Source organism: Dunckerocampus dactyliophorus, chromosome 17, assembly GCF_027744805.1.
Source record: "Dunckerocampus dactyliophorus isolate RoL2022-P2 chromosome 17, RoL_Ddac_1.1, whole genome shotgun sequence".
NCBI classification, from domain to species: domain Eukaryota; kingdom Metazoa; phylum Chordata; class Actinopteri; order Syngnathiformes; family Syngnathidae; genus Dunckerocampus; species Dunckerocampus dactyliophorus.
In genome coordinates, this window is record NC_072835.1 from 20588000 (window position 1) to 20732178 (window position 144179).

The following is a 144179-nucleotide window of genomic DNA, read 5'->3' on the forward strand; positions in this document are numbered from 1 at the left end:
TTGTTGACGAGGACTTCCTGTACATCCTGGCGAGATCGAACTCAATAGTGTTTCTCACCTTCTTTATCAAATTGCTCACACTTGTAACTTTCTTTGACCCCATGGTGGGTTATTTTGCAGTAGCACTCAATCCAAAATACATAGACGGTGAGTGAGCAACGTGTAGGGTGCTTCGAGTGAGTGCTTCGCTGATGTGGACTGTGGTGTAGTTAGTGGGGGTGCAGATGGACGCAGGTTTCTATCAAAGTGGAGGTCTGCCAAGCTAACAAAAAACGCACTGCTCTCCTGCGTCACCATTCCACTGGGTTTGTGTACTCGGGACACCCATGTGACTTTTCTCTTTTAAACAAACCTCTCAAACCCGCACATGAGCGCAGTTGACCTTTATTTTTGCGTCCAAAGGAAAAGCAGAAAAATGCATCACCCGGTCGGCTTCTGTGCATCTGAAGAAATCCTGTTAGGTTTAAACGTATTCCTCCTAACACCTGCTGATCTATTTGGACACGAATGCGTCAGTCGTCAAGCTCTTTTGCACAATTGCTCACCACTTATACAGAAGGAATAATACATGTGTCGTGTTGAATAAATGGCTTCTGCTGAGGGTGCCGTCAAAATATTTGCAAATGAGTCTTGCAAAAGGAGACACTGCCCTGGAAGTCTGCCACAAAAGTACAGCTACGGCAGCCCATTAACATTTTGGCTACTAATGCATCCAGAAAGCTCCAAGTTTACAACGTGGGTGCACCAGATGTTGTGTACATCCACTACATTTCCCCAACTTCCCTCCTAAATCTGATCAAACCAACAATCATTTCCTGTCAGTAAATGTCAAGATTTTACATTCATGCCAGAGTTTTTCAGCTCAGTTTGGTTGATGTGACAGAAGGCCTCAGACGGCAGGAAAAAGCAGAAGATTTTGAAGGAGGGCAGTGTAATGTAGCGTGCTTTCTTGTATCTAGATCACTGAACACACCAATGCTGTCCTTCACTTGCTTCTTGCAGCAGCTACAGGCAACTCCAGTCTTACGGCCATGTGTCTCCGTGCCCCACTTTGGATATGATTACAGCACTCATCACACAGTCACGATCGCTGTTATTATTTACGGGATAAAAAAAAACAGCGGATAAAGGAGTGAATCATCAGGTTGCATCAAATGCTGCTGTATTGAGTTTTGTTTGTGTATAAACTGAAAAGAAACTAATCGCTAACTGAAAAACTCCATCCAGGGAGGTTACGGAGGTTACGGAGGTTACGGAGGTTACGGTGACGTACGTGCCGGCGTCAATCCTTAAAAGTACATTTCAGATGCTTTTGGTAAAGGCTGAGCTGGTTTGTTTTACAATACGCTCCTGATCCAAATGTCAAAACAAGTTGAGAAATTGGAAGAATTTACCGTTTTGCACCGTTGGATCTTAAAAATGCAAAAAGAAGAAACGGGAGCGAGACAAAAAAAAGTTCTTGCAAACAAGCATTAAACTGAAATATTCCTCAGCCGATCAAAAGTTAAAGACTGGAAATAAAAAAGACAAAAACAAATCCCCCTAAAATAGAAATAACATTTTGAAGACCGCTGCGATGCTAACTCTCTCGCGTCGCAGTGATCTTCATGTAAACACCGGGGAACACACACGCAACAATGGTCAAGCGGCAGGGCGCAGTGATATCAGCGGAGAGAAAATAACGCCGGGCGATTGGGAGGTCTGACTTTTTTTTTTTTAACTACGGTTTTGTGATGCAAATGTTTTACTCTTTTGAACGCATATTGTTTTGAGACGCAAAAGGCTTAACTTATGAGACCCTATAATGAATAATGTCGTCAGGATAAATGATATCAGACACTGTAGTATTCATTAGATAAGAATAAATTAATTTAGGATCAATGATATCGGGCACTGTAGCATTCATTGAATAATAATAAACGATTGTACTCAGGATAAATGGTATCAGGCACTGTAGTATTCATTGAAGAATAATAAATTAATGTATTCAGGATAAATGATATCAGGCACTGTAGTATTCATTGAAGAATAATAAATTAATGTATTCAGGATAAATGATATCAGGCACTGTAGTATTCATTGAAGAATAATAAATTAATGTATTCAGGATAAATGATATCAGGCACTGTAGTATTCATTGAAGAATAATAAATTAATGTATTCAGGATAAATGATATCAGGCACTGTAGTATTCTTTGAAGAATAATAAACGAATGTACTCAGGATAAATGATATCAGGCACTGCAGTATTCATTAAAGAATAATAAATTAATGTATTCAGGATAAATGATATCAGGCACTGTAGTATTCATTAAATAACAATAAATGAATGTATTCAAGATAAGTGATATCAGACCTTGTTGTATACATTAAATAATGATAAATTAATTAATTAAGGATACATGACATCAGACACTAGTATTTATTAAATAACGATACATTAATGTATTCAGGACAAACAATATCAGACACTGGTATTTATTAAATAATAAATGTATTCAGGATAAATGATATCAGACACACTATCAGACACACAGACACACTGTTGTATTCATTAAATAATGATAAATGAAATAATTATGGATACATGATATCAGACACTAGTATTCATTAAATAATGATAAATGAATGTATTCAGGATAAACGATATCAGACACTGGAGTATTTATTAAATAATGAACGTATTCAGAATAAGTGATATCAGACACTGAAGTATTTATTAAATAATGAATGTATTCAGGATAAGTGATATCAGACACTGCTGTATTCATTAAAGAATGACAAATTAAATAATTAAGGATACATGATATCAGACACTAGTATTCATTAAATAATGATACATGAATGTATTCAGGATAAACGATATCAGACACATTAGTATTTATTAAATAATGACTGTATTCAGGATAAATGATATCAGACTGTATTATTCATTCAATTACAATAAATGAATTGGGGATAAATGATATCAGACACTGCTGAATATGTTGTTTCTGTTTCTGTGCTTACACGCTGTGACGGCAGATTTGAGCGAACCGAGTAACCGAGGGGGAACTTGTTTTTTGCGCATGCGCTTGTTGACGAGTGAATAGAATCCCCTGTTCAATACTGTTCATGACTCATAAGAAGCCAAATCAGTCAAACCAATGGAGTTTCCCAACACCGCCGTGGATTGTCTCATACGCTCAGCTACCGTAGATTAAGCACCGCCCCTCGCCACTGCTGCCACCCTGTGACGAAAGCGAGTATAGCAACCGTGCATCTTCATTGGGTTTTCTTGTGCTCAGAAAGAATTGACACATGGTAATAAGAAAAAAATGGTAGGGCCTAAGACAATGAAGCTGGCTATGATACGGGTGCCACAAAGGGCAGCCTGGCTGGGAATACGACAGCCCACTTGCACGGAACACAAGGTCCCTCCAGCCAGTTAAACACGCTCCACTGGAGTCGACTACGCGTCTTGTCCCCGCCCTCCGACGAAGCACAGCATCCGTCCTCATCCACGCCGCGTGATGCCCCTCATATCCACGCAGAGCAGCCCGTGGAATTGTAGTAGTAGTAGTAGCAAGACTGCTCCTCTCACCTTTTCATCCTTTTCTTTCATGGATTCGCCTTTTTTCTGGAATATTGCTCCATCCCGTCGCGGTAAGTGTGCGTGAGTGTGTGAGCGCGCCTGTGTGTGTGATGCCGTGCGTGCTGTGGGGGATAAAACAGCACCGCACACACACACACGGACACAAGGGTTGATGTGGTGCTATTGTCTGCTTCTGAGGCAAGTTGTGGTCTCATTTAAATAAAAAACGCAATGCATGCAACCGGCTTGAAACCCAGGAAGTAGACGGTGTTTGCTAAATGGTGTTCAAATGATTGTAAAGAATGGAAGCTGGTGTTTAGGAGGCAGACACCTGTCTCTCCACCAGCAACAGTGGCCGTGCATGCGTGGCCGAGCACGCCCTCAACATTAGCATTATTGGTGATTTTATCCGCCCCTGTGTGCGCATCCCTCACGGGGATTTGGTGCAAATGCGTCCCTTTTCTTGCACAGCAAATGTTGTCTGCCTTCTGCTAAAACAAATGTGGCCCTTCTCCCCGCCCCCCCCCCAACACTATAAAAGCCTGACTACCCCTCCTCGAGCAGCATGAAATCTCATGCTTGTTAAGATGAATCCATGAGCCGTAACCTTGGAATTCATTCAGGGCATCACCCTCGTTTGCATTTTCACAACATTTTGATGAATACAATGTGCAGGAATGCCATCTTCTGCTAGAATTGATGCACATGTGCACATCTTGTGTTTTAAAATTGCACTGCTGCAGGATCAGGGGGCAGGAAATGCAGAATCTCACATTCAAACAGTGGTGTGGTTAAAATACTCAGTGAATCAGAGAGCTTTTCCTTCATCGGTGTTGTGTTGTGTTTAACTGCATAATTCATCATTCAAAATACACGAGACTAAATATTAGAAACATGTCTCAGTACTGTACACCGCTGCAAACTACAACCACAATAATAAACACATGAGTTAAAAGAACACATTTTCATCAAACAATACAGAAGAGGCCACGAGAAAACCTGTTAAATGTTGGCGACGACCCACAAAAAAAGTGTATATTGAATAATTTATTTCCAGCGTTCATCGTTACAGTTCACGTGCGTTGGGGTCAAGTGGGGCAGTAACCGAGCAGATAGCAGAAGGCGCCGTGGTGAAAACAAGAGGTCGCGTGTTGCCACCACCAACAGGACTGGAGTAGAACTGCATCATCCAACATCATTTTTTTCAATGAAAGGAGCCAGAGAGACGTGTTTGGATAGTTTGGCGTTGGCGTTCGACTGAAAAAGAACCAAATTAAGGAGGTATGCGTATTTTAACCCGTCGTTCACGGCGAAAACTGTCCCTGTCTTGAACGTAATTGCTTCTGTAGCTGCCAATGCAGTGCGCATTTTATAGGCTGACACCACAGGGGGGCAGGCAAGAGACATATAGAGCAGACAGAAGAGACAAGAAGCAACTTATTTGGCATATTTGTCACAGTGCAGCTCTGGTTGCACCGTTTCACTTCAAAACATTCCGTGATTTTGCTTGTCGCCTTGTGAAATATGGCATTTACACTGCCCCCTATCGTCCATGCTCATATTGCACCTTACTAGCACGTTTTGGTGTATTGCGTTGATACGTGAGAAAGCGCAGAACCACAGTATGCTGCTAACTTGCTGCACACATCAACAAAAAAATATATTGCTGTTAGCCATCAAGATTGCCAATATTTTTTGCCTTGGACGTGCTCGTGTGCAGGTGGCCCTTGGTTTACGACGCTTGGTGGTGACGAACACGCTCGCATAAATGAATAAAAAAATTCATTTTGGTCTGCAAACACAAAATTTGAAGAATACGCACCAGGCGCAGCACGAGAATACGGTGCGTGCCTGCGCACACCGAGGGGCAGCAACATCGCTGATGAGTGCACTTTTTGCAATTCATAATGTCTCCCAAGTGCGCCAAAGAAAAGGAAAGCCATCCCCATGAAAGTGAAAATGAACATCATAAAAGGTTCAGAAAAATGAGGCACGCCCACCAATATTGATCATTAAGGGTAAAGATGATTGAATGCTAATCAATGCTGGAGGGGGTCATGGATTCCAAGGAGGCTGGAAATAAACCATAAAGTCAGGGAAATTATAGACATACGGCAGTGTAGAAGTGATGGGACAAGCAAGCGCAGGCCGGCAGGGGCCAGAGGAGGGAGGGGGACTCGTGCACAAGTCCAGCACGGTACATGGAAAAGTGTATTCATGTGTAATCGCTTGAACCCATCTAATAACATATCAGTATTATAAGTATTCCACATGCTAACAGCAGATTGTGTTGCTGTAAAAGCCAGACATTGCTCACATTGTAGAGAGACTGCAAGAAGGAGTGACCTCTGACCTCTCATGTGAAATGCAAAGCATCCTCGACTCCCACACTAGAGACTGGTTATTGATCACACACACACACACACACACACACACACACACACACACACACACACACACACACACACACACACATTACATCGTGCTCACACAAATGATTTAGTGATAGCAGGTATTTGATTACTGTGTGTGGGGGTGAGCAGTGTTATCTGGGCAAGGGTGGGGGGGTTCCTGATTGGGTAATAGATCCGTCACTGTGATCCCTCAGGGGAGTGATGGGCCCTAAGGTGAGATAAGGACTGCTCTTGTGGACAATGAAGTTAATGGCTTTCTGAGAGGAAAAGGAAGCCAGCAGTCGTGCTGTGTGATTGGCTCCAGCTTTTCAGGCCTGATAGATGTAATGCTTTTATCGTGGATTATTTGCTTGTTTTGGAGCTTGCCAAAAGCTTTACAGCCCAGACTTACGTTTTAAATGTGGCAGAATGTCAATGCTACTCAACGGGCAGACCACAGAGGTGTGTTTCATTTGAAATGCAAGCAATAACCACAGCAGCGTGACAATGAACACTCATCATATGCGTAGTTTCACCCATTCAGAACCAGTCTAACCGTACAATACCGATTACATCAATACATGTTTATTTTGTTGCTGCTGTCCGATATCACAACATATCATAACATCTCACCGTAAGATGCGGCATGTGATGCAGTACACTGGTGCAGGTCATGCAAGGCCTCAGTGCACTGCAGTTGAGTGTTTAGCTTTTTTTTTGGCCTTTCAGCAACACTTATTCCAAAAAGATATGAAGTGTCTAGTCCAGCTAGTCGTCCCTCACCACATCGCGCTTCCATTTTCGCTGCTTCACTCTATCATGGTTCGTGTCAAGTACACGTGAATCAGTGAGTCAGTGAAACTCCCATCTTTGTCGAGCACTCGTGAGTCAGTGAAACTCGAGTCTTCTTTGACCATACGTGAGTCAGTGACACTTGAGTCTTTGTCAAGTACACGTGAATCAGTGAAACTCAGTCTTCGTCGCGCACATGTGAGTCAGTGAAACTCCCATCTTTGTCGAGCACTCGTGAGTCAGTGACACTCGAGTCTTCTTTGACCACACGCGAGTCAGTGACACTTGAGTCTTTGTCAAGCGCACATGAGTCAATGAAACCCAACTCTTCATCGAGCACATGTGAGTCGGTGAAACTCTAGTCTTTGTTGAGCACGCGCGAGCCAGTGAAACTCGGGTCTCTGTTCTGTCAACTCTTGAGTCACTGAAACGTGAGTCTTTGTTGGGTACTCGTGAGTCAGTGAAACTCGTGGTTTCAGCGAGTGAATCGTTTGTCGAGTCTGTGATGCAGTTTTGGGCAGGAAGAGGTGAGGAGAATTCATCCATAAAAATGACATACGCACGCGACTTGACCAATTATGCAACTTCAACAACCGTGTCGAAGTTGCATAGTATAGTATAGCATAGTATAGTATAGTATAGTATAGCATAGTATAGTATAGCATAGCATAGCATAGCATAGCATATCATAGCATAGCATAGTATAGTATAGTATAGCATAGTATAGCATAGCATAGCATAGCATAGCATAGCATAGCATTGTATCGTATAGTATAGCATAGTATGTAGATTTGATACCCCACGGCCATAAAGTAGAGTCATTGATACCTAGCAAGATATCTCATTGAGATAGCAGTGTGTTCTTATTAGCCCATGATGATTGCCTGAGAGGCTTACCGATGCCAATGTCATTAACGAGATCCTGATAAGCGGAGTACTGCCATCCGTCACTGACATCAACAAAGCCGACTGAACCAGTGTCCAAATGTCCTTTGAGAGAGCAGACGCACCCTGGAAGTTGTGCATTAGGTTGGTTGTGTTGTTGTGAACTGTCAAGTAGCTGAGGGCTTGCTCGATAGATTTGAAGTACAGCGCTACCTAAGGATAATCTGGTGAACTTCCAGGGCAGACGGTAAATAATCTCATAATCTGCCCCTACTGAGGCCTTTCATCAGGAGGGAAAAACATAAATAACTGGACTTGGAGTGCTTGAGGAAATGCATTTTGCCCACTTTCAATATTTTTATCGCACATTATGCAAATCTACTTGCGGCTTGCAGCTGTTTACCAGTGATATTTGTTGGCATGCAAAACCACAACCTCCAGCCTCTCTGGTTTATGCGACTGCATCTGCCACGACTTTTGATTGACTACTATCCAGCCGAACAGCAGTATTTATAGCCCTGTCCCTGCCTTTGACTATTAAATTATCATATCTGCCACTTCACTGACTCACAATGTATTCTAAATCAAAAGTATAGTTTTATTTTTTTTGATGCATTCCACTTGAGCTTGTGGGCAACATTATTCATGACCACTTTACTGCACCTGTTGGAACATGTTGCAGTGCATTTTTCATGCTATGCAAAGCACTTTAGAATCTTGCCTTTCACACCCGCACAATGGGGATAGGGAATCCATGTGGCGATATACATTGCAGCCTCTTGCGATAATAATATATACAGTATACGGTGATACGTTTTTGGCATAGAACAGGTTAGTGTTAAAGAATATTTATTTTAAAAGAAAGAAAGCTACGGAGAAAAGAAAAAGTTTGAAGTACAGTGGAAACTGGATAAGCATCATTTATTCATTCCAGAAGGTTCACTCCCTCCAGAAATAATGTAAATCCGATTCATCTGGTCTAGAAAGCCAAAAATGTTTACACAAAACACGTTTTTATAGTTTTACAATTCTAGTTTGATATGCAGGAAACAATTTTAAATGTGTATAAATATATATATAAATAATCAATGAAAGAATAAACATTTCAAGTTATTTTTACCTTCAGTGAAGACGTGATTCTAGACGTGACTGTCCCCAAAGACACCATGTGGCAGTGAGATCAACCACCGCCATCTTCCTGTTGTGACATGAGTCGTTTCTTGAATTCAGTAGTGTTTCTCGTGACAATAATGTAACCCAAAAGAAAGTTGCAAGTGCCAGCGTTTTTTAATAAAGAAGGTGAGAAACACTCTTGAATTCAAGAAATAACTCGTGACAGAACAGAAAGAGATCGTCCCTGTGGTGTCTCGCTGCCACATGGTGTCTTTGGCAACAGTCACGTCTTCAATGAAGGTAAAAGTAATCGTAAATGTTCATGTATCCTTTCCTTCGTCATTGATATGCTTTTATAATTGCTTTAAGCATGTAAAAGTATAATTATATAACTATAACTACGTGTTTTGTGTTGACATTTTTGAGAGTCAACCGCTGATGACATCATAGGGATGTCCCAATCCGGGTCTTCAGGACCGGGATTGGCTGCCGCTGCATTTAGAGGATCGGAAAATATCGGCTTCCGCCACGAGAATGAGGGTTGCCGTGTGACGTTCGTAACTGTGGGCCACACTCCAATATGGTAATGCGCCTCAAAGCTGGTTGCCACTCGACTCCCGCCACCCGCAAGACGAAGAAAACGCAACACCGCCATGCAGACATGTCCGCGGCGTACATATGTTTCACGTTGGACGTTGGATATCCGGCTCGGTAGCTACAGTGGTGGCTCCCCTTCATGTGTCATTTTTATACAATTTAAATCAAAAACCCGTGGTTGACTTGTGAGTTTATTTTGTACAATGATTTTTGTGGGACTTGGTGGCGAAAGACTTATGAATTCTTAAGATGATGATGTAATTTTTTGTGCACGATAAGTTGATAGACCTACACAAGGACCTCGGGTCGCGTACAAGTCATGTACGTGATTTAAGTCGAGTTTTGGTGTTCAGAAGCTCAGCGATCTTGCGGTTGTGTGTAACGTAGTGTTAAAGGGTTTTGTGATTTCCGAGTGTCTGTGAACGCGTCCCGTGTCCTGACAGAGAAGACGGTTGAGTTTGCTGATGTTGTTTTGGCGTGGTTGCGGCCGACAGTGGCCAGTTTTGTTTTTGCAGTAAAGAGATGGTTAGTCGACCGCCTCCTGGTCATCCTGACAACGTCCAGGTAGGCGCTACAGTACCATCTTCATCCTTAATGTTGGTCGGCCATTCTTCTAACTAGTCCTCATGCGAGTCTCATATTTACGGATGAAAATGTCATTTTTAATTAAGGAACGCGGCCCCAAGCCCCCCATGATCAATCGGTTATACTGCAAAAGAGTTCACGTGCAGTGTAACCCCACAATGCTGTCTTTCCACGCCACCCACATGGAGTGCTAATAAGGAAGATGATATTCACCTTGAGTCAAGGGGCTCTCATTCGCTTTCTCCAAGGTTAAGCTCTTCACTCAAGTAAGAATATTTCATTTTGCAAAGCGGGTGCCCTTGATACGCCAGTGTTAATTGAATATTATGCACCATCCTGGATTTCAGCTATTTAAGGCTAGTTGGACTTCAGCAGGAGAGATTTGGCAGCATTTTGTACAATAGGGAATGCTAAGCCTTTTTTAAAATTAATTCACCTTATGCAAATAACATGCTTTAATTAGCACAATGCAATGGTATAGTTTAGTGTGAGTGTTTACTTTCGGGCTATGTTATGGGTTTTCTAGCTAAAAGAAACCCCCCCTTCACGGAGGTTGCGCCGATTTGCTGTGAAGGCATGTTAGTTAACAAACTTTTATTTTGCCTCGTGACGTGGGAAAGAGCCTAAACCTCAAACATGATTCAGCCCGAAGAGAGCGACACAAGGGAGGAATGAAACATGCTATTTTTAGCAGCAAAGATGCTCCATTGGCAAGAGAGGCAGCCATGGGACAGTTCTGTCTGCATTAGAGTGTGTGAAGTGCAAATGAGGAATGGAAAATGACTTGTGGACATTTCTCGCATTTCACACGGAATGTAAAGCCTGGAGAATAAGTAACATTCGTAACGTAGCATAAAAATAACGGAATAAATGAAGTGAGTCCACTTTCCCTACGTGGACTACTGGTGTCTTTGAGAGGTCATTGTAGCACTTTATCTTCACTGGGAGAAGACGCCAGCTAGAAACGAGAAGGCGTTCAATCTGATATTTCCGCGCTCAATATTTTCCAGCCAGGTCTTTGGCGGCTCTGACAGGGAGGCAGCGACGTTTTGACAAAGTCGTCACAGCCTGGCTGAGCCGAGAGGACGAAAGTGATGAAACGTGACAAGTCTCAAGCCGTCAGGTTTGATGAGCTTGCCTCGGGCAAGGCTGTCTGATCACCTTTCTGCTCTGGCAGTTGGAAGAAAAATGCCTCTTGGTTTTAATCCTTGTGATGTCCTGAAGGTTAGTCGGAGAGAAGAAGAAATCATGTCAGGAAGCGCAATTGGTCCACTTTGTGACCTCATCAGAGCCTGAAGGCTGCTCTTGTGCGTAAGATATGATCGGATTTAGTGTAACCTGGCTCACAAAGAGTGAATACCCCCCCTCGTAAATTCCCTGATTTGAATAATTTGTCACACACCTCCAGTCAAAGCGCACTGTTCAACTGTTAAATTGGCATGTTTTTAATCCTCTCTGCATGATTTCACATAGTAAAAATCATACAAACAGATACATTTGCTGTAAAAAGTACACACATTTTACAAAAAGAAGTAGTCGTCCTTTGTGTATCGCGGTTAATTGGTTCCAGACCCGACCGTGATAAGTAGGATTCAATATTAATAAATTGAATATTTTCGTAGTTAGAGCATAGAAAATCTGTTTATGACATTCTAAAAACTTTTTTTTAAACATTATTAGAGCCTTGTAGACATTAAATAACACCCCTATAGTCACCTTTATACTCCTATTATCTTATATAGTGGACATGATAATCGATAATAAGACATAATAACTCACACTATGCACTACAGCTGCCTTTGTTTACACCACATTGCACAACTGTTACGTGCAGGGTACAGGATCTCTTGCAAGCTACCGGGCTAACTAGTTAGCCACCAATTTATTTATTTTATACTTAAGAATGGGCTTGTGCTACTGCCCACACTGGTGTATGTATGAATGTGAAGGAACGTTTGAAAAGGCCGTAGGCGCGAATTGGCAGCCACGTTTCCGTCTGACTACCCCAGGGCAGCTATGGATCCAGATATACCCTACCACCACCAGTGTGTAACTGAGGAGTGAATAAATAAGGCGTTCACTTCATTGTGAAACGCTTTGGGTGCCTTGAAAAAGCGTTATAAAATCTAATCCATGATTTGTATTATTATAAATATGCCTCATACATTTATTAAATGCATGCTAAAGTATCAAATGTAGAGGTACTCACCACTAACGCATGATAATGTAAGATGATTGATGAACAAATGGATTTATTAAGCAGCCACTGTTAAAATGTCACTTTTGCTTTGCAGCATGCAACTATGTTGAGGTCAAGGACCACCAAACAAAGTGCGACATCTCAAAAAAATATATGTATATCACTATCAATCAGTATATAACAAAATAAATACATTTTTTGACCAAAAATCTGAGACTCTGTGAGGTCGCGAATGCTGAATCGCGAGTATGCGGAGATCCACTGGCCACATAATTGGACAAAGAAATGTCTGTATTATATTTTGCAACTTTATAGTCAATATGATTTGACTTTTCCAATTAAAAGATAATAAAACAAACATCTGATCCCCCACCACAGTATTGCCACTCCTACTCTCCTCGCTACCTGCTATTATATGAACAGACACTAAGCCACTCCAGTCTGATTACGCAGTTGAAGTGCGCTGAGACGAATCCAATGAACGTCGAGCTGCAGCATTTTTTGAGGATTTGCAGCAAGCAATTCAATTTACATGTCATTTGAGGCGGATGCTCGCTGTTTTAGTGAAGTGGGAGATGGTGTGGAAAACGATCGCTTGGTTACAGCCGAAGCGCTCTTAATCAGGAAGCGCTGCGCTGCTCCACGACAAAGGCGTCATCTTGTTCACGAAAACGACTTCGAGTAGTCACACTGTCATGTTTTGTAACCGCTGGTGTTTGGTACGCTGACATCAGCAGATGTTTGTGTCCTCTGTGTTGGTGAATGAGGCCCCCAGACAGATGCGAGCGTGACGGTCAGGTTGCCGCCATCCAGTGTCAGCTTGATGGGTCTGGATGGAACGTTGCAATGAGATGGGACAGGCACTTAGGGACTGATTAAGCCTCATCATCTTCACTGTCTTGCCTGCGTCTAATGACTCAATTTGTAGAACAGTTTCTGTTTTGCAGACCTGTGACACGACGGCGTTATTCACTGAACGAATTGTTATTTTCAAAAACAGTCTGATACTGTTTAAAACAAGTTGGCAGCAGCAGGATCACGGTAGGAACTCTATTCCTTTCAAAGTAGGTTAACAATAAGCCATCCCCCTCCAAAGAAGCACCCAAGAATGATTACGTAATTCTTTTAGCTGCAGGATTTAGATGAAACAATGCTGGGCTGACACTTTTTTGGTATGTAGACAGAAAAACAACGCCGCACTTTCGGCGGTTTGGGAAATTGGAAATTTCCCACCATAACAGCTTTCTTCAGCTACAGATAAGATTTGTAAGTCACTGTGTTGGCCTAGCGGTTAGCATTTTGGCCACACGGTCAGGAGACCTGGAAGATCAGGGTTTGAATCTCCATTGGGAGTCTCCGTGTGGATGTTGCACGTCCTCCCAGTGCCTGCGTGGGGTTTCTCCGCGTGCTCCGTGGCTTCCGTGTCCATAGGTATGAATGACTGTTTGTCTATATCTGCCCTGCGATTGCCGACCAGTCCGGGGTGCACCCCGCCCCTTCCCCAAAGTCATCTGGGATAGGCTCCAGCATACCCGTGGACAAGCGGTATAGAAATTGAATGGATGGATGTAAGTTCTTCAACAACAAACAAGAAAGGCTTCTGCAGCTTTAAAGTTTTAGATGTGGCGTTTCCCTACTTATGTCATTGGTGGGTGTGCCCCCCTGGGGGCGGTCCCAATAGGGTTGTTGTTATTGTGTCTTGGCATGGCTGGTGAACAACCGTTTTGCATAACAATTGGTCGATAGTGGCCCCTCTTTCTTTTGAATGAGACAATCTTTGGGGAAGAGATGTTAAAACGTTGTTGTAAGCAGGTGACAGGTGATAGCCTATCATAAACACAAACGATCGCCCCTCCCTAAACAGAGGAAGAGCTCTGTCCGGGTGCCTCGATTCAACCTTTGTGGATTACATGACCTGGATGACTGAGACTCTACACAGACATACCCCTACTATTATAATGAGGGGGCGCCCCATCCCCCTATTGAGCCTCCCACCCTCCCCCGAAGGTCAAGTTAATTTAATTTTCTGTATCGCAGCAGAGCACAAAGAAGCCCTTGAAGGATACATTGTCCTTTCCTTAAAATAACTAAATAGTCTTATCTTAGTAATCTTTTTTACACGAGGGCTTGTCATTTGTGCCTCGACATGGTCACGCGTTGACAACGCCCCCCCTCTCCGGATTATTATCGTCTTTCTACTGATTTCTGTTAGAAAAAGGGCCGTTTAATACAGTGGTACCTTTTTTATTATTGATGTGTTCCAAAATGTTTGACAAGAATGAAAACCAAGGCAATTTTTCCCATAGGAAATAATGTAAATCCAACTAATCCATTCCAGAGACCAAAAAATGTTCATCAAAAAAACATTTTATAGACCATAATGATAGTTTTACATGCAAACAATGCAAAATAATCATCAGTGACGAACGGATGGAGCTTACTGGTAATGCGGACCTCCCGTGCATCCTGGCGAGATCGAACTCAATAATGTTTCTCACCTTCTTTAGCAAATCGCTGGCACGCACAACTTTCTTTGTCCCCATGGCGGGTTATTTAGAAGTCACGCTCAATATAAAATGCGTTGACAGTGAGTCAGAAATGCATAGGGTGCTTTATTTGGGCACTGGAACGATACAGTACGGGGCAAACGGACTATAGACAATAAACAAAAAAACGAGGCAAAAATTTGGCAAACTATTTAGCCAAAAAGCGAATCAAACTGGGGCGAACAAAAACCGAGGATTGACTGTATTGCCGAGGAGAGATCACATGACAGTCTTTCTGTGACTCGGCTACCCTACGGGTGTGCACTTGTGCATGGCTTTAATATTAATATTGGAAATACACTGATGATATTCATAGGCTGTGACTTGTCTCATGCTATGACGTACTATGAAAGAGCACCTTGGACTATTTGGAACCATTACTACGCCTGGTTGCTGCAGATACAAAGTTCCCCTCCACCAGTGGACTTCAGTTTTTTTTTAGGGTGCATGATGGCATGGGAGGGAAGCCATTACCCTCGCGGTGACCACAGAGCCTGACCTCAGGCCTAACAGAGAGACGACATCTCCCAGCTGTCCCTGGGAGCTCTCGAGATTCCCCAGAAGGAAATTAGCTCAGCTGAAAGGACATTTGAGCTGCTCTGTTTGTTCTTTTGTACCACTGAGAGCGAGGATAAGCAGCTCAAATGTGAGCGGACAGATGTTCGGGTAAGCCTCTCGTGGTTTTCAAGGTCATCGCTGCCTTCTTATCCCATTTAATTGACACGATAATGTGCTTCTAAGCAGCAGTATGTTGTCATTTTACACCAAAAGGTGTGCACAGACACATTTTCCGTGAAGAAAGGGTGAAATGCTCCATCACAGTAGCCATCATGACTTGATTCTTCTAAAATGACTGCTGTTGTTTCCATTTCTGCCATTTCTTTCTTTATTCCCAAAATATTTTGGCTTTATCCCTGTAACATTAACATTTTTCGCAAGCAAATTTTCCAAAAATTACAACTTTCTTTGTTGTTTTTTTTGTTTTCCGTATTTACATTTTTTTAATAACATCTTTCTTAAATATTTCAACTTTATGCTACTTAAATGATGTTATTTTTCTTTAGAATATTACACAATTATTCTTATAAAATTACAACTAGTTGTGCATGTGAGTGCACGCGTGCCTGCGCAAGTGTGTGCGTGTGCATGTGTTAAAATTTCCCTACAGTGCGTAACCTTCTGCACGCTACACTACTCCACTCTCTCACTTCTTCCTTCCTGTCATGTGTGTTTTTTCCGCACTTCTGCCACCTTGTGGCCGTTTTTATAGCTTAAAATTGCTCTGAAGTGAAATCCATTGGTGGGGAGTTGCGACATCACCTCTTTGTGCCTCTCACGCAAAAAAACGTAAATAACGTATAACGTATAACTTACGTCTTTGGAATTGAATGAGTTAAAGAATGAAGAAAAGAAATAAAAACAGTAAAACAACAGGCATGAAACCATGTACACCTGACCTGGGGAGCCAAGTGCTCGAGTGCTAAAGTGTTAAAGTGCTCGAGTGCAAAAGTGCTATAGTATGAGACCCTGCTGATGTCATGACACGTTTTGACATATTCCTTACACACACACGTGCATGCCTGTGTGAGTTCCACTGTCGCTATCCAATGAAAAGCATGCAGCGACAGATTTTGGGAGTTTTTTTGCACAACATTAAAAAATAAAAAAGTGTATGTTTTTTTTTGGGCCGCAAAGTGTTTACTGCGATCTGTTACACTTAAAAACTGTTGGGGAGCCCTGCAACAGGCAAGGAAATCGGCCTTCCTGCCTCTTGAACTACCAGACGTCTCTGCAATGTAATCATCTGCAATAAAAGGAAAAGCTTCCGAGCTGCGGGCAGTAAGAAAGGCGGCTTTGCGCACTACTACTACCACTACTCCTTAGCGCAGATCCCACTTTATTATAAGATGAGCGCTGACATGTGATGTTGGGCGTCTTTGACAGAGTGAGGCGCTGTGAATCCTGAGAGGGGAAGTCTCCTGGCGGGGAGGCAAGATGGCGTCCAACCACATCCTGCGCAGTTACTCCATCATCCCGTGTTTCATCTTCGTAGAGGTGAGTTGCGTGCACGTGTCGACGTTGGTGGCGTGTGCAGGATTTGTATTTATTTTTTGTGGCGCACATGAGGTGTGTGAGAGGAAGTTCAAACACGAGCAAAATGACCTTGTGTGGTAACTTGTAAACGGCTAACTGGAGCGTGAAGTGTTGGGATGAGTGGAAGGCTAAATGTGTGTGCGCCTTCCTCCATATTTAATTACCTTGTTAGCAGAAGGTCTTTAATCAGGGGGGACGTCTCAGGGCACCCTACGTGACTCCCTGCTTCGTCTTTCTGCTCTTCCCCAAAGACACCTTCCATTCACCTGCTTCCCTGGGTCAGATGCTCCTTGAATGAGTGCGCTTTGACTGCTTCAGCTCCGGCATTCTTCCCAACTGACCTCTCACATTCTCACACTCTTGACGCGATACTTAATGCGCCCTTCTTCTTTATTTTCATTTCATTTCTCTTCCTGCTCACAAGGCTGCACCTTGCATGTCGAGCAGCCTCATGCCTTTTGCACTCGTTATGTAACACAACACATCACGTGACACGTCTGCATCGCCTCTCACTCCCAAGAAAGCAACTAAAGGGGGCAAAGATGTGCAAATTAAAATATATCACACTGTCTATTTTGATAGGATTTCACTTTTCTGATTACGGTAATGGGCCGCGCGGGGGACTGGTGGTTAGCATGTTGGCCACACAGTCAGGAGATGGGGAAGACCTGGGTTCCGATCTCCGTTGGGCATCTCTGTGTGGAGTTTGCATGTTCTCCCCGCTGTTCTCCGGGTACTCCAGTTTCCTCCCACATGCATGTTAGGTTAATTGGCGACTCTAAATTGTCCATAGGTATGCGTGTGAGTTAACATCTGGTCTTAACATTTTGTCCAGGAGTGTTTAAGTTTCACTTTTGCTTCGCAGCATGCAACTATGGTGCGTTGAAGGACCGCTGAACAAAGGGCGACATCTCAACGCTTGGTGAAAAAACATGATCAGGGAATCATAAAGACATAAACATATAAACTTTGTGCGCTGTTCCGTGTGCGCTGTACATTTGACCCGTGTTATAAATCATTACCGACTTTTCTGCAGAAAGAAAATGTCTATTTTAGGACAAAAAACATGAATTGTTTGACCAAAAATCTGAGAAATCGCAAATGTGTGGGAATCCACTGTACTGTAAATATATAAATCTAAATTAACCCCAAAACTAAACCAGATGGAGACGCCATAGAGTTGGTCTCCCCCCATGCAACTACCAGCTTTCATTCTTCTGGGAAGATCCAGGAGAAGTCAGAGGTCACTGATGCTGGGCCTGAGCTAGGACCGGGCTCACTATCTCCATTCTAGTTTATCCCAAAAGTGTCGAATGGGGTTTAGGCCAGGGTTCTTACGTTTTCCCACACGCAACTCATTAAAGCATGACTTAACCGTGCACGGGGGCACAATAACGGGCCTTCCCCAAGCTGTTCCCACAAAAGTAGGCGCATAGAACGAGCCAAATAAAAACAGGCACAAACAGCGATTTAAAAAAGTCACCTAGATTATTGTACAAAAGATCCCATTAAAATCCCATTACTGTCAATTAAGATTGAGCCAAACCAAGTGTGACATTGCTCTCCAGCTGGAACGACTTCAAAAAAAAGCATCACTCTTTGGGCACTGCTGCTTCTATACAATGTTGATTTGTACTCAGATGGACGGCCTGACTTCATTTGTGCGCATTTTGCAGCTTTCAAGCGTCTTGGCTTGAGTTTAGCATGAGAAGTTTATTTGGACATCAGCTAATCATACAGTTTGCATAATCAGGGTGTTTCATGAAAGTGGGGTCAATAAGTGAGCGTTCATTTTGTTGATGACAGCATCCTCTGACTAACACACTGGAGGTGCGAACGCCTGCCAAAGCTGCAAACGATTGCAAGTCTTGACGCTAACATTCATACAAATGTTCACATCACACAGGAGGCGTTAAAAGGAGTTCTTACACGCATGTATGACGCCACTGGTATACCATTCAAAATCAGTAGGGTTCTTGCACTGACAAATTGCTAAAAGTCAGTTTTTTTTTTTGTCGAAAACAACAACCAGGAGGAAAGTGCTGCAAACAAAATAAAAAAAACAGCAACCCAGCACTTTTGTGGGTACAGTCGTCCCTTGTTTATAGCGGTTAATTAGTTCCAGACCCGACCGCAATAAATTAACTTCCACGATATAGGATTCAATGTTAATCAATGGAATATTGGTGGAGTTAGAGCACAGAAAAACGGTTTGACTTTCTAAATGTTGTTTTTTTAACATTATTAGAGCCCTGTAGACATCAAATAACACTCCTCACTTTACTAGCTAACAAGCTAGCGGGCTAACCAGTTAGCCTTGAATTTATTTCTTTAAAACTTAAGAAGCCAAAAACTTACCACTTCCACACAGAATGGGAGGATAACTTTTTTTTCCCACTCTATCATGTCAGACACGCCATGGCTGACTCCATGACTTCATGCAGTGTCAAGGCTATGTAATGAGAATAAAATTGGAATATTATGAGTGAAAAAAAGTATATACAAAAATTATATATTATAAGAAAAAACAATAAAATTGTAATATTATGAAAAACAAAAAAAAACTATGAATAAAGTTGTAATTTTCTAAAATTAGGTTGTGGAAAAAGTTATAATGTTACGGGAATAAAGTCCAAATATTATGGGAGTAAAGTCAAGTACATGAAGTACAAGAAGAAAGTTGAAATATTTGGAAAAATAAATAAAAAAAAACATTAGCAGAAATGGAAAAAAACAGCTGTAATTTTACAAGAATAAAATAAAAATATTAAGAGAAAAAGTCGTATTCTAACAAGAAAAAAAGTCTCAATTTACAGAGAATCAACTTGTAATATTATGAGGAAAAATAATCTAGTAGCAGAGTTGAAATATGAAAGAAAACATTTTATTTTTTAAGTTTTTTAAGTTGTAATATTATGAGAAAGAAACAAAACAAAATAGAGTTGTCATTTTTGTAAAATTAGGTTGGGGAAAAAGTGATAATATGGGAATAAAGTACAAATATTATGGCAATAAAGTCATCATCTTACAAGAACAAACAAACTTTACTCCAAAAAAGTAGAAATAGCAGCAAAAATGAAAAAAAAAGAGCAAAGATCGAAGTTCAAACTAATAACTCGCTTTTTCAGCTCTATCACAAAGCTGAAATGTGGGATTTTTTTTTTTTTACATCGCTTCTTAGCGTAGCTTAACAAAATATCACATTGGCCCTTGCATCCTTTCATTTTTCACTATGTGGCCCTTACTGGAAAACGTTTGGACACCCCCCGGCTTGTCGACGTATTTCTGCTGCAGATGTACAGTCAGATAGAGCGATGAATATCTTCAAGATTCTTGAAAGCGCTCACCAGCTTCATTTCTTTCAATGCCATCACTTTATTTTCAGCGATGCGCGGAGCAGGACTCCCTCCTCGCCCTCTCCCCCAGCTGTGTTTCGCTGCGTCCGTGTTTATTTTGCTCACCCAAGCTACACGCCGACACATCGGGATGTTTTTTTCTTTGTTTTTGTCACATGACCGACACAGAAACCCTTATCCATCCCCAGCGGAGCAGCTGGCCTGTGAAGTTGAGCCCTCGAGGCAGTGTTGACAGCTCATGGCCATTTGTCACTTCCTTCCTGTCATCAACCTCAGAAGCATTGTTTTTTGTTTTTTTAATCATCGAAACTCTTGAAAAAAAGCAGCTGTTCCGGAGGATCATGAGGGAGGAAGGTGTAATGAAGTGAGGTGGAGGGAAGAGGGAGTAAATGAATTAAAGGAGGAAATGATGGAAAAAGATGCTGATGGATGTTGAACTTCCCTCAGGCTGTGGTTATGCAGCACTGGAGTTCAGTAGGAAACGAGGCAAGGCGCAACGTACGTGCACAGCGTATATCGTATATACAGCGTATATCGTATACACAGCGTATATCGTATATACAGCGTATATCGTATATACAGCGTATATCGTATACACAGCGTATATCGTATATACAGCGTATATCGTATATACAGTGTATATCGTATATACAGCGTATATCGTATATACAGCGTATATCGTATATACAGTATATCGTATATACAGCGTATATCGTATATACAGTGTATATCGTATATACAGCGTATATCGTATATACAGTGTATATCGTATATACAGTGTGTGTGTATCGCAATCACATTTCTTAGCGCTGTTCGATAGATTTAAGATTCAAAGTGTTTATCGTCATGTGCGCAGTAAAGAAACACCTTTCCCTGTACAATGACTTTCTTACTTTGCTGTCCACTCACATAAATATCATTTAACAGCAGCCCCCGACCCCCCAAAATATTAAAAGAATAAAAGTTAGAATCTCACAAGAATAAATCGGAATTTTACAAGAATAACGTTATTGGGAAAAAAATAAGATCATTTTAGTAGCACAAAGGGGAAATATAAAAAAAAAGAAGTATTTTTTTAAGTCTATTATTAATATTATGACAACCAACAAAACAATGAATAAAGTTGTAATTTTTGGAAAATTAGATTGCAGAAAAAGCTATAATGTTATGGAAATAAAGTCAAAATATTATGGGAATAAATCATAATTACAAGAAGAACATTTCCAAGAAGAAAGTTGAAATAGTTGGGGAAAAAAAAACAACCCAACAACGTCAGAAATGGAAAAAACTGCTGTCATTTTCTGAGAATAAACGTGTAACATTACGAGGAAAAATAAGTGAATAATCATTTTAGTAGCTTACAGTTGAAATATTAAAGAAACATTTTTTTTAAAGAAGTCGTAATATGAGAAACAAACAAAACAATTTAAAGTTTGGGAAAATTAGGTTGGGGGAAAAGTTATAATATTATGGGAATAAAGTCAGAATATTACAAGAAGAAAGTTAAAGTAGATGGAAAATTTAAAAACAGCAGAAATAAAAAAAAACAGCTGTAATTTTACGAGAATAAATTCACAATGTTAAGACACAAAAGTCGTATTCTAACTTGTAATAAATGGGTAGCGTGATGAAGGAAAATAATGCCATTTTAGTAGCATAGGGTTGAAATATTAAAGAAAAAAAACATTTTTAAAAGCTCTATTATGAGAAACAAACAAAACAAAATACAGTTTGGGAAAATTAGGGTGGCGGGAAAAGTTATAATATTATGGGAATAAAGTCAGAATATTACAAGAAGAAAATGTATGAGGATTATTTAAGAAGAATGCTAAATGGGAAAATGGCAAAAAAAAAGCAAAAATGGGGAAAAAAAGGAGCAAAAATCGAAGTTGACACTAGTAATGCGCCTTTTCACCCACGTCACGAAGCTGAGATTCACTTTTTTCTTGAAATATAACTTCCTAGCATAGCTGCATGTGTTGCTTCACAAAATATCAAAGTGGTCCTTGCATCTTGTCAGGACACCCCAGGCTCAGGGAAAATGAGATGTAGGATACATTTTTGACCAACTGTAATTCCATGAACTCATCACAAGAACGGGCTGATAACTGACAAGGACCTCTGGTTTCCACTCCTCTATTCAACATCATCTCCAAATTTCAGGTTCTGTGCTGAGCATTGGCTAGACTTAACAAAGCCCCTGAAATAGCAGCAGCAGGCCCTTTCTAAAGGAGACAATCTATTGGCTAGAAAAGACTCTTTATCATGTCCTGATCAGTCGTCTCTTCCAGCATGCACGCAGCCTCTGATGCAAAGCCATCAATCAAGTTCTCATCTTTTATTTCCCCCAAAATGAAATCTCTCCTCAGGGAGGGAGGTCTGAGTCACTGTTGGCTGTGCTCAATGCGACCACCTGGGGGGCTGCAGGAAAAGGCTTATCTGTGGACTAACACAGATAAGTGCCGGTGCGAGTATGATTGCTTGTGTGTTGATGTGTGCCCTGTGAGCGACTGCTGACCGGTCCACGGTGTAGACTCGAGTTGAATCATGACCCTGAACATAATAAGCGCGACAATATGAATGAATGATTATTTCCCCCAGTAAATTCTCTCCAGTTAGCTCGAAAACCGCATTACAACTGATCAATTATTCAAATCAAAGCTCTTATTTTGCTTTGGTGTTTCTGCATTGAAGCTCAGAAAGTGACGCCATCATTTCTACGTTACGTTTGGGTCTTACAGCAGGTCATGCATTTAGTATGCTGATTGCATTCGGCAGCTCAGTCGAGCGCGGGCCTGTGGTGGAAAGATTGTGCTCCGCATATCAACACAAAGACTCAACTTGCGAAGAACGTAGAGATAGAAAGTGCAGTCCAGGTAGCCGTCTGCACCAATATACACTGTCAAGTTGTTCAAGGTGGACGGGTAGTGTCTTGCTGCAGTAACTTTCTGCCTTCGTTTTATGAGCGTCGGCTCCCGCTGAACGGCTCATGTAGCGTGACGCTGGCGGCGGGCGAGCGCGTATAATGGAGCCAATACATCTCGCAGGGAGGGAGCCTCGTCCAGGTGTAAAGCTGTCACATAAAATGCGCCACATCATGCCACCCCGTCGGACTGCGATCTATTTGTGGCAGAGTGGTTGAAGGGGCGTCTACTTTGCATTATTTGGCACAATTGGCATGCAATGACAAAAAATGTGAGCGAGAAAACCGAAAAGCAGAACAAATAAGTTGAAGTTCATCGTCTCTGTCCCTCACAGGAGGAGGAGATCATCCCTACCCTCGCATTTGTGCTTTCCTATGTTGTATTAACTAACATGCTTGAGGCTAGAGGCCACCTCTCTGAAAAAAAGTCCTCCACATGCTTATCACCTGATTCAACAGCCTTGGGTGTCTGGGCATGTGAGGCTGCCCTTCATCGTCTCTGTCCCTCACAGGAGGAGGAGATCACCCCTGCCAACGCGTATGTGGTTTCCTTTAATCAGACATTTTCTCCAGAAGGTGTCTGTTCAGGTTGTATTGATTTGTGTTCTTTCATGCAGGTTTTATTAAATTATCTTGACATTTGGCAACAGTGATCCCTCTTGCTACATATTCTTATTCCCTAGCAGACCAGGTGTGTATGAGGTGTGTCAAGAAGCAGAGGTACGATGCCATCTCCTGTACGTACTTGGAATGACAAGTTATATTATTATAACGTGCTTACGTGCGAGGGTGAATAGATAGCGGCAAATCCATTTGTGCTGGTCCAAATTCATCTGTGGCAGGCCACCACACATAAATGAATGTATGGGCTTGAGGGAAAATGGTACATTTTTTGAAAGGTCATCAGTGTAGACTAAAAACATGGAAATTAGTTTAATTGTAAATGACCCATGGATCAGACCTGTCCAGGGTAGACTCGGCTTCCTGCACATTGACAAACGTCTCATTATGAGCCTATGCATAGCGGCTAACGGTGAAAAATATGGAAAAAAAAAATATAACTGATGCTGAAAATGGACCTTAGGCGTGCTGTGGCCCATTTGCATACATCAATAGGCTGAAGGTCAGCATTAATGTGATCATGCTAATGGTAATAGAGTAAACATGCTGGAGTGTCATGCATCGAAATTCTATGCTGCTTCTAAGCATTTGCATTGGACAGCTGTGGATACTGTGTTAACACAACTATGGTACATATTTTATTTTTACCCTCTTGACCCGACTGCGATGAATCAATTTTCACGATATAGGATTCAATGTTAATAACCCTGCTGGAAAAATCAGCATCTTCTCAACTTAAGAACACAGAAAGTTACCACTTCCACATGGAATGGGAGGAGAACTTTTTTCACTCTATCATGTTGTACATGCCATGGCTGACTTGATGACTTCACGCAGTGTTAAGGTAATGTCATGTCAGGTAATGTCTCATCAATGTTTTGTGTCATTACTGCCGCCTAGTGGCCAGAATACTACATATCACTTGCATCTCAATATGTTTTGAATAATAATAGACCACAGTCTACTATGAAGCAGCCATCATTTATTCATTATTTAAATTCTGAAAAAAGATGACATAGAGAGGGATGACTGTATGTATATTTCAAGTCAAAGCAACGTTATTAGCGTCAACTTTTCAGCTTTTTCGCTTTACATTGTGTCTTTTTTAATCAATTTTTCCCATTCTTGCAGTTTTTCATTCAATTTAATTGATACAATGTGCCACGGATCAATTAAAAAGTAGACATGGGCCAAAAATGGGCCGCACCTTGGACACCCCTGGCTGAAGGTGTGTTGGTACCATACAGCAGGTATCCACCAAGCAGTGCCGTTTCCAACGATACACCTTGTGTTTATGGATGAGGGCACAGTAGTTGTGCACTGTGACATCATGCAGCGAGACAACCGCCAACATACAGTATTTAGTGAAGAAGAGGAACGTGACTCCACGTAGTGTTGTGTGCTGATGTCATGTGGATACAAGAAACACAAGGTGTCCTGCAGTTAGTAGCGCTTCACTGATTATTTTGGTACAGTGGCCTACATGTGACAATGGTGTCATTGCATATACAGGACTGTAGTGCAGAACTCTGTTACTTGGTGATATCGTCAAGATGAATAACTGAACTCATGCAGAACGGGTCGAAATGCTATTTTTCAGAAGCCCCATATTGACAGTAATTTAATGCTACACACACACACACACACACACACACACACAGGCACTGCATCAGCATGGCCATCTGTGGGAGACTGTATGTGCCAACCAATCATGCTTTCTTGCAGTCTCAGTCTGCACCCTGCTGGCTATTGTGTTCAGTCTGCTTCACACACCATGACAAACACCAATGTATTACACAGCAGTTTGACTAACTGGCCATAAGAAGTTCATATGCTTCCATTGCAAATGTAGTATTTGGGCAATAAGCACACCATTTAGTGTAGCCCAACATCTGACACTGGAATGTAATGATGCTCAGCAAATGTGATCTGCCCCAATAAACATTTTTAATTTGAACGTGTGCACATGATGTATGCGTAAGAAAACAGATTTGGGGTGTTTTGTAAGGTAGAAGAAGTTGAAATATTGCATATGTTCCGTCTTCCTGTCGAAGCGGAACTGATAGTAGAGAAGGGATGTGGCGACACCCGGTGTTACAAAGCGGTATTGCAAGTGTCTGACTGGAACATGCAAAACACATCACGTGTATGTGGCTATGATTTTAAAACCCTTATTGCACACTAGAATAATAGAGAGAAATATAAATATATAGACTGACAGATACCTATATATGTGTTATTAATGCTAAATTATTGAGTACTGAGAGATCAATAAGCAATCATTCAACCTAATTTCTCCTTCAAGGAGGTCAGAGGTCACAGTGTGGGTAGATATTCAATAATAATTACTGCACCAGAAGCACCCCAGTACGAGGCTCTGGCTGTATTAATAACCGCTATATAATCATTAGGGTTTTCATAAATAGCGCATCATTGGCGGTAACATATTCATTCATTTCATTAATTACATTGAATTTTGTAGCGTAATTACCATGTGATGCCACCCTTCTCTGTTATGACGGCAGACGGAAGAACAGTAATCCCTGCACAGAGTCTGACGCTGTTTTTTCTGACCTGAACACATCAACAGCAGTAGCATTCCAACACATGTATGTATCTCCAACTCACCAATCACCATCATTGATGTTGTTCCTGTCTTACGTTTTACACCATACACAATAAAGAAGGTCAATTATATGGCTATATCGGCCTGGGGAACACAAGCCGGTCCGTGGGTCCAAAAAGGTCAGGGGCAAACTGCATTAGACGACAGCGAGCTGCATTCAGGGGCACACCGAACATCACAAGGTCTTTATTATGCGTGTTTTGTTTGTGTGGTCTAAATCAACAGAAAGAAAAACAGTGGATATTCTTATCACTTACTTTGCAACTCTGACTGCAGAAGTGCTGCATTTAGGTATGCTCAGAAATATACCACAATATACATCTCAAAACAGTGAATTCAACTTAAAAAATGACATGGTGTCTTGAACGCAACCCCTCATGGCTCAAAAGAGCATGGTTGATTCAGATGTTCACACGTGTGTGCTATCCTTTAGCATTATGTAACACGTGAGGTGTTAATACATACAAATGCATCAAATTGTGTCCCGTCATTGATCTTGTGGTTCATAAAATACACTAAAAAGGGCATATTGCAAACATAGTTGCAAATGGTCATTAATCATGATTAATGCATTTGAAAACTGTGATTAATTTGCTAAAATCTTTTTAATAATTTGACAGCCCGAATAATAATTTACAGTCATCATCACTATACGCGTACTATTCTGTACAGTTGTCCCTTGTTTATTGCGGTTAATTGGTTCCAGACCCGACAGCGATAAGTGAATTTCCGCGAGGTAGGATTCAGTGTTAATAAACGTGATATTTTTGCAGTTATGGCATAGAAAACCTGTTTAAAATATTCTAAATATGTTTTTTGACATTATTAGGACCCTCAAGACATGAAAAAACACTCCTATACTCACGTTTACATTTCTATTACCCAATATAGTAGATATAATCAGAGAAAATAAGACATATTACACATAAATAAAATAACATGGACTCACACGTTAGCAGTTCCTTGTTGGGTTTTCTGTACAGCATAGGTTCTTTAAATGGCTTTACACTCGTATTACCCAATATAACAGACAGAATACGAGTAAATAAGCCATGTAAGACGTAAATAAAACTCCTGCTCTAGCAGTGTCACATTAAATGTGTTCCCTAGAGAACCTTAATGAGGAGTCTAGTGCCTGTCTCAACAAACACTGACACCTAGTGGCCAACGTAGAATACAACACTTCCACTGCCCTGTAGTTGTATTTTAGTTCATTGAGTTAGAACATTTATCAATTTTTATACTTGAAAATGCTTAATTTCAGCCAAGAATAAGTCCAATTTACTTAAATTTGCATTTCTTTCTAGGCCGTATTCAACCACAAAACAGTGATCATTTATTTAATTATTATTTAATTTGTGAAAAAGCACGCGATATAGCGAGGGAGTGATAATCAAAACGCGATGTTGTGAGGGACGCCTGTGTGCCACAAACGTCAGCCAAAAGCTCAACAAAACCAACTTAAGGACAATTCAAACCACACACACTTAAATGGGCAAATGTCAAAAAGAAGCTAACACTCAAAGACCAACGTCTGCCATTAAGAAGTCCATAAAATCATACAATTTCCACATGAAACTTTGCTTATTTTGAAGCCAAAACAGTGCAAAAGTGAACATTGGTGATGAATCTTGTCTTACCTTTCCTGCTTTCTTTCCATAACTTTGTTTCATGTGAATGCAGTTTCATTGTTCCCAGTGTTCAGTGTTCCCTCGCTACATCGCGGTTCACCTTTTGCAGATTCGCTCTTTTGCTGATTTTTTTTAAGTGCAATGTTGCAGTATTTTTTTTTTTTTTTTTTTACAGTGTATGAACACACACAGCGTTCTGCGTCCTTGTGGTGTATTAGAGTGATCTATCGTGCTCTGTTGCATGTGTCTGTTATTGTCTTTCCTACTGCTACCAGCAGAGGGTATTGTGCCATGTGAGAGTTGAAGACGTGTCCGGTCGCCACAACAGTCCTGATTGGTTAAAGGAGAACCCGCCCATTGTTTTCTTCATTCTGATTGGCCGTAGACCATTGTCACTCAGTCTCCGCCGTGCAGGGCTGCCGGTTTTTCTGCTGTATGACTGCGAGCTGCTAGCGATCATACATGCTGAATGAAGGCAGAAGTTACGCGGCTGTAGGGCGCCTGGGGTACTGTAAATGAATCTTCCGTTCATGGAGGACGACGGGGGGGAATATGTTTTAACAAGGATACAAAAACGCTCCAGCCTAACGGCGCCAGGACAGGCCACGATCAGAGGACTGAATACGCGTGAGGCACTTCATTAAAATTCAAACGAAATCTGAACTTTGAGAGTGTTTAAGCAGGAGAGAAATGCGCTAAAATGTGAATGCCTGTCCAGGAAAAGTGTATAAAGTGTATGGTGAGGGGTTTCACAGCCTTAAAACGTATATAATCATTGTACAAAAATAGTGTTGGTACTTCGCGGATTTCACTTACCTATCCTGGCTTTAAACGAGGGAACACCGTATGTTTACGTCCCAGCCTTTTGGTACATTTGGCTGTCTTACAGTGTGACTAAGACATGCTTCTCCACCACATATACAGAATTCATATTGTACTAGCCCCCTTTTTCTAACCAAATCCTTTGATTTCAAACATGAAATCATCTCATCAGCCTCCTTTGATATAAAAGCGTAGCAGATTACCACTGCTATTTCAGCGCATTAGCGGCTGAATTATACAAAATGCAACAAAAAAAAAAGATATTCTCCGCTTAAAAACCGTTCTGCATTCTCGCCTTGATTTGTCATCATGCACTCAAGATACCATACTTTAAAAAAAGAAGCCGGGTTGCCTGCAGCTGATTCTGGAAAGGGAAAAGGAACAGAGACAAAAGCTTGACGTTGGAGGGATGAAAAGGATGAGGGGGTGCAGGAGGAGGAGGAGAGGTGGTGGTAAGTGATGCTGCTGGTGAGTTAGCTTGAGAAAGAGAGAGAGAGAGATGATTTCTGAGGATTTATTGGCTTGTTGTGTGTTAAAATCTGCTAGAGGAGCGCAGTTGAGGAGAGGAAAGACCGGGAAAGATCCAGTTTTGGGAGTGAACTTTTTTTTTTAAACGGTGAATGATGAAAGACTCCTAACTTGCACCTCCAACATGTTCTTCTTCCAGCTCGTCATCATGTCCGGCACGGTGCTGCTGGCCTACTACATGGAGTGCACGGACCTTTTCAGCGTGCACATGCAGGGGTTCTTCTGTAATGATGCTGAGCTGATGAAGCCGTACCCTGGGACGGACGAATCCAGCTTCGTACCCCCCCTCATCTTGTACTGCGTGGTGGCTGCTGCTCCGACTGCTATTGTAAGTCACATCTCTGCATTTAAGTCATTTGCACTCTTTTCCATGCGTTTAGTCTGTGCATGTTACTGCTTGTATTGAATGTATTGATACTGGAAATTAGGTGGAAATAATCATCTCTGAGCAGAAACAAAATCAGTGGCAGGAACAGTATAAACCAGGGGTGTCCAAACTTTTTCTAGCGAGATGTTGGGTGTCACTTTGATACTTTAATATATTTTTTTAATTTTGTAAAAAAATATATATATTTAAAGCCAAAGCTTTGCGTTATTATTAATTATTAGTGTCGACATTTCATTTATTAAAAACGTTACATTGTGCGTTTTTTGCTGTATTTTTACCTTTTAACAACATTTAACAATCTTTAGGGTTCTTGCTCTTAAAATAAGAAGCAATAAAGTGGCTCTGTTGAACATAAAAATCGTAGAAATAAATAATAAATATATGAATAAATATAAATTTGAATAAATCAATAAAATCAATAAATCAATAAAAATAAATGCCGCTCATTAAATTGCAAAAAAGTCTGAATAAATGCCTTACCCCTGATAAATGCTGAATAGCCTCTGCAGTTTTGTTATTATATTTTATTTAATTATCATTATTTAATAGGCAAACATTACAAAAATAGATATTATTTGCTATTATTATAAAATAAAAAAATCTGAATAAATGCCTTACCCCTAATAAATGCAGAATAGTCTCTGCATTTTTAAAATTTTATTTAATCATCATTATTTAATTGGCAAAAAATATCTAAAAAAATAGACATTATTATTATGCTATTATTATAAAATTACAAAAAAGTCAGAATAAATGCCTTACCCCTAATGAATGCCAAATAGTCTCTGCAGTTTTGTTATTAACAAACACCTCCAACAGAAATATGGTATATTAATTTGTCCAGCAACCTCAGCCGCTCTGACACATAACGCCATACCCAAACACCCTCGCCATAAATAGTATTTTTTTTTTGCAAGAGGAAAGTTTCCTTCCTTCCTGAAGAGACATGCTCTATTTTCCCATATGACACGATGACACGCAATATTATGACTTTATTCTCTTGAATTTTCTCGTAAACTTACTACTTTTTTTCTTGTAAATTTACGACTTAATTCTGGAAATCTCAGATTTTTTTTTTTTAATTGAAGTTTGTGCACACTTGGAGGTAAAAAGGACTCAAACCAATTAGGATTTGACCAACTGTACCTGTTGATTTGTCCTAATCAAATATCATGACGTTACAACTACCACATCACTACTGTCAGGAGAACCAGAGTATTGAGGGGAGGGAGAGACCTGCTGCAGCCCAGCAAAGTGTACTATATTCGGACACATGCTCCGAGCAGCCGGTGTGCCGCTACGGAGGTCAGGAGAACCAGAGCATAGAGCGTGAGGAGCCACCTGGAGTGGCCCAGCAAGGTGCACTGTGTTCAGGGACACGCTCCGAGCAGCCGGTGTGACGCCACGGAGGTCTCTAGCAAACCTTTTGCCCTTTTTGTGTGCTCGTGGGTTTTTTTCCCCTCATTGTGGAGCATGTGGTAGAATTAGAACGTGAACTGTTTTCGTCGGAAAGTGAATTCTCTGGGGAGGTTATGACAGGCCGTTAACATCACAGGCAGGAGATAAACGGCGTGCTTGATTTGCTCACCTGCACAGTACGGGTAATCTCGCCTCATTGGAGCGCTTTTTAAAAATGATCAGTTATTGGAGCTATTTTTAATGTTATCATATTTATCGGCATGATGTCATAATTCCCCTCATATCGTGCACCCTTAGAATTTGTATCAACACAAAAACATCACAGCCCGAGTTTGCAGCTGTGGAATGGTAGATTACGCCTTTCCCAGCTTTGTTGTCGTTAAAATGTTTGACCGTCTTATGCCTCTTTAAGGTGTTATTTTGTACAGACGGGTTGTAATAGTTTAAAATTGGTATCGTTTCTTTTCATGTGCAGTTAAACTATTATTACTTTAAGCCCCAATCTGGCACCTTTAGAAATAATGGTTGTGCATTTAGTGCTGTGTACAGTATAATGCCGTGGCCACTTGAACTCAGCAGCGCCACAGCAACAGTTTAAACTATTCATTTATTGCGCGGATAATCGCAAGCACGTTGTTTGATGAGGGCTGCGATACGACCCAACTTAATGCTATTTTCCAAACAGTTCCGCGGGCCACATGCGACTTAAGTACTGTTTTTAATGGAGGTGTCATCTTGGTTCAATGATTCCTATCAAAACAACATGCTATTTAGACACACTAATTAATGAAGAGAGCGGTGAGAGCGACATGCCTGGAGGCTCGTCTTTTTTCATATAAAATGTATTTAATATTGAACATAGGGGTTGCAGTGTTACGCAAGATCAATCAGAAACAGTCTGAAGGTGCACTACGAATACTGCAAATGTACCAATTGGGGAATTCTAGTGCACTTAGATCAGTGATTGTCAAGTGGTGGGTCAGGACCCAAAAGTGGAATGTGGATCTATTCTGCACGGGTCGCAAACAGCTAGTCAAATGAAATACTTCATAAAAACTGTTACGTTTTGGCTTTGTGGCGTTAAAAATAAAACCAAAAATAAACCAAACTGTCACACGGAATAAGTCATCACAGAGCGTGACACAACCGATGTCTGACTCGTTTGTTTTGTTCTTTTTAAATTTTGAAGTAAAATTGAGCAATATTTTCGTCATCTTCCTCTTTAGTATATAATCATTGCGCACTTTGAAGTGACATATCTGCAAGTTTGATGTTTATATTATAATATTTTTTTTATACATAATAATTTTCATTTATTCATTATTTGTACGCATGCAGTTATCATGTTCCTCCTCATTTCCTCAGCAAAATGCCTTCATAAATTCCTCTAAAATGCACTTTGGACATATAGGCCTGTCACGTTAATCGATAAATCGATTAATCAAACGATTAAAAAAAACAAACTGGATAATTTTGCAGCCTGGATAAATTGTGCGTGTGTTTGTTTTCATCTCTCCTCTCTATTTACCGCACAGGATGGATGACACGTTGGCAGTTGAATATTCGGCTCTAATAGTTTCAGCGATAGTTTCCCCCCACTGTGCCTGGACTGCTGTCTAATGGTGCGGGGAACTCGCACGGGAAGTGTTGCTCTAATCGCTGGTTGGTTATACTTGGGGCTGCCTATATCCCCCATGCGGCACAACACGGGGGTCGGCCTCTCGGAGACGGTAGGACAAAGACTTTTGGAAGCCAAAAGAAACACACACTGAGCTAGCATGCTAACTAGCTAGAGTGGGGGTGGGGGTGCTAACCTAGCAGGCAAGAGAGTGGAAAACGTGTCCTCTCTCGCTTTTCTTTGATTTCTTTTTCTTTGATCTCACACCAGTCCAATTTAGTCGCGTTTCAGGAGTGGCAAAAAAGCACCAGAGCTCCCCCACCTGCACAAATTACTGTTAATTTCACGTTGGCAGTTGAATGTTCGGCTCCGTAGCAACGGCGGTAGTTCCCCTGGACTGCTCTCTCATGGTGCGGGGTGCTCGCACGGGAAGTGTTTCTATAATCGCTGGTTGTTTATACGAGGGACCGTCAATAAATAACTATTGTGTTGAAGAGTTTGCTAAAAAACAAACAAACAATATATCGTAAATCAAACCATCCACTGATATATAACCATTTTCAAATGATTAGTCCTACCCTAAAAGTATTTTGCATGCCCCTTTCCCTCCCAAAAAAGCTTTAATTGGATTTTATTGTATTGTATATGAGTACTCTTGAGAAATTAATTATTGTTTTTGGTACAATGTACTCACATTGTTATCCCATATCATTAATGAAAAAATGGTCTCAAAAAATAATAATATTGTTTTCAATATTGTCAATAATATCGTTTATCGACAATAATGTGTAGGACAATTATGGCCAGCAAAATGTGTTGTGACAGGCCTACGGACATATAATTGCGGGTATTAAAATTGAAAAAAACCCCAACAAATACATTTGCATCTTTGGCTTCAATAAAAGTGGGCCTCATCTTGATGACTATAGGAAAACATGGGTCCCGAGTTGAGCCCTGCTTTAAGCTGATAGCATTACACTTATCGCAATTAAAACAAATAACACTAAAGAAGTAGCATCCGTGTCCTACTTTTAAGTGCAAGTTAGCGTCTTGTAACTCAAGACCAACGGATGACGACACGGTGAGAAAGGCTGGCAAACTATTGTTGTTGTGAATATTCCCATTAGCTCTCACATGGCCATGGCAGGAAACATCTTTCATCTTTACTGCCATTTTGTCTCGCTCTGCTGCAGCTACAGATGGTTACGCAGCATTAAACTGACTTTTAAAGCCACATTAAAATGCCGCTTTTAATACATAGGTAGCACCGCGTGCGTGTTTATCAAATGAGGTGAGATGGAAATTCTATTTTTAGCCCAGCCCATGAGAGATGACGACAAAGCTCAGTCCGAGGAGTTTCATCTTTGCATATTAAACTCCACATTCCAGCTTTTTCATTTGTAAGTTAAAAGCACCCAGAATGGCGGCAGTATGAATTTAATCATACCACATGACCACAACCAATCGGACGCTTCAAAATGTGTTCAACAGAAGTGGCAAGATTTGTCCACCAGGTGTCAGTGTTGTTGCATGATGGCTTTGGGTTCTTTTGGGCGCTTTATGTTATATACTACATTTCCTTCTGACTGGTCTGTTTTCTAGCAACATGGATTGTATTTGTGTACAGAAAACCCCAAAGAAACACAGGAACACACAACCTAATAGCTTAATAGTTCACAGTAGCTTGAGAATAGCTTTCCTTATGATGAGGTTCCCAGTATGGACTTTGGGGTTATATTAAGGGAATACAGTTTTCATAAAATGCCTTTATGGTGAAAAAAAGATTTTTTGTACGAAGAAACATTTTTTATTTTCATTGTTTTTTACATTTTTATTTAAGTAATTTTTACCATTTTTTTTTACATTTTTATTGGTCATTTTTATTTTTAGATTTATTTATCCTTTCATATATATACAGTATATATATATATATATATATATATATATATATATATATATATATATATATATATATATATATTTTATACTTTTATTTAAGTCAAAACATTTGTTGTCATTTTTGGAAAAGTTATTACACATAATTAACTGTCCAAAGTGTTTATTAAGGCATTTTGTTGAAGAAATGAGGACATAACTGTGTGCATATAAATAACACCAAAATTAAAATTTAATATATATATATCCCAAGGAGGAAGATTATGAAAATATTGCTCAGTTTTACTTCAAAATAAGTCAGACGCCAGTTGTATATGACATATTTTAATGTCATTTTTGACATGCTGTCTGTGACCCCCCCTTAATGGATCCACGGCCCACCAGTTGAGAACCACTGCCTTAAAATGTTCTTTATCACGTTCAGTTTTCTTATTGTAATTTGTTGATGAACGCATGAATCACATTCCACTGCTTGTAATTTGTCACCGTGGCTAACTGTCGTGCAGGAATCATCAGTCCGCTGCGTTACAAGCCTACACAGGCATTCAGAGGACGGCTCTGATTGGTCAGGAGCTGTGCCTGACGGTGTTATTTCCAAGTGATTAGTGGCGAGCGCACGTGTGCAGCCTTCCACGCTGATATGGTGTCTAGTCAACACACTCGGCAATGTTATATTTACCTCCTCTCTCTCAGGGTTTTCATTTTACGTGTGTACCTCGTTCAGCTGCTTGTCCCTGATCACGCTTCGCCCCGGTGAGGAGTGCCGTGTCAGCAGTTGAGCTGAAAGCTCATCACTTCCTGTTTCACCCCCGCCCTTTTTACACGTGTGTATTTCCCCAACTTCCTAATTGTGCCCGGTGAGAGTGCCTTGTCAGGTGTTACAGTTGACTCGGCACTTTGCTCCTCTCCTCATGCGTCATAAAACCAACTGGAATTAACGACGGCAGGCCCGGGATGTTAGCCAATTAACAAACAGCCTGTAATTTATGCGGGATGCTCTCAGCAGGATCTTGTTTGAGGGGAAGAAGCTCCGCGTTCACACAACAAATCACACAAAGAAAGAAAGCGCTGTATTTTGCGACAACATAGCAACCCAACCTTACTTTCCAAGTACAGGCGGCCCTACACAAATTATTAATATTGTACAAAAACAAAAAAGAAAAGGAATTATGTGCACCCGGCGGAACAATACGTGGGCGGAATAACCTGGACGCCGAGGCATCGCTTTTGTTCTTTTTAGTTTACTTTTTGACTTTAAACTCCATGATGTCTCCCAAGCATGAGGCAGACTCAAAGGAAAGGAAAGTGAAAGTGAAAATTGAAGTGAAATTAGTCATCATCAAATGCTCAGAAATGACGGAAATGCCAACACTGACGGCAAAGTGAAGGATAAAGTTGGCATTCTTCGATATCAACAGCAGCGTAGTGGTATTCCTCCCGATAAGCCAGTCTCTCCGTCCCTTGCAACGTCCCTTCTAATTTGCAAGACCAGCTCTGTGCGCCCTGTGCTGATGAGGTGTTCAAGCGCACTACCTATTTTGTGAGCGTTAGACGAATAGGCTTTCAGTCTGAGCTTTTTTAAAGAAAAAAAAAAAGTTATTCATAGGAAATTGGAATTGTAAAGTGAATTGGATTTGCATTATTTCTTATCAGACTTTTTGGGATGGATTGATGACGAAAACAGAGGTTCCACTGTAGTCTACGTATGTTAAAACTACTATTCATACACAGTCCTGCTAAATATTCCTTTTCAATATAACAAACAGGTTGTTGGTAGGCTTTCACGTCATATAAATGTCATTGGGATGCTACCACGATGTAATGGCAATTGCTTCTCTTTAGCCTTTCTTCCTGGTTCTTTGGACCGTGTTGCTATCAGGGAAGTAGTCACAATTACACAATTCAAAAGGTTTTCAACTTGAATTGAAAAATAAAAGCAATATATTTCGATATAGTCACAGCGCTGGACTCGATAATGAACCAAGAGTGAGTGAGTGAAAACAATGCATCTATTATGCGTCTGCCTCTTCCAGTATTTTTCCGTCTGTTGCGCAACTCTGATTGTGCTATGTGAGTGTGTGCCAAGAAGGCCTTCTCTGAGAAGCTGTTAGACTGAAAATGCACTGAGCAAATGGACTGAATCTAAAGGTGTAACAACATTATCTAACAATGGTTACATTTGAGAAAAGTTTGGACACTGATGTTTGTGTGTAAAATGACAAAATAAGCCACATTGCGTAACATAATTCTGTTCACAGCTATTCCTTTCTTCCTTCAGGGGAGACAAATATTAGTTTCACAGTTTGAGCTTGATCTTGTTAGATGGCAAGATTGAGCAAAATGCTTCAGCGTAAATACGAAGGAAAATATCATCTGATTGGTTTCAGCAGATGCGATAGTAAATTGATGTTGTTGTTTCCTCAGATGATATTATTTTCAATTACACATCACTTCTATTTTGGGATTGCAGGTCCCTGCTACATTTGTATAATTCTTTTAATAATACCCAATCAGATAATAAACAGAATCCTAACAAACGTCTGCAACTGTGTCGCTGTGCTGCTCATAAAGGATCGACTTTGTCGTCTCGTTGCGATGGAAAGCATTGCAACGTTTATGAATGATGGTTTTCCTGCAGTCAAGATGTTGTGCTTGGCGTGTGAATAAGGGGATATGCATAAAAAGGCTAAGCCTGAATATGGTGGGCAGTTGCAATCTGTCATTTTAATGTCACAGGTGATGCATTTTATGGACTTTCAAGGGTACCGCGGTCCCGCGCTTCCATTAATTACCGTGGTGGCGATGTCGGCCTTATTAAGATACATTGCCCGGCTCTTTTTGTTTCCTGTCAGGCAAAGTGTGAGGAAGATTTAGGCTCCCTGTGAAGGATTCACATATTCTTTTTGTACGCTACAAACTCATTTTGATGGGACACAGTTTGAGTTTCTATCTTAATAAAAATCATTAGCCTCTATTCTCTACTGGGTGAATTCCTTTTCGGTGTGTCCATGTCTTTCATGGTGTATTTCATAATTTTCAGAGATTTGGTGTATGATAAGACGCCAGGAATCAGCCAGTCAAAAAACGCCTTTGATAAATGCAGATTAATCCTCCTTCATGCTGATGAATGTAGACGCGACTCAAACCTCTTTGAAGCCTTCAAACAGTTGCACCGCATTGTGGGGTTTTCATCTCGCTTCTTGTACCTTTTATTTTTTTTTTAAAGACTAAGCTAGATGAAGCAATTTCCGTAGAAGTTGCATGTGAATGCTGAAATATCCTAGAATATCCTCGACTGAGGATCGAGCCAGCTACCATCAGGTTGGTAGACGCCCACTCTACAACCTGAGCCATGTCCCCGTGCGCGGACTGCTACATGTAATGTCTAATGTCTAATGAATATCCACCAATAGGGGGGCGGTACTGAAATTGCCCATTAATTTTTTATGGGAGAAATGTCACTGAAAATATTGAATACTTACTATTTAATTTGTTCATTCCTTTTTAACGGACTAAAAACGGCGGAATTTGAGATGTTGGAAAGTAAAAATGCAGACTGAATGTTGAAATGCATAAGTCTTTTGAATTAGATTTTACAGTGGGATCGAGGACTGAACCAGCAGCCATCGGGTTGGGGAAACAATTGCCCGTTCATCAGTGGGAAAACTGTCAGTAAATGTGGGACATTTAGCTAGCCAACATGTCCTGAAAGAGAGGAACATTTTGACCTTGGATTGGTTTGAATCGGTTGAGAAATGTGGGTGGAGTTAGCGGACACAAAATGAGCCGGAATAATAATAATAAGAAGTAGTTAAGGAATAAATACATGAAAAATGGTGTAGAATTTTATACGTGTGCATCCAAACAACCCCAATATGGACCAAACAAAAAACTGACTGCCTGCATACACTGGAAATCGTGTGTCATTGGTCGACATGTAAACAAAGAAAAGCAGAAACATTTTCTACACTATAGGCCTTTTTAAGCCCCACGGTCATTGTTTTTTTTGAGTGGAAAAAGGGCCGCCCTGCCTGGAACTGGGCTGAAAACAAACAAAGCACGTGTTTAAGTATCAAAACAAAATCAGCGTGGTCTTACAGCCTTGCATAGAGTAGACAATCCTAGGTATCGTCAGAAACATCGCCTATAGTTAAGTAAACAAAAATCCAGCGACCACAATTTGAGGTAGGTTCTTGGTAATCACGCTAACAAACAAACACGCTCCTTGGGAACAACGGTGAAGGACATGGTGAGGGTCAGAGCCGCATGTCTTCTAAACAAACCCTGCAAACACACACACACACACAAAATTGCAGCCGGCCTCGCTACAGGAATTTCATTTAGCGTGTCCAGCAGCAGTTTTTCCATCAGAGGTAATGAAATGTCACCACTATAATGGAGCTGACGAAAGGCTGCGTTAAGAAACGGTGCTTGCGCGCCAGAGCCCAAGACACACGAGCGCAGCGTTATCTCTTCTACATTCTAACAACGTCATCTTTTCTTTGTGTGTGCTTCTAGATTTTCGTTGGGGAGGTGTCCATGTATGCCATGAAATCTACGAGGGAATCTCTCCTCGCCCAGGAGAAGACCATCGTAACTGGCGACTGCTGTTACCTCAACCCACTCATTCGCCGCATCATACGCTTCATAGGTAACAAAGCTGTTTTGGTGCCGGCACTTCACGTTTAAAGGGACCCTAGCCTACATTTCCAACTTTGCAGACTTATGTTGCACATGTTTAACATGTTGTACTGTAATCCCTCGTTTATCTCGGTTAATTGCTTCCAGACCCGACTGTGTTGAGTGAATTTCGGCAAAGCAGGTTTCCTTATTTATAAATGGAATATTTTCATAGTTCAAGCAGAGAAAACCTGTTTCGAAATACGGTTTGTAACATCATGAGAGCCCTCTAGACATGAAATAACACCCCTATAGTCACCTTTATACTCGTAATACCCAATATAGTAGAGATAATAAGAGAAAATAAGACATACAGGATAAAACATACTATAGATTAGTTAGCATTGGGAGAGTTCCTTGTTGTTCTTTTTTTTTGAACTTCTCGTTTCTGTACAGTACTTCCTGTGGTGGCTATTGTCTCATCCATGTAACATTACCGACACCGAGTGACCAGTGTAGAATACTACATATCTTCACGTCTTCGGATGCACCTTCTGAATGCCTTATAGTTGTATTTTACTTCATTTAGCCATTTTTATGCTTCAAAATGGTTAAAAAAAATCAGCTTAAATAAGCAGATCTTTAGCGCAAACTTGGCAGCGCGAAGTGACGAAGGATTACTGTTGTACATGACGTGGAACGTTAGTGTCGTTTTAAGTTATCCCCGCTTTGATTTTTATTCCAATTCTCCAAGGGCCGAATTTAGCGTTTCGACCAAGAGGAGAAGAATGCAGATTTCCCCTGAACACAACTTGAGATTTGTGGAATATTTGATTAAAAGGAAGGTGCTATCCGTAATACCCCACTGGGATCATTTAAGATGCTGGAATCAAAAACTCGCCCTGTTGAAGTCAAAAAGATTGATTCCAAATAATAGAGAAATTCATTCATAGTTAGCAGTTATGCTTTTCTTTTTTTTTGCCCTACTGCAGCTTTTGCGGCACTATTTCCACATTTATCATGAGAGGAAAAAACTATTCATATTTTATGTCCCATCTGGAGATAATTGCCAGAATTCATTTTTGTCAAATGTGATTCATTTTCTAATTTATAGCTTGTTTGTCACACATCTCCAAAACCGCTTGGAATAAAAACCTATATTTAACAGTAGTGGATGGCGACGGTGGTTATTTTTGTTATTTGTTTCAGACTCCAACATGTTTTTTTTCATATGTAACAAATCAATCACATTATTTAAACGTTCGTCAAGCAACATTCCAACTCCATGACCTTTGTGTGACATAATGCATGACAAGATGGCTCATTCCTCTCCCGTGTCAGAGGCGAGTCGATGCACAGCTCTGATGGATGGAATGTTGCAAAGAAACTCACTCAATGCAATGGAGGACTGTTGCGGTCTTTTGCAAGCCTCTCTCTGGAAATGAATGCATTTGGTTCAGTCCAGTTGGCTTCTTCTGGTATGAATCCATATAAACTGATACTAGAATTCAGTAGCATTTTGTAGAAAAAAGCACGGTACTGTTCAGTCATCCCTCATTACTTGCCGTCAATTTTTGCGAAGTAGGATTCCATATTAATAAATGGAATAAATGGAGTAGTTATGGTATAGAACACCTGTTTACGATCTTCTAAATACGGTTTTCGACATCATCAGAGCCCTCTATACATGAAATATCGCCCATATAGACATCTTTACATTTGTATTACCCAATATAGTCGATATAATCAGAGAAAATAAGACATATTAGACATAAATAAAATAACAGACTCACACGTTAGCATTTATTTTCTTGGACAGTGTACTTCCTGCGGTGGCTATTGTCTCATCAATGTATTGTAATGGCGGCTTTAAATGGCTTTACACTCGTGTGTAGTAGACATAATAAGTGTAAATAAGGCATTTAAGATGTAAATGAAAGTCCTGCTCGTGTGTGTCACAGTAAAAATGGGGAACTCAGTGGCGGGCGGACAGATGTGAGGAGCACAGGAAGTGACGTCGGAGGTTGCAGAGCTGAGTTTTAGGTTGTCGTGGGTTGTGGCCCCAACAGTATCCCGTGTTATTATTATATTATATTATTGTGCCTGTTGTGAGATTATTTCAATCTGCAATAATAACAGCTCATGAGGTAGTTAAGTAATACTGGTGTACGGTCTCTTGATGCACCAACTTATTGCCAAAAGTAGCATGTATTTATTATTTTGTGTTGTCATTGCTTGATTACACTTTTTTGCACTGCATTTTTAATCGTTTTTGGAGTTTTTTGCCAGCTATTTGGCACATTTATTCACTGAATGCTAATCAGATTGCCCCTGTGTCTAAAATGATCTGCATAAATTAAGTTGTCTTGCCTTAATCAATTTCCATTCCTACAGTCAGGCAGCTTTGCAACACAAGTAAATTAGAAAGTCAGTCACTCGCTCGTCTGCTTTTCTGAAAGCGCTAACAAGCCACCCACAGCTACCATGAGTGGATTTAAATTGAGCCCTTTATTCTTTTTTTTTTTTTTTTCCCCCCCCCTCGAGTAGAACTCCAGCAGAAAAAGTTTTAATTTGGGGGGGCCACCTGGGCTGATTTCTTTATTTATTTTGCATTTTTAAAAAACAATAGAGCACTTCTGAAATAATTCATTACATTATTCATTTAAGTGTTCCCATGCATACTCTTTCATTCATAAAAACATTGAACGGAACATTTTGAGGCCTTCAGCTGCCAGCAAATCTTCCTCAAACACAATTCCACCTCTGCACCGTCCTCACAAGCCACCCACACCGGATGAGAATACAAAGCAGAGTCATTTCATGGCTAGGCAGGTCAGATAATCAGCGGTCATATTTCACAGTGAAAGGAATGCAGACGCTGGTCAGATTCACTGAGCTGAAGGTGTCAGTGCAAACATGCATATTTAGCACATATTTGTGTGCCAGGCTTGTTGTTGCCGTCCGCTGTTGTCATTTTTTTTTTCATAGTAAGGGCGTTATGATGCCTTCTCAATTGCAGAAGATTACAGGCATCACAAGGAGGATGCCTGGCGTGATACGTATTCGCTCCATGGGAAAGGAAGTAGAACTGGATGAGAAGAAACGCAAACGTACGATAATAATTTTCCTCCGCCAGCCACAATGGCCGTCAAAGAATGCTTTGGTAACATCAGTGGGGAATGTGGAGTGTTACGAAAACGGAATTTTATTCATTTTGAGACATTCCACAAAGCATGCACAGTTCCCCAACAGGAAGTTACCCAACATGCTTTGCGGGTTCTACATTTGTATAAAAAGTATTGATCTGAATGCTTATTAGTGTGTAAGAGTGGATTTCAATCCCCACGTAGTTACCAGTTACATCCTGGTAGTTACAGTGTGGGTTCCACAGAGGCTACTTGTTGTGTTGTTTTCGGTCGGCGAGGTCGGCATTTGGGTTAATAAGCTCCTGTTGGTTTGTGGTGTGTGAGTAAGGGAGTGAATACAAACCTGGTCTAAATTTTAAGAAAGAATTTACATTCCGCACTGTTGGATCTTAACGGGGTTCTCAGTACAGCCTCAAAATGCAAAAATAAGAAAAGATAGATCCTAAACATACTGTATTATCAAATGAACGCCTCTCACACTCTGTTATCCAAAGAATGTTTGTTGTTACTGTCAACTGGGAAATCCAATAGCTTTCTGTAGCTCCACCTTAGCGCCTTCTCGTTTTAGATTTGCAATCATCCCTCAGACAAAAATGACTGTTTTATGCCTTTTTGATGAACGCCAGCAGTCAGTACTAAACTTAGTCGCAAACTTTATAATCAAATTCCACTCGTTTCCCTTGCCTGTTGAAGGCTTTATTGAGAATGTGCCACACTTGTTTGGATTTTATTAGCTGTAAACTAATAAGCATTTATTTATTTTTCCGCAAATGTTGCTTTTGCTCGTTCAGGGTGTAATAACTGCAAATGAAAAGGCTTACATCAGAGGGCTGCAGGCTTGAAGTTACATCGCTGAGCCACAGCCAGTGGCGTAAACTACATTTCTATGAGTGTATATCATCTAGGTTATTACTTTAATTAAGTAAAGGTGTTGAAATAGTGGCTGTTTCTCCAGTGTAAATGATGATTTTGGCGAAGGCACGGCACGCGTACGCCAATTTTACACTAAAAGTCAAGGCTCACATTGGGTATGATTATCTAATGCCGTGCAATGCTTTTATTCACATCGCCTACACTATCTGTGTGTCTGCAGGTGTGTTTGCATTCGGCCTGTTTGCCACAGACATCTTTGTCAACGCAGGCCAGGTGGTCACAGGCGGCCTGTCGCCCTACTTCCTGTCAGTGTGCAAACCCAACTACACCGGCACAGAGTGCCGTTTGAACCATCAGTTTATCGTCAACGGCAACATCTGCACCGGAAACCCCATCATTGTGGAGAACGCCCGCCGATCTTTCCCGTCCAAAGACGCCTCGCTGAGTGTTTATTCTGCTGTTTACCTGACGGTGAGATTGCATTATTGTTTGGTGTGCATGCTTAGGATGCTTACTATTAACATTTCAACCCTAGATTTTTTTACATTTTAATTATTATTCTAATATTACATCCATTATCTTTTTTTTTTTATATAGCGGATCCCCGCACATTCATGGCCATATATACTAAACTCCCCTCCAGTTTCATAAGCTTTCATATTTTCTATTTTTGCACGTCTGATAAACTCTGTGCTCCTTTTCCAGATGTACATTACCAGTACCATCAAGACCAAGTCCAGCCGCCTGGCCAAGCCCGTGTTGTGTCTGGGCACTCTCTGTTCAGCCTTCCTTACAGGACTCAACCGGGTCTCAGAGTACCGGAACCACTGTTCAGACGTCGTGGCTGGATTCATACTGGGATCGGCGGTCGCACTCTTTCTGGTGAGGACAACAGAAGAAGTTAGAGACATTATACGTTCTTCGGAAATCATTTGTATTCCCTCTTTGGCCATTGAACCAAATGAACCAACCAATTTCTGTCTTTGTTTCCGTTTTGTATTTAATGCACGTCAAATTGTCACAGCCCAAGTCACTTGTTTTAGGTTAAGGTGGAATATCTGCTGACGAAGAAGGAAGTTGAAATCAAAAACAATTTAATCTGCAGTCTAAGGGGCTTCATGCCACTACAGGAAGGAGACAGGGAGGAGGGAAGAGTGACAGTCTAGTATAGAGGAAAGGAAGTCCTCCTGGCACGCAGCATCATTTTAATCAGGGGATTAGATTGTTCCCTTTGCCAAGGTTTTAACCCGCACCCGTCTGTTTGTTGGGCTGTCTGTCAGGAAGATCCTGCAGAGACTATAAGGCTGATTTGCCTCATGGGGGGGGTTGCTTTGGCCTGCTGTCAATAAAAGTCTACACTTCAAGTTAATTAACACAGAATTTTAGCTGCTGATGTGTAACTCATTGCTTTATAGGTCAAGGGAGGACATGCATGTTAGCAGACTAACATCAAGATGTGAAAACATTGGTGAACGCTAAAAGGGATATGCTAGCGTTCTTACAGTGTTACATATTGGCAGATTATCCCATTATATGTGGTGTGGTAAGATTCTTTTTTCATATTTACGTTAAAAAATCCTGTGGTAGACAAAGAGAACATCCAAGTCATGCATGGACGTTTGTCGAATGGAATGAAACAACCGAAGACGGGGACATTACAAATAGCAACAATGCACAGCTCAATGTGAGAAGGAATTCTCAAAAGGATGACCAACACGCTTGCAAACACACAAGTGCACCCTACTAACCTTACTGCAATAGAAATGCAAAGCAGTGGAGTTGGCAAATAAGCTATCAGCTAGCCTAGCTGCTTCTTCCGTTTATTTTCTGTCAGTCTGGGTGCCCTGTGGTACATTGCTGCCTCTCACAGGTCAGTCCAGGTACTACCTCAGGTTTCTGATTGTGGATGGTGGGCTGTGTTGGTCGTCTCTTTGTACACCAGTGGCGGAGCCTGACGCTTTTCATTGGGGTGGCCAAGGTGAGACCATTACTCACCAATAAGTTGACACCTGAATTGTGTAGATGGCCCGTGGGGTGGACGGAGGGTGACCAGGGGTGGTCACGGCCACCACTGGCCACCCCGTATCTCCGCCACTGCTTTGGGACCGTCTATCAGGGCACTCCTGTTTTAGCTCTAGACTCCACGATTTACATGCCCACTCATGCTGCGACAGAGAGCTTCCATAATTAACACATTTATGTGCCGAATCACGCTTCAGAATTTAAGTCAACATAGTGAGAAAACTTGACGGGGGCCGACCAAAGTAATCATGGAAAACCTACCTACCACTTGCAGTTCATGCAAGACGCGCTTTTATTGACAGCTCCTGCACACGGAAAGTTGTGTGCTGCAGTGGAATGCGTCCAAGCGGAAACGGCGGTTAGGCTGAACTGATGTTCTGCACCACAGAGCCGCGTTTGTCAAAATTGTCCCGCATCCGTGGGGGTGGCCACCCGGGTGGCCGGAGAGTGCCACCCTGTAGCTCCGCCACTGTTGTACACCAAACACTCCATGAACAATAAGAACATTTTTTATTGTCATGTGTGCTGTCGCTCATAGAAGACTGCATGTGTGGCCTTTTGGCCTCCTCTGCTTCACTGTTACTTATTTCCTTGTTTTAAGTGAACTTCAATTCATACATTTTTGTAGCATTTCATACAGTGGCTGGGAAGTACCAAAAACCTTTACTAGCACACATCTCAGAAAAGGAAGTAACATTTCAGAAAATAACAAAACTAATTTACATTTCAGAAAAAACATTAACAAATGCAAAAGACATTTATGTTTCAGAACAAACACATTAACATAAGTTGAAACAAAGTCACATTTCAGCAAATAAATTGACAAAAATCGAAACAGATTTCCATGTCAGAAAAGGCACTAACAGAAGGCGCAACAAATTAAGATTTCAGAAAAGTGAACAAACATGAAACACGTTTACATTTCAGAAAAGACGTCGAGAAAAGCTGAACTAAAAAAGCATTTCAGAAAAGAAATGAGCAAAACTCAAAACAAATGTAAAATTCAGAAAACCTGTTGACAAATGCAAAACTCATTTCCATTTCATATAACACATTGGCAAAGATCAAACATTGGCATTTCAGAATAGAAATGAGCAAAAGTCAAAACAAAAGTACATTTCAGAAAACACGTTAGCCAAAGTTAAAGTAATTAGCATTTCAGCAAACACATGAACAGCAGTTGAAAAAAACGTAACATTTCAGTGTAGAAATGAACAAAACTCGAAAGTAATTTCCATTTCAGAAAACACATTAACAAGAGCTGATACAAATTTAAACCGGAAGGGGAATGTATCAAATCTTGATTGGCAGCCACGTCAACTAATCTTTTTGTTCATGTCCACCTCATACCACTTCAACTAAACGCTGCAGCTCTGTGAGTGCCCCATTATTTAATAAAAACAATAAATAAACCGCCAAGATGATTGTAATATATACAGTATAGATACATATGTATGATCTGATTGCTTGTTATATGCCGAGTATTTAACCGTGCAGCCAAATCATGACGGACACATGCAAAAACGTATTCATGCAGACCGATTTGGTGTAAGAACATAGATAGACATGTTAGAAACTCTATTTGGTGCAGAAGATAAGCGTAGGCTGTTTGATCACCAATTTTTGCAACACACCATGCACACTCACAAGTTTAGAGCTAATCAGTTCATCGAAATGCACCGTTATTGGCCTCCATGCCCGTCAATCCGGGATTTGGTACATTCCCCTTCCTTTAGTTCGGAGTCTTGTTCATTTGTTTTCTGAAATGTGGAAGTGTTTCATAGTTTGTAAAAGTGTTTTGCACTTCCCAGCCACCGTAATGTCACGTGTATTTTCAGTTAAAGGGACAGATCCGTCAACGTCAGCGGCCCACAATGCGTACAGATGGCTCCTGTGCGGTAGTTTGGAGTCTCTTGGTTGAGAAAAGTTAAAAGTTGTGCGAGTTTATATGGGGAAGCTCGTTCTTGAGGCTGGAAAAAGTATGGTCAAGAATGTAAGCTTTTCATGACTGACCTATATAAAGTGACGTGCACTGAGTCAGTGATCTCTGGGGGAAGATAACACAGAAAAGCCAATCATCATCTCAGCAGTTTCAAACGTTCTTATTTCTAGCTTATTAACTAGTAACCTTGAACTGAGGAGGGCTGCTTTTACCTCCACGTGGGACCAGCGGTTCTGATGCAGCTCATCGCTTGCCTTGTCATCTCATGACGGACGAAGGTTGACGGACGGCCTCTTAAAGGGAATCCGGGTTAAATTCCTGTACAATCAGGGCTCTTGCAGCAGAGGAGTGAATTGAATCATCCCGTCAACCACTTGAGACGTAGAAAAGACTGCCAGTTCACTGGCGGCGAGCGAGCGCTCCTATTAAGCATTTCATCGAGCTAAAGGCTGATGTCAAGAAGACACAAATTTGATAAATGGGAGAATAAATCAGCGAACGTGTTCAGCGTAATTCACGTAGAGGTAGTCTGACGGCATCTTAAAAGGAAATGACAGTAAAGAAACTGATGTGAATAGTATAACTTATCTTGGATGAGGACTGCTTTCAGTGTCAGTACCATTTTCTTCACAGGCTTTGAAACATTTCTGAAGAAATATACTGTTCACATACAAAAAAGAAAACATCTAAAAGACTTAGAGAAAGACTGATGCACACCTGGCCCTGTTTTTGTTCAACTTTACGACAAATGTTGGGTTCCAGCAAGTGTTTTTCCAGGCATTCAAGTTCTGAGGCATCCTCATGTAGACAAAGCTCTAGAAGATAAGAGTCCATCCAGGTTAGTTTCAATGCTGACAACAAAATCTTACAGTATATCGTCTTGTCTGCAGTGTCTGAAGATGTTTAATGGGATTTTCTATGCTGCTGCCAAACAAGCAATCTCTCCGAGCCTGGATGACAGGAAACACCAATGGGTAGAAGATATTGTCTTTCGCTATCTAAACAACAAAGTGGATGGTTTACCGAAATGAGGTTTCTTGCAGGTGTAGATGTGATCTGTCATGAACATAAGTGAATATTACATTTTGGATTTACACTGCCACCCTGCGCGCTTCTATCAAGTCATTTTTGGAAGAGTAATTACCAGAGGTGGGAGCAAGCAAGTGTTTTGCAAGTCTCAAGTCTTTAATCTCAAAGACGTGGAAGTCCAAGTCAAGTGTCAGGTCAAAACAGGCAGGTCCAGTCAAGTCCGAAGTCATAGGGTTGACATTTTGTCGTCCTTACGAGTCATGAGCACTGTCTAGTGTCTCCGAAATAAAATGCCGTTTTCACAATGTAACAATCTATTACATTTGACAAATATAATGAGTGTATTTTGAATTGTTTTGTTATTTAAAATAAAATAAGAGCAGTGTGACAATCAAGACCATTGTTCTTAAACCTGATTGGACATCAATTGATGCATTCAATAAGGCAGATTCTGGGGGAAAATATGTTGTCTTTCTGGAAATGACATAACAACGATCATGTTAGTTGAATACTTTGAATGGGGACACAATTTACTCCACACATTCACTGAAAATCTCAAGTATTTTCAGGTCAAGTCTCGAGTCATTGATGTCAAAGTCCAAGTCGGGTTTCAAGCCTTTCGAGATATTGTCAAGTTGCATCCAAATTCATCAAAATTGTGACTCGAGTCCACACCGCTGGTAATTGCTTCATTTGTAGCTACCCATCTGTTCCAGAAAGACAAAAATGTTCACTCAAACAAAGTTTTTATAGTTTTACATTCACAATACAATTCAAAATGCATCTACATACACATACATTATGAATGAAAAGGATAAATGAACATTTAAGGTTACCTTTACCTTCAATGAAGACATGATTGTTGCCAAAGACACGACGTGGCAGTGAGATCAAAACAAGGACACCACCTTCCTGTTTTGCTATGAGTTATTTCTCTACTTCAAATGTGTCTCTTACCTCAAGTCTCTGCTTTTCTTTTGATCATGGCTGCAAAATGACCCAAAATTGTGTCAGCATGTTGAATTCAAGAAATCACCCATGGCAAAACACAAAGGTGGTGTCCGTGTTGGTCTCGCATCTTTGTCAACAATAAAAACATCCTTTGTGTTAACATTTTTGGCTTTCTGGAACAGATGAACTGGATTTACATGATTTCTTATGGGAAAATTGTTATTGTACATTTAGATTAGAGTCGGACCTCCTGGAACGGAGCAATGACGGTTCCACTGTATTTAAATTGACAAAAATGAACAGTGCAGCGGCAGGTGATAAACCCGAGCAATAGTATTACTTGAACACACTGTTTTGTGCTTAATCCTTGTCAATTTTCTTTATTAATTCGTTCCAAAAGGCGTTTCCCATAGGAAATAATGTAAATCCAATGAATCCATTCCAAACACCATAAAAAATATGAACGCAAAATACATTTTCTCGAGAATAATTATAGTTTATTTAGCAGTTGCACTCAATAAAAAAATAATGGACGGTGTCAGAAACGCATAGGGTGCTTTGTTTGGGAACTTGATTTTGTGGAATGATACAGTGGAAGGCAAACAAAACTAGTTTGTTCAGTGCAACACTGTACAAAAGGTGAGGCAAAATTCTGGTGAAAAATTTTGAGTAAGACCCAATTATACAAAAAGTGACATGCAACTGTACAGGCATAGGTTTACAGGCTCCTGCAATATATGAGGCTGCCTGATGAAATGCCAATGCAGTTTTTTTGTCCAAAATCTACACTGGTGTGATCATCCACTTACGTGTGTGTCCCAACACCGCAGGGCGTTTGCGTTGTGAACAACTTCAAAGGCGTCCACGGCGCAACAACCAAACAGAAGAGCGAAGATTACCGCGGCCTCCCCCTGATGACTTTTCCTCGTGTCGAGAGTCCTCTGGAGACCCTCAGCGCACAGGTAGCTTGGAAAACACACAATCTATTGTTTTCATTAATTGGCCGCGTTCCCTCCAGGCTTTCAGGCTCTATTTGTGGACGCTTAATTCACTGAAATCCACAGCAATTTGTCATCATTTACTGTTTTGTGAGACAGAGAGTGCTTTCCTTTCTTTCTTTACAAATGACTCATCAACAACACACAGGCATGAGCATATGCATGCACCTTGTCCGTGTCTCCCTAATGAAACACTAACAGCAGCTCAGGCGGAGCACTCCTAACACTTGTTTGATGTTTTCCTCTTTGCATTCACCCCCACTTCCTTCCTTTTCCCTTCACACCCCTTCCATTTGCCCTCTCTTGTCCCAATAATCTTTCTCCATCCTCTTTCCTTCCTCCCACATCCATTTTCAGAACCACTCGGCATCAATGACGGAGGTCACATGACTAAGGGGGCAGCACCGGGTCACGTTTGCGTCTCCACAGCACTTCCAGACACAATGATAAGGACGCATGTGGCGTGGCTTCGATTGCTTAACAAAATCAAACACTGATATATCTGTCTAGTTCACCCCCGGCGGGGACAAACTCCACCATGTTTGGGATGGTTTCACGCTGGGGTTAAGTATTCCAAAACAAGCACAGATTGTTTCCTCATATTCCTACAAGTCATTGCAACATGGGAGGTGTTGTGTTTTTCGTTGGAGGATGGTGTTTTGCACATTTTGTATAAGCGGTTGCTGTTATCCTACCCTGACCGTGTTCCACCTGCACACCTGTGTGTTACATCACATCCTGTCAGGTGACTTTCCTCCGATCACCGTGTCTCTACCTCCCCCGACCCCCTAAGTCTGAAAATTTGCTATGTAAAATTAGCAATGTTGATGTTGTCATTCTGTGATGTTTGTCATTTGTACAGAAAAAAATCCCAGATAGAATTGTTCTTTTTACGATGGCTGTGTATGAATTGACCATGTCAGGTCATATTTTGTAAAGATTTTTGTTAATCTGTTACTATTACGATCCTTTTCGGACCTGTTTGCCTGCTGTAAACTTACGATATGTTTTGGTATCATATTCAGACACATGGGGTGCTGGATTATCAGCCACATGTATGGAAATATGTTGATATGTGTGTCCTGATTCATTGTTTTCATTCGGGGAAATTCTCTTCAGAGAGGTTCTGCTGGGCTAGCCTGTGCCACAACACAAAAGATACATTTCTGTTTGGTAGATAATGACTCTACTATTCCCTTCTGAATGATGCCCCGTTTGTAAGGAACATGCATTTCACAAAGAGAAAATGTGTGCTATCATGAATTGCTATGTACTTTGAGCAGTTGCTACATACAGATCACACGCTGCAGGGTAAAGCAACACCTCTCAGGTTACACGCATACCTTGACATCAACGATGAAGACCTACACATCTTACTCCTTACACAAGTTCCAGTACCAGGTGGCCATAAGTCAACATCATCAGCCGTGTGTTCTGTTCTCTGTGATGTCAGTACACTGGTACCTCGCTTTTCCAAAACTGAAATATACGGAAAACGAGTCAGTTTTTCTCATAGTAAATAATATAAATCCAATTAATCTGTTCCGTACACCCAAATATATGAACAAAAATACATTTTAGAGAACATAATTACAGTTGCACATGCAGAAAACAAGGTGAAACAATTATAACCCACGAATGGATGGAACTTCTTGTTGATGCAGACTCCCCGTACATCCCGTGCAACTTTCTTTGGCCTAATGGCAGAGCAGTAAAGTCGCAATCAATAAAAAATGCACAGACAGTGAGTCGGCAATGCATAGGGCGCTTTGTTTGGGCACTTGATGTCGCGGAATGATACAATACAGCGCAAACGGATTAGTTTGTTACGTGCAATACCGCATTAAAAACCAGACAGTGGATGAAAACCAAGGAAAAATTTTGGACAAAAACCGAATCATACAATAGATTGCACCCTTCGAGTTGGGAGTGAGGTCTTGCCCCAGGTGGAGGAGTTAAAGTATCTCAGGGTCTTGTTGACGGGTGAGGGAAGGTTGGCGCGTGAGATCGACAGGCGGATCGGCGCAATGTCTGCAGTAATGTAGTGAATCGTAGTGAAAAGAGAGCTGAGCCGGAAGGCAAAGCTCTCGATTTACCGGTCGATCTACGTTCCTACTCTCACCTACTGTATGGTAATTAGGTTTGGGTTGTGATAGAAAGAACGAGCGGCCGAAATTTGTTTCCGCCGTAGGATGGTTGGAGTCACCCTAAGAAATAGGGTGAGGAGCTCAGAGAGGAGCCACTGCTCCTTCACATCGAGAGGAGCCAGTTGAGATGGCTGGGTCGTCTCGTCCGAATGGCTCCTGGACGCCACCCTGGCGAGGTGTTCCGGTCATGCCCAACCAAGCGGAGGCCCCGGGGCAGACCTAGGACATACTGGAGGAATTATGCCTCATGTCTGGTCTGGGAATGCCTCTTTGTTCCCCCCAGTGGAACTGGAATAGGTGGCTGGAGACCGGAAGTCTGCGCTTCCCTATCCATGACTTGGACCCAATAAGCGGAAGATGGATGGACCGAACCGTACAAAAACTGGGGCGTATGAAAGTCGAGGTTTGACTGTACTTGTGTGGTGTCACTTCTTGCTGTTTACGGATCTGACCACAGACTAACATGTACATGAACTTAATATTGTAGTCCGTCCAATCATTACTACCTGTGCCAAATCTTCTATTTGTTTGTTAGTGTGCATTGGAGGATTAAAGTCTTCAGTAATAAGGTCATGAGGATCAACAGTTTGAGGAAAAACCACACACAACACAGCCTGGAACTTTCACAAGTTTTGTTGGTGACTCTAGCAAGAAAAGCACACCTTAGCTGATTTCATCGAAGTGTGGGGTTGAAGTCAGGACTGTTGGCAGACCACTCCATTCTTTCTAATCTCAAACTGTGGAGGTAGGTCATGTAGGTAGGGCGCGAAAATTGTCAGGATGGGCCAAGAGTGAATTCGATAAGATCAGCTGTGTTTCGTCATTGTCCTGCACGTGTCCCAGACATAGCAGTTAGTTTCCACATCAAAGGACTTTCTTTCACTTGTACAGTATAAAGCTTCTGTCGTGTTTCCAAGGATACTTTTACAGGCTCACAGGAACACGGTGGATTGAACCAGCAAGTTTCAGGTTGGGCAACGACAACTCTACCACCTGAGCCATGCGCCTTATCAATAACAATCATGGCAGTGTTTGCCCTACCATTATGTTAGGGGCCACCACATTGACATTGTGGACCAATTTGGAGTCTTTCTGATGCTTTCTATGATGAAAGTTTGTGAAATGCAACTACACGGGAGCGATTGCAATACAGATATGTTTTGCACATGCACCCCAAATGTAACTGCAGAGGAATCTCCTCACCCTGCGCCCTCCCAATGCTGTAAACCGAGGGGAAACACGGTATGGATTGCCAGTTCTTGGTGCAGACTCCAAATGAGCACTTAAGCATGGTCTGTGCTCCTATTAGAAATCAAAGCAAAAGTCAAAAGCAGAAGAACAAACATATTCAATTCCCACAAATGCCCTGACAAATGGGGCATCATTTAAAAGGGGAAGCATCTTCCCAATGGTATCACATGTATCGGCATTGAACTTTTTGTTTTATGCTTGGAAACATATAATAAAGAACAAAATGTCTGTCTAAAAAGGCCTGGCTAGCCCTGTGTTTTTGTTTGTTTTTAATTCCAAACGTAAACCAGGCTAACGAGCGCTTCACCTTTCCTCCTTGAGGTCCCCCTCCCCCACCCACCAGTGGATTGTGATGCAATGTTGTGACTCCATTTCCTATTGGAAGAAAAACGCCCAGCATGAAGAGAGAAGTCAAGATGTTTTATAAATATTCATGATTTGAATTATACTCTTTAAACTTTGTGATTATAATTGTCTTTTATGATGAGTTAAAAAAAAGAACTGTTTCATTTAAAATGCTGCATATATTTTATTTTCTTGGTTTGTTCTCAAATTAAATAGTCTGTAGCAACCCTGTGTGCTTTCGTTTTTTTAATTATTATTAAAGGCATTGCATAACAAATATCAAAATAATGTTTGAACAAAAAACACATTTTACTTTCAAATTCCGTCGCAATTTGAAAACACAACACAGCTAAAATTTGAAGCTGGATTTGTCTGAAATGTTTCTGCATCCATCCATCCAGCCATCCATGCCGCTTATCCTCACTAGCGTTGCAGGAGTATGCTGGAGCCTATCCCAGCTGACTTCAGGCGAGAGGCGGGGCACACACTGGACTGGTCACCAGCCAGTCGCAGGTTTTTCTGCATGTTTTTGTATAATATACGGTCAAGCCACCAGTTAAACCACCAGTTAACAAGTTCTGTCCTCCTTCATTGACCTATGTTGATTTTATTCTTGATTATTATTGGTTTGAGTGTGTTGTTGTCCTCGATAAAGGATATATTTCCTTGACACTAAGTGCTGGTAAGATTTGGTGCAGCATGTCAAATAAAAAAAAGCACATACCAGCAAATAACTCAACCACAGATGAAAGACTCGTTCAGCTCATTGACTACAAGGGATGCTGAACTTCCCATTTAAATATAATAATAAGATAATGTGTACACTTAAAACTGCATTAAAAGTGCACTAGATTGCACTTAATTTTGTGAGTATGATGAGCATTAATCTGCTGCTGAGTGACATTGCTCTCTGACGCGATCTTTCTTCCCTCGGCAGCACCACGGATGCTATTGGAAATAAATTGCAACACATTTGAAGCTGTAGCTTCAAGTCATGGAAGTTCACAGTGAGAAAGTAAGCCCCTGATTGGATAAACGGGTGGAAAAACACCACTTCCGCTGAGCTTCACAGGGGGTCTACGGTGCAGGGCGGTCCTTGAGTTTGACTGACAGCAGCCAGAGGAGTGAGCTGAGTTTTTTTCCCCCGCGACGCAGTCATGCAGATTCAAGGAGAGAGCAGGTCAGAGCAGAGGTGAAGTCTCTTACGGAGTAAATGATTTCATTTGCTAAAATCATATTAAATGTATGTCAGACCCAAATGAGCATCCCCTGTTTCAAAGCCCAGCAGCCGCCACTGCATTTGGGACCAAGTCATAATGATTTCACTGGATGTTGCAGCTCATTGATTTGATTGCTTGTTTAGACGAAGGGTGATGATGCATGTACTAAAGAGGATAGTTTCTACTGGCTGTGCAGATCCTAAGGGCCAAAGGCAGCATGGCATGTGTTGATGAAGTCACAGCCTAAAGGGAAGTGCTAATGGTGTTTGGTATCATGACAAGTTGCAGGGAGATGTAAGCCGTTGGACAAAGGCTCAGAATTTCCAGACAAACAGGCTGAGATTTCATTCTTCTCATGTACCAATGTTCCATCCCAGGCGGCAGCACTTTCTTCTTCTATCGACGCTGCTCAGACAGGGGATTAGAACGAGCACAAGATCTGCCAAAACCTGGCACTTTTGTTTTCTTTTTGGTTAAGTCATCCCGTCAAGGCCTTATCAACTTCAGCGACGTGTGCGTCAGCACAAAGAAATGCACACTCTCTCACTGATCCACACACACAAAAAAAAAGCTGGCTGCTGTGCCAGTGCGCTTGCCCTTCTGCTCTGTCAGGTGTTCATTTCAATGATGACAGCCTACGCTTGCCCTGCAGACACACTGACGAAATAGTGTGTGTGTGTGTGTGTGTCAAGGTCCTTGGCTTTTCTGCCTCCTTGTCTGTATTGTTCTCTCCAAGCAATAGAAATGAGGGATAGAGCAGCACCCAAATTTAAGTTCAAGGTTGGCCGTAGCGCGGGGGTTGGTTATGTTGCCGCAGGTGTTGGTTTAAACTATAATGGAGTTTTTAGATGGAAGGACATGTGTAGCTGTCGGTTAACATCAGTGGCACCGCAAAAGGAAATCCTTGAAAATAAATGTTACAGGAGCCGGACACTTACTGACTGATGAGTTGTTGGCTGCGTTGCAAGTGCAAAGGGCTACAATGCGACCACCCTGCAGGGGAAATAATGTTGCCATCATTTTAAGTGCGAACAAGAGAAGTGATTTTAATGACAGAACTCAAAACTTGAACAGGAAATGCAAGAAAACAGGTCTCATCATAGAGGGACTGTTTCAGATTGGTGTTCTGTGTGCGTATTCAGAGGTAATATTTAACCAACAGTGTAACTCCTTCATGGCAAAATGCCCAAGAAGCCATTTACGGTGATCCTGGAGTCAAACTCCAATTCTAGTTTTACAGGTGCAGCTTTCTTGAAGAAACAAAGTGTGCATCACTCAAGTGCAGGACAAGTCAGCCGTAAAATAACAATTTATCCAATAATTTACCACAAACTACCAAACAGATGTTCTTCATGAATGTGAGGAGGTCTTCCCAAAGTTCTTTGACGGTCACCAACCAAGCATCAAAGCATTAGATTCATTGGTAAGAGATTGGTAAAATTGACTGATTCTCATGAGAGTTCCCTTCGCCCCCTGAAAGACACAAGGTTTCATCAAGACCTATGGGACACCAAGACTTAACAGGCTGGGTTCAAGCTCAGGTCATTGATACTCTCAAGGAGGCGTAACATAAGACTCAGGTGATTCAGCCCATTAGGCTTAAATACCTGCGGGTCTTCATATCTGGGATCAGGCTTATCATCACTGCAAAGCAAATCTGTTCCCTTTTCGAGGCGAGCTTAGAGAGCGGGAGGGAGGAGTGAGAGAGAGGAGGGATGAAAGGAAATGAAGATAATGAAAGGTGGGAAGGAGGTGACGAAATGGTCCAGCTCACCAGTAACTGCAACAAGCATGGAAGGGCTGACTTGGTGCTTGGTTAAGAAATATTTCCAGTAGTACTTCCTGTCTATTGCATTTCACATGTCGGGAAATGACTGACGGATCCTTCGAGAATATCTCAGTCCAACGTTCTCCTTCAGAATCTATGAATGCTCCAGCTGTGTAATCCTCTTCCAGAACCATTGCAAGGTTTTGGAAAAGACAAGACATGTAACAAGGTTTCCCTGGATAAAGCAGGGGAAAAGTTTCAGAACTCCGGGAGTGTGTTTGGGTGTTGGTTAGTCTGCTGGTGGGGCGGTGTGTACTGTGGGAACTGGTTAGACTGGTGCGTAGTAACCTGACTAAGTGCAGTCTGGTTTGCTTGTTGGTTCTCTGATTGGTACTGTTCTAGCTCTCGCTTCCTCCGTATGGCCGACTGCAGCTGCTGCTTTATCGCAGTGATTTGGCTCTCCAGTTCTGACAATTCCTGCACAAGTGGGCTCTGACCCACACCCAGGCCAGGGCCGCAGTCCCCCACACCCAGGCCAGGACCGCAGTCCCCCACACCCAAACCCCGACACTGTCCTGGGGCCACGCCCAGTGCAGAGCTTCCCTGCCCTTGCCCCAATCCTTGGTTACACACACGACCTAACAAGTTGGAGCGTCCGTTAGAGGTGGTCACTTTGGGAAGATGTTTTTCCAGTAAAGGAAGAGAATGATGAAGAGGTCGAGCAGAAGCTGGTGGTGGTAGCGAGAGGTCCTGGGAGCACGGCCGTTCCAAGTCATTCTGTGCCTCTTTTGGAAGAACCCTACGCCTGTTGCAGAGAGATGATTCAGACGGATTCCAGGATGCTGACTGGTTGTTTCCTTCATTGCACCTAGAGATGCGAGTAAACAAGGAAATGTAAGGCATCACTGTTCAAAGATATTCATTACGAAGTCCGTGGCCAGATTCTTGGGAGTTTCTGATTCCGATTTGTGCTTAACATAACGCATTCTATCAAAAACATACTAATTAATCAACCATGCTATTTTGTGGGTGAATATGGACTATTATTAGACATAAATAGAAATATTCAAGCAGATTTTCCATAGTTTTTGCCTAAATTAATCATTTTCATGCATAAAATTGACTAAATGAACTACAATACAAATATAAGGCATTCAGAAGACACATTCAAAGACGTTATGATAAGTATGCTACACTCGTCACTAGATAAAGGCAACTACAGTATCTGAGGATATACGGTAATTAATGAACGGCTGGTCAGCCATTGGTGATGGCTCAAACCAACAAACCTGTCATATAATTGTGAAAATTGGAGCAAATTTCAATATAAGGAAATGATTTGTTGCTGGACAGATCCCTGTTGGCTTTTCCAGCAGTGCAACTGCTCAGCATTGCATTCCCTCCTTCACGCGGACACCTCTACTAAAAGCGTAAAAGAGTCGCCGCCCTTTGGGATCAATGTATTTCAAGACATTATTAGCTAAAGTGCATAAACAGCTAACAGAAGCCCATAAAAATAAAATCGTATTGTTATGTTATTATGGCATCATCTTGCCAAAGCCTCAGGGCTTAGCTGAAGACTGACAGAGAATAAATGAGCTACAATTAACATCTCAACTGGAAGCTGCCAATGTCGAAAAGAGCTATTGAAATAAAAAAACTAACATATAATTTCAAATTTTTCAGGCCAGAAAAGCCTGAAATGTGACTGAGCGTAAATATGAGCTGGCCGAACATTCTTTGTGACTGCAGATGCCACAACAGCGACTCCTCTTCGTCTCAGTCACTTCCATCTTCACCACTTGCTCTCTTGATTCAAAACTAACACGATCCGGGCTTGCTCAGCATTTTTATACTGCGCATGCAACAATACAGTTTGGATTTGGGCTGTGGCGTTATCTGCCACCGGTCCCATAATTCATAGTTTGACTAATGCAAAAATGTAGCATGGACGCATTGCAAGAAAAATAAAAATAAAAAATAGATAAACCTACAATATGCATGGCTGTTAGTTGTGGTCAGCAGATTAATTAAAAGTAAACAGTTACATAAATCACCCTTTGGTTGCCTATCTGTCTTTGGAAGTCATCTTAACAATGCCTTTTTAATTCATTCTATGAATTTATGACTGTGTTTTTACAGTTTATGTTACACAAGTTATCCATCACTTGCCTCTAAAGTAATTGTGTTGTGAGAAGGGTTATCTTACAACAAGACAAATGGAACTCCGTGTTTTAATATTCCATATAACAGGAGGCCTGGAGCCCTTATGCACGCCTATATTTCCATTCATCATTTAAACTGCAATCATTAATTTAGTTTTACAAGGGCTCAGAGTTGGACACCCCAAGGTCCCCCCCATATAATTTTCCAACAGTAGTTTGCAGTTTGTCAGACTCGTGTCTAAATATTCATTCGCATGTTCGTGATGTTGATAAATATTAATGTCACCCATGTTCTGAGGTTTTACACATGTTTTTGCAGCTTGTTGTAAATCCACGTGTTAGAGAGAAATGTGAAGGATGGAATCTGACCCAGTGGAAGATGCTGCACACTTTGAACCCTCACATACATTATAAATGAGTGAACACAGAGGTTCTTCTTCAACAAGAAGCACATCCTGTCGGGTCAACTAGAACAAGTGCCGTTGGACAACATATCCAATCTGTTACAACATTATTAGACAAAGATATTTCAGACCAACATTAAATGAACATTAAAACAATACCTTCAGCGGTAACAACATTATTAGACAAAGATGTTTCAGACCAACATTAAATGAACATTAAAACAATACCTTCAGCTTTAACAACTCATGTGATTGGAATTAAAGTAGCTAATTGCAATAGCTAATAGCTAGGGGTGCATTAATAAATTTATCTGTATCAAACAATACTGTAACCCAAGTCACAAATGTCACAAAAGTCCCCTCCTGATTCACAATCAGCAGCTCCTGTCGTGGCTGGAGGCAGAAGGAATCTCAAGCGGCACGCATTTTTCATCTTTATAATCCAAATTCTGCATGAAATAACTAAAATAAGTAACAACAAAAGTCCTAACTGCATTTATAGTGGTTAGTTCCATGCAAAAACCTTTAAAAAAAAAAAAGTCAAAATTGCACCGTATGTTCCCTAAACTCCAATACGGAAAGGTTTTTTTTCTACACTTACCTGTTATTCTTACTACAAGTATTATTTTATAAGGAATTTCAAAACATCATCTTTTTTTATGTGCTGCCTTGACTTCGGCTGTATTGTCACTTCAATACTTGTTTTTGTTGATTTTATAATTGTAATGCTTAATAGCAAAATACGTAGTTTGATTGAAATACTGCTGATTCTATGAACGGAACAATTTACTTATTGTTTGTGTTTTTACTATTTTTACAAGGTGCTGTTTTTGTTTGGTTTGGTTTGAACTTCTGTAAGAATGCACAGCAGAACATGAGGCTGCACCAGACACATGTCATTTTAAAAAAGTACTTTTGAGTTAAAACAAATGTTGCTCATTTCAATAAAACAGGAGTTAAAAAAAGGCATGAAAATTGAAATGTATTTTTTTGTATGTAAAATATCAAGCCTCGACACTAATATCGAATCGAATCGTATTTATTTTATTGTTGCACTCCTACCGGTAACGCAATGTTACAGTGTTATTAAAGCGACTCTATCCTGCTCATTGTAATGGGGTTTTAAAATTATGTAAGACATTATGGTACATTTTTTCGATAAAACACTACATAATGAATAAAACAATAACAGTTGTCCTATTATATATTATTTCTCCATCACAGTTAACATAATTGGTCTTGCAAAATTGATATTTCTTCCATCTCTTTTTCTCACGCTACATGACCTTAGCACTGCACAAGGTACTTGATCACAGAGTCTTAATGGCGTGTCAGTGAGTGCGTAATAGAAATTGTTCCTAATTCTCTCAGACGTACAGTTCCGTGCTCACATTTTGGTTGCTAAGGCCAATACACTTTTCGCCCAAAGGCTCTTTTGTTTCATAATACCTTCTAAATTGATCATGCTGATGAAACAGAAATGCTTACACAGCACATCATCAGCCCTGTAGCTGTAATCGCTAAAAGCTTTTATGGCAAAAAAGCCAAATGCAAGTTTTCAACAATATTTACATTTCAAAGCCCCAGTGATGTAATTGAAACTCTTTATTTTAGTCACTCTAGTGTTAGCAAGGACGAAAACACATCACTTCTGTCAGACACTGACAGGTTGGCAGTTATCATTTCAATTGGAAGCGCACGGTGCAGAAGGGCCTGATTGAACGGGCAGAACTATGCAGGCTGTGCAGGCGGAGTCATCTATCCTCATTACTCAGACATTCCTCTTGATTTGCAGTGTCCTCTCAACGTGCCGAGCTAAGCCAGGACAAATTTGAAACAGCAGCACAGAAAGAACAGAACGGGAGCCTTGTTCAGCAAAAGCAGAATGGTTCCTTTGACCTCCTCTTAAACGTGTAAAACTACGTGTGTTGGACATGAGTCATGCTTATCTGGTAAGTCATGAGGGGGTGACCCACAGTGATGGCATCATGACTATGCTAGAGCAGTGGTTTTGCTGTGGGACCCACAATCACCCCTTAATGACCCAAATTGTGGACATTTTTCAACTATATTCTATTTAATGAAAAGTCAATGCAGTTTTTAATTTGAGGTAGTGCAAAATAACAATGTGTGCCACTGTGTCGCGTGTGGGGGAGCATAGGCTACCCAGTATGCCTTGCGGGCTGCGGGTGCAAGTATAATTTTGCACGTATGTCAGCGTGTAAGTGATAAGCGATAAATGAATTCCTTCTTTATAAATGCAACATTTTCGTAGTTAGATCACAGAAAACCTGTTTACGACCTTCTAAATACAAATTTTAATTAGAGCTCTCTACATATGAAATAACAACCCTATTATCACATTTACACTCAATATAGTTGACATAATAAGAAAAAATAAGACATTTAAGACATAAATATGACTCATGCTGTGTGCTGCTGTAAATGTGTGCTGGGAGCTGAGTGGGGGGGCAGACAGGAAGTTACATCCGGGTTCAGATTTGAGTTTTAGCTTGGCGTGGGTTACGGCCACAACAGCAGCCCATGTTTTTATTAGGGTTTGGTTTTAGAGATTATTGTGCCTGTTGTGAGGTCATTCAAACCTGCAACAAAGGCCTGTTGTTCCGGCATTCGAGTCTGGTGCTTGTGTGTCTCACCAAACATTACTGACACCTAGTGACCAGTTTAAAATACTACATATCATCACAACATCATCACAACATCTTTGAATACAGTACGTCTTCTAAATGCCTTGTATTAGCCATTTTAATCATTGAAAATGCTTAGATTTAGGCAAAGGTATGTAACATTTGGTTAAATATGCATTTTTTTTTTTTTTTACTAATAGGCTGTATTCAATCACAAACCTGCATGATTTATTAATTGATACATTTTCGAAAAACTGTGCTAGAGTGAAGCCGCGAAATTCGAAGTGAACTGTTCTAACAAACGTTGGTTTTCCTCTGTGAAAGTGGTTTTCATCAGCTTGAGTAGTGTTAATGGACGACACCCCGGTGCATGAAAATAAATCCCCTTCTGAATAAGAAACACAAGATTATATTTGTACCCTTTTTTTGACCAGGCAAAGACCTGCGACCCAGCAGCTGAGAATCTAAATATTTCAACAGATGCGCTAATCAACATTATGTGATGTCAACCTGAGATTATTCTCTCAATTTTCATTGCTGATAATTAGCTTCCAACAGGCTGACCATTCTATTGAGCTCCCCATTAAAATGGGTCCCTTAACTGCCACTTGGATGTTAATTGGTGTCACTTATTCTCAGCCTAATATCTCAGCCATCCAACCCTGAAGGTTTGAGGACAGTGGCTTCCTGCCCAAAGCATTTCTTATTCTGCATTGATATCCCCAACACTCACTACGGCATCCCTTGAAAACAAATAGTACATTCCAGTACAATTCCAATATACATTATAAATAAAATAAGTACCTTTTGACAGTGGTGACAGTCTGCAGTTTGTCATCAGCAAAGACAGAGTTGAGGGCTCGGTGTAATCTCTGGAGAACAAGCAGTTACATAGATAAGACTGTCAGCAACAATTATGGAAGGCGCCACATCCTGCTGTGTTCACACTTGTTCAGCAGAACCTCGGTTTCATTCAGTCTTTACAAAAACCGAGGCAATTGTGCCCATAGAAAATAATGTAAATCTAATTTTACCAGACACCCAAAAGTATTAACACAAAACACATTTTACAGAGAACAACTATCGTTTTGCATGCAGAAAACAACGCAAAAGTAAATTTAAATGATGAATGGATGAAACTGAGCAGTCACACTCAAAAAATACACTGACAGTGTGAGTCAGCAATGCACAGGGTGTTTTTTTTCGGGCACTCAATTCTTCACTAGAATTTTAGCAAGAATTTTCAATAAAAACCGCATCATACGAAAACTAGTTTTGACTGTGGTTCTGTACTCAGGTCCGGACGAAAGCATATACAGTGTACAGTATATGCATCAAGGAAGGACGTGATTGGACAGCTTTCATGACATACATGATCATATTGAATGCACAGATTTATCAAACCGCTCCACTTTCCATTTGTTACAGAGTAGTGCGACTTTGGTGGGAGAGTTTACATAACGCTGACTAATTTCTCTGAATGGACTGTAAGGGAAAAAGTGCAAAAACAAAAACAGAAAAAAAACCCATCTCAGTTAAATGTTCAGATAGTACTGCAGGTTTTTGTACAATGATGCATTTGGATGCTACAATACGTGAGCGCAGTGTACCTGGCTGGTGTGCAGCCAGTATTTTAAGCGTGGCTCCTTGACCCTCGGGATGACCAGCTTGTACACGATGTGTTCCGCTATGGTGGTCAGCAGAGATAAGGCCACACCCACACACAGCATCACAAAGAGGCCGGAGAAATGTTTTATACCCATCTGTAGTGTCTGGATAGAGAGAGACAGTCACAGACAAGACAAAGATACAAGGAAGATCAACACTTTGATATCGTTATTGGAAAACAAAATCTAACTGAAAAAAGAATGGAACATTTTTGACAATTTTTTTCCATCCCCACCCTCTTCATCAATGTCAAAACTTGAAATGCTCACAGACCAGCGCAGTCTCGTAGGAACCATGCATGGTGTCCCGCAAGGCATAGTACTGGTACATTGGTACATTCACTCTGCATGCCCATGTCATGCAGGGTGTCATGTAATACAACACTATGAGCTGTTTTTGGACTGAGAGTGGCAAGGAGGTGAAGGACATCCCTCTAGGCAAATGCAGCACGCGTTGCAGTGTTGCCGCTGGGATGCCCGGGAACACAGACAATGTCACGCCGCCCAATGACTTTTCTTCCCCTCTGACTTTTTTTTTTTTTTTTTTTTTTTTTTGACTCGTGAGGCCAGCCTCAACAGTTTAAATATAAATGTGCTGCAGCAACAGCAGGAAAATAAATATAGTGGGATGGAAAATACTGGTGACAAAAGATGAAACTGCAGTTCATTTCAATAATATAACAGCTGAACATTAATAATGTAATTTACACATACTAGTGTTCATCCGCACAGGGTGAATCCAGGCAACTGGACTCTCCTTGTTTGTTGGGAATGGGAATGGAATGGGAAGAGCAGCTACTCTTCCCATTGAAAAGAGATGTTCCTTCACATCTGTCTTTTTCATCGGGAATGTTCCCTAATATCTGTCTCTTTCAACGGAGTGGCTACTCTTCCTGTTGAAAAAGAGATATTCCCTAGCATGTGTCTTTTTCGTGGAGAATGGCCACTCTTCCCATTGAAAAAGACAGTGTTTGGAGGAGAGATGTTCCTTAACATCTGTCTTTTTGATCTTCCCACTGAAGGAGACAGTCTTTGGGGGAAAAGATTTGAAGATTGTCAGAGACAATCTTTAGGGGAGAGATGGTCCCAAACATCTCTTTCAACGACAATTACCGTCAAAAGAAACCGTTTTTTTCAACTTCTTTCAACAAACAAGAAGAGTCCAGTTGCCTTGATTCAACCTCGGCAGATCACCATGACCTGGATGACACACATATTACTGTTTATATCCAAAGTTAGTCAGAAATGGTTGCACATGAGCTTTCTGGGTCCAAATGACAGACGTGTTATAGTCCAACTAATGCACACAGGCCCTAGGTTTTTAGCATATTAACTCTTTGGGCAAGTTCATCTTATGCTTTCTGTAATGATGGAACTTTTTTTTTTAAACAGGCAAAAATACAACATTCATCTCACAGCTTTTAAGCTGGAATGTGTCACTCCTCCCTAAGGAGTATATCACGAGTGCGGGAGTAGCAATCAACAAATGTGATCTTGCACTTTTCTTAATGGCGCACTTGCTCCAGTTACTGCCCGCGCTCATCCTCGTATGAATCTTTTTTACGGCCGTGCGTTGAGCAGATCTCCATGTGGCCGCAATGGCTGTATTATCAAGTGATGTAGGAAGTAAATACATGATGGATTAAATTGGCGATTGCCCGTATAGTGGCTCCCTAAGCTGGCTGTAATGACTTTTCAGGTGGAGCCAATTATTCCGAAAGCTGGGGGGGGGAATTGTCTGAATACTGTCAACATTCTGAGAGTTAAATGGTAATGAGATTTTTTTTTTTTTTTTTTTTTAAATAGTGGTATACTCACCCTACATTTGTGCTTTGGCCTGTTTGATCCCGTCTGTGGATTTTTTCCAATCTTTTTCCAAGTCATTCTGATCATTTCTATTCTGGAAGGTGGCGCCTGGCATTAATTATTTGATAGTGGAGGAGGAAAAATGCACTTTTTTTGGAACTTCGCCAATCATCCACAATCCTTATGGGAAACATGAACACATATTTCTTTCCCTTTTCTGTGCGTTCTAACGAGAGAAAACGAGTTAGTACGAGCCAGCTAACAACGCACGTCATGGGAGGTGCCTATTTCAACTATGAAGCCCTAAAAAACACCTCTAACATCGTTTTATTGTTTTATGTACATGCTGTGATCATGCATTAACAAATACATTGATGAGAACATGTAATACTAAAGTATATCGCTGTATTTTGATGATTTAAAACATTACGGAAACTTCTTTCCTAGGCGCATTGATTTCACATAGCCCATATTGCTAACGCTACTTCCATCGACAACAGCAGCACAGAAACAGCGACAACACTTACAATGTCCGCTCTCATTGGGATGGCTGTGTATTCCAGCACAAGACATGCGCTCAAGTCCTCAGGTAAAAAATGCTGACAGGAAACGAGCATCTTGTTCAGTGTTTGTAGCAAAATTGAGAGCCAGTAGTATCCACGCTTCCGTCTGTCCCGTTGCAGTGGCTTGAGGCGTTGTGAGTGACACTGAGACAAGCGAGGAATGGTGTTAATCCGTCAGATGAATACAGTTTTTGGTGTTAGCTGCTACAATAACAATATCGCTGTAGCTTGGTTAATATACGTGTCAGTTATGTAAATGGAACACTGTTGGCGTTTTTCTGAGGGCTTTTTGTGAGGGCCATGACGTGCATTGTTAGCCGGCTCATACTAACTCGCATTCTCCTGTTAGAAAGCACAGAAAAGGGAAAGAAATGTGAGTTCATGTTTCACGTAAGGATTGTAAATGTTTTCCTCTAATAAGCATTCATAGAATGACGGGCCTTTATTACGCACCCGAATGTAGTTGCGGGTGAGCAAGCATGCGATGGGGTTTGACTTTTTGATTATTTAGAGTCTTTCCATTCATTTTTATTATGAAATGTGTCAGTTATCATTAAGAACTGCAAGCAGGAATACCGCATACATGCCATTTCATGTAATAATATGACTAATTGTATTAATTCAATTTAACTTCTCTGAGGCTGCAGACAGATTGGCACCATCCCTAAAGCCAATCTATCAGTTTTGGCAGCCATTTGTTGTAACAAATGCTTGAAAAATGCTGAGCCTGTCTAAAACGTGGCAGCAGAGTCAGGATTTTGCCGCTTGTATTCATGCTGTCCTGTATTATTTTGACAGTAACTGCTGAAATTATGAGGATTTCAGGATGATAACGAGGGCGTTTTTCCAATGAAACATGAGCACGGTTCAGCTAAATCATGCTGCTAGAGTTTCATTTTGCCAAGCATACTATACATATATCTTGGCCCCCACATGTCATAGCTTGTAATTTCTGCTGGGCCTCTGACAGATATAGTGGAAAATTGAATGGCATTGCGCTAAATGCTTGCAGTCATAACTGGGTGGGGTGTGATGCATCAAAATGAAATGTATACCTGGAGCGATTTGAATGTCTGCAACTACTGACACCATCTCTACCAGCTGCAGTGGAAAAGACGCTTACTTCTGCTGCGAGGGACTCCATTAGTACACCAAGTGCTGACAACCTTACATCATGAATGTAATGTTGGGAACTGATCATTGACCATAAAGGTAAACTCTCACATCTCTGTGTGGAGTTTGCATGTTCTCCACGTGCGTGTGTGGGTTTTCTCCGGGTACTCCGGTATCCTCCCACATTCCAAAAACATGCATGTTAAGTTATGGGGAACTTGAAATTGTCCATAGTTATGAATGTGAGTGTGAATGGTTGTTTGTCTATATGTGCCCTGCGATTGGCTGGCCACCAGTCCAGGGTGTACCCCGCCTCTTGCCTAAAGTCGGCTGGGATAGGCACCAGCATACCCTCGTGAACCTAATGAGGATAAGCGGCATAGAAAATGCATGGATGAATGGATGGATGGATGGATGGTATACTATCACTAAACCAACATTTGGGAAGGTAAATTACATATTAAAGGAAGAATTATGACAATTAATTAAAAGACACTTCTTAGTTGGAACCTCGGTCCATACATAGTGTATTATAAATAAAGGTTATAAATAAAGGTTGCTTATTAAAAGGGCGACAAGAACAGGAAGAGAATTCATTTTCATGAAAAATGTTTTTCGGCGTACGCCGTGTATTTGATCAGGAAATCAGCAAATTCAGCAATTTTTACTTAAGAAACTTTTGAAAACTATCGGAATCATACAGAAAACACATTTATAGCACAGTTCAATAAACAAATGCTAAAATTGATTCATGTTATTATTTGTTTTGGCCCTTTAATGCATAAGAGGTGGTGGTAGCTCAGTTTCTAAGGACTTCAGCCGCAAACTGGGGGTCCCATCATCAATTGCAACTAGTTGGAGAGATGAGCAATGAGCAATGTGACTTAGCTCTGGTCGTTTTCTTCCAATAGATCGCAACTATTTTTGTAAAATATTGTGATTGTGAGTTGCTCTGTTCCAACCTGTGTAGCAATCATGCCCTCTGCTTGTGGTAGAATGCCTAAAACCACGTCGGTTATGCTTCACCTCAACCCATATAAAATGAGCGCAACAATTAAAGCCATAATGGCACCTTTGTGGACAGCAAGGAACAATTACTTCCAACAGGTCTCAAATCCACAGTTCAAAACAAGGTTGCGCAGCCCATTCTGAGCAAGGAGACACTTTACGAGATCCCAAATCACAGCTGGCCGTTAAAAGCGCTAACTTCTCAGAGACAGAAACAGTACCTGGATGGACCTCATGGGCCTGTTTGACCGTTAAGGACAAAAGTTATGGATGTACAGCCTGGTGAACTTTTGGAGGGGCCAGGGGCCAGACTTAGAATTAGACGTTAATGCACACATGGCAGTGGACACGTTGTAGTAAAGGCCTTCATATACTGTACATACAGCAATATCAATAGAAAATGATGTTGTTTGGACTTTGTCTGAAAATCATAGTAGTAACCTTCTGGAAAAAGTGTGATTGACTAATTGCTACACTTCATTAACCCCATGAGGGAAATTAAATCATCATCCAATTAGAAAGGAATTACGTAAGTCTTAAAGCCACCAGATATCCATCCTACACCTACAGTACTAATACATTTGTGTGATATTCATTGGTTGATTGTACAAAGTAGATTGTACATTATTCATGTCTGCTCTTAAAACCAGCATGCAGAAATTTGGATGAAGGAAAGCAACCAGGTATTGCCTAGCTTTAAGGCAGGTCGCAGACACCTGTCCCAATTCACAGTGCGTCAACAGCATACCCAGTGAATAAAGAAACAAAACACCACCAACATATAAATCAACGCATTGTGCCTTATTTAAAATGCTGCCATCAACACTTGCACAGTTGAAGGTGGTTGTGTTCTCACCTCTGTCACAGCAAAGCTGCGCTTCCCACAGGGCACGACCTTGTACCATTTATCATGCAGCATGTCCATGAAGCCGTCCGACTTGTACTGACTAACGAGCTCCGAGAAGTTGGAGGTGAGCGGAGAGTTCTGAGGTAGCCCAATCCCGTAGCCTGTTGATGAACATGCACATATTGTCATGGCAGAAAAGGCATTCAGTGATGACACTCAAAGAGTAAAACCTCCGTGCGGTTCTGAAAACGAGTATCTTGCAAGACATGCTCGACTTTTTTTAAGAGTGACTTCATGCAGGAAGATAATTTACAGGTATACTTTGTCCCCGATTACGGGTCGACTTTACAGGATCTACTGTACATGTATGTCCTGGGACGCGCTCCCACTGGGACATTTTTAACCTACGATTCCACCTCCCTGTCATGTCCCACCCTGGCTTGCACTCACACTGACTCTTGGGTTTTGGCTCGTTTACATGTACTATCACTAGGCATAGGTACTTTATATATGGGACTTTATAGTCAGGTGCAACTTATACATCAAAATATATACAGTTATAGTGGCGCAGAGGTTGTTTTTTTGGCGACACCTAGTGGCCGCAATAATACATTGCATTAAGCTTGTGACGCCGATAGGCACACAAATTGAATGACACAAAGCATACCGGATGCTTTTTGTAACTGAATACTTTCTAATGCACTTCTGCCTTAGAGACTATGTGTCTGTAAGTAATGTGCAACTAGAATTATACGATACCTGTGTGGATTGAGAAGTATCATATTTTAGACAGCAGGTTCTAGTTATATAAATGATGTCTACCTTGGAGGTTGTAGCAGCTGTGTCAGCCACTGACTAAATACCCACATTGCACTGCACTTTTCTCCAAACAAGATTTCTCATCGGGTTTTAAACCCCTAGTATGTACAAATGCATAAACAATTGTGCTGAGCCCAGGCCCGCTTCCTCCAAATGTGCTGTGGCCAGGGAAGCAAACTGCGCTCGAGTGAGGATCAGAATAGTCATATTCGTCAAACAAAGTGGACTTTTGCCGTCAAGTACGTCCAAGCATGGCACAGATTGACAGATTTGAGCACACGGCTAGTACTTCATTTGAAAGCAATTACGATGAGTACTCCATGGCTTTGCTGAAGGGATGAAACAAGAGTATACATACATTTACATGTTACATTTTGTTCTTTTACATTACAATACCTTATCTTCCTTATGGAGGTAAAATACAATCAGAATCTCTGAAAAGTGTGACAAATTACCACAGCATCCTGTCCGTCTCAAAAACAGAACTACGTGATTTTGAAGTCAGACAGCTTGAGGCTACATTAAGTAATTAAAGGCGACGCAGGTATGTGGCACTACTGAGGCCTGTAATGGACGTGAACCACCACGGGAACATTTTCACTGTGGGTGAATGATGTTCTCTAAATGGGCCAAGGATTAACAGGACACTGCGAGGAGTGTAAGCTTTTGAAAGCCACAAGATTAAGACTGTTAAATGCTGACTGATTGATATTCACAGAGGCGCCTGGACACTCATACAGTGACACCTTTGAAAAACTGAAATTGATACTTAGAAAAAGAAATGTGTGAGGCCCGGAATAAGACTGCTGACTTCAAGACCTGATGGAAGTTGAAAACAAAATGACTCAAAAAGTCCGCAGTCGCTGTATTACATGAACAGGTTGAATTAAAACTGATAGTATTCCCTTACCTTCTATAGCAAATGGTTTTCCAACCGTTAGTGTCTTGCAGTCTGCATCTATGGAGACCTCGTAGTCTAGCAGAGCTTTGTCCATGATGAAAGCATCCAGCTTCTGGGGATCGGCCCTTCAAACATAAGGAAACACATTCCAGTGTTACAGTGCACATGGAGTAAACAGTCATGGCTGCATGGAATACAACAAAATCAGCCTCATTTATACAGCCATGGCCAAAAACATTGGCAAAGAGGCAGGCCCCCTGTTCTCATTGGTTGATCAGCGCAAAATTGTTCTGCGCGATAATTACGCCCACAATGGCTGACAGAGGAGAAATCTCTGAGTCAGCACAGCCGAGCTGACATGCCATGGCTGAGAACCGAGTGGGGGGAAAAAATGTTCTCCTCTCATTTTGTGTGGAAGTGGTAAGTTTTTGGCTTCTTTTTCCTTCTTCCCCACTCCCTAGCAAAAGGCCTAGCTCTCAATTTATTGGTCGATCTAAGTTCCAACCGTTAGCGATGCTCACAAAACGACAAGCGGGGGGAAATCAGGTTCTTCCGCTGCCTGTCTGTCTCCAGCTGAGAAGTAGGTGAGGAGCCCGGTCATCAGGGAGGGACTCAGAGTTGAGCTGCTGCTCATTCACAATGAGACTTGCAAGTCGAGGGACGTGGTGGGAATCCAAAAGAGATGCAATGCGGTGAAATATTCAGGACATGTGTACTTCTTGTTAACAGGGTGTTTTAAACCCTCCACACACTATACAAACACAAGTAGGCAGCCAATTACTGCAGACTGAATTGCATCCACACATTTGCGCGGCGACATCACATGACTGGTATGGTGCATCTTTGCATCTTGACGCTTACAGGCAGGTTAATGAGAAAAAGAATGGTTTTGAGTTAATTATTAAGGTGATAATATAAGAATAGCAATACATTACTCCAGTCATAGTACTCCAGCCACTATTATTAATATGAAAATATTAATGAAAATATTAATATGAAAATAATATGATATTAATATGAAAATAAGAAGGCGGGAGAAACCGTTTTATGCTACGGTTTCTCCTATCAGCGTAGAATTGAGTCTCTAGAATGAATTCCCTATAGCAACGCTGCAATATTATTAATATATTACGTGCCTGATAAGAATGTCTGGACCTATGGGGTGTGAATCCTTAAGATGCACATTTCTTGTTCCTGAGCTGTAATTTCCTAAGGTTGACATTTTCCTTGAACCCTCTAATCAGCATTTTAGAGGCTCAGCTGAAAAAATAAAATCTTGTTGCATCCATTTAAATGGTATTCTCTCCAACGTCTGTTTGTATCCCAGCTGCCATTTCTCACTTTATTTTTGCTTTGCTCAGTGAGGACGCCGGTGGAATGACGAAGCAGCTTAGGTTGACAGCGATGGCGGGGTAGAGTGGGGGCTGGGTGGGCTGAACGGCAGGGTGAGAGCTGAATGTGAAGGCAGACTCGCAGTCGGAAATGACAGCAGCATTATTTTGTGTCTCTTCAAGTCTTTTCTTTCACATGTGCTTGGCTTGACAATGATGTGTTATTTCCAAAGACAATACAGCCAAGGTTTACGATCATGACGGAAAGTCATGTTCGCATACCTGAACCACTTTCTATTTGTGGAGGATGCATAAAATGGAATTACTTGAGGTTGTGTATGCCGTCTGGCGTTGCCGGGACGTTGTATCGTCGCATGTACTCGTGCATCTCAGGAAAACTCTTTTTGACGTAGTCCTCGGCGCTGCTTTCTCTCACCGTAGCAAATCGGAATCCCTGAGAGGGATGGTGCAACTGCAGGAAAGATGGAGTAGACGTTTAAAGTATCATCCAAGAGCTTTAATATCACTCATTTCCCAGCTTCCGTCTCTTATTGATTTTCTATGGTTATGTATCGCTTTCTAGATTATTAAAGTACTGGTACTTAGCAGTTAGAAGTAAACACACGGCAAAATACAACATCAACAAGAAAGCTAAAAAGTGACCAATAAACACGTTTCAGCTGGAAATGAATTCACCATAACTAATAAATGTCTTCCTGCTAAGATCTTATCAAGTAGTACTGTACATTTAATTCTAAGATGCACCAAATTCCTGCAAAACAGAATGCATTTTTTTTATACTACACATTGACTCATCATATAAAAGTTCTTTTTCATTCTTGCGGTCTGGTAATTTGTTGACTGGACATAAAGTAACTGCAGTATTTCTTCAAACAGAGGCCTCTGCTCCAGTTGATCATAGTTCATGTGGACCACTAAGCTGAACCTTACAGAGGCCTTATTTTTCCTCCCAGAAAGATGACAGACACAAAGAGATGACAGAATTAAAAAATGTCATACTGTATAGAAATAATAACAATCATAATATAATAACACAAATAACAATCATTACTATGATATTAGATTCATATTATACATTTATTTTATATTTCATGACAATAATTATATTATGATATATTATTTTATAATATATATTATTACATACTGTATTATAGAATATATATTATATTAGATGTAATATTTATAATATATAGCAATAATAGTAATAGCAACAATAACTATCTATCCAGCTATCTATCTATCTATATATATCTAATAGTAGTATATTAAATGTTTATTATATACATATAAGAATAAATACATATCATACTTGTATTATATTATTTTTACATTAATATAATTATTACATTTTTATTTATATATGCATTTGACTTTTTTATGACAAATGTATTTGTACATATAAAATACTTTTCCCAATAAAACACTTCTAAATATACCTGGTACTCTCTGCAGGAGAGTAACTTAATGCATGAATTTTGTACATGTATTTTGATAAAATATTACATTTGGAGACGACAGTATGAGCTTAAAAATGATCTGCTGCTGAAATGAAGAGAAAAAACAATAGCGTCCAATCGTGGCTGTACTGGAAGCATTTAAGTCCCAGTCTGTTTTATATTAGACAAAAATCCCATTCAACTCCCAGTCTTATCTCAATGGATGCCACTGACCTTGTAGTGGATTGAATGGAATAGTACTGCAATATGTAAAAAACAACAACATTAAAAAGCTTTTGAATACATTTATTTAGCGTGATGCTGCTACCTTTGGGTCATGGATCCCCGACAGCTGCTCATAGGTCTTCTCGCCAACCATGACGGCCGCCAGATTAGCAGTGTAGGTGGACAGGCAGAAGAGGCAGAAGATTGCCCAGAGGTTCATCAGCAGACGACCTGTCCAGCACTTTGGGGGCTTGATGGCAACAGTTCTCCCAAAAAGGATAGCGTAGCACACATTGAGAGCCGAGGAGAAAGAGAAGACCCGGTCTCGGTTCCGTCCGCGTGGCGTCATACCAAACGGGCTGTGCCACTCGTACAGTGTGAGGAAGATGGCGGTGACGTGGAGCGAGACAAAGATGCCCAGCCACATGGACCAGTGGAGAGGCCACATGAAGGCACCAATGGGAGCTGCGGTGTCACGGGTACGGACCTAGAAACAGAATCACATGAAAGGTAGAAATCAACAGAAAATCAAGATAATAAGTGTTAACTACATGTGCAACTGAAAAGTCCTCTAATTTATAGTCCAGCCATAACTGGATGGAAAAACACCAAACTTGAAGTAGTATTTTGCTTTTTCTGTAGCTTTTTGTGATGCCACAAGGAAGCGTCCAGATGAGCAGAACAATCATCAATCCAATTCATTTTATCAAGCACACGCTAACATAAATACACCTATTATACACTAGACAACAATGCAACACACGTTAGATCCTCCAGTACCCATAAAAGGCCATTAGTCGTCTGTCAGGCTGAGTGGTTTTACTTTATTTTAGTATTATTATACAGTGGTCAATTAATGTTATAGTTGAGAACCCGCTTTGGGGGTGGCAATTACAACAGAAGTGAATTGATTCACCTTTGCATTACACCAACAGGCGTTTTGACACTACTATGATTGTCAAGCGTTAACATTTTCAACTTTTCTTTTAGTTAATACATTTCCTGCACAATTTCATGATGCAGACAGTGATAATGTTGTTGTTACGAAAGGCTTGCAGCAATAAAAGTGGGACTTATAGACCCTGTCTGACCAACAACACTGTAGGCAGTGAGAGTTGAGGTGAGGTCAATGACAAATGGGATAGAACAAAGAGTAACAGCAGTGCGAAATAATAAGGAAAATAATCCAAAGAAGATAACTGACCAGGATTCCCAGGCTGGTAGAGAAGAAAGGTGAGGTGAAGTCAATGACTTGGCTTCTTGCTGAATTAATGCTAAAAGACGTCACGGCCAGGTGAGCAGCACCACTGAGAAGGTCGCCTACCAATCCCGTCCATCGACCGTTTTTAAAGCCTCCATACTTCCCGTCTCCAACGATGTAGAGGTCAAAGGTGAATCCCATATCCTCCGCCAGCTTCTCCAGTAAGTCAATACAGTAACCATAGCAGCATTTCTTTGAGTCGGTGGGTATGGAGCCGTTTGGCCCTGCGAGGTTCTGAAAGAGTCCCTCTAAAACCGATGAGTCATTGGAGAGCGGGTCGAGGCACAGCTGGCCAGCAGGACACAGACCGTCCCCATCCACCTCCCGGGTGAAAACAAACGGGTGCTCCACCAGGGTCACCACACGCAAATGCAGCCTTGTGGGCCTGCGCCAGTCACCTCCCCCTCCAGAACCCTGGTGGCTCGGCCAGGCCCCCTGATCCATCAGAACTTTCCCTCTGCGCCAGCGTCCAAGCCTCGTCCAGGTTGGCTGGCCCAGGGGGTCCAGCTGGAGGGACCAGATGTAGTGATGGGCCTCTGAGATGACATTCTGGCTCTGACGATCTCTCGATATGAAGCCGCTCTGGCCCTCAAATGACACGTTGGAAAGAAATCTGAAAGGGACAACACAGGAGGAGGAAATATGATGAGGGCTTGAAGTGAAATTATTCAAGTAAGCAACCCATAGTACAGGTATATACACTTACTTTCTCTACTGCCTATCCAGCGTCTAATCATAAGTCAATGTGGCATAAGAACGTTTGTCTTATTTTATCATTACAATTTTATTCTCCACGAAACAGCGCATTTATTTCCGCTAAGAATCATTTTAGTCTTTGCTCAACCAACCTAGAGTGGAATAGTATTAAAAAAGACATTTATGCACCGTATATGCATGAATTGAAAGTACACTCAAGAAAAATATAAATGCAACACTTTACTTTTGCTCCCTGTTAGGACCCAGGGGAACATAACATCCAATGAAAATCAAGTCACCCAAGTTTATTAATGAGTAAACTACAAAAAAAAAACCCTACACTTAACCCACAAACAAACTGGCCATATACAGGCCCGTCACTTCAGCGCTACCCCGAAACAAGAAAACACACCACTAAAACTCTTAACAAAACCAAATGCAAAAAAAGTACAGCCGGTCACACCAGGACAAGCAAGAAAGCAAAACTAACAGAAGAAAAACCCAGGATGCTGCTCAGCATCACACTAGCAGCCAGAGAGAAGCAGCTGAGTGGCCCAGGAGCATGACAAGGAGGTGGAGCTCAGCCTGCAGCAGACAAGGCAGCACAAGCAGAGCACACCTGCACACATTTATATGCTCAAGAGAGGGTGGGACCAATCAGCTGCTGCCTGCAAAAAATAAACACAACAAGATCAAGCGTATAAAAAAAAACATATGAGCTGAACTCAAAGATCTACAACTTTTTCTATGTACACAAACGGCCTTTCCCTATCAAATATTGTTCACAAATCTCTCTAAATCTGTGTTTTCATCATTCTTCCATCCACCTCACAGGTGTGGTATATCAAGATGATGATTGCTCAGGTGTGCCTTAGGCTGACCACAATAAAAGGCCACTCCAAAATGTGCAGTTTAACTGTACTGTACACATATTGTATGATACACTGATCCAGAGCGTCCCTAACATCCTCAATGTGTGACATGTCAGGTGAGTATCCTGACCATGCAAGTACTGGGATGCTTTTCAGCTTCCAGAAATTGTGTACAGGTTCTTGCTGCACGGGGCCGTGCATTACCGTGCTGCAACATGAGGAGATGCTTGTGGATGAATGACACAGTAAGGCTCTGGTCACAGTATTTCTGTGCAATCAAAATGCCATCAATACAGTAAAATGCACCTGTGTTGTGGATGCAGTGGCCCATGGTGGCAGTGGGGTTATGGTATGGGCAGGCTCGTATGTTATGGACAACAAGCACAGGTGCATTTTATTGATGGCATTTCGAGCATGTTTGGGATGCACTGGATAACCGTATATGGTATTTGAGGAAAATGGTACTGATTGGTTTTTGGACCCCTCGGACCATCCTCAATACAGTTAAAAACGTAGTTAAACTGCACATTTTGGAGTGGCCTTTTACTGTGGTCACCTGAAGCCACACTTGTGCAAAAATCATTCTGTCTCATCAGCATCTTGAGACCCCATACCTGTGAGGTGGATGGATTATGAATCATGAATGATGAACGCTCACTAACACGGATTTAGACAGATTTATCAACAATATTTTAGAGAGAGAGACGTTTTGTGTACATGGAAAAAGTTTTAGATCTTTGAGTTCAGCCAATGAAAAATGGGAACAAAAACAAAAGTGTTGTGTTTATATTTTTTGTTGCGGGTATTTAGCGTTGATAACCTAACAAAAGCATCGCCGTCCCAAAACTTAATAAACTATTACTGCTATAGCGCTTCATTCCCTGCGGTCGCAAATTAAATGTAATCTCGGGTTGCTTCAGTTCACCTTTTGTCATATGCTGCATACAGTGATGAAAACATTCAGTTGAAATGATTAAAGCTATTCATTTATACCAATGATTTGCCTTCTGCGAACAAATGCACCATGCTTTCAACAAAGGCTCTTCTTCCTTTTAATTATTTTTTACTGTGGATGCTCTACCGTGATTATTTTGTTGCTTGTGAGGTGACTTTGGGTGCTTTGAAAGGCGGCAACAAATGTGATTCCTATTATTAAGCGTTTTAATTACATTAAAGAAGAGCCTCAAGAGAGCCTCCCTAATATTTTCATCAGCATTAGCTATTTCTTGACATACAGTATGTTGACACACTATTGCTTCTCCAGTATGTAAATGCAACAGATGGTAGCTCTGGAGAGAAACGTAGCGCATGAGTATGCTGTGTTTCTATATATGAACAACTACCGTCCCAGCATGCATATTCCAGTGGATCACTGTAAATTTGTGGATTTTTGGTAAACGAAATCACAAAAACAAACAAAAAAAAATCTGAAAATAGGCAATTTTTTCTGCAGAAAACACGTGTCATTCACTATAAATTGGCAATAACATAAAGGTGATGATACAATTAAAATGTACAGCATACATGTATCACTGTTTGAAAGCCCACAATATGTATTTACTTGTTTGTGTCTTTATGCTTCACTGCTACTGTTTTTTCATCAAGCGCTGAGGTTTCGCACTTTGTTTCACGGTCTTTGAACATATCATAGCTATGTGTTGTGAGAAGCAAAAGTTTGTTTGGCTACGTAAACACTCGCTTCAACAGTCAATCCGACCTCCAAACTTGCAGTGAGGTGAGCACAAGGTAATATATGATCGTAAGTCGTTACTTGAATTACAACAGGCAAGCAGTGTGGATTATGTAGACCAGTCTCTAGCGCTAGACTGTTGACCTGGCTAAAGGCTACACCGGATTCCATCTGTTCATGGATCATCTTACATTATCATTCATTAGTGGTGAGCATCTATACTTTAAATACGTTTAATAAGTGTGTGAGGCATATTTAGGGCTTAAACTTGGATTGTTTTATTGCCATTGGTGCAGTAAACAGAGCCCACTGGTATTCTGGATATGTTGAAAAATACATTCACTCTCATGTCATACGTCTTATCGATCTTTACCCTGTGCATGTCACTTTTTTTTTACGCCATTTAATCAATACGCTCATGAGGACCATGTTACGGACCGTGTTAAGGTCACATTGGCTTGAGATTGACTACCTGTTTAAGGTCCCAGGTGTTTTGTGAATTGGAATTAAAGATTAAGTAAGCTTGAGTGCTTTTAGGTATATTTTTTATATCATGAATTCCTATGCACCTGTAGCAGTGGCTACATATAGATAACACATTGCAGCTCTAACCTCTCAGCTGACATGCATGCCTTGACATTAATGGTTTTAGACCTCAACATAGATCTGCTTACTTTGCTGTGTGTGCGCTGTGAACCAAAACCACTGTCATATCTGCTGTCTGCTTATCTAGACCATGAGCTCATATAATATAAAGTTGTCTGGTACAGTTCCACTGTGTCCCCGTGTCCATATTGCTATATTGTCACCTTTACATTAGGTGATATCATTATTTTTGTACCGTTACTAGTTACTGGACATACAGTGCATGGAGGTTCCAAATCAGGGGTGCTCACACTTTTTCAGCCTGCGAGCTACTTTTAAAATGACCAAGTCCCAAAGAGCTACGTTCTACTAGAAAATCTAAAAAAAAATTTTACATTTACTATATTTATAAATATGAGTATTATGCACATTTTCAGCATGCAAGTTACAAGTAGACATGATCTATCTCGTACTCTAAAACAAATAACATATACCGAAATAACATAAACCGTGTGTTCCGGACTACAAATCGCTCCGGAGTGAAAGTCGCACCAGCCAAAAATGCACAATGAAGAAGAAAAAAACATATACAATGTATAAGTCACACTGGACTATACATTTTTTGAGCGAAATTTATTTTATAAAATCAGAGACCAAGGACAGACATTTCATCTTGAAAGGCAAGTTATAGTAATGACAATAAATTGGAGAACAATAGGCTAAATAAGCGTCTGTGAACGCAACGTGAATAGGTGGTATGTTACCGTTATTCATATTAACAGTTATTCAGATAATTGTAGCCTAAACAACATAACTAGTTTACTTGCAGCTTGTAATCTGCAGAATCTGATTTTCTTTTTGCGGGCATTTGTGTTCCGTCTTTCTCAGTTGTCTATATAAGTTGATGTTTACATTGTAAATTTTCAGTCGTACAAGAGTGACAAAAAGTAGCAGACACGGGCACACGAGCCGAGAGCGCCCTCTCGTGGCTGTCAGTGTGAAAAAAAACATATATAAGTCGCTCCGGAGTATAAGTTTCAGGACCAGCCAACCATAAAAAAAAGCGTGACTTATAGTCCAGAAAATGCGGTATATAAAATCTAACCGGTAAACTTTGAAAATGCTATAGTAGATATTAATGATTAGTTTCCTTTCAATGCTGACAGGCAATCAAAGTAGTTGATATCATTCACTAATTCACAATTCAGTTCAATATGGCAATAAAGACAATTATATATAATTCCTCAATAGTTGTGTACATAACCTGAGTACGGCAATATGTCAGTCAAAATAGTTACGTAGCGTTCGTTAGACATAGTTGATGTATTACGTCCAGTTAGGATTTGCTATCACACAATACACATATACAAGAAATGAAAATTATTATGCAAAAGACAATACAGCTGAAGTGAAGACAACATATTAAAAAGGTTTCAGCAATGGGCACATTTTCAAAATACTCATGAAATAATAATGTAATAAACGGAAGTGTAGAAAACAAACATTTCAATAGTGGAGTTCAGGACGCCAAGCAACTAGCCACAAGAATGGAATGCAGAACTTTTGCTATAGGTATCGTACCGCTGAGTTAGTTTTGAGAATATTAAAGATGAAAAGTGCATCTCTGTGCGTAGCTTGAGATGAGGTGTTTACCACTGAATCTAGATGTTAATGCGATCCGCCCAAACTACTACCTCGCAATTGACCGGTAGCTCGCGATCGACATACTGGGCACCCCTGTTCTACATGAAGTTACCTCTCAAAAGTGCTGTTTTTGGAATACTTTTCTGAGTGCATCAACCATCAACCAGTCATTCAAACAGCCAAGTGGGCGGGACTTGCATCTACCATTTATTCAATTCTATGCAAACCTGTGAATTGACCTGGAAAGACAATCTGGCTGCATTTGCTAGAAATCTCAACTTTTATTTCGTTTATAGATTTTCATAATGAATCATGAATGATGTATGATGTCTCTGCGATTAAGAACACTGCCTGTGGAAGAGGATATTAGAACACGTATATACGAGGAGATAGAACCGCAGCCTACCTAAATGGTCCTGCTGCAGAGCAGAGGTGTGGGATCTTGGTGGCCTTAGTGTGTGTGTATATGTGTGTTTGTACGAGAGTGAGTGTTATAGCATAGGACAGAGCACGGGTCCATGCTCACGCCATGCCTCTCAGTGAGCCATGCTACTGGCCGTCCAAGAGTGTCAGGAACCAGAGCAGACACGCGCTCAAACGCACCCCCTCTCAGTCATGTTTTCCATCACATTAGCCGACATAACAAGGATGTCTCCTAAGTCAAATCGCCACTTGCCCAATAACGTGACGACACAAGCACTCAAACGCGATGATTTCACCTTAGCTTGAGAATAGGCACATACACAAACACATCCTTCTCCACTGGGGTGGAAAGATCGCAGTGATGGAGGTGAGAAGAAAAGCAGTCATCCGTTCTCTGAAGGCCGGTTCACACCTCTGAGATGCACTCATCTGAAGTCATTGATGAAAGGATGTGAAAATGTTTCTACATTATCCACCGCAACGTTTCACTTCCCACCAGCTTCTTTATTCTTTTTATTTAGCTTAATCTTTGGAGGAGAGTGTTAGTCATGAAGGTCAACATCGACATTAAAGCTTGTATAGATGTTGACAATTCCTTGTCCTTGTCCTCAATGTGCTGTGTGGATGAACGGAGGATGCTGGGCATTGGTTTAATGTACTGTACGGTGTTTCCCACAAGACTGCAATACTTGGCCATGACGGAAAGCTACAAAACGTACGATTTAAAAAAAAGATGTTTCCTGGACTCCATGCAAGTGTGTGCTGATTATAAAGATAATTTACACGTCACTGTACGCCTACGATATCTCACTAAACTGATAAACAGATGTATTATGTTGTGTTATGTGTGTTTTCGGACCGGTCCTTTTACAGGGCTAAAGTCCACCTGGATTCTTCTATTCTAACAGCTATGAAATGAGTTTACAGTAGGAGTCTCAAGGACAGTTTACACTTTAATTGAAATGATTGTAATGCCACAAATGAACAAATTAAACCCACAGTCACAACATTAGAGTACAGTGGTGCCTTGCTTAACATTAATCTGTTCCAGAAGGTCCGACTCAAACAAAACTGGCTCTAACTGAGGCAAATTTTCCCGTAGAAAATAATGTAAATCCAATTAATCCGCTCCAGACACCCAAAGGTGTTAACACAAAACATATTTTAGAGACAATAATTATAGTTTTACTTGGTGCATAATAATTACAAATGACAAATGAATGGACAACTGAGCATCACTTTTACCTAGTTTTGTTGGGGAAAAAAACCCACAAAACCATTCTGCTGCAACCACAATTTGCAAAAATGTAAAAGAAAAATACAGCAAACTAAATATCAACCTTCTAGTACCAATTAACTTTTAATTTTTCCGTTGTAGAAAAAAGAAAAAAACATTTTATCTGGGCAGTGATGGGACGGAAGCGCGCCGGCGAGGATGGTGTCTGGTTTCTGGTGAAGTGCTATTTTTAACTCCGGCTGCCGCAAACATGTTACGGTAAGTTTGAATGCTTATCTTTTGTTGTTTGAAACAGAAATGCGTGTTGTCGAGACAGAAACACCAAGTGTCACCCTTCCTGCGCTGCCGGGTTGAGAGACTTTTAAGCGGGAACAGGAGTAGATGTGTGTGCATGTATGTGTGTGCACTGCAGCCAATTAACATGTACATACCTCTGAAAAGACGATGGTCTTCTCTATAAGCCGTAAAATTCGGAGGTCTTGCACCCTTGTGTTGGTACGGTCCATTGCCTTTCTCTTTTGTCCATGTATTTTGTTACGTCGCGTGTCTCTGTCTGGCGTAGCAACTATGATACAAACAAACGCTGTTACCCTAAAACGGCACCCGCGGCCCACAATGCATTGCAAGTATTGCGAGATTTCGTCTTGGGCGCGTGATCTAAGATGGCGGCGTAAACAAACCTGATATTTTGAATGCTAAACGAGCGGGCGATCGCAAGCCAAGGCAAAACTTCTGCGAAAATGTTGCATTTTTGTCCTATTGCATGTATTAATAAATCACTAAATAGCACTGAATGTCTATGCTCAGCTCATGGTTTTGACTGTGCAGGCTGCATTTAGAAGTGAAAACAACATGAAAAACAGAGAGCTGAGCGATACAAGTGAAAAACAAGCAATTGTGAACCTGAGAGAAGATGGAAAATCTATCAGAACTATTTCCCAACTACTGGTGGACGAAATAACAGACATGGAACAGCTGGACCAAGGAAGACAGTCAGTACATCTATTGCAATTGATATGAAATGGATGAGGGGGAGGATTAATTAAGCTTTGCTTCTTCCTACTCCTTTTGGACATGTGGAACTATGAATTAAACTATGTAATGTATTCCATTGAAACTTGTATGCATGTTCAAACAAAATGAAACCATTACCATTACCAACATCAGCTGATGAAGAGCTGCTAGCAAGTCGCGTTCAAAAACCAAAAGTGTAGTTCAAACTGCCTTTGAGCGTAGATGTTTTTTTTTCTTATTGTGCTACATGAAAAAATGATACTAGAGGTGAAAAAAAGATACTGGGGGTGTATGTACATTTCATATCACAATTATTGTTACCAAAATATGGTATTGTTGAGTGTGCTCAAAATTTTTAAAAGTACTGATACACACCCTGGAGTCTAACAAAGTTTTAACAGTCTCTAGTAGCTAGTGCCCTGTACTTATTGGGGCAGCAGCACCAGCAAAAAGGACACAAACCGGACGGACGAACTGATCCAGAAAGCAGGACAAGTGATCTGCACTCAGTTGGAGGCAGTTTGGCGGTAATTGGGGGTAGCGGAGCTCATTCTCCAACAGACTCCTCCAGTTCCGTACCCACAGTGAACACAACAGAACTTCATTCATTCCACATGCAGTGCAGTTCCACACTAGTGTAAACGACATCTAGTGTAACAAACATATTCTGGCCTTTTTGTGCAATCCAACACACAAAAGGAAGAAGGAACAACTGTCATGTAGTTAAATAAATTCCAGTATCATCAACCCTTAAATCTTTTTGGAGTCTTTCCAAAAGCATTTGGAAAGATACAAACGTTGCCCCTAAATGAGTTTAAGCAGTTATAAAGGCACAAAATGACCATGCATCTGTTTGATAGTGTCAATAATTTGTTTTACAGCAGTTATTGCTGATATATTTAATTGTAGGCAGTGTCACTGGCAGATGACAAGAGTGACAAGGAGATGACTTAGTTGACTTTGTCTCCAGCGTGCAGTCATGACTTGGGAAGATGGCTTCTCACGATCGTCCCTCTCATCCCTGACGCCTGCCCTGATGTCTCTCCCTCACACGACTACAACCTACGTGACAAGCTACAACAAACACGGCTACAACTGTCAAAATGTTGCGCCGAGGAATGTGATGAGTCCCCATGTGGATTTGACGCAACTTTTGTTTCGTGAGCTTGATGTCTGTCACGCAAGAACAGCAAGCTGGGACCACAAATTAGTCAATAGAGCTTCTACACTCACTGTGATCTCAGCTTCTTCAGAGAAAATGAGTCCAAGTGATGTTTCCAAACCCGTGTTAATGCTTAACATGCACACCGTCGATCAGCGGTGCTGCTATAATGACTGGCATAATGACTGCTCAATGGCCAGTCATTTAGACCTTGCAGGAAGACGGGACTTAACGCTGAATCTTGAGCCACAGTGCAGCCAAATAATACATCACGATCCCCAAAGGGTAAAAGAGAGCACTTTTACTAAAGGACGAATGGTGTTTTCTGTAGGTTTACAACTTTGGGGTTGTCAGGCGGCTACTAGATGTTACTTCAGCTTTGAGTGCTACAGATGAAGTAACTTTTTTATTTCGGTAATTGTACTGTAAGTTTTGAGAAAAAGTGTAGGGTTCACAAAGTAATTGTCGAGATAGTAACCTGTTCCTGGTAATTCACATTCCAGCAGCAGTTCATGTCATCCAAACATTTGGTGGTGTTCCATGTCATAAACCTGATTCATTTTTTGTGTCAATGCCGCGCTCGTGGAATTTTAGTGCAAATATATTGTTCTGCTCCATTTCATCCTTTTTGCATGGACGGTGGTTTTAATGTCCATCGCTGAGGGATGCGTCGCCCTCAAAATACAAGTTAACTCAACAGAAGTTCGCAAGTCATAATAAAGTCTAACTTTCTTTTCAGGGTCGCCGCTGTCAACGTCTCCTGCACGCCACATAAAAGTGACATTTTTATTATTTCCTATGTGCTTCTTAAATGGAAGACTGATGGCGTTGAAAACGAGGAACCGAAGCCGGTATTTTAAGCTGGAGAGTGACAGCTGGGTGAATCAAATCTATTTCACACCAGCGCGACCTCATTGGCTGCCATGTCAGCTCTGTGTTCCTGATGCCAGAAGATACACAAGTAAGGAAGCGCAGCTGCTTTTATGGCGGCTTTAAAACAATCTTACACCCCCAGAGCAAACAGGGAAGTGTTTTACTTACACAGGCGTGTTCAATACAACCCGCAGAGGGAACATTTATTATGTAGGATTTTCTATCTTTGTAACTCAGCTAGCTGGCACACCGAGGGTACTAAATGTCTCTGTGAATGGATTGCTATAAAAAAAGGATCGTCTCCGTTAGGTAGAAACACCAAATACAGATAACCTGCTGACATTTGTCTCATGGCGATACCTAATCTGTTTATCCAGATGTTTGCTGCCGTACTTTATTGCTACATCTGTGTGCTCACACAGGAATACTTCCTCCGTGAGATCTTTTACTTCTATATCGCCCAATCTTGGTCATTCTTTATTTACTGATGCTCCTGGCAGCTGTTTGGTTTGTCACTTACCCAACTTTCTTTTATGACAGCGGTGCACTTAGTAGCGGCAGGTGTTGTTTAAAAAGGATTGTTTGTGGTTTTGACAATGCTAGCTTTATTATAAATGAGCCCAGCTTCCTTATCTCTTAAATGTAAATCAAATGTATGAATAATGTATATGCCACAGGTTCTTTCCGCAAACTAAAGACATACCACATACATACTGTACATGTTTAATTTATCACTCATGACATCCCCTTTAAGTAAAATGAAAAATGCAAAAGTGCTGTAACGTGTAACGTACGTACATCTCTGGAAGCTATACATAAGGCATGTTGTTCCCTGTCACCTTCCTAAATGTTTATGTGGTTTTCAGTGATTTCCAAACATGTCAGCTGTTAAAAATACTTCAAAATACCGTGAAAAGAAACGAAAAAAACAAACAAATACACATTTAGAATATACATGTTGTATTATTTTTATTATTTCGAGGTGTAAAATTACTTAAATTAGCAGATATATTTTCAAATGTGTTTGGAATTGTGTTTTGCTGTGCTTATCATTATTGTATATGAAGCCGCCATATCCACTATAAGTGGATTGTTGGAATATAATTTAAATCGATGCACCGTAATTTTTTTGCCACTTTCTGCTTTGAATGTCGTCGCGTCACTCTATCACGCTTTTTCAAAAATGTATAAATTAATAAATCATCCCTGTTTTGTGGCCTATTATTAGTCAAAAAACAAATTGTATGTGTTTTTTTGCATTTTCAAGCATAAAAATGGCAAAATTAACATAAATACAAACATAAGGCATTTAGAAGACGCGTTCAAAGACGTTGTGATATGTAGTATTCTACATTGGTCACAAGGTGTCAGGAATGTTCTGATGAAGAGACAATAGCCAGCGCAGGAAGCAGAAACCGGACGCAATAAAGAAACAACAAGGAACTCTGCCAATGCTAACTTGTGAGTCTATATTGTCTTATTTTTGCCTTATATGTCTTATTTTATTTTATTATGTCTACTATATTGGGTAAAAGGAGTGGAAAGGTGACTAAGTGTGTTATTTCGTGTCTAGAAGGCTCTAATAATATTAAAAAACTGTATTTAGAAGATCATAAACAGGTTTTTTAGGCTTTAACTACAAAAATATTCAATTTATAAATAAGAAATCCTACTTTGCAGAAATTCACTTATCACAGTCAGGCCGGGAACCAATTCTAAACTTGAATATGATGTTTGATGACAATATGACGTAGGGTGTTTATTTTTTGCATCTTACACAGAAGGCTCGGATACTAAAAGTACACAAACGTATGGTAAACTTCATCAATAGGTGATAAATGAATGCTTGGACAAGAGGTTCCATGTTAGAGAACATTGCTTGTGAAAAGCATGTTCATATCATTTATTACTGGTCTCATTCATTATTGAGCAGACAACATTGCTATACATTTACAACCCTTTGTCATTAATATTCTAACAATAAACTGTCATTTGGCAGAGATGTGTGGCATGTACAGTATATAACGTGTTAACACATAACCAGGGGCCGACTGTCCATTAGGCAAACAAATTAGGTGCCCCGAGATTTCCAGGGGCCCCCAAACGTCTCGTAAAAATGGATTATTGATTTTTTTTTCTTCAATTCAAAGTACATACGGCTGTTTTAGTCTTAATTCACGTGCTTACGACTACATCAAAATGCATGATCTTTCATGAGAGTTCCCTCTGTTCTCTCGCAATGGACTGTTCCAAGTTACTGCACATGTGCACATTCCAGAAGACGGGTTTTTATCAAAACTACCGAAGGTGTCCACCTTTTTCACAGTGACAACACATGTAGACACGAGTGGAGCAGCAGCGCTACTGCCAGTGTCAGCCGAGGAGAATGCAGTAGATGGCACTGAGAGTGATGCTTTTCATCACAAAGATGTGGGTATGAAAGTGGTAAACTATGTTAAATGTCGCTTAATGTTCTTATCAATTACAGTAAACGTGTTGATTCGCTTGCTAGGTAATAATAAGCCCCCAGATGGTATCTGTGTCTCATAAACACGTGATAATGGGACTGTCTGTGGAGCACAGTAGATGACTTTGTCTTGGAAGTCAATAACTTCATGTTCAGTTGTTAAATAAGGCTGACATCATGTCACATTTATTCTGTCACAAACCAAAAAGCTCAGTTTTTATATACACACACACACACACACACACACATACACGTACAACACTGAGGTGGAGTTTTTGAAAATCCCTACTCTGCCCAGAGTTTTCCATTGCTGAATGGTACATTCTTGTCTTCTGTGTGACTTTAGAACCAATTTGTTCTTCAGAACAGTTCATGAATGAGGCCCTTTGTTGTCATTTTTGTCCAGTGTGGCCTTAATACCCCTCTGGATAAAATAGACTTCAAATGAAATGTTTTGTCAGATAAATCTTCGTGTCATAAATGTAAAGTGCACAAATTTGGGCTGAGATGAAAGACTCTTTGCCATGCCTGCTGCAGCTACTGTATGCGCTCGTCACTTCAGTGTCCCTTTCGGGCTTTTTCCTCTTCATAATGCTAAGTGATGTGCCTTGAAAGAATCTTCCCACAGGACCAACTGAATTAACGTGCAATGACGCAGCACTTGGTGCTCAGCCAAAAGATCTGAGAGGTAAGTAGAAAGAAGTTTAACACGACTATTCTGTTGAAGATTTTGTGACTCTTCCCCATTCAAGCTCATTAAAAACCAAGCAATTTTTTGCATAGACAATAATGCCAATCCCAACCATCCGTTCCAGACACACAACGTATTCACCAAAAATACAATTTATTGCTAATAATTAAAGTCTTAGATGCAGAACAATGTGATATAATTATATATGATTATTGAAATGGACAAATGAATTTTTACCTTGCTTGGCAAAAATGGCGGGGAGCAGTGAGGAGGGGAGGCCATCTTCGTACTTTGCAAGGGTTGGGAATCATTACAATTTCAACGATTCCAGTTCTGATTCCGATTCCTCGTTTCGATCCGGGCTCCTAACAATTCTCAATTGTGATTCTTTTAAGAGGCAGGGTCATAAATGGTGGTGCTAAGCAAAGTTCTTTTTGGATGAAATATCTGAACTTCTCCATCATTTTGATTAATTAAATGAACTTTACAGTGTATTTCTCACAGGGCTATTTTCAGTATAAAAATATCTAACCATTGGAATTTAATATAAATGTTATGAAGTCTCTTTCCACAGCAGAACACATTCACAAAAGAATTTCAATTTTCAAACGCCCGCATGTGAGTGCTTATGCGTTGACAAGCACTGCTTGGGCTCGGGCAGTGAGGGCAGGCTGTTATGCACGCCCAGAGAGGCTCCATGGAAGGTAGGGAAGTGTGGAAGTGGGAAAAGGAGCTACCAGAAGCCCGGGAATGTTGCCTGGAGGCCGGCCAGAGTGGTGAGGTGTTCTGCCTGGAGCACGCCTAACGAGGCTCTAGAGGAGGCAGGGAAATCTAGCAGGGAACGGGGCTTCATGCAGCCTGGAAATGATGCATGGCCCAAAACAGCGTGCGAGGCTCCGTGGAAGGTGGGGAAGTTTAGCAGGGGAAGGGGCTTCATGCAGCCTGGAAATGGTGCATAGAGCCCAGGCATAACAGTGAGGTGTTCCGCCCAGAGAGCCTTCAGGGGAAGGGGATGTGCAGAAGGGAACTGGGGTTCCAGCAGCCCGGAAATAGTGCCGGGACCCTGGCCAGAACGGTGGTCATTTCTTCCGGTTGGCAGACTGAGCATCAAAACTAGGAATCAAAATAAAAATTTTTGAAGGATGCTGGGAAAATTGGAATGTTAGTTGCGGTTCCTGTTGATGCTTGAGACACAATGACCACCCTAAGTTTTTTAAATTCTATAGTATTTCTCAAATTCTTTATCAAATTGCTGGCACTCATAACTTGATTTGGCCCCATGGTGGGTTATTTAGCAGTCACACTTGTTTGGGCGTCAGTTCGACAGTACAGGGCAAATGGACTAGTGTGTTACACGCAATACAATACGATGTATGATAACCGAGACAGTGTATCTAAACGGGGGTAGACATTTTCCTGGAAAACTTTCAGAAAATGACATTTGACACAAGTGTGTGCATGTTTCATTACCTTATTATCTATTCATTTTAACTTCAACTCAATTGTTTATATTCAACAAACAAACAAGGCCAAGAATATTGGGAGATAATTCCTTTCCCATTTCTGATTTTATTATTAATGACACATGACGTTGTGCTATTTCACTGAGTTTATATAAGAACACTGATAAATTCCGCAAGAGTCAAAAAATAGCCCCAAGCCGTCCCTTTCTCTTCAGTATTCCATGCAAATGTACGTTTTAGAGACTGTATAATTTTCAGAAAATCACCCTAATCCAGAGATTTATCTTTCCCTTTATCTCTCCCTTACAGAGCCAAGCTTGTTATTTGATTTAGTCATCCACATCCAAGTGCCTATCAGGGCTGCAAGTTGGTTTGTTAATGACTGTCGACTTTAAATCCATGCACATCAACCTGTATTTTCTTCTTCTCCTCCTGCTTTATTTCAACTGTGAGTCTCCACCACCCTTTCACTGTTACCTTCTTGGCATTTCTGCGTCTTAGCATTGTTGTGGGCTCAGTTCAAGTTCAAATATTGGCTTCAGGACAATTTACCAAAGGAAGTGAATGACGTCACTGCTGGACCAAATCTTCACTCCTTTTCTGATCTATGTTCCATACCTGAATATTTATCCTTATGTGCTCCTAACATTGTTTTTTTTGTTTCCATTTTGTGAGCAGCTAATGCATCAGTGCTGCTCATCTGTCACATAGTATTTCCTTTCAACACCGGTGTGATGCCAACAGATCCCTTCAGGGCAGCTCATCCACCCTCTGGAACACCTGATACCTTGACGCTGTGATGCAGAAGGAAAATAAGGTCCCCACACTGCAAGAGTGATAGACAAGAAGTAATCTTGTCTCTTCTTACTGACAAAACAAGGGTACCTCAAGGTATTTAAGCACAAGTCTACTTAGACATCTAAATGCCAAGAACCACAATTTGCAGACCGTTCCTGCTGTTTGTGTCAGATGGCTTTTGTTATAAGACACAAACCAGTCAGTGTAATCCTACTATGTAACAAATAACATTCTAGTTACCATGAATACTCTAATTTTAGCTGGGGTGTTATTTGCAGTTAATTGGAAGCGGGCGATAATTGGAGAGAGGCTGTTATTAACAAAATTTTAAAACTCACGTCACTTTTTAAAAACATTTTTAATAATGATTTGAAGTTCATGAAAGGGTGAAAAAGACATGCAGCTTTCTTTGACCGCATGGTCATTGACATTGGTCAACCAATGTTGTAACACCAGGAAGAAGAAACTGCTGAACCAGCATTAACACCGCTGATGAGCTCATTGTAATGAACAGTAAAGCAAGTTTAACATGCATGAGTTTTACACCAACTGCTGAGTAATGCAACCAACATTTTAAAGCGCATGCAGAGCAGCTACTGCCATGAATGGAAAACTACATTAGGGGTTGCCTACAGCCACAGTTGTATTTCCAATGTCAGTTATTTACTTTTGGAGACCATGGAATGGTGTGTTTGGAGCTTTTTATGTGTAGTGGTCATTAAAGTATTGCTAAAACAACGTTTCCAAAGGCGGGTCAAGAATTTTGCACAGTACAGTATAGCTAGTAAGTCTTTCGCTACTTTTAACGCTTGCGTCCAACTATTTCCAGTCAGATGATGAAAAACTAACATTACTGAATAATGTAAGCATAACATTTTCATGTATCGACTTTTTTCAGGTCCAAATGGCAAACAGCCCTGAAGAAAAAAGGCGGAAAATTGGTTCCATAATATTTTTACAGTAAAGTCTTTACAGTACAAAGAGAGGCGCTCCTGCCAGACTCCAGTATGACTTTTAACCTTATACAGGTATATACCGTACAGCAGGGGTGTTCAAAGTACAGCCCGGGGGCCATTTGCAACCCGCAGCTGTTTTTTTTAAATTGGCCCTGTGCACAATTAAACAAGAAAACAAAACAAAAAAAAGGCAAAAATGGAAAAAAGAGCAGTCATTTTACAAGAAAAAAGACAAAATCTTAAGTGAGTAAAGTCATGATATTAACAGACATAATAGCATAAAATTGAAAAATTAAAGGGAAAAAAGTCGGAATATGAGAAAAATACAAATCAAAGAAAAAGCTGCAATTTTTTTGAAAATTAAGTTGGAAAAAAACATTTTACCTTTACCATTAATAAATAAGGTCATAATATGAAAAAATGTACAAGAAGAAAGTTCCAATATTTGTTAAAATTAAAAAAAAACAGCATAAAAGTGTAATATAGGGTAAAAATGTCATACTAATATAATATGCTTTGTCACTGATAACAAAAAAGCTGAGCTGCAGGCTGTTTTTTTTCTTTAAATATCAACAACATCTCATCATATTGACATGGGTTTGCCCCGGTATCCTTTTTTCAGTATGCGGCCCTCGGTGGAAAAAGTTTGGCCACCCGTGCCGTACATTCTACACAGCTCATTCCCTTACTGGCTAAAACCCCACGTTGTTCCAGTTTAAACTGAGCTGGGACTCCAACATTAAGTCCTCAGGTGTCACTGAGGACAGGACCCTACTCAATGTGCCTGTTCTTTGTCTAGTGGTATGTAAATCGTGGCGAGACTAATCAATAATTCATAAGCTTCTACAACCAGAGTGATGTTACTACAAGCGTAATTCCCCAACCTTCCTTCCGTGAGATGATCACTCTGCTGATTCCGTTCTTTTAAGGGGAATCACAGCAGGAAAGGTACACGGTAATTGCAATGCCGAAGCTTGTGATCACACTTCACCCTCTTATCAAAGTGATTTCAAGTGGAGTGGCGGAGATTACAAGCCTGATTTAATACATTTCTGCAGTTACTGTACTTTTACTGTAAATAAATGAGCCTTTGAAGACGTCTGTAAGTTAAAAGACTGGTGAGAAAAATATGATAAGTCAAACAGTACATCAGCACATTGCGACAATGTTCTGCGTGTATATGCTGCGCTTTCTTTTCATTGACTTTGGCTTGACCTCTTTCCTTCATTTCGATTTATCGTTCAAAGTGTTCTACCATTTTTCTGTGCCATTAATAGTTTCGCCATCACCCCTGACCTGTTTGACCAATCACGTTTCCTGTCATTTACACAGTATCCCGTAATCACACGCTGTATAATTTTAGAGGTGTGGTTGTAAAGTCCAACTAACATTGTACAATTCAATTGCCTGTGACAGAAAGTCAAAGCTAATGACTGAAGCGACGACATGTTACTCTTTGGGTTGGCTGATAGACCAGAAGATTCAGACCAGAACTTGAGCCAATGATTGCATGGCCGCTTGGAACCAGCCAATCGTTCCTTGTTCCACAGGATGAACAATGTCCGACCAGACTTGCAATTGGCTCCGATTGAGCTACAGCCACCAAGATCAGCTCTGGAAACATTGCCTAGGAACAAGCTCAGCAAAGTACAGTTTGTTGGTGTTGCATTTGTTTCCAATTGCCTTTAAAACCAGACACCATGACAGCTAAGGCTAATGTATCAGGCTTTTTTTTGGCTCCACTGAAGAGCTCTTGTCCCAGAGTGTAATGGGTACTCTTGGCACTCACCAGGGTCTTCTTCCAACAAAAGTGAGCTTTTAAAAAGGTCTTAACAGCACCACTGCACCCACAGTATGTCCCTGACAGGCACTAAATACTGCTATTTAGTGCGATGTGCTCGAGTCTAATTAGTTTACAAAATAGGTAATATAATGACTTGAAGGGTTTCAATCAATGGTACTTAAGTTGTGATTTTCACCATTAACTAGACAACCCTTCTATAAACTTACCCACAGTTTAGAACTTATAAATTCCATTGTTAGTATCGCGATCTGTTTTTCTGGTGAGAATGTTCCGTTCATACAAGAGTTCCTATTAATTATAAGCACAGTAGAAACACAGACTGAATACAGTGATTCAATTGTGGAAAACCTCGGTTTTCGAACGTCCTGCCACAGTTTTCGCACGATTCAGTTCTCAACAAAAATTTTGTCTCGGTTCTCGTACACTGTCTGTCATACAACATTGCCCGTAACAAACTGTTGTATTTTCCCCACGGGCACGTTGAATCTTGTGCTATGAATAAATATGTGGACTGACTACTCCCAGCATTGTTTGTTTATTCAGCCATCTTCGATCACACGCCCAACAACAATACTTGGTTTACACAATACTACCGCATCCTATAAGGCACATTCATTTGGAAAACTCAAATGAGAATGTTTCCATCTGTGGACTCGAGTGCCCGAACAAAGACTCATCTTATCGTCTTATTAATACACTACGTGAGTCCAGCTGTGTTCATAACGTGTCTTCCAGTGAAGTCCCTGTTCCCCAACTCTGTCGCCCATCTATGACATCATCAGCGGTTGACTCTGTAGTTCTTTCAGTCAATAAATTGTAGCCAAGTATGACGGTACCGTCCTAAATTTCCAGCAAGAGTCTTCAATCAAGGTAAAAGTGATGGTAAATGCTAATTGATCCCTTTCATTTGTCATTTATATGCATTTTGCATTGTTTTCTGCATGTAAAACTATAATTGTTCTATATTTAAAGTAGATTTGGGTGCCTAGAATGAATTAATTGGATTTAGATTGTTTCCAGGAGGAAAAATGGTTTCAGTTTTTGTACTTTTCAGTTTTATGTGTACCCTTTGGAACAAATTAATAAGAAAAAACAAGGTCCCACAATGTATGAATACAATTGTTGTCTCACGTTCACGAGGTAAAAGTCTGCACTACCTGTTCCTGTTGCAGAAGCGACGAAGCAAATGTGCGTTGACCAAGAAGAACAATGCCGGTATGCCTGAGTATTCTCATTCATCCAGGTCATTGTATTCTCAGGGCATTGAATTGATCGCAACTGGACTGTTCAGGTTGTCTTAGATGACATTTTGCCTCTCATCCGCGCAGGCTTCATCAGTTGAAATTGAAAGAGGAGTGAGGGAAGCCATCTATGTTACGGTTGAGAAGCCATCCCTGAACGGGGGTGGGGGGCTGCAACACCACCTTTCTTCCACGTACAATGCTGTCAGTTTCATCCATCCATCCATATTCTATGCCGCTTATCCTGCTGTCAGTTTCATTCCTTCCTATAAGATTCAATCACTTAGCCTCTAAGAAATAAACAAGGCAAAGCCACCTTGCTTTCAGAGGGGTCCATGACCATCATTACATATGAATGCAATGCTAACGAAGGTGATACCACCCGAACCACCATAATAACTCCATTGTATCCCATCGACCGTCATCTGACACCACAAAAGAGCAAAACCATTCCTGTCTGGACATGCCCCCTCCTTTAGAGGATAGACACACCGGATCTTGCACCAAGTTCTTAGTTTCATATGAAATATTCAATGCAATGGCTGTGTGGAAGAGCCATACTTAAATGTGTATGGACGTAATTCCTTACCTTGCTAAGTATCCCCCTGAGCTTCCATTGCTCTGCTGTACATCCATACAATTGGTAGTTCCAGGAATAAGCGCCAGGGCTGGATTCTCCTGGGCTGCACTTCCCACAGCCCGTGCCACCAGCTCCAATGAGTCATGGACGTAGTGATCCAGGGAGGGGGACGCCATGACCCCGTGAGCAAGTAGCCCAAGAGGTAAACCCTCTGTTCTCAACTCAGCCACATTCTGGCTGTCCCCCAAGATCCAGTGAAATTCCGGCAAAGTCATCCGAGTGGCCAGCGTCCACAGGCGCCGCACCTCCCGAATCTCACACCCGAACGTCACCACTCCTACTGTGGATGAATGTTCTCTCAGGGCCCCCAACTGCTGCATGAGAGCCTGCTGCTGGTCCATTTTAGTGGAGGAGGCAGAATCAGAAGATGAGGATAAATGGTGGGAAAATGATGACGACGACGTTGCTGGTCCTGCGGCCATTCTTAACGTTCCTCCTGAGTTTGATAAAGAAGACGAAGGCAGTGCTGAGGTTGACCCTGTCAGGTTGACAAGAGCACCCAGGTGGAAGCGGGTGTGATTCTTGATGAGGAAAATGAAGTCACTTATGTCCCATTCCTGGCAGAGCAGGACACTTATGTCCCACCATCCATTCATCATCAACAAAGAGGAGAGAAGACGGGACGCTGGTGCCTCCACTGTCCGCATGGCCATTTGGAAATGAAGAGGATTCTGTTCAAAAAGAAGTGTGTGCTTTTTAGATAAATTAGCAAGTGGAGGAAAGATATATACAAACATCAGGGTGCAGGTGAGGTAAAGGTGAGTTTTAAGGGATTAACAACATTGATGGAAAGATAAGGGTTGAATGTGATGAATGCAAATGGTAACATTAGGGCGATGGCAGTGATAAACAAATGGTAATCAGGCAGATCAAATGTTCAAAGGGGTCATTTGGATTGTATAGAGGGCAAGGGGATGAGAAAGACATATCGGGGGAGGTTGCAAGAAACAAGGGAGAGAAATGAGACGGAGTTACAGTCGATGAAGGCAATATAAGAATGGTAAAACGGGGGACGTTACAGTATGGAAGATGGGAGTGTTAGCGATGGGTGGAAGATGAGGCTTCAAAAACAGATGGGGTGAAGTGGAGGAGGAAATAAAAAATGGCTTATGAATTGAGCATTGGAATTACTTTCTCTCTTGAAATTCAATTTGTTCTTTGAGACCAGACACGGAGGTGAAATGAATGGATTTCAACCTCCACTTACCTGCTCCTATGAATATCATTATTCACATCACAAGTTACACTACAAGTATTTAGGGCAAATCATAAGAACGAAATGCTAAATTATTACTTACTTGATGCTAAATACTGTAGATCTCAAACCATGTTCATCATAGACGTGTGTGTTTAGGAGATTATTTTCAATGCTTCTCGACAAAAATTGCTGTTTATTTTCCAATTAAACTCCCATTCGTACGGGGATGTGCAGCACAACCGACTATGTCCGCGGTGGCCAAAATGTGCCAAATCCTCACAGGCTGCGCCAAACAGCTTATTCTGCTGTCGCTATTGACTATTGTTTGCAGCTTCCAGTACCCTCTGATGTGAAACACGAACGTGGAAAAACATTCTGTTCAGCAATATGTCCAGATGCTGCCTGCAGAAGTTGGATCATCGAGTCAGAATGTGAAGAAGACAATGACAACATAATGCCGATTGTTGCACCAAGTGGCGACAGTGCGATGGTGTGGGGCGGCATCTCAATCACTGGAAAAACAAAGCATGTCATCATAGAAGCCGTCAGGGCCAGCAAAGCTTTCTCTGCAGGCCTAAGCACTATCAAAAGCACTGACCTACATTTAGAACTTAAATTCTTGTATTTGATCCATCAAATTGTATTCATTTATTCCCAACAGTTCATTATCTTCATTTCATAGCGTGTCTCTTGGCTCTACTGCTTCTAATAGTGTACGTTTACTTTTTTTTGTCCAATCAGATTTCAGCTTCTGTGTGTTGCAGAAATGTGTGGCCCATGTCACTTAAACACAATTAGAAAAGAGGCGATCAGATTTCAGATTCGCCTCACAGGGCCAGCTAGCTGCTCTACAACAATGTCAGCAATTTCCCATCCTTTGATTGGTTGATCAGAGCAAAACTGTACGCCCACACTGGCTGACGGAGCCGGAGAAATCGACGTCTCTGCTGAGTAGATCTTTTTGCATGTACAAGTTTTATGTTTTGTCATGTTTTTAGATAAATATTGATTTTGAACTGCTCCAGATGATGTTGTAGTGTAGAGAACTGGACTTGTCTGAACCCTTTACACTTGTTACATTTGGTTGAGTGCTGAATTTACAAGCACCTCCGTTCACCGGTGGAAGTTACTAATGCTGGACGTTACTAGCAGGAATGAAACTGAAATAAAGGGCTACGTGGATTTCTTGCTTTATTTATTATTACTGTTGCGACCTGGCAGTCATGTATATTGAGTAGAGTACGACCGGTGTTAAAATCCCAGGCAGGGTGCGACAATATAGATTATTATCATTATTTTTTCAACGATACTGGCCCTGACATTGACAAAAATTCTGACCCACAAAAGGCCCAGGTACCAAATGCACCACCCACCACGTCACTCAACAACACTCGCCTCACAGAGTGGTGTTTATCAGAGACCATACCCAGACTTTCTGTTGAGAAGTGAAGGCCATCCCACAGCAGTGTGACTGGGCTAATGAGCCGCATGAAAATCAGTTGCCAGGCTATTGTCGCTGAGTAGAATTATCACACAATACTTAGCCAGACACAATACCGTGTGTTAGATCAATAAAATAAATGCTACAATCCCCACAATGTGTTGCCGTTGCTTATAAGAGCCCAATCATCCACTACACCAAAGAAGACATAATAGCAACAGATGAATAAGCTGTTTAGCATAGCCAGTGAACATTTGGCCCACTGTGGATGAGCGCCAGTTGGTTGTGTCAGTTGTGCTGCTCATCACACAAATGCTTACAAACAGGAAATTAAAAAGGGAAATAAACAGACTCTCCAGGCTTTGAATTGAAGAAAAGCAATGTCACAGCTGAGAAATATACAATTGTCTATCAGACACACATTTCCCAATCTTTTCTTTATATCTGCTGTTTTATATATTTAATGGACGCACAGTAAATATCAACAGATTGGTGTTTAATTTTGCAATTTGCATTTTGAAATACAAGGATGGTCATAACATTTTGTGGGGAATGGTGGAGTAGAGGCATTGACACAAGTACAGTCGTCCCTCACTACATCACGGTGCGACTATCGCTCCCACACTCTATCACGTTTTTGCAAAAATAAATGAACTAATAAACGATCGCTGATTATAGACGCAGAGTCCAACATGAGTAGTGGAAAAAAAAAGGTTCTCCTCCCATTCCGTGTGGAAGTGGTGTGTTTTTGGCGTGGTATGTTTGTGTCACCTCAGAGATCCCGTAGCCTGCGCATAAGCGGTGCGCAATGTGGTGTAAACAAAGCTAGCAGGATTGTCAGAGTGTACGTCCATGTATGCCAGATTGTCAGATATCAATCAAGTGACAAACCTCATAGTGTCAATCTTTTTTTTTTATGCCATGTGATCGACCCACATTACATTCGAGACATTAAAATGACAAGGAACTTTCCCAATGCTAACGTGTATTCCATTTGTTAATACTGAATCCTTCTACACTTGTTGCGGTCGGGTCTGGAACCAATTAACTGCTATAAGCGAGGGACAACTGTATTACAAACCACGCTCTTGATACTGTAGAGTTCACTGACTTTAGACAAAGCACCAAAAAAATCACATTAGTCACTCCACATGCGTGTATGTATGGAAATGTTTGGCTGCACCAATACTGTAGAATTAAACACAAGAGTTGAGTGGAATAACCATTCAAGAGATACACTTCATATGAGCATCAGGACCTCCCAGAGCACATCAGAGAATATGTCGTCAAATCACCCCTCATGCTCATGCATTAATCTGCTGACGTCATGAATGTAAGCAGGGGAAAAAAAGATGGCTCCTCAGTGTGGCGACCTGCTCTCTTAGAGAAATATTCATTTCCAGATTCAGCTAGAAATCCCCACTGCGTTGCCACTGAGCTTTCTTCCATCCGTTTCCACACAGCACACCCGTCTGCTGTGAAGCGATGTGAGAGGAGCACTGCATGTTTTACCTCGCTGCAGGAAATGTCGTTACCTGTCAGCAAATAAAACTAGTAATTATTTGGATTGATGGTCTCGTATTTGATGATGAGTTGCTGAAAGTGTCAATATTGACTGTTGCATGAAGACTGGTCTCTTAATGTAACAACATTATTTATGTTTTTATCCATCCATCTTCTATGCCGCTTATCCTCACTCGGGTCGCCGGGTATGCTGGAGCCTATCCCAGCTGACTTCGGGCGAGAGGCGGGGTACACGCCAGCCAATCGCAGGGCACATACAGACAAACAACACATCACACTCATACCTATGGACAATTTAGAGTCGCCAGTTAACCTAACATGCAATGTTGGAATGTGGGAGGAAACCGGAGTACTCGGAGAAAACCCACGTACGAACCCAGATCTTCACGATCTCCTGACTGTGTGGCCAGCATGCTAACCACTAGGCCACCGTGCGGCCTCATTCTATATTCTTTTTAATTTTTTAAATAAAAAGGTCCCTACATTTAAAAAGGTTTGCACAGCAACTCTCACTTGATCCCCTCTCAGTAGCATAATATCTAATTGTGGGTCCATTGTTTGGCTTAATATCAAGCTTTGAATTTGTATGCCACCCTGCCACCATTATTCAAAGTTATGAGTCAGCTGGCTCTCCCTCATTTTATGATAGATTGACAACTCAAAAGAATTGATGTCTGACTGGCTTTCAGTCTGACCCAGATGTTGTGTGCCAGCTACTTTTCCCTGGATTTATTCCCTGCTCTCAAGTCTCAGCACACAACTCAATCGCACAAACACAAGACTGACCTGGTTGGTTCCCTCTCTCTCCTCTGGTTAATAAGGGCTTATAAAGTCACATTTTGTTACCGTTTCATTTTCTTATTATTGTTCCCGACCTTATATTTTGTTAGCTGTTGTTCTGGCTTCTGGTTTTGTTTCTGTTTCCTTCTTTAGGAGTTTTAATTGTTAACTGTGTGCAATTAGTGTGACTCTTAAGCTGTGCGTATTGCTGAGAGTATTGCCTCAGTTATCCATTGGATTTCCTGCTGAGTCCTTTGGCTCCTTGTTCCTTGCTTTATGCAGTCGACTGAGTATTCCTTGTATGTATTCTATCTATAAGGCCTTTTTCGGGCTCAGGTGGTTTTTGGTTAGCTCGTAGCTTAGCCTTAGCTCTTGCCCTTTCCTTAGGTACCCACTGACAATGGGTTCGCTTCACTCTTTCCAGCTCTGGAGAATAATATGTTACTTTTGGTGGCTTGACATTTCTTTGGAGTTTATTATGTTCAAAGACTACCTGGCTCTGCCTCTGCTTTGTGGTCCAAACCTACCACAATGTTACATATCAAGCTTATTAATGGTTCCTGAAGGTCACATTTACTCATCTTCTTTCAGTATCCATCAAATATCTATCCATCTATCATATTGCGCCACTACCCAACCAAAATCCATCCACTGGCATGAAACCACCATCCAGACACCATTCACCCATTCTGTCTGCTTCAAGTCATGAATCCTACCATCTATCAATGTGTTCACCAACTCTCCAGCTACAGTAGCCATCCATCCAGTGCCCATCCATCATTCATTTATTCACCAACTGTGCATCCTTTCATACATCCATTCAACCACGAACTGTCTGCTCATATATCCATTCTGTTTTTGATTTCTTGTCTAATATGTGGAACAAACACAAGCACACACACACCAGAAGCCTTCAGTCACGGAATGGTACAGGTGTGCGTGTGTGTGTGTGTGTGTGTGTGTGTGTGTGTAATATTCTGAAACGCTCCTGGTGTTGACATATTTACACATGAAGCGTTGGACATGAAGTCTACTTTGGGTGTAATGCAAATGAGACAACTTATGCACTTCTTCTAAAACAACAGTGAAGGATGTTTCAAAGTCAGTCTTTTCCCAACTCCCCCATAAGGCAGAGATAACCTAATCGTATGTGTGAGACTTTATTAGTCACTTGGTAGGGAGATAATATTCCCCATATTTCACACGAGAGGTTTGCCTATTTGCAGCGGCTTAAATAATAAGTGATAATAGTATTTTAATGGCACAACATCATTTGAAAATACAGTCTCTAAACCGTGTGGCCAGCTTGACGACAACCTTTTCTTGGATGTTGTAGGGTTGCCATAGCAGGTTTCATCTTTTTAAAGTAGGACGAGTTATACACGATGTGTACAGTATGTACACACCTCCGCACCAATACAGTAATCAGGCAGTGGTGGTGCTTTTCCGTCCCAGCATGACTGTGCACCGGTGCTCAGGTGCATAGAGACAAACTTGGATGAGTTTGGTGCGAGAGAGAGAACCTGAATCTGCAAGAGCCTGAGAGCTCCGACCTCAACCCCATCAAACCTGTTTGGCTACCACAGAGATTGTAAGCCAACATCAGTGACTCACAAATGTTCTTCTGGATGAATGAACCTGGCTTTCTGAGACACATCATCTTGTAGAAAGTCTCTCCAGGATAAATGAAGCTGTTCTGACTGCTAAGAGGAGACCCACTATAATGTCCTCTGTTTTCACTGTAGGAGCAGCAGCATGATCACCACATGGTGTACAACCATAATCTATAAAGTACAGACTTGATAATACATGACTTTTCACATATTTACCCTGGTATTTTGAAATACCCCCTGCATTTACACCAAACACGACTCGGGTAAAGTCCCCTTGCAGCCTGAAAAGTTCCATGCGGCCTTGTTCAATAGTTTTCAATAGCTCCAGGAACTACTGGGGCATCTGTGTGCTGATTGGTGCAACACACTTGCAGTGTTTCGACTCAGCCGTCATGTTTAAGCTCGTGTGCGGCTGCAAACTTGTTTATTCTTTTTTACAAGCTTCATTTTGAAACACAAACTAAACGTTTCTGGACTTGAAAAGGGGCTACAGTGAAGGAATTTAGATAATAACCTAACAAAATGCTAAAATATTGTAGTAACTAATCAATGCAGTTGGTGACTCGTGTTATCAATTGTGTGTGTGATTTTGTTTTATTTCAATGCTGCCTTAGGTTTGCAATGTAAAGCACGCTTGTTTCTCTTCAATCACATTCATTCACAATCATGTCGTTCTGGAATCTTACTGTTACCATAAATACACAACATTAATAACTAATCTGCTTGCATTTCAACTAATTGTTTCAGATCAAATATTACGAGAACAAGTGCAAAATTGCACCTGCATGGCAGCTTTTGAAGTCGAGGAATTGTGTTGTCCCAAACTAACCAAACCTCTCCAATGAAACTGGACCAATGGTGCTCTTTATCATCTACGTATTATGATCACGTACATGAGTTTCCTCTTAATCAACTAATTGTTCCGTCCTAAACACGTCTTATTGCCCATTCAGAGGCTACTTTACACACGTGTGTGTGTGTGTATGTGTGTGTATTCATTTCCCACAACCTTGGCAGCCCTATAATAGCACAACAGTGAGATAACATTAGGGGCACTGCGTGGTCATCACTTTCAATCATTTATGGACAGAGAGAGAACCCTCCTGCCTCTCCTCTTAGTAGTTGCTACATGTTTCAGAACCATGGATAGTTCTGTTCCTCTCACTGAAGCTGGCCACAGCATTAGGTACACCTGCATAATGATGCCACCCAATACATCGGACGACTGTACATCCACAACATTCATTCTCAGTTTTCACTGATGCAGTCAGAGGTGAACGTTTACCAACATGTGTAGCTATTGTATCTTGCAGTGGTGAGGACCTGATGAGAGGGTCCCAAATTGTAGGTGCTGTGCCTCTCACAGTATGATGCACAGCTGTTTTTTAAGAGTAGTGCTCGTGCGGTGTAACATATTTACAGTACAAAACACAGCATCGACACTTTTTATTACCTCACTGTGGCGCCTAAACTCCCTCGGAACAACGCTGACCACCGGCACCTGTAGTGCTTGAGACACGAACTCCAACTTAACAAACTCGTCCCGGTTCCGTGGGAACGACACCATGGCAGACACCCCTTGCACGACCACGGTGTGACACACGCTCTCCACGAAAGACAGCGGGTCTTCGTCTTCGGGGCTGCCCGGGGAGGTGAAAGAGAAGGCGGGAAGCTCGCCGAGTCCTGACCCAACTGCCATGACCAGCTCCAGGGACAAATTGAAGGGAAGAACCGCGGCTCGGTTTAGAGCCTCCACCGCGAGCAGGACGGACTCTCTGGGTGCGAAGAAACCATTATCCCATGTCGTGCTTTCTTCCCTCTGCCGTGCATTGATTTTGCCCCTGCTCGAACCCCGCTGGCTGTGAGCGGAACCTCTGCTCCGGAGGCTGCCGAACTCCGAAGCGGCACTTTTTGGAACCCGTTTTTCCACCTGCACTCGCTCATCTCTGATGTCTGTTGGACCCCCCACGTTATTCCAGACATCAGAACCGCCGGTGTCCGGCAGCAAGCGAGGCTGCACATGCAGAACCCCGACCCGAACCGTGTGGCCGATCCGTTTTAGAACCTGGCACGGCTGCGGGTGCGAGTAAGAGCCGTGCGGGAGAAAGACTATTGCGCACATAAGTAAACACAGTGAGGAGCCGGTGCCATTCACCACCATCATCAGCCCCATCTTCATCATCATCTCCCCTCCTTTGGCCCCCAGAGTGTGGCCCTTGTGAGCCGCTCAGACCTGCTGCACCCCCGGACCCAGCTCCGGTTCTGTGTCCAGATCCTGGTCCAGTTTTGGGCAAACTTGTGCGTTCCTCCACAGACTCTAACAACAGGCAGGAGCCGCGCACAGGCAAGAAAATATCCCCCAAAGTGCCGTTTTTCATCTCAAAAGATTGACATCATTCAAGCCTGGAACAGGTTGCGTGATCAGATGACATCGTCACATATTCCACAGGAGGAGGAGAAGACAAAACAGGTCCACTGCGCATTATTAAACACATTCCAAAAAGAGGGAAACCCCATTTTTGGTTCGGTGGCGTCGAGAGAAAAAGATCCAATTTTCATCCATGGAGCAGGACCCTCAACAGGTATTGAAATCTATACATTAACAAATGACATTTTCCACAGTGCATGCTGCCTGGTTCGAGTCCAACACAAGTATGACACTGGTGCCGGCACAAGAGCGCAGTGGGTTGGCTGTATTTGCAAGATTTAACCCTCTACTTGCTTTAACCGCCCCCCATAACGCCCCCCCCCCCCCAATAAATATACAGTACACTCAGTAAAAATACAAACCAACACTTTTTTTTTGCTCCCATTTTTCTTGAGATGAACTCAAAAGATGTAAAACTTTTTCCATGTACACAAAAAGCTGATCTCTCTGAAATATTCTTCACAAATGTGTGACTTCACATCAGGTGTGCCTTAGGCTGGCCTCAATAAAAGGCCACTCTAAAATGTGTAGTTTATCTGTATTGGGGAAGAACCGGGGCTTTGTTTCAACTTTCAGGTATTACGTACAGATCCTTACAACATGGGGCCGTGCATCATATATAATGCCGCAGCATGAGGCGAGGGCTGTGGATGAATGGCGTAACATCATCTCGTCATGGTATCTGTGTGCATTCAAAATGGCATCTATGAAATGCACGTGTGTTTGTTGTCCATAACGTACGCCTGCCCATACCATAACCTGCCACCACCACCACGGGCCACTTGATCCGCAACATAGGAGCATTTATTGATTTACAGTAATCCGTCACCACTTCGGGCTTCGAATTCCGCGGCTTCACTCGATCATGTTAAATAATAATAATAATAATAATAAATCATCGTTGTTTTGTGATTTAATATGTCATATTAATAGTCAAAACATATATTTAAGCAAATTAAAAGCAAAGCAAATTAAGCATTTTGAGCATTAAAATTGCTAAATGAAGTAAAATACAATAAGGCATTCAGAAGACGCATTCAAAAATGTTGTAATATGAAGTATTCTACACTGGTCACTAGCTGTCAGTAATGCTACTGTAATGTTCGGTAACAGACTTGATCATCGGAACAACAGGCTTTTATTGCAGGTTTGAATTATCTCACAATATTTCCTAACACGATGTACTGTTGCGGCCATAACCTACGCCAAGCTAAAACTCAGCTCTTAACCCCTGACGTCACATCTTGTCCACCCCCCCCCCCCCCACTCAGCTCCCCTAGCAGCCGAACACATTAACAGCAAAACACATGAGCACAATAACATGAACACAAAAATAATGCCTTTAAATGTTACAACATGACACTGATGAGACAACAGCCACCGAAGGAAGCACTGTGCCGTACAAGACGTTAAAAAAGAACAACAAGGATCTCTCCCGACTCTACGTGTGAGTCCCATTCTGTCCTAAATAGCCCGTTTTCTCTTATAATGTCTACTACAGTATATTGGCTAATATGAGTGTAAATGTGAATATAGGGGTGTTATTTCATGAATAGTTGGCCCTAATAATGTTTAATAATGGAGTAAAATACCCTCATCAAAATGCCTCCTAAACTTATTCCTCTGTACCACCTTGTTGTCCCACGAATGACTGTTTCACATCATTAAAATTACTGCTGTGGAAAAAGTAATTACATAAACAAAGCAAACGATGGCCTGAGATCTTTGCGCAGTCATGAACATGACAGTCGCCTGGCAATGAGATCATAAAGCTGCCAAAAGAGCAAGTCAGATAATATGTTGCCAGCACTAACCCACAAGTCAAAAGGTCAGCCTTGACCTAATCAGCACCCCCAGAATTTCAAACAGCAACCTTGATGAATGATTGGTTAAAGGCCTGATCTAGATTAATGATTACTAATGGTCGGACTTGAAATGGACGGCACGCCTGCGATGATGCTGAAGGATCAATGAGACTGATCAATCTCATACAGTGTGACCTCAAAGGATGGGGCTGGAGGGAAAGGAGCGACAGTAAGATGTATTTTGGAGTGTGGAGGAGGTGAATAAGGCTATAGAAATTAACCATTTATTTGCAAAAGAATTAGAGAAAAACAGAGAAGAAATACAAACCCAAGTGAAGAACAGAGCTGAGAGTGACTTTTTGGACATCATCAGGTGAGGCAGAAGGGGAGCACGCTTTTGACACCGATGTCACATGGTCTGTCATATCTGGGGGAGATAGTAACATGTTATGTCACGCATGAAGTTCCCGCTGCAGGCTGTTTTCAAACCATATAACCTCTACACCTAATACAATGTCAGGGCTCAACAAACCTTTATTTGTTATGACCAGTCCTGAAAGTGATCCAAACAAAGGACCATCTTAACATGGGGATGGGATTTTTAAAAGCCAACACATTGCACTAGTAAAAATGAAACAACATCTAGTCATTTTCTTAACTCGTTCAAGCCTGCAAGGAGCTGGAGCCAATCCCAGCTGACTGCGGGTGAAAAGCCAACTACAGTCTGGACTGGTCGCCAGTCAATTCCAGGGCACGTTTACAGACAGACAACCAATCTCACTCGCAATGAGTGGGATCTGAACCTGTGTTGGATGCACGGACGTCAGCCTAGTGAACCACAACACAATCCGTGACAAATGTAAAAAAGTCAAATGTAATTCAAGTCTCCAAACTGTTAGAACTGACTAAGAATGACAATTTGACCACACAACACTGTGGTTGTGAGGTTTTACTCCAGGTACTCCGGTTTCACTACCCTACCTTTCACTCAAAGTCAGCTGGGGTATGCTAAAGTTTACCTCTAACTCTGAGCAGGATAAGTGTCAGAAAATGAATGATTAATGGATAGTTCGTCTTATAGATGATCAAGGAAGTCTAGTCCAATTCCCCTCCCTGGTGTATCCATGTCAAGCTACCAAGAGTCAACAGGTGCCTGCGATGTGTCAGGAATGCTGGCAACCGTCCAGATTTGACAGTTGTGGCTCGCGGAAGAGCTTATGTTTTTACCATAGCCTGTCAAAGCCAGCCCCGAGGGCAACGTTTCTCTTGGTTACTGAGGGAAGCAACCAAAAGTTGTTGGCACTGGCAGCATAAAGACCATCTGGCGAAAGCCAGCAGATTGAATATTAGACAGTAGAGCAGCAGAAAAGTCCCAGAGACAGTTCTAGAACAGTGGTGAATTGTGAAAAGCACCTGAATCAGTCAAAGTCTAAGGGTGTCTAATGTTGAAAGAATCAGACATTCCAGTCATGAATTAGAAAAGCTGTTGTAGAATGCGACAACATGTCATCGATTAGTAGGGAAACACACAAGGAGATCATGAAATGCTCGAATAGGTTCATTTTTCAGTTTCTTATTGAGTATATGATTAGTTTCTTATATTCAGACAACTTATTTCAGGTATATTAGACAGAGTTTACCATGATGCGCTTTGAGTTACAGACTACGATACAGACGATTTCAGACTATTTCTCATACAACCATATCCAAAATCCTATTCTATGCCACCTGTGTCTATTAGGTCATGCATATTTATGGGCTATCCACACGAAAATGTTTTCAGTTCAAAAATCATTTCAGCCTCTCATCCACACGGAAACGGCATTCTGGGTCCCCTAAAACTGTATTTTTTGAAAACGCCTTCCAGAGTGGGAGAATCTGAAAACACCGGCTTGTCATTTTCATGTAGACAGCCGACACATCGCCATCACGTGACCAGAAGTGAACTTTGACGACAAGCCAACATGATAGTCTAAATAGTTTGATGGACAAGACTCAACCCATTCGACATTCTCCTGATATTTTGTTGTCCTATTCTCCAAAATGTCAAGTAGAAGTAATTCCACTTTGTCCTACATCTAGATGAGCCTTGGAAACCAGAAGACGACGGACTTATGCGCATGCGTTCTTTCTTCCTTTATTGTTTGGTGTGTCACGTGGTTCCGTCTGCGTGTCTGTTTACAGCGCCACACAGAGGTGTGCCTTGTGTATTACATTTTCACCCAGTCATCCGTTCCCGTCTGATTCAACGATTTACTAATCTGACACAGTGAGGACGCCAATTTTTTTCAACCCAGCAAAAACAAAATCCCAGGAACGTTCCCGTGTGGACAGGGCCTTAGCGTCCTCAACCCAAAAAGTGTGTCAGTGTTATCTCTTTGCTGCTTAACTCTTTGTTTTCCTTGTTAATCCTTTAAAACTTCCTGTTTTTTTTTTTTTTTTATCGTCGCCATAGCCGTCGTCCATTTTAATCCCGTCACCACTCATTTTAATTTATCACAGAGTTGGCACCCCTAGATGACAACCCTCTTTGTTTTGTCCTCAATCCTTTTCTGATTTTTTTTGGTTGCATATTCATTTATGCCCATGTGTATACACTCTCCTTGCATCCTGCACCTGGATTAATCCAATCCACAATCCATCTGGGAACCTTTGTTTGAATTTGGAAACATTTACCCATAGAAATGTAAAAATAGAAATAATCAGGTCTAGTGTTACATAACCTTCTGTTAACTGTACAGGCAATGTTTTAAAGATGTGTACGAACTGGACTCAGTTTTTCCAAGAAACTTCAAATTCCGAACGGAACAACCTAACGAGCCATCAAAATGAGAGTTTTCACTGTGGTCCATGCAAGACCTCAGACTGCTCACCCACCACTCATCCGTCTCTCTGGGTCCTCTCTTACTTTATAGTGACTCTGTTGACCTTTACAGCTGCCACGCTAATTCTTCCACAGCTCATTTCCCTCTCCGGTGTCAGGGCTCATGACCAGATGAAACTTGAAGGTGCATATGATGATAAACTTCAAGGTCAGAGCGCTTATGCACATCTGTACATCACAGCATGGGTCAACAGAAATGAACCACATGGGTTTGTTGTATAGGATTCTTGGATGGTTCACTCATTCATTTATTTTCTACCACTTATCCTGCTCAGCGTGAGGGGTGGGCTGCAGCCTAGCTGTCTTTGGGGGAGAGGAGGGGTACATACAGTATTGGACTGGTCACCAGTCAATCAAAAGGCAGATATAGACAAACAGAGTCTAGAGCAGAGATTCTCAACTGGTGTGTTGCAACCTAAAAGTGGGTCGCTGTCTGTGCACGACCGTTGCCCACAGTCCCTTTAAATATAAGAAAAATGTTCGTAATTTGGGTCGCAACTTGTCATTGATGGGTGATGGTGCGTCCTGCAGGCAAACCAGCTAACCCATGCAAGCGGGGGAGAACACGCAAACGCCACACTGAGAGGTCCAAGATTGTAATCCAGAACCTCCTGACTATGAGGCAGACATGCCTTACGGCATTTCCACCACGCTGCCCTTGGATAGTTCAACGATCATACATTTGAGTAGCATGCTTCATGAATTAAGCGACGTGTTACACAAGTCGTAGCATTTCAAAGTCTCCATTATTTGGATAACTGCTTCGCATGGAAGCCTTGAAACAGTTGAGCTATAAGTAAACACTCACTTTTAATTGCTTAATCCCCCTCACTTGTTTGCTTCGTTTAGGTCATTTTGGCTTCTAAATGCTTTGTGTCACTAATCACACGTTCAGATTTAGTGATGTTTTACTTCAGGGTGGCAATTTGTGAAAATCAATAGGCATACACTTACTGATAAAGAGCTGTTAGACGCAATAACATTTTCACTGTACAGTAATCCCTCGTTTATCACGGTTAATTGGTTCCAGACCCGACCGTGATAAGTGAATTTTCAGAGTACACTGTAGAATTAGGATTCCTCTTTATAAATAGAATATTGGTGCAATTAGAGCATAGAAAACCTGTTTATCACCTTCTAAATAGGGTTTTCAGCATTATTAGAGCCCTCTAGACATGAAATAACAGCCATATAGTCACCTTTACATTCATATTACCCAATATAGTAGACATAATAAGAGCAAACATGCCATTTAAGACATAAATAAGACTTGTGTGTGTGTGTGTTGCTGTAAATGTGTTCTGGTGCTAGGGTATAGGAAATGATGTCGGGGGTTCAGAGTTGAGTTTCAGCTTGGTGTGGGTTACAGCTGCAACAATGGCCCATGTTAGGGATTATTTTTCCTGTTGAGATAATTCAATTCCCGCATCGTGTTTTGCGGGAGTTCATTCTTCTCTGGGGATTCTCTCAGGTTTCTCCCACATCCTAAAAGCATGCATGCTAGGTTAAATTGTCCATAGGTGTTTGTGAGTGTGTATGTTTGTTTGTCTATATGTAACGGATGCCAGCTGGCGCGGTGGTGCAAAAACCTCACTCTTTGACGCCTTAAAGAGTCGCGCTGCTCAACTCTCATTTAGTGGACATCAATGGATTGGGATCGAGCGCAGGGCCGGATTGCACGGGTGACCGCCATTACATATACAGTATGTGCCCTGTGATTGACTGGTGACTAGTCCACGGCCGCCCAAAATCAGCTGAGATAGACTCCAGTTCGACCCTAATGAGGACAAGTGGTGAAAGGTTGAAGGTAGAATATACAATATTAAAGCTCATAACTAAAAATGTCATCAAACAGAGCAGTTTTCCCTGAATGAGGTAATTATTCACACAATGCAGCTCTGTCTACTCTGTAAAAGCAGCCATCATGTTTGATATTTTTAACATCTTGTGTGTGTGTGTGTGTGTGTGTGTGTGTGTGTTGAGGTAATGAGCATGCCAACAGTGGAGCATTTCAAGCAATGATGTGTGGTTTGTTGTGTGCCCTTTAAAAGTCAGTGTACCTCTGCTATAACTTCAAGTTGTTTATTTAACTTTTAACATCTGCATACTCATTCAAAATGCCACTTTGTATAACACCGTGTAAGGTCAGTTCTCCTGCAAACATCAGCAATATATAATCAATAAAGTTGACACACCGAGTCACCTTTTACACCAGCTTACATGGACTGGATGAATCTGGCAAATGGCAAAGTGGTTGGGACTAGCAGGGAGAAGAAAACGCTAATATTGACAAAGTCCTGTTGTGTTAGATCAGGGGTGTTCCAATTTTTTCCAGCGAGGGCCACACCGCACAAATGAAAGGATGCAATGGCTGATTGACATTTTGCAACCCAACATGTGTAGATTTGCTCCAAAGTTATACGTATTTAAACAAAAAACTGCATCTCAGCTTTGTGATATTGGTGACAAAGCCCATTATTAGTATAAACTTAGGTCCCCCCCCCCCATTTTTGCTGTTTTATAATGTTTTTGTAATAAAAATTATTTTCAAATATTTTAACATTCTTCTTCAATAAAGTTCATATTTTTTTTATATTATGACTTTATTCCCATAATATATAATTTTTCCCCCAACGTAATTTTCCAAAAATTACAGCTTTATTTTGTTTTGTTTGTTGTTATTTTTTTTAAATAATAGTACGGCTTTAAAAATATATTAATATAAATATTAATATTTAATATGTAAACTCTAAGATGCTAAAATGACATTATTTTTCCTCATGATATTATGAGTTTACTCTAAAAAAAATTACAACTTATTTTCTCATTAGAATATGACTTTTTTCCTCTCAATATTTTGACTTTATTCTTGTAAAATTGCAACTGTTTTTTTTGTATTTCTGTTGTTTTTATTTTTTATTTTCCAACCATTTCAACTCTCTTCTTGTAAATTTTCTTCTCATATATTCTGACTTTATTTACATAATATTTTGACTTTATTCTTGTAACATTATAACTTTTTCCCCAACCTAATTTTCCAAAATTTACAACTTTATTTTGTTTTGGTTGCTTCACATAATATTACTTTTAAAAAAAAAGCATTTTTCTTTAATATTTGAACTTGATGTTAGTAAAATGATGTTATTTTTACCTCATAATATTACAACATATTTCTCGTAAAAATATAATTTTTTTCTTTTTCTTATATTAAAAGTTTTTTCCTTTCGACTGCCTTATCACTCATGCATTGTAAACTTCTTTCCAAAAATATTCTTTCACGCCTAAAAAAAAAAGTAAAAAAGTAAAATAAATACAAAAAATAGTAATAATAATTAAATCTAATGAGGGAAATAATAGTATGAAATATTTAATATTGATAGTGGTCCATAGCATGAGTTTGCTATGGACATTGGACATTGCTTTGGACAGCATTGGTGGGTGAAGTGGATCCTGAGGGAAATAATATCTATGATTTAAATATAAAATGTATACTGCTTACACCCCGTGCAGCATACATTTATATTGTGTGTCACACCATTCCAAGATGAATTTCAGTGCAGAGAAGTCGTGGCGTTTCAGGATGTTGTTGATTTATGGCTTCACTTGCACATCAGAATTAGATATTGGTGACACAGCAGCAAACTGTTTATTCACTGTCGAAGATATTCAGTGTTGGAGAGCCTTGATTTTTTCCCCAAATATATGCAATGGAGAGGTTGAACTCTAAGGCTGATGTAGACAAAACGAGAATGTTGTGGAGCGCTCATACTGATTTTTTTTGTTTTGTTTTGAGAATATGATTATGTGATTATTGACTTAGCACAATTCACAAAGCAAAGCATTTCGCCTTCATTCGCCGCTTCGTGAGTGTAAGATTTCTAACAAATGGAAATACATGACCTTAACCCAGAAAAGCCAGAGCACACTTGACTCCATCGTGATGATTATGATAATGCATAGCAGATGAGGCAAAATGTGAAAGTTTAATGTTATATATCAAGGTGCTCTTAGGATGTAATTAGATCGCAATCACACACACAAACTTTCTACTATTATTCTGTGGAGGTGTTGCATGGTACTGCTCCATAAAAATTGCTAATAGTAATGGACTGTAAACCTGCAGTGTCGGCTGGTCCAATGACTATATGGAGTCTTATATTTCAATGAGCCACTGGAGTCAGCACATACTTCATTTCTCAGGATATTTCTATTTTCTGTTTTGTACAGGGAGAGGATTACTGGCTCGGCAGGGACGCTCCCCTGTCGAGATAGCTGGCCTGAAATGATCACATACACTGTTTCCTTTCCTTTTTTTGGAATCCTCATTCCAGCATTTCTGGATCACCAGTTGGCTGTCTCAGCCCTTTCCTAAAATATGCAGGCTGTTTTCTGCATAAACTATAACCATCTGATATTGTTCTTTCCCTCTAATATTCTCCTTATTTGCACCTCGCTATGTGAAACTGCTGCCTGAAATCGGTTTGATTTGTTGGAGTGTTTTTCTTGTGCTATTTGTCCTTATCCATTCATTCATTAAACTACCGACTCATCAATCAGCCACCTACTTACTGAAAAACCCACAAAGCATCCAACTGATTCATCCATTCATGGAGCTAACCACCATTCAGCCACCATTTTTGAAGTACCCAGAATTCCATCCATCCATCCATCCATCCATCCATCCATCCATCCATCCATCCATCCATCCATCCATCCATCCATCCATCCATCCTTCCAACCATGAATGGAGCTACCTACAAGCCATCCATCAAACTGCCCATGTATCAGTCATTTACCCATTCATTTATTGAAGTAGACAGAAATCCATCCATCCGCCCATCCCTCAATCCAACCATCCATGGCGCTACCCACAATCCACCCATCAAACCACAAACAAAGACATCCATTCTTTGAGCTACCCATCATCCAACCCAACCACAAATCCAGTCATTCATCGAAGTGCCCGCAAATACTGTAAGTCACCTCTTCACAGAGTTACCCGCCATCAGCCCATCAAACAACCAACCACTCAGCCATTCTTAATCAGCATTTATTCATTCATTGCGCTACCCACCACCGATCCATCAAACTACCCAAAAATAAATCCATCAGTTCATTTATTGAAATGCCCACAAATTCACACTATACGCACCTCATCCATCCCTTCATGGTTCTACCCACCATACAGCTATTGAACTACCCACCAATCAGTCATTTGTACATCCATGTGTTGAACTACTCACACATCAATCCATTCATGCACTCATTCATCCATCCACTCATTGAGCTAACAACCATGTTTCATCCATGAATGTGTTAACTAACCATAAATCTATCCACCAATCATCATCTATCTATCCACTTGCTAAATACTAAAAAAACATCAAATCCATTCACCCCATGTGCCCACTCATCCATTCATACATGGAGCAACTCGTGCTCCTCCATGAATTCACCTACCCACCAGTTGCCCATGGATCAGTCCATCCCTCCTTGGGGATCAAATACTTATTCCACTCAATCAAATACAAATTCATTTATTATCAGAAAAATAACAAACAGAAAAACAAACAATACATTTCTGTTGATATTCTGTCTCCCGCTGTTAAAATTCACCTACCGCCTAAAAATGTTGATCTGTGCTTTGTAAAAGGGGGTACACTTACAAAATCAGTTGGGGGTCATTAATTTTTGCCCCCCTCTGTGTGCCGGTTCACACTTTGAGCCATCATAACCAGAGAAACAGCGGTTGTATTAAATATTCAGAACACCAACACATTGACACAAGCGTGATAACAGAATCCAGAATAAATGCCACATGCGGTGTGAAGGCAAATAACGTTTGATTACTGTCCATTTTTACTGCCCAGTGAACATTTGCATTTTAAAAATTGCAACAATAACATTCGTATCCCTACTAGTCAACACAATTATTCACACTGTCCTTAAAAAGAAAACCAAAAGGTCAATAAAGACATTCTGTAATGAGTGTCCAAGTGACAATCCAGCAACGCAAATCAGGAAATCAGAAATATTTCACATTTTTCTTACACATGTTTTGAAGTCCAATACTACTCCCACCACTTTGATAGCCTGTTGCGCCTAAAGCGTTCAAGCAAACAGCCTATTCCTTATGGAGCAATGAATAGCATGATTATTGACATCGCTTCTTTCATCTTTGGGACTAAGCTCTGCTCTCACTTTTGAGCTTAATGAATCTTGGTGGGCACTCAATTTGACATCAAATGCCTTTTTGTTTAGATTTCAAAACACACAGACCTCGAAGCCAGCCAGCTTTTCTTATGTCACTCTTCATTTCTTAAATTGTTTTGGAAAAGTGTTGTGCTAAAAATGTCACTTGCCGTTACGGTGATTGAGAGGATGGATAAAACTGGCCTTGAAGAAGTGCAATAAAGCTACACGATTGGGGGCTTGGATATACTTTGGGTTCTTATTTGTTTTAGTTGGACATTTTAGTTCATACTAGGGGTGCATGATAATTACCGAGGAAGCCGATTACATTAAAAATAGCTCAGATAACCGATAATAATAGAAAAAAGACATTGCCAGTAACGTTGCCATCAGGACTGCCAAGGTTACATTTTTTATTGTCAGAGACTAAAACTTTCTTCCACCTTTGAGTGTCCCATGTTGGGTGCTCTTGTGCAAATTCCGAATGGGCAATTGTTTTGCCGTTGGAGGAGGTGAGGCCTTTGAAGATGTTTATTGTTCTTAAACCCCTTCTTGTTCCGTAACCCTCAGGATCTTGAAATAAGTTTGAAGTCTGACTGCATGAGGGAGCCATGCCTAGGTACTTGTATTGTATTGTATGTACTTTATTGATCCCACAGCGGGGAAATTTACTTGTTACAGCAGCAAGCAAGCAAGACAAGTGCAACGAGTGCAACAGTGTGAGCACAGTACAAGGGGGGCGGGGTGCCTGGGCTTCAGCATGGTATAGTGGAACTGGGGTGCGTGTGCACCATATCTGTGGTCGGTTATCTTTGTTCTTCATATACTGTAAGGCATAGTTGTACAAAGTACAAAAGCAAACAAAAAGTTGATTCACTGTCCTCATTTGGAGTCTGTACAGTACCCAGTTGGGTTTTGTCAGGCAGTCTCAGTGGACCTTTAACAGTCCAGATTTTGTAATTTGCCAAAGAAATGAAATAAAAGTTTACGAGTGCTGCTGTGGGATCATTTTACTGATCATTGGAGCACTGTGCTGGTAATCATCTTCTCCTTAGTTTCCAGATGCTAAGATTAGTCTGCTGGAGAAAGCTAAGCACAGACGGACGACGCTTGTTGCGTTTGTGAATATAAGAATAAAAACGAGGCAACACAGCACCCTTACAAAGTAATGGAGGGAATAGGAGAGGGCACGGACACCTGCTAGTGTGCGAGTCTACCAAGGTTGATTGTCTGACACTGAAATTCTATCAAGCACACAGGAGGCACTGTTAGGGGGTGATGGGGTTTCGAGTGGGGACAATTCCAATTACAGTGGAGCAGATGTTCCTTGCAGGAAAAATATGCAAACAGAGACTTTGTTGGATCTAATATTGTAGTCATATGGGCTCTGGGGTGACAACATTATGGTTTTATTTCATATAGTTCAATATTTGCACAACCCATGTCTCATTTATTAACTTAAGAGAGAAACATGTGCGTTTTGTCCCCCAATGCACTGTTGGGTAAAGGTCATTAGAAACTTATTTCTGTGAACGTAAACCTCTGCAGTGTTATTACAATTTATAAACTCATATGATACAATATGGCGGGCATGTTCCACAGAAAAACTACCTTTTGCCATCATTTTAAAGCTATTAGTCTGTTAAGGCGAGGGAGCACCTTATTTTTATATCTCGCATTCATGAATAATAACATTAAAAAAGCTTTTTCGTGTAACCCACAAACTGCGTCCATTTTCTATTAATGTGTCGTCAGGCTTACTTTTAAGTGTGTTAAAACTTCAGACTGCCAGGCTAACACTCAGAAAAAAACAGACAAAAGAGTGAAGAATTAACATGTGTGCTCTTTTTACTTCCAGATCTTACCAGTTTGTAGAATATAGCAGGCGTCAGTCTGACTCAGACGATGTTATACAAAATAACTTTACTGCTAATATTTTCCATTCCAATAGAATTCATTATTTGTAAGTATTTGCAAGCCATTTATACGTATATGTAAGAAACACAGCAAAAACAAAGACAACCTCAAACCTAGCGGGATCAAAATGGACAAAACAATGGACAATAAAAATCCTTCATCCATTTGAAATACAGCGGAATTACTATAGTAGTGATTTCAAACCAAGTAAAATAGAAGACTCACAAGCACTGTTTTAGCTGGAGGATAAAGGGACTGACATCAAATTAGAAGAATTACCAACTGTTTTTTATGGCAATTAGCTGATCTCACTTCCTACTTCCTGTCTGTTGCAGGAAGTCATGTGATCCTGACATCCAACAGTGGGGCTAAACTGCTTGCAGTATATTTATAAAAAAAACTATAATACATTCATTCATTCATTCGTTTTCTGTACCGCTTGTCCTCATTAAGGTCACGGGGGTATGCTGGAGTCTATCCCACCTGACTTTGGGCTAGAGGCGGGGTACACCCTGGACTGGTCGCCAGCCAACGGCAGGGCACATATAGACAAACAACCATTCACACTCACATTCATCCCTACGGATAATTTAGAATCTCCAATTAACCTAACATGCATGTTTCTGGAACGTGAGAGGAAACCGGAGGACCCGAAGAAAACCCACGCACACACGGGGAGAACATGTCCACACACAGATAGATGCCCAAACGAAGATACATTAACATGCTAACCCCTCAGCCACCGTGCAGCTAAAATAATACCAATAATAATAATAATAATAATTTCAAAAGATGAAAAATAAAAAAATCATTGACATTTAATGTACTGTATGGAATGAATAAATCAACTTCATTGATTTTCACCACTGGAATATGTGATTTAAAATGAGACAGGAGTCAAGAATGCGTGGAAGCAACAATTTACTCTCCCCTTAACGACGCAACAGCAACACCTCAGCACGTACGTAGCCGTGAAGCCCTCCCCCAGGTACAAGACTCCCCCTTGGTGAATGTCTTGACTGTATTGGGGGTCACCACAAATGCATGGCTTATTTGCTGAACCTTCGGCATCACATTTCAGGATTGTTTTGAACCTGTAAATGCGAGGGACTATTATACTGAAATCTGAGGACTATTATCAGCACTGTGGGCAGTCAAGCACAGCTGAGCTTGGTCAAGGCCCCTCCGTGCCTGATGCTGACGTACGTATAAGTCACAATTCGGAGTCAATAAAAGCTTCTCTCTGGCCAGCCTGTGAGCTGTCCATGAGCAACTTTGAAAAAAGTGCTTTTTTATAGCCCGAACCATGACCTTGTCTTAACCTTTACTCTTACCAACTGTCCACAAAGACGCGGATGATGAATAAAAGACAGACATAAAGTACATGAAAAACATCACTCTTTCACATGGTGGAAGTGTTATTGGGAATTTCTGTTGTAATCTGTGAAATATGTGCATGTCTGGGCGGAACAGATGGTTAGATGACATGTCATTATTTATACAAGGAGCGTCATTTCTTTATTGATCTGTGATGCTGTGCCGAAGCTGTCTCCATTGACCCCAGAAACACTGGACTTCACTTTTATAGCGTCACAAACAGAATATCCTGCAAAGCGTTGGGTATTTGGAGAACACTTATTTGTAAATCAATTCATGTTTCGCCACAAACTGATGGATAACTTGCTCTGAAATCAGAAGACAAGATAACAAGCATGCAACTACTGTATACAGCAATTTATTTCAAAAAGCAGCTTGATAAGTAAAAATGGTTGTTTTGAGTGAAATCTACAATAACTACAATTGCATGCAGCGCAAATGTCACTGTCAAAACTGAAAGAGCTAATACATTTAGCAAAAAAGATGAGGTCCCTTATTGACTTGCATTATTTGAATTGCTTTTGTGGGTCACATTAACATCATCTAGCAGGCCGGATCTGGCCCCACCGGGCCTTCGACTTCTGTGGATTAGTCCAGAGTTTCCCCTAAATCTTAATTCTTAATTTTGGCAAAACTATTTGGACAATTGTATAGGGGTGTCAAATTAAAGCATTAATTGTGATTAATTAACTAATTAACTCTCACTAGGGTCGCGGGGGTATGGTGGAGTCTATCCCAGCTGACTTTGGGTGAGAGGCGGGGTACACCCTGGACTGGTCGCCAGCCAATCGCAGGGCACATATAGACAAACAAGCATTCACACTCACATTCATACCTTTTAATTAACCTAACATGTTTATTTTTTGAATATGGGAGGAAAGCGGAGTACCCAGAGAAAATACACACACGGGGAGAACACGTAAACTCCACAAAGAGATGCCCAAGCGGAGATACAAACCCAGATCCTCCAGATCTCCTGACTGTGTGGCTACCATGCTAACCACGAAAACACCATGCGACATTGATTGTGATTAATTAATTACAGTCATATTTTGTGTGTTATTTAAAAAAAAATTGCATTAATCTGATTTTTAATCTCCAACTTTACGGTTTCTGTATGCAAGTTGCCTTTTTATAAAATCCTTTTTCTATGCATTGGGCTTCTTGTGCTTGAGTCGTGGGGGGTGGAAAATGCCCCGTCATACCCTGAATGTGAGGATTTGTCTGACACTTGTCTGGATCCCAGTATGCAGAGGCGTACACCAGTAGTGATTGAAATTGTCTTTTTAATACTACTGCATGACAGTTCAGAAACAAAAAACTACGATGCCATGGAAGGAAAAGGGCATCGCGGAAAAATGGAAAAGTATGCAACAGAAAGGAATACCAAAGCTGGTCAGGCGGAGCTACGAACAAAGCCGTGGGGAAAAACCAGACAGGACTGGATGGCCGACGGCAGCAGCACAGATCTGGGCTTGGAGGTTCTGCCACGAGGAATCACCGAGTGCCATCCAGTCGCCACAGGTGAGCTAAAAAGGAGTGACAATGAGGCACAGCTGTGCCTGTTCTGTAGCTCCGCCCAACTAGAGATCACCTGGGTCTGTGTGATGACACAAAAGCAGAAAAATGAACAAGGGAAAGGAAATAAGCCACAAACCCCAAATGTAAGCTGGTGTCTACGCCAGGCGTGACACTGAAGTGGACATTGATTGGCTGCCAATGTGCTCGGGCTTGTTTAGCATCAGCTGATAGGCTCCCATTGTAGTTGGGAAGATGAGGTGAGGAGCGGTGAGAAGTGGAGAGGAGATGTGAAAATGGACCAATGAATGGGAACTTTACATTTACATAGAGTGATATGTCTTCTTTGTAAGAAGTGGGTTAGGGTTAGGGTTAGGGTCACGAGTGCCCCCATAGCAAATGTTACCAGCAAAGTCATTAGAAATTTTGGGAGCCAAAGCAAAGCTCTTCGCCAAACTAAACTCGAAGGGAAAACACAGCGTATGAGCAAGTCTGCGACCGACAAGGTGACAAATGTTCTTGCCACGTGGATAGCGATGAACTGCAGGCTGGCAAACATAGCGGACGATGAGGGGTTAACAAAGGTGTTGCAAACTGCGCCCAATGACCCATCAGACAAGCCACTGTGCAAGACTACGCCGACCACCAAAATCAGCGAGATGTGACGGCAAAAACTAATGCAAAATTAATTACAGATCATAATTAATTACTCTTTACATATTTTAAATCTCTTGCCAGCAGTGCAATTATATTCTTCCAGCAGTTGGAGGGAGGATGGCCCCTTTCTGTTTCAGCATGATTGTGCCCAAGTGCACACGGGCACAAGGACAAGGTCATAACGGCATGCTTGGATGCATTTGATGTGGAAAAACTTAAAAAGTTTAAAACCATCAAACACCTGTGCCATTCTTTCCAGAAGACTCGATAATATTTTCATTGCATGTTTTCCTCAATTTTCACATCCTGACGGTGTCCCACTACTTTTGTCAACAATTACTGGTCATCCTGTGAAGAAGTGATCACAATCTCCCTTCACAAGGGCTCTTATTAGGCTTTGTAATTACTCGGTTAGGGTCCTAACGGGATTGGCCAACACACACACGCAGATCTTTGATAAGTCTGACTGGCTGCAGGGTCCCTGGAGGGCAAACTGGAACATGCACGTCAGACGTGTCATCATGATCAGACACAAAGAGATGGTGCACACACACACACACACACACACACACACACACACACACACACACGCGACTGCCATGGGATCACATCACACAGAGGAGCCAGCACAGGCAGTGTCTGTCATGAGTAATCAGACACTGTATCTTATCTGTGCATCATTTAATTAACGTCTTTAATCCTTTGACGTTGGTCCCAGTAAGCGTTGAGGTCATAAATGTCAATGATGTGGTCTGTGTGTTTATGAAGGTGTGTATGGCCAATTATGATCATATGCAGGTGCTTGTCATTTGCATGTCTTTATGTGACTGCATGGCTGTTTCGGTGTCTTTTTATGGTATGCTGGTGCGTGTGTGTACTGTATGCGCATGCATCGTTGTCGGCCCCCCAAGTGGCAGGTCTGCTGTCTGTCACCGTGATGCAGGGTGACAGCACGTCGTCTTGGGCCGAGCTCAGCCAAGAACCTTCTCTCTTCTCCACTTAGTTCTTCTTTCTCGGTGTCTCCGCTTTCTTGCGTCTCTCATTTTTGCGTCCCCTCGCTCTCCTTTCTCTCATCTCTCATTTAGATTCCGCTTCCCCTCTCTTGCTTTGTCCTCAACGGGATTCAACTTTTGCATAATCCGAGTGTAAACACCAAAGGAACAGAAAGCCATTTGTTTCCTTTCTGTGTCTTTGTCACGCAATGTCAACAAATGCAAGAGGACATTTCTGGTGAAATGCGCTGATATGCGACACCGACTGAACGCCGGAACCTCTCACCCGGGACGCGGCCAAGTGACGTGAGTTATTGGGGTAAAAATCGACAGTTACAGCGAGTTCAAGTCATATATTTGCATGGATTTCTTTGAAGCAGCACTGTTGTGTGTGTGGCTGTTTTGCCCTCGGAGAGATCTTGGCTTGAAAGGTGCAATATTTAACTGAAAATGAAAAAAGTAAAGATGCTCAGTATTGGCTTTTTAACCAATATCTGATATACCAATATTGCCCAGCACTTTACTTCCGATATCCGATATCCTTGTAGGCAGCAGCTTTTCCCTCAAACTAATGTTAGGTCACATCTCGTTACATCTGTGATGCCGCCGGCTGCATTTCACAAATAAACACTTTTTGTACAAAATAAGACAAATACTGCAATATGCAATGTAAATTATAAAAAAGGGATACGTTTTAAACATTTTGTCTCGGCAAAAGTTATTAACTCATTCAATACCAATGATGTAGTTATAAGTGTTTATAAACCCCAACGCCCGATACTAACAACGTGTTTTATTCTTTTACGTTTTCTTGCGCGAGAGGCAAAAAGAGGTGATGACGCAACTCTCTACTAATGGATTTCACTTAAGAGCAATTTTAAGCCATAAAAACAGCAGAAGGTGGCAGAAGTGCATTTGATAAGAGCTCGGCAGAGATCATGTGGACGGAAAAATCACATGTGACAGGAAGGAGGAAGTGAGAGAGCGTGGAGGAGCGTAGCGTGCAGAAGGCTATGCATTGATGGAAAATTTTAACACATGCACACGTACACACACACACACATGCACACACATGGTTCAGTGCCACATGTGAAAATTGTAAATAGTTCATGGTGTTATATTTGTAAATAAATTGATATTTTGATGTAAAACAACCCCTTTTTGTGTTGGTTATGTTGGTATAGTTGTTTAGATATAAACAAGTGAATACAGTATAAGTGAAAGTTATGCTTGAAATGTATTCAAGAAAGTATTCTGTTGCCTGACTAGTGCTTTTCATTGCAATACAAAGGTGAAACGTAGTAATACAAACTACCGACATACTGACCTAGCATATGTATATTATCATATGTATATGTATATAGCATATGTATATTATCATATATATACATATTATCATAGCAGAAAAATGTTACTGATCGGAACCGATAACTCATTTATAATAATAATAATAATAATAACATCGGTCGGCCAATGTTATCGGACATCCCAAAAAAGCAGTATTGTTAGACATGATTCTTGTTAGACTACATTGTTGCTGTTGCAGTCTCACCCTGACATGGGCAAACTAGGTCTTCCATTTGCATTGTTGGCAAGCGTATTTTTATCTCTCGTTATTGTTGGAATAACGAGAGATAACCCTGTGCAATGTGGACAGTTTCCTGCAGTCTGCAGTTTTTCCACGGCACAGCTAACAAACCAACAGCGATCGAAACAGTGCATCTCACCTTCACGCTTGACAGAGGTAGCCGATTGTTAAATGAATAATGCATTTTGAACATTATCAGCTTTATCAGTCACTGCAGTTCTTGTGTTGGATTACCTTCGATGACCTATTGAGTGTAAAACACACGTTTCTATGAGCCTTTGCGACTATGTAACCTTTTGGATTCTCCCCCCAAAAAACATGTCTGCGATGACTATCGTGTGGCCTTTAAAGTTACACCATGTGAGTGCCAGACATACATCATTTTGCATTTTGTTTCTCTGAAGTTATTTTGTTGGACATTTCTTGTAGATGTCGGTGAAGGAGTATCTGCCGTGTTCCTTTGTACACACACTCATCCCCCCAGAGGGTGTTTACACAGCACCAAATCACGGGGTGTAGTTAATAAGTGGCATCACATTCCCAGGAGGCGCCATAAGTCTGTCATGTGACGGCAGAGGACTTCAATTATGTGCAGGCTGACATGGCAACGGCACATTTGATGAGCTTGCAAGGTTTCGCCCTACTAATGACTTTTCTCTTGCTGGGTTGCTAGGATTAGTATAAACGGGTTCCTATCCGTCAGATTAGCATTTTCAAATATAGCACTACGGCAGAGAGAAGGCAGATACTAGGATACGCTCTGTACCTCAAGCATAGAACAATGTTCTGATTCATCACATGAGATGGATCTTATCTCTGGATCATGATATCACCAAGAATGACCAGACATGTCTGTCCTCCAGTTTCACAGGTGATAATCAAGGCACCCCAGGCAAGTCTCTAGCGTCTCCTCGGAATGTCCTGTGGACATCTCCTTAGGGAGAAGTCTTGAAGGAATCTGAAATACCTGGCAACCTCAACTTCCTAACCTGTATGTGCAGCGACCCATACAGATGAACAAGCTCCTCAACCCAAGCTGTACTTACAACCTTGTATTTGCAGTTATTTTGTCTCTATGGATGCTGTACCATCTATCGTCCCCCCACAATGCCATCACTTGGGATAGAACTTTACCTCTAACCCAAAGGGGGCATGTACTGGCCAAGAACCATGGAATAAGTAAGACACAAATGATGAAGAAACATTTTAGATGGTAAATAGTTTGTGGATCTGTATTGCCTGGCTTAGAAAAATCACCATCTGTCAAATAACAGGATAACTTCTTATGTTAATTAATCTGACAAAAGTTATTTAAACTTAATGATGTGAGAATATGCGCCCTATGATTACAAAATAAATGTAACTGTTTTAGAAGGCTCCAGTTATTGGGCTGCACCAAAGAAAGAGCTAAGAACACCAAAGAACACCAAAGAGCCATTCGGTCAGGTATAGGTTGTACAATTTTACATGCCCCAGAAAGAGAGATTTTCCAAAATGGCAATGCCCAGATGTATCACGTAAAACTGTGATAAGGTGGTTCAGGAACAATTACTCAGCGGCACCAACACAAGCATCTGACAAGAACTCAAAACCAGGAAATTGATTGCAACTCTGTTGGATTGGTTCAGCGTCTGCAGTGATGCGGACTCTGCATCGGTCCATTGTGGTGACCAGTGAGCTGAGCCGAAAGGCAAAGCTCTTAATTTACCAGTCGTTCTACGTTCCTACCCTCATCTACGGTCATGAGCTTTGGGTAGTCACGGAAAGGACAAGATTGTGGTTACAAGTGTCCGAAATGTGTTTTCTCCGTAGGATGGCTGGGCTCTCCTTTAGAGATAAGGTGAGGAGCACCGCCATTCGGGAGAAAATCGGGCTAGAACCTCTGCTCGTCTGCATTGACAGGAACCAGATGAGGTGACTGGGGCATCTGGCCAGGATGATCCCATGGTAGGTGTTCAGGGCACATCTGACCGGTAGGAGACCTCGGGAAAGACCCAGAACACGTTAGACAGATTATGTCTCTCAACTGGATTGGGAACTCCTCGGGATCCGCCGGGAGTAACTGGACGAATTAGCGTGGGAGAGAGAAGTCTGGCTTCCCTGCTTAGGCTGCTGCCCCTGCGACCCGACCTCTGATAAGTGGAAAAAGATGGATGGATGGATAATTACACTCAAATTAGAACACAAGTGACAACTGGGGTAGACAGGAGGGCAATGAAAGATGCCAGTTGGCTGACATAAGAAAAAAAGGACTGCAAAGACCAGGTGAATCTAAGCAAAAGGAGAATAATCACACAAAACAAGGAAGTATTTGAGAAGAAGCACCAAAGCTGCAATCATACTGTGACAAACACAAGATCTTTGCCAAAATGTAAAGTCCATATCACCCCATGAAGAAAGACACTTTATAAATTTACACTCATAGCAGCATAACTTTATTGATTCATCTGTATCGACATCCTGACCTAAACCGTCAAGACAGTGGTAATTAATATTCTTCTAAACATCCAAAAGGTCACTAAAGCAGGGAAGCTGCTTTCATTGCTATGCCTGCAGTAAAGTCCCAACGGCAAATATGCTGTAAACATCTTAAATAGTTCAATGCAGTGTGATATTGCCATGTCATCTAAATGCAAACAAGAGACTGCCACCATCGCATCAGAAACAATTCAGGGGTACAGTTTACTGCTCAAGGACACATTAAAATGGCCTCTGGGGTGCCGGAACAGACACACACATCCTGCTGGATCATAGCGCAACAAGTTCAAGGCCTTGACAGGTGGAGGGAACCAGAAATACATTTCAACATCAAAAATATTCTTAAGGACAGGAAAGCCATGTTATGTCTTAGCAGAACCAGATATAATTTTGAAATTCAAAAACAGTAATCCTTCGTTTATCACAGTTAATTGATTCTAGACTTGACCATGGTAAATGAATTTCCGCAAAGTGGGAAGTAGGATTCCTTATTTATATTCCTTATTTATCAAATATTTTAAGTAGTTAGAGCATAGAAAACATTCTAAATAAATTATTTAACCTTATTTGAGCCCTCTAGATATGAAATGACACCCCTTTAGTCAACTTTACACTTGTATTACCCAATATAGTAGACATAATAACAGAAAATAAACCATTTAAGATATAAATAAGAGTTGTGTCTTGTGTGTTGCTGTAATTGCGTTCCAGTGCTACGGGAGCTGAGTGGGGGGGAAGACAGGAAGTGATGTTGGGGGTTTAGAGTTGAGATTCATCTTTGTGTGGGTTACGGCCACAACAGTAGCTTGCGTTAGGGATTATTTTACCTGTTGTGAGATCTTTCAAACCTGCAATAAAAGCCTGTTGTTCCGGAGATCAAGTCTGGTGCTTGTGTGTCTCACCAAACATTACAGTAAGATTACCGCCCCCCTGTGACAAATGTAAAATACTAAATATCATCCCAGCGTCTTTGAATGCGTCTTCTGAATGCGTCTTCTGAATGCCTTATATTTCTTTATTTGGCGTGAAAATGCTTAATTTAGGCAAAAACGTAACATTTGCTTAAATATGCTTATTTTTTGACAATAATAGGTCATATTTAACCACAAAACAGGATGGTCTATAAATATAATTTTGAAAAACTGATAGAGTGAAACTGCAAAATTCAAAGTGGTGAGGGATTACTCTAATAAAGTCCATGTGAGTAGAATGGGTGAACTTTGATTGGTTGGTTAAATGTACTTTAATAGAAGTACTTGCATGTGTCATACTTATCTTGTGCAAAAAAATGAAAACTGTCACAAAGACCTGCAATTTTTGTTCCTATTGACAATACAAATTGCAATATTTTGAACCGTATTCTTGAACTGCTTGGCACAAGAGACCATGACAATATCGATGTTATATAAAATGTAGGAATGGCCGATAATATTGGTCGATGTTGGCATATATGATATTCCGAACCATATTGATTTTTTTTTTCTGCCGATAATGATAATCGGCACACGAGTGATAATGTGCTCCATAAATGTGGAATTATTTTCAGGTTCGCCTTCGAAATGCAATTTGCAATGACAGTGTTACCTTTTGTTCTTTGCACGTACTGCGGCTCCACCTAAACAGGCAGGCTCATTAGAAACAGGCACTGCTGCTTGTGCTTTCCATCAACCGCAAAGCGGCTGCAGGCTGTGCCAAAGAAAATACCAGGAACCAAAATAAGAGCACAAAACATGAACAAACTTGAAAGGAAAACCAGAACTAAAATCCAACCTGTCATGCGGAACATGACATAAAACGTTGGTTATGCGAGGGGGGAGTAAAGCGTCTTCAGTACTTCTAATCACACCTCAGGAAGAATCACTCCGATGGAAGAGCTGCTGCCTATTTTGGTATTGGCTGATATCGGTATCGGTAATGAAGTGTTGGACAATACGAGATATCGGCAAGAAAGCCATAAAAACCCACATATATTTTGATATTTAGTTTGATCGATGAGCAGTTTGTGTCATATACAGATTGAATACACTGAAACAGACGACTCACGTCTTTTATGGGGATTATGCAAATAAATAGGATTATTGTAAAGATTAGCAGTGAAAATGTCACTGTATGTGAAAATGCAAATTTGTTGAGAAGTATATGACTCTTAAGGTATGTGAAAGTAAATAGAATAGGCTATTTTTATATGTACTGTATGCTTCTAGATAAACTTTAAATAGAAATGCCATCCAAGACAAAGCAATCATTCATTCAGTCATTTATTTTCTATAGTGCTTCTATGGTCCTCATTAGGGTCACGGGTGAACGAGGCAGGCTGCACCCTGGACTGGTCGCCATTCAATCACAGGGCACATTGAAGACAAAGCAATTCGTGGTAATTGTTTGACTTGTCAATTATTAATTCATTTTCATGAGAAGGAAGTATATTTCAACTTGTGTGAAAAATCTATCCCAAGCATAGAGTCTGAACACACTCCTGTCCACCTGCTGTCTCTGCAGCTCAGATGTGAGAGTGCACATCTAATGTGCAGAGCGCACGGCATAGCAAGCACATGTCCCACGGGTCGGGCACGAAGGTTAAAGAGGCTGGGGGCAGAGGAGGGAGGTCACTGCCGCTTATCATTTTAGGTGTCATTTTGTCTGCTTCCCTCGTGAGCTCAACAACACACGCGGCGTGCAAAAACCACAAAGATAAGAGCATCGAATACACATGCACACATGCTTGTGGCCATTAGCCTGATCCGCAAGGACACACCAAATTTAAACAAGAGATTTTCCCTGCAACTAAAGACAAAATGCACTCATACATGCAGTCAGCAAGGGGTTTGTGGTTTGGTTGGGATGAGAGAAGTGGCCTCGGGTGCAAAAGTACAGCAGGAGGGCAGGAACATGCAGAGAGGACAGTTTTTTTTTGTTGGGGCTGTTTTTGCAATTTAGAGATTGTTGATCAACCACCTCCTTATTATCCTTACAAAGTCCAGCTAGATGTTACAATATGGTCTTTATCCTTCATGATGGTCACGACAGTCGAGTGTTGAGAGTAGAGCAGTTGCGCGAGAGTCGCACACGGTGTATTCTTCCGCTCCAACTCGGAACGGCATAAACCAGCAACCACCTGTACGGTTCACATACTGTAGATGACTCAGGAATTGCGCCATGAAAGTGTTTATTTGTTCATCTACTGTCTTTGTGTAGTGTGTGTTGACGTTTCAAGCGTCAATCAAGCATTTTTCTTGACCAGCCACCTTAAAATGCGCTTAAGAAAGTTCATTATTTATATGGGAACACACATTTGAGAAGAGGATGTTGTGCATCTTCATCTTAGTTGTCTCTGCATTTTGTTCCTGTAATAAGTCTTCATGCAAAATCTTCTCTTTCTCTTTCTGTCTCCATCACCCTTTCTCTCCCGATCCTACCTGCAACCTCAGCAGGATTTGCACAATAGGTCAGGTGCTAATGTGATTTCCTTGCTTACGTAATCTGCACTCTACATAATCTCACAGGCATAGTGGACACACTGCAGGCTCTGGTCATCATCTGGAAGGCCAAGTTTAAACCATCCCTGGCATAGAGAAGCTCATGCACGAATCGGAGTAGATACAATTAATTTTCTGCTATTTGGTTCATTTTTTTCAAGTGTTTGGTGTTCTAGTACAGAAATTGAATTCCTGGGTGAGTTACTTCAAAACAGTTGAGGCAACAACATGCATTCTCTGTGATCTTGAACTATTCACACTGAATGGACATAGGGGCGCTTAATGACCCATTTAGACAATTTACTGTAATTTACGGTGTCTAAGCCGCTACTTTTTTCTGACACTTTCAACCCTGCGGCTAATTTATGATTCAAATAACTACAGTTCCCATGATGCTTAGAGTATAGCTTCAGGGGTGACTTGGACGAGTGAAGTGGACGCTAATATAATGTTTTTGAAGTCTTATGCAGCGTTCGTGTTTTGATCTGACAAATCTTAAGCAAGTTAGATCAAGTGTACAATTACTACAGCTTCTGTTTGCACTGCTTGGACCACGGCAGATGTTGAACAATGAATAAAAGCATCCCACGTTTCATCATTACGGCTAACAAGTGACGCTGGGAACATTGAGTGAAGATAGGATTGGAAGGTTTATAGTGTGTCTTTCTTTACAGTATAGTGTGTCAAAAATTCTACTATCACCAAAGTGTTTCAAAAGGCTGGACTACTGTGTGATGAAGAGGATAGCTCAAGCTAAAGAGCTAAATTGCCTCAAGATGAAAGTTACACTGAAAGCGACATTAAAAGAGAGATTGACAGTGTGTGACAAAGGATATATGTATATATATATATATATATATGTATATATATATATATATATATATATATATATATATATATATATATATATATATATATATATATATATATGTATATGTATATATGTACAAATCTTTTTCTTTTTTTTTTTTTACAAATTTAGTGGTTGCGGATTATACCAGTGTGCTCTATAGTCCGTAAATTACGGTAACACTATTTCAGAGGAATTTGGCATATCAAAACAAACAAGTACTTGTACTATTCAATTCTAGGTAACATGGATATTGCTGAGGATGAGGAGGGTCTGAAATGGCCTTTCTGCCCTGCCAGTCAGCTGCTAATAGAGATTGTGTGGTGCATTTGCTTCCTGCAATCTCGAGGAGAGAGCCACGTTGTAATGCAGCACAATGAAACATCATTTGAAGTGACAAGGATAAGAAACATTCTCCGAACCTGCAGAGATCTTCACAAGAATATTCTATTCTATGTAATATATTTTGGAATTGGTAGTTGTAGGTGAAATGGAAATTCCAAGGTAGCAATTGTTGCATTATTGAGGTATAGTGATGATAAAATGAATCTTGGATAACGTTTGGTCTTGGATATTGGAGAAAAAAAGAGCACAAAAACCTGACAGGAATATCATGCTTTTATTGAGTGGCTCTGATATGAACTGTAATTGGATCCTGAAAAATGATTTGCCATGGAAGTCATTATCAATGTGCTGTTTGCAAAATGCACGCATGATTGCTGCTTCACAGGAACTTTGGAATTCCAATAACAATCGTTGCCTTTCATGTTCGCCGTCATCACGTGCATTAATTAGCACGGGAAGCCCCTTGAACGCCTTCTGTTTTGCTTCTAACACACACCAACTGCAAAGCAAGAAACTCGGCTATAGCCAAGCCATTGGTTGTGTATTCATAGACAGCACCATAAGAACAGAGTTGACCTGCATACTGTCTAAGCAAATCACAAAAAGAATGGAACAGAAAGCCAGAATTACAAGGAATTTGCATAATTCCATAGTATTGTGGTAGTTATGGTGAGTGGCATGCAGTGGGCTTCTTTGAAATAATGACTTCATTAGCCAGCCAACTCGTTTAGACTGAATCCTCTTCTGATGAAGAATTAGCTGATTACACAACATGATCCCACAATTGCGCACAATTGATAAACGTTCACAAACTTCATTTGTATGCCAATATTTTGCGATAACAATTTGTATTCAGAGGAAGAAAACACAACTCATTGTTTTCATATTTAGCTAGAACTTCCTCCTCCTGAGGGAGTCTCAAAGACGAGCCAGACTTGTGTCTCACAGACAAACAAAACCACAAAATTACAATGGCACTCAATTCAGCACAGAGCTCCGCCAATGCCAAACTGATGACAAGTGGAAAAAATATTAGAGTGATGCTTGTTCATCTGACTTAGGCTACTCTCCGGTTTATGGAGGCTGACATCAAATGTTGCGGATTGGTCAAACCGTGCCATTTTGATTGTGACTGTCCAAACTAAACGCAACCATTCTATACTCATGTCTCAAGTTGAGCATTCTTTCAATCGTTTTCTAAACAACTTCAGGGTCATGGGTAGGCCATGGGCCGGTATGAGATTCTGACGGTATTATAATCTTGGGAACATTTCAAAGGTTTTCAAACCGTGACTTTTTCATACCGTGGTACATCTTGAAACCGGTAACCGGCCCACGCCCAGTCATGGGTGCGCTGGAGCCTATACCAGGTGACTTTGGGTAAAGTGTAGAATTCACCTGACAGCTGCTTGCCACTCCATCACCATCTTTATCTGTTAAGTATTTTATATAATCTTTCTAACAGTCTAACAAACATGTCAAGATTGTATTCCCCGCCTATTGTTCCATTTGTATAGTTGCTGGATAAGTCTATACAGTCAATGGGACTGGCCTTGTGAAGACAATGCGTTCTCATGGCAACAGGGAACTCATAAAAGAAATGATTATGGTAACAGAGTTGGTCTGTGAGTGCTACTCTAGTGTCACTTATTGTTAAATTGTTAGTGAGCTCCTGTTGGACTTGAATAGATGAGGTTAATAACGTCTGTCTGATGACAGTGATCTCGTCTGATTATGTCAGCGATGCTTCATAATTTGCTCCCAGCCAAAGTGTAAACAATGAGTGTATCAATGAAACAGATGTCTTTCAAACTCATATAGACATAATTACATACCTAAGATTGCAATTTTTCCATTCAGCAAAATATGCCTCAGCACAAACTCACTGGAAACTTTGACAAAACACAAAAACAGCTCCAACTTTTGCCATTTGCCGTCAGTTGTCAGTCAGTGCATCACTCACAGCAGGCAGCATGTCTATGGGCCTAATGTGATCTTAGTCCTTGTGATTGTCAGCCTCCGGTAATGCACAATACACACACACACATGCGCACACACACACACACACACACACAGTGTAGTGCTGCTGCCTGTAGCTTCATCATGTTCAGTCAGAGAGAGATGACAAGGGCGTATGCGATCTGCTCAGCACATCGACTGCATTCATTAACACTCTGATAGTGACAAGATGAAAATAATGTATATATGAAGGTTGTGGCGGGGCAATTTTTCCCGAATTGTTTTCAATAATCCTAGTATTTAAAATGGTTTAAACCAGTCTAAGTGAATGATTTTATACTCAGAGGCATCACAGCATTCAGGCCTGCTCAGAGGCTTTAATATCCTATTTCTTTTTCCAGGATGGAATGGTTATACTTTTTTTTTCCAGCCATTTGGGCAAGTAGTATTGTCGATCTAAATGCCCTTACTACACTATACTCTGCAAGGGAAAAGAGTGAGCTACTTCTCCTGTTGCAGTATCCGTATTTATTTGATGTGCCATTATGCTTTGTATTTGGGGCAGCCGAACCGAAACAGAAGGGGATAGAAAGGAGAGAATATGAGATAGTTTTGTGGGGGCAAAACAGGGGACATGAGAGGGAGACACCAACAAAAACTTTGCCGCAGCGAGTCAATCGCATGAATGGTTTTGGCTTATAATAATAACAACAACAAAACCATAGACAAGTTAGTACATTATGGAAGAAAATAATATAGTATAAGGACAATACAGTAATAACCCTCAACATCTCCATGCTAATATGACTGCCAGTACACTAACACTACTGAAAATGGTCCGCCATACCAGTGATTCTCAAACAGTGGGTAGTGGGTCTGCGCTTGGGCAAAAATATCTACAGTATATAATGGCCCGATGTGCCTGAATGCACCTCGCGTTCTTGTCTGTGCTATTCGCTTGCTATGCCGCCACAATGTCCGTGCCATGATTATGGGTGACTTTTTCCTGCTTGAGAGAAAGAAAATTGAGTGGGGATTTAAGGTTCGACACACAGCGGCAGATATCTGCTGGAGAACAACACACCATAAACAGAGGACAGCGTCTCATTACTGCAGCTCGCGTTGTGTTGCAAACAGTCCATTTAAATATAAGATATTTGAGCAGTTTGAGTTGAACAAATTCTGCAATTTGTGTCGCCACTTGTCATTGCGTGGTGATGGTGGGTCTCGCAGCCAAACCATAGTAAAGTGATAATAGATACATCAGTGGTAGTATGCATGTATGTCTGTGTCACTGAGCACGTGTAACAGGCGGGAGTGTCTCACCACTCAGCAAGTCTACCCCAGACGGCAGGTCCGGGCCACCAGAGAGCCACTGTCCCACAGGTGTGGGCAGACTGGAACAGGCCCTCACAGGAACAGGGCGTCAGGGGGCTCGGAAACAACCAGCCTCTGAGCTGGGCAAGATACCACACCCAATCAGGGCAGACAGGCAACGGGAGGCCACACCCCAGCAGGCCCAGAGCCACCCGCACACCAGCCAACCAGAGGGGAGCAGGACCACGGCCATCCAGTCATGATTGACTGAGCATCCTAAGACAAGGGTGGAGGTCCTTATTGTTTTGCAGTATCCACACAAAAGTAACATTTACAATAAATAGCACAGTAAAGTGTGTGCTGACACAACACACATGCACATAAGGTCCCATTCAGAAAAATGGTAAATGTCAAGCGGCGGTAGCTTTGAGTATCTTCTTACCTCATAAATTTCTCACAGAAGAAGTTTAAAGAGGCCATCCCAATAAAAGTTTATGATTCATTATAGAGAGGTGAGCCAGGTGTCCTAAAGCGTTCTCGTTTTTATTTCATGTGGAAAATTCCAGCTGTTACATCTCTTTCTTTATTCAGAATAATTGCAGTAACTTGACATCTGGGCCTTTACTTCTTGCATAACAAATGTTTGTCCTACAAATCCCTCATTGTTTGTCCCAAACAGAATAGTAAAACTCCCCTGTATCTGTTCCGCAATCTAAAATTGATGTATGACCATAACACAATTCTGAATACAAACTGCACTTCAACCTTGTCTTTTATTCCTGTGTCATTGCCCTCTGTCTCCATCCGTCTTCACATGAATTGAGCCATTAAAAGAAGGCACATCATAATATGTTCAACCCATCCTGCTTTCCTCTCTGCCCCATAACATGTCCAATTTTCATCAAAACTTCCTCATAACAGATACTGTTATCTTCCTGTTAATATGACCTTAATCTAAATGCTAATGAAGAAGTGCATCACAGTTAATATCCTATGTGTCTCCCATCATATGTTGGTCTGCCTTCATGCGCACGCATTGTATAGTTACCATAAAGGGTCGCACTCCCCATCTGTGCAAAAGATACACTTTTATTACCAGTTTATTCGTTCCACGTCAAAATTCTACAAGCCCGCTCGCTGTCGTGTCGTAGTTAAATTTGATTGGCCCACAATAACCTTCTCCCCACGGTGCACCCCACTCCCATCTCTCCACCTCAGCCACCTCTCCCCCCCAGTCTAATAGTGCAGAACAATCAGTTTTGAGTCTTGGAGTGGTGATCAGTGGAACAGTTTAAATTTTATTGTCCGCCGGAATTAATGCAGTCGATACGAGTCGTCATGGTGATGAAGCTGATAGCTGTGAGTCAGGACCGAGTCCAAATCAATAACACTCTAAACTTTATTACGACTATAAAGCGCATGCATACACACCGGGATGGATTTACACCGACTGTACGTTTAAAAAAATGATGCTGTTGTAAAAATGTCTGTAAAAATAAATAAGAGGCTGTTTGTCATTTTTCTAACAGAATCCTTTAAAAAAATGAGAACATAGACAAGGACATTGGAGATTCCTGTAGAGAGAAAATCAAAGTGTGCACTCTTGTAATGAGTGATTTAACCTAATTCTTCCATTATAGGAGCAGCAATTACCAAGGAGTTCGTTGCCACTGACAAATTAGTCTGACAGCATCACTTCTGCACAAGACTGCACAAACTGCTTCACACAAGTTAAAGTTCACATCTTAAAAGACACAAAGAAACGGCATTAATCAAAGCTGAAGTGGCTTTTACGTTAGGTATTAGAGACACGGTATACAACTAAATGTTCAAATCAAATGAAAGCCATGTTTTGCTTTTAGGCTGGGTGGAAAGGGGAGGTGAGAATGCAAGGATTTCCTAAATTTGTTCTCAAGTCCTGCTTACGAAGTTCTTACGAAGATTGTGGCATTCATGAATATTTTCTTATCTCAGTTTTGTTCTTAGATACGGACACTTTGACAGTGACGTGAGCAACTTCACTGACACTTTTTTAAAATAATTTTTGTATGACATTGGCGAAAATGATTGACGAGTACCTTAATCCAAGTCTAGGTAAGCATGGCAATACCTGTCTTTCGATGACATATAGGTCCAATATATGTGACCTCACCATTCAGACTGCTGTAGCTCGGACTTATCACATGAATGAGACTTGAGTCGCATTTTAAAAAATCTTTATTGTACTGTTCACACTGACATGAAAAAATCAGAATTGACCTGAAGTGTAAACGCAGACAACCGGAACCGGTTGGGTGGGTGTACATAGTCTCAGACAGTCTTCTTTTGATGAAAGCAATCTCATTATTGAACTTTCACAGCAAAATGTATTTCATCTTAACCTTTATGATGTCGGTTTTTATAACAGACATATTTCAAATCTTCAAAACTTTACAAAAGCCCAGTTCAGAGTTTAATACTCAACATCCATATTCCAATAGCGTTGATGCCTTTATAGCTGGCAAAGGTCACTGATCAGCCAAAAATATGACAAAAGCAAAGGGAGCCAGAACTGAAAATCCCAGCTGTTTATGTAAAAATGCCATCACTACAACATAAAACAACAAGACAGCCACTAACACATTTCTATCTCTGAAATGTTGATTTGCTGGTCAAGTAACATGAGCTCATCCTAATGTATAACAACCTCTGTATTGTGTGCACCATACACCTTTCAGTGGCACGACTGTAACTGCATTTAGTGCATCGCTTACTGGAGAATGCACAGGCTTAGTTGCGTACGCGCATCCTCGGCGTGTGATTGTGTGTGTCGGCAAGCGTGTGTTTACGGCGTACTGAGTGATGCACTGCGAGGTGGGCGAGATGCATGAGCGAACACTTCACTTATGACAGCCAGCAATGAAAAAGCATTTCTCTGCAGCTGCCTGCTATTGACGTCTCCTTATTTTGCCATCATTTCTAGTGGCAAGCTGCTCATTGCTCACTCTGTAGCGAGAGTGCTAGTGGAGGTACTGATAAATAACAGTGCTTGGATTTTGTAACTGAGGACGTTTTTTCCTAATATTGTTTACCTGTTTTATGTCCTTAGTCAATCTGTTTTCCTGTCAAGTTGCTTCCACGCAAGTTTATCTATCTAGCGTCTGTCTCCTTTGTGCTTCCTTCCTTCTGTTTTGCTTTCCACCTGTGTGCAATCATATGGTATTTTGTTTTTTTTAGTTCTTGTCATGTCAGCTGCTTTGTTCTCTAAACTGCTTTGTGTTTTCTCCCCTTCAAGGTTTTCTCAAGCCGACCCATCTTGTCACATCTTTGTTTTTTGGTCTCTCAACAGCCACCCTTTGCGTACCCTTTGTTTGCGTTCAACTTTCCTCACACGAAAAACAGGATTACACAAATAAAGACAAGCCTCTTTTTCTTGCAGACGTACAGGTCTAAAGTCATTTGTGCATTGAAAGCTAACAGTGTGCGCTTATTGCTGTCAACCGTATGTACTGTACCACACGTTGGAAATTAAGTTTGGCCTCGGGATTAATATTTTCCAAGTCATTACATGATGGACAGGAAGAAAATAAAATTGAATAAAATGTTGACTCTGCAACAGAAATTGTTTAATTAATCATATACTTGGCATAATGATAAATAATGGTAATGATAGACATGACCCAAGAGAGCTAGATTACTTAAACATGTATTTGATGTGAATGTCTGCTTGCTGTGATCTAAATGACCACATCATCCATACTGAAAAGGTGCTGTAATTAAGAGGATTGCATACACCAATCACCAACTCTCATCTCCTTTTACATGCAGTGTGCATGAGCAGTGCCTGCTCTAGTGTTGAGCAGTGTCCAGCCCTAATCCCCCGATGACGGGAAACAGCCACATATTTTAAATTGAAGAGGTACCCAGTGGGGTCTGTTAATCTTCCATTTGTGGATGGTGCATTGTAACTGTGCAGCGTGCATACAGGAGTCTGTCGCTGCAGTCAGCGATTGAACCGAAGAGTCAGATATTGGGAAAACCACTGGTGCATTTATCATTAGAAAATTAATTAATGTTGAAATTACTGCTATGCTCAATTGACTTTTGCAGGAGTTATTTTTTGCATAATGTCTTGGTTTAATTTAGTGTTATGTTAAGTACATTTCATCAATGTTTTTAATAAATTATATTCTCTACTTTAATGTGTGGATGTTACACACAGAGACTGTGTCTTTCTCTTACATTTATATAAACATATAGTGCACAATTATAGCATCAAAATACCTGTGACTGTGTACAGCGCAACTTTTGCAAATTACTAGTTTAATTGTAAATTAATAGAAAGGGTTTACGGAGGCTCATTTCAAATTATTTAACAACAGCTCTAGTCTAGTTCATGCTCAAAGACTAGGTGGGACACACACCAGTCAGACTAGATAGGACAACTCCAGTCTAGTTCATGCTCAAAGACTAGGTGGGACACACACCAGTCAGACTAGATAGGACAACTCCAGTCTAGTTCATGCTCAAAGACTAGGTGGGACACACACCAGTCAGATTAGTTAGGACAGCTCCAGTCTAGTTCATGCTCAAAGACTAGGTGGGACACACACCAGTCAGACTAGTTAGGACAGCTGTAGTTGAGAGCCTGGTACAAGATCCATTCTATTTATGGGGGTGGAGGGGGGGGGGGACACAAACACCTGACAGGAATATCATGGTTGAGTGCCTCTAATACAGTATTAACTGAAATTGCATCCTGTAAAATGATTTGAAGTGGAAGTCATTACATTATTGATGTGCGGTTTGCAAAATATGCACACATTTTCTGCTACACAGATAATGCTGACCAAGTACAGGAACTCTGGAAATCAAATAACAATTGTTATGTTTCATGTCCACCTCCATCACACTCGTTAATCAGCATGGGAAGAGCCTTGAACGCCTTCTGTTTTGCTGTAGAGCAAAAAGCTAGGATATGGTTATGGAGCCAAACGACTCTACATGAATAAAACGCAAAATGAATTGTGTATGAGTATGTAAAAATCATGTGGTGTCCAATCATCCCGATTGTTATCACTGACATGGGTGTTTTGTGAGTTTTATTTTCCACAATTTTTCATCAACTTAACATTCCACAGTTATCTTTTAGCATGTTTTTATAACGGTGATTAATACTGAAACGATATAAGCACGTGTTGACTGCACGTGTCGTATATATCATTACAGCATTATGAGAAAAAACACTGTCCAATTACCAGCAAAATTGTATTATTTGTTGCATGAATAAAGTCATAACATCATGAAAAAGTACAAATAAAGTAATTTTGGCAGCTGGCAGCAGAGACCAGCAGCTGCTGTTTACATCGGGCCAAATCTCCTCTGAGTTGAGCTTGATTGCAATTATTGTAGTCTTGTAGTAGCTTAGCTTAGCGCTTCACAGCATGGAGTTCTGACCTTGCATGGTCACTTATAGCCATCACATTCGGATGCATTACTTTATCTAATTGAGGCTCTGCACATGACCCAAAAGCTGCTGCTGAACTGTTTGATAGTGAAGATGACATTTGAATGTACATATGAATCCGACAGATTCCCTCACTCTTTCTACAATAGTGAGACTTGATGTGTCACCATGCAGTAGTGATGACTACAATATTTTCATGCACAAAAATAGTACCTACACACACACTCACACACACATGTGGCCCAAGAGCTGAGAATGACTAGAGTTGGTATGTACTGATGACGTCAAACATCTTCCAAATACCCCTCTGGCTTCCAGTATACAGTACAGTATGTCCATATGGGGAGATAGGTTTAAAAAATGATCTTTACTTGTAGCGGATGTGGATATCGATGCATTTTTGCTTACAGCCAAAATATCCTCTGTGACGAAACTAACCAGAGGGTTGAATACTGATGAGGTGAACAATTAAATGTTTAAGTGTAAGCATGCTTCAAGCTGATAGTGTACCTCTTCCTGTTGCGCTTACATGAATTAGGCAGGATGTTGTACTTTACCTGGAAAAACAATACTTTTTAATGAATGAATCACATGAAAAAACATAACTACCAACAAAAAACTAAAGAAAATATAGCCTATTTTGACAGCTGACTTGCCATAGACATGCACAGACATAGTCATAATCCTTTTCAAACATAATTTAGTGAATCTACTCATTGTATGATATTTCTACTTATTCTTCTTCTACTTTCGGCTGGTCCCATTGGCGTGGATTACGTGTTTGTATCTTGCCCTCGTCCTCTGTCAGTCCTACCACCTTGCCTATGATCTTTCTACAACATTTCTGTAATACTATGTCATAATGGCATTCTTGAAGCAGCACAGTGGCTTTGATTTTCAAACTGTCAACCACATTAGTAGAACCGTCCAATAAAGGCAGACAATGAACAGAATGTTGCCAATTACCTTGGCTCTTTAGTACAGTACATACACACAGTGGTGGCACACATTCTGCGCGGATCTATGGATTATCCCAACATAACCTCACATGATAGTGTGAAATTAGGCTGTTTCCACATCATAAAGCTAGCAGCAACTGGACTATCCTTCTGGCCCTGGCAATCAGACCTCCCGAGAGTGTCTGCGAGACGAGGGCACAGCTCTTGATGAAAAAATTGTGAAAAGGAATCCAAACAGACCACATACAGACTGTCGAAGCCAAGCTGCGCTTGAAACCAGCTGCTCAGCTTCAGTGAGAACGGACTCACAGGAGGGGAAGTGTACAGCAACTGAGGAGAAAGTACACGGCAGAGAAGAAAAGTGGAAATTCACAAACCAACCTGAAAGGAAGGTTGAGTCAGGCATGGATGCTGAGGTGACAGATAGAGGAAGGTAGAGGTTTACATGGAAATAGAGCAGGACAGAAACGATACTGATAGTGGGAGACAAGGGGGAGTGAGAGACAGATGCTCAAGGACAGAAAAAAACCTGGCAAAGACTACAGAGCCAGCATGTCGACACAGTTGTAATTGCCATCTTGTGGTGGACAGTCTGAGTGGGAAGTAGGAGAGCCTGAGGCCGACATAAGATAGTGAAAGTCTACGTCTGACATTTTGTGACATGCACCATGTGATCCACTGCACTTAACAGGTTTGTCATTTACTCTGTTCAAGATGGGTAATCTGTAAATCTATTTCACTGTCCCCTTGAAAGTGGAGCAGGGTAGTTTACTTTTCTACGTAAGAACCTTTTTTGTAGAGGTGCTTGGCTTTGTCATCTAAAATTTAAAAAATAAAATGTATTGCAAATAACCATTAAACTGAAATAGGCTGTTCATCAGCTGATCAAAAGTATAAGACCATAACTCAAAAACTGAAACAAAAAAACAAAACTAAAAAAAAAACACAATTTTCTTGCACACAAATGCACACAATTTGCTTGTGTGCAAATGCCGAACGGGTAATTTTGTGGCATTGAAGGAGACGAGGCCTTTTAAGACACTTTTTGTTTTTAAAACCCTTCTCTCGTTGATGCCGTCTGATGGTTATTGGACTGTACTCAGTCCTTGTAACAATCTTCAATTGGGCCAAGGATCATCCTCAGTCTTGACGGACAGTTTTTTTTTTTTTTTAATCTACCACTTGACTTTTTTGTTCCATAAGCCTCAGGATCTTTTAAGAAGTTTCAAATGACTGTCTTCCTTCGTCCAACCTCAGCAGCACTTCCATTACAAATAGCATATTTACAATCTAAATGTGAAACTTAGAAATAATTCCAGATCACGGACATCCTGAAAAAAGCCAATATCTCATTTTTATGCCAATATTGCTCACCAATAGTCGAATATCCCTATTTTATTGTTTAATATTGCTTAAAATTGGTTACGTGTTGAATGATTTGTGTATAATCCGGTACTATACAGCATGAAATGTGGCTGCCCCCACTGCCATGAAGGTAATCCCTGTTTATTCTAATGTATTTTTATTGAACAAGTGGAGCTGAAATGAATTCTTTCCTCAAATCCCGTGAAAACGTCATATTTCTGTCACTTTGCAAGTATGAAATATGCACCTGCCCTTGTCCAATAATCACACTTTCAAGTTGATCTAAGATAAAAGCCAAATCAACTCCAAAGGCCAAAAGCTTTACAGCAATGAATCACTGTTTGCACCTTTCATCTGCAACGTAATGCACCAGTTCTAGTTGTTCAAGCATTTTTTTCATCCATTTGGACCTGCAGGAAGAAAAGTTATGAAATACTTTCCACACCTCATGTCGACTCTACTTCACACTTAACATCTGCATTGATCCAACCCCACCCTCCCTCATGTCTTCATGTCCCATCTCTTTCTCCCACTCAGCTGGCATCAAAGGCTGGGTGTGAGGGAGGGAGTGAGGCTGCCAAAGCAGTTGGATAGTGATCCACAATGTGTTCGGCATACTAAAAGCTCAAATGGGGGATTTTTAATTCGGGATCTGGCTTTTCTACAGAAGCTATGATTCACTCGTACCTTTTCATTTTATCTACTTATAAATTTTAGATAAGACAGGTTGACATGTGCACAAGAGCTCTTTTTTGCTGGTGCATGCAGCTTTTGTAAGTTTACCTTAATGGCAATGGGAGATGAGTCAAAAGTAGGATTTCTGCCGTGGCTCTCTGACCCAGCAACAAGGTCAGTGGATATGTTTACATAGACATTAACTACTCATACTAGTTAAGGTTCGTGAGATCTGTGCTAAAGTTTGGCACGCTCGCCCTAATTTGACAGTATCGAAATTGTCGAGCCAGGGCACGTGATGCACATAGCCAAGTCATAGAGTAACTCTAATGTGATCGCTCTTTAAATGTTTTTAATGATAACCTTCACCTTTAATAACAGAAATAAAATAGAAAGACTGAAAATATTCTGACCGACTGCACACTTGCTCAACCGCAAATACATTCACATGTGTAATAAAGACGTGTCGCTCCTGTTGCAAGTCATTTCTGAGAGCTGACATCTTGCACAAAATAAAACAGAATGAGTCCAAATAAGACTGGAAATAATCCACAGTCAGGAAAATTGCAGTAATACAGAAGTATGAACGTGACGGGACAAGCAAACGGGTCAAAGCTACAATGCTCAGCGCGCAATGCTCAGTGTGGGCGCAGGCAAGTTCAGCAAGGTACAATTGGCCCAGTGTGAGTACGCCCTAAAGCAAACATGAAGACTATGTCATGTTGGGTTTGGTTAAAACTACCTCTAGCGCGGCTGATTTGACACAGACAACTCTGCAGCACTCTGTGTGAGCACTCGTTAGCTGTGTGTGTTGTGTGGTAGACGATTGAATACTTTCTTTGTGCCTGTTGTGTATAAAACATGACGTCTGACGTCAATTTCATTCCATTTGCACATTGTCATTTTGTGACGTGAAAAAGTTTGAGACAAAGACAATTAAATAGATGATAGAAGACGGTGGAACTTATCTTTCAACTGCCGGAGTACACCTCATTGATCCCGTAGCCTGCGCAGTACTGAGCAAAGTGTTGTAAACAAAGAATAATAGGGGTGTAAAGGTGACTACAGGGGCATTATTTCATGTCTACAGGGCTCCAGTAACGGTAGAAATCATATTTAGAAAGTCATAAACAAGTTTTCTATGCTCTAACGATGAAGATATTCCATTTATTAATACTGAACCCTACTCTGCAAAAATGTCTGGACCAAATTAACCAGGATAAAGGAAGGATGACTGTATATAGACTTTTCCCAAAACACCCACTTCCTCACGTCCCACAATACAAAAACATGACATCGTTTAGATATATTGTTGGCCATACTATCATAGAGCGTTTTCTATGATTTAATGGTTCCCTAGGATTGTTTTGCTATTTTTGGAAGACAGATCTTCGTGGAACTGAAGAGACAAGTAAACGGTTGTAAAGCACCACTATTTATTCTACAAAAAGGTGGAAATGTAGGAATCCAAGCTGTGATGCCAAGAGATAATAAGCAGGTGCTGGAAACTGCACAGAGGTGATGAGAGCAAGGTGACTTCTCTGCGTTTACCATCAGCATCATACAAGATGTCATTAGATTTACTTTAATACTGAAAGAAAATGCATAATGGAGCTTTAAGGTGGCTCTTGAAACAGATTAAACCATTCCATTAATGGAGATTGTGACTCAGCCTGGGAATGCTGAGAGAGAATATCTGCACCGTCATGGATAAGGCCATGTGATTGGGACCGTCTGTGACAATTTGAAATCCAATTTAGTGCGCGGGCCAACTTGGCAGTCGTTCAAATACACAAATCAAGATGCAGAGAAATTCACTGTTAGATATGAAGTGTTAGCGTGCAACTTTTATGTGATGGTTTTTGCTTTGTTAGGATTGCTGCAACATGCTGCTGAGCTGTAAACCCCACAACCTGTGAAATCCTATGATTTATTGTATGTGTGTGCAATAAGTGCGTAGAGACATATACCATATTTTGTCTCACTAAGGCTGTAAGTGTTTTAT

At 41.0% G+C, this 144179-nt stretch overlaps 2 protein-coding genes across 8 annotated transcripts; one reads left to right on the top strand and one right to left on the bottom strand.

Annotated features, from left to right (window-relative positions):
• Positions 1–3310: 3310 nt before the first annotated feature.
• Positions 3311–54157, top strand: plppr1 (phospholipid phosphatase related 1). 3 transcript variants are annotated; one of them, XM_054756302.1, is made up of 8 exons: positions 3312–3645; positions 16630–16740; positions 29426–29614; positions 39126–39258; positions 43467–43717; positions 43952–44128; positions 50021–50152; positions 53908–54157. In XM_054756302.1, the coding sequence occupies exons 2-8, from the start codon at positions 16681–16683 to the stop codon at positions 53950–53952; spliced, it is 987 nt and encodes a 328-aa protein (XP_054612277.1). In that variant the 5' UTR covers positions 3312–3645; positions 16630–16680; the 3' UTR covers positions 53953–54157. The 3 variants fall into 3 exon arrangements, with proteins under 3 accessions (XP_054612279.1, XP_054612277.1, XP_054612278.1); XM_054756303.1 differs by having other exon boundaries at positions 3315–3645; positions 50546–54157; XM_054756304.1 differs by lacking the exon at positions 16630–16740 and having other exon boundaries at positions 3311–3645.
• On the bottom strand, positions 45913–104593 carry grin3a (glutamate receptor, ionotropic, N-methyl-D-aspartate 3A). 5 transcript variants are annotated; one of them, XR_008566462.1, is made up of 12 exons: positions 103400–104593; positions 95340–96061; positions 75078–75747; positions 73977–74360; positions 72518–72663; positions 70870–70985; positions 69150–69301; positions 63747–63908; positions 62941–63008; positions 56926–57787; positions 56090–56144; positions 45913–48025 (listed from the first exon to the last, which is right to left on the bottom strand). XR_008566462.1 is itself a non-coding variant. In XM_054756299.1 (10 exons), exons 1-10 carry the CDS (start codon positions 104129–104131, stop codon positions 57178–57180), a joined length of 3762 nt encoding a protein of 1253 aa, XP_054612274.1. In that variant the 5' UTR covers positions 104132–104593; the 3' UTR covers positions 56152–57177. The 5 variants fall into 5 exon arrangements, 2 of the variants coding, with proteins under 2 accessions (XP_054612274.1, XP_054612276.1); XR_008566461.1 differs by having other exon boundaries at positions 45913–47315; positions 47423–56144; XR_008566460.1 differs by having other exon boundaries at positions 45913–56144.
• Between the last annotated feature and the right edge of the window lie 39586 nt (positions 104594–144179).

Excerpts from the sequence above, each read along its gene's own strand:
- plppr1 (XM_054756302.1), top strand. The coding sequence starts at position 16,681 with ATGGCGTCCAACCACATCCTGCGCAGTTACTCCATCATCCCGTGTTTC. Across the intron at positions 29,615-39,125 it reads CTGCTGCTCCGACTGCTATT|ATTTTCGTTGGGGAGGTGTC; the intron begins GTAAGTCACATC and ends GTGTGCTTCTAG. Across the intron at positions 44,129-50,020 it reads CGGCGGTCGCACTCTTTCTG|GGCGTTTGCGTTGTGAACAA; the intron begins GTGAGGACAACA and ends CCAACACCGCAG.
- grin3a (XM_054756299.1), bottom strand. The coding sequence starts at position 104,131 with ATGATGATGAAGATGGGGCTGATGATGGTGGTGAATGGCACCGGCTCC. Across the intron at positions 74,361-75,077 it reads CTACCAGCCTGGGAATCCTG|GTCCGTACCCGTGACACCGC; the intron begins GTCAGTTATCTT and ends TTCTGTTTCTAG. Across the intron at positions 63,909-69,149 it reads GCAGCTTTGCTGTGACAGAG|ACACTACAGATGGGTATAAA; the intron begins GTGAGAACACAA and ends CTCTCTATCCAG.